Below are 143,835 nucleotides of genomic sequence, written 5' to 3'. Positions count from 1 at the left end.
CCATCCTAAGTGCAGGACCCTGCACTTATCCTTATTGAACCTCATCAGATTTCTTTTGGCCCAATCCTCCAATTTGTCTAGGTCCTTCTGTATCCTATCCCTCCCCTCCAGCGTATCTACCACTCCTCCCAGTTTAGTATCATCCGCAAATTTGCTGAGAGTGCAATCCACACCATCCTCCAGATCATTTAAGAAGATATTGAACAAAACCGGCCCCAGGACCGACCCCTGGGGCACTCCACTTGACACCGGCTGCCAACTAGACATGGAGCCATTGATCACTACCCGTTGAGCCCGACAATCTAGCCAGCTTTCTACCCACCTTATAGTGCATTCATCCAGCCCATACTTCCTTAACTTGCTGACAAGAATACTGTGGGAGACCGTGTCAAAAGCTTTGCTAAAGTCAAGAAACAATACATCCACTGCTTTCCCTTCATCCACAGAACCAGTAATCTCATCATAAAAGGCGATTAGATTAGTCAGGCATGACCTTCCCTTGGTGAATCCATGCTGACTGTTCCTGATCACTTTCCTCTCATGTAAGTGCTTCAGGATTGATTCTTTGAGGACCTGCTCCATGATTTTTCCAGGGACTGAGGTGAGGCTGACTGGCCTGTAGTTCCCAGGATCCTCCTCCTTCCCTTTTTTAAAGATTGGCACTACATTAGCCTTTTTCCAGTCATCCGGGACTTCCCCCGTTCGCCACGAGTTTTCAAAGATAATGGCCAAGAGCTCTGCAATCACAGCCGCCAATTCCTTCAGCACTCTCGGATGCAACTCGTCCGGCCCCATGGACTTGTGCACGTCCAGCTTTTCTAAATAGTCCCTAATCACCTCTATCTCCACAGAGGGCTGGCCATCTGTTCCCCATTTTGTGATGCCCAGTGCAGCAGTCTGGGAGCTGACCTTGTTAGTGAAAACAGAGGCAAAAAAAGCATTGAGTACATTAGCTTTTTCCACATCCTCTGTCACTAGGTTGCCTCCCTCATTCAGTAAGGGGCCCACACTTTCCTTGGCTTTCTTCTTGTTGCCAACATACCTGAAGAAACCCTTCTTGTTACTCTTGACATCTTTTGCTAGCTGCAGCTCCAGGTGCGATTTGGCCCTCCTGATATCTTTCCTACATGCCCGAGCAATATTTTTATACTCTTCCCTGGTCATATGTCCAACCTTCCACTTCTTGTAAGCTTCTTTTTTATGTTTAAGATCCGCTAGGATTTCACCATTAAGCCAAGCTGGTCGCCTGCCATATTTACTATTCTTTCGACTCATCGGGATGGTTTGTCCCTGTAACCTCAACAGGGATTCCTTGAAATACAGCCAGCTCTCCTGGACTCCCTTCCCCTTCATGTTAGTCCCCCAGGGGATCCTGGCCATCTGTTCCCTGAGGGAGTCGAAGTCTGCTTTCCTGAAGTCCAGGGTCCGTATCCTGCTGCTTACCTTTCTTCCCTGCGTCAGGATCCTACAATGTACATTGGCCAAACTGGACAGTCTCTACATAAAAGAATAAATGGACACAAATCAGACGTCAAGAATTATAACATTCAAAAACCAGTTGGAGAACACTTCAATCTCTTTAGTCACTCAATTACAGACCTAAAAGTGGCAATTCTTCAACAAAAAACTTCAAAAACAGACTCCAACGAGAGACTGCTGAATTGGAATTAATTTGCAAACTGGATACAATTAACTTAGGCTTGAATAAAGACTGGGAGTGGATGGGTCATTACACAAAGTAAAACTATTTCCCCATGTTTACCCCCCCCCCCAATGTTCTTGTCAACTGTTGGAAATGGCCCACCTTGATTATCACTATAAAAGGTTTCTCCCCCTCCCCTGCTCTCCTGCTGGTAAGAGCACCTTACCTGATCACTCTGGTTACAGTGTGTATGATAACACCCATTGTTTCATGTTCTCTGTGTATATAAATCTCCCCACTGTATTTTCCACTGAATGCATCCGATGAAGTGAGCTGTAGCTCACGAAAGCTTATGCTCAAATAAATTGGTTAGTCTCTAAGGGGCCACAAGTCCTCCTTTTCTTTTTGCGGATACAGACTAACACGGCTGCTACTCTGAAACCTGAGTTTTAGTAAGGGGCCAACAGTCCCCTTACACAAAGTTCACACCGTATTTTGTGAAAATCAGGCAATTTTCCTAATAATTTTGCATAGAAGAAACACCCCACCACCAAACCCATATTTTGAGTTTTCTCCATCATGATGTGAATATTTCATATGCCGCCTCTGCTTTTAAATGATTTCAGGTGGGAAATTTATGTTGGGGGCTGGTGAACGCAATGTGCCACAATGCAAAGAAATCATGCCCCAGATTCCTAATGAAATGCTGGTGGAAGTTTCGATGGCCTGATGAGTGGAAAGACACTGCAATTCTGCTGGAGACCGGGTTCTCTTCCCTTCTATATGACTGTGCATCATTTGTGTCATAGCTCTGTGCCTCAGTTTCCCCAGCTGTGAAATTGGGATGATGCTCAGAGCTCTATGGATGGAAAGTGCTCTGGAAGAGCTAAGTCCTGTTATGTTACCTAAACATGAGCCAGAGTTGATATTCTCCATGGTTTCTCTGAAGATACCCCTCTCCATGTGGGCTATGCTGTATGCAGCTTTTGCTCCGGAAAGTGGCTTGTGTGCTGCATGCTCCAAAGCCACCTTGCTGATTCCACAGGGAAGCCTGGACACTGGAAACCTGGGCTGAGGAGCTGGATGCAGTCCCGGGTCCCCTGGGCTGGGAGGGCAGGTGTGAGTCCAGCAGGGGATGTGCACTGTTGTCCACATGGAGTCAGAGGGTTGCAAGAAGGCAATCGCCTTTCCCCAGATCCACTCTCTGCCCCTCGCTCTCCCCTGTCTCCTGCACAGACCAGCAGTTCGCAGATGCCCCAGCGGATGACAAATTGATGGATTAGCACCTCCACTCCAGCAGTCTGCTCTCATGGACCAGCCCCAGGTAGCACCAGATTTTATAATCAGCATTTTCTGGGGTTGCAGGAGCTCTTCCCCTTTCTGCCTTCCCAGCTCTTGGCTGCATCTCGCCTTTTTGCCTTGCCTGGCGTGGAGCTCAGCTGGCCAAGAACCAATGCCCTTCCTGTCCTTGCTGAGGGAAACAAAGGATGTATCCAGCACTCTGTCTGGGGAAAGCCTGTTAGGTTGGGGCACTGCTCACAACCTCAATCCCTTCCAAAACAACCCTGCCTTTCATGGGCCCCAGGGGGCATGGACAGGTTACCTGCTGCCCCTCAGCACACACAGATGGGATGTTAGTCATTGGCCTTTGGCTGCTGATCCTAAGAGCCTAGATCCCTTCAATCCTCCCTTCCCAGGAGCTGGTGGCATCATGGATCATGGAACTAGGGGTGCTGGGGGTGTGGCCGCACCCCCTGGCTTGAAATGGTTTCCATCATATACAGGGTTTAAGGTTTACATGGGGGGCTCTCAGCACCCCCACTATACACATTGCTCCAGCACCCTGGGGTGCACACACCCGCATCAGCAATGTCAGCAAAAAGAGCATGGGGGAAGGAGCAGGAGGAAGTGGCCACAGTCAGCAATGACAGGAGTCGGGCAGAGAGGCACAGACACTGATGAGCCACAGGGAGGGCTTAAGGGGAGGAGCTCCCAGTGAGGGAGGTGGTGCGCTGCAGGATCTATCCCTAGTGCAGAACGAATGGGGTGCACTGTGGGATCTGGCCCTAGAGTAGAGGGCAGGGGGTGTGGGCGGGATCTGGCCCTAGAGCAGAGGGCAGGGGGTGTGGGCGGGATCTGGCCCTAGAGCAGAGGGTGCGCTGTGGGATCTGGCCTAGTGCAGAAGGAATGCGGTGCTCTGCGGGATCTGGCCCTAGAGCAGAGGTCAGGGGATGCACTGGAGGATCTGGCCCCAGAGCAGAGGGCAGGGGATGCACTGGAGGATCTGGCCCTAGAGCAGAGGGCAGGGGGTGTGGGCGGGATCTGGCCCTAGAGCAGAGGGTGCACTGTGGGATCTGGCCCTAGAGCAGAGGGCAGGGAGTGCACTGCAGGATCCGGCCCTAGAGCAGAGGGCAGGGGGTGTGGGCGGGATCTGGCCCTAGAGCAGAGGGCAGGGGATGCACTGGAGGATGTGGCCCTAGAGTAGAGGGTACGGGGATGCACAGTGGGAACTGGCTGTTGGTTGCTGTCTCTGGCTTTGCAGGGATGTGTTTTACTGAATCATATTCTCCTGATCTACCTCCTCTCCCCCCCGCCCCCTCCCCCCCCCAAAAAAAGTGAACCGATGGGGTCAGGCCAGCTAATATGCCTAGACTGGGTTTCTCACCTTTTCTCTCCTCCAAGGCAGGTGCTCTAGGATGCTGCAAGCTTTGTGCACTGTTACTCCACCTCTTCCCAGTCCTGCACATTATGAGAGCAAATATGTCAATCATAACACAGAAACTCTGCCAACTAATTGTGCCCTGTGATTACTCCAAACAGGAGCTCAAGCCAAGCAGGCATACCCATGCTGACTGTGCCATGGGAATTCCCACTAATTACACCGCTGTGTACTGTAATACTTAGTACATAGGCACCATGTTACAAGTTATACGCCTTGCAGTATTGAGAAAAGGAGGGTGGGGTGGGAGAGACTGAGCCTGGGAGGTGGGTGGGGAGAGACTGGCACTGGCTGGGCAAAGAGCCTGGAACTTGGATGAGGAGCATGGGAGGATGAAGACTGGGACTAGCTGGGTAAAGAGTCTGGGACTGGGATGAGGAACCAGGAAGAGACAGGACAGGGACAGGGGCAGAAGAAAGTAAATCCTGGAGGAAGAGGGACAGAAGGGTCATTGCCCACTAGAGGACTCTCTCCTCCAGGACTGGGAATGTAATCCAAGGTTTCTTGGGCTCAGTATCCCTCTGCTTTCAGCAAATGTCTGTGAAGTCCATTGGCATAGTGTGTGTCTCACCCTCCTCTAGTGTAGGTTCATGTAGAAGATTACAGCCTACTACTGCTATCAGTTATTCTATCAGCTCCAGTGGTTGAGGTCTGTGTGGTGGATCTAAAAGTTCCAACCCTGCTGATAACTCATGTGGGCATCAATACGATGGCACATGGTGAAATTTCTGTTTTTCGAATCTGCTTCTTTAAAAAACCCAGGGAATTACACCAAAAAACTATGTGAAAAAGTAACTGAGGCTGCAAAATCAAGCACTCAATAGCTAGGAAATGCACAGAGCCTGTGCAACACACTAACTGTATTATGTGAACCCACGTCATGCCTAGATTCACGGACATGCCCATTATACTAGTACATGCCAGTAATACCATGTGAACACAAACAAATCATCCCACGTGAGAACATGCAGTCGTACCATATGAAAATATGCAATCCATCAAATGTGCACACAAGGGGATTTCCACTGGGTGCTTCCAGCACTGCCACCCAGCTCCCTCATGTCTTCAGATTTTCTGTAAGTGAGTTGAAAATCCGAGCTACCTCCAAGGAGAAATTGTTGGTGGCAGGTGGAAGTCTCCTCTCCTAATTCTGATCAACTAAATTAAAGGGGTGGAAAATTGGTATTTCATGCAAAACACTGGGAAGGTTAACCAATTCCAGATGCTGTTTCAGAAAGCCTCCCTCTGACATGATCTGCTGCAGATAAACGCATGGAAGCTGCCTCATGGTATTGTATTACAAGCCATTGGAGTTTCCAAACAATGCTGTGTGCCAGGCCCAGTCTCCTGCCTTATTGCTGTTCTATAAATGGAGCAGATGGGCTCCAAAAGACAGCAGGGCTGCAACTCTGTCCTGGCTCGAGCAGAGTGCCTACCTTTGCAGTTCTGGAGGCTGAAGCAGCCAGTGATACCATGGGGGTTGGGATGGCTACAAAGTTCCATCCCAAACATCAGGCAGAGCTATGCCAAGTCTCGCACAGGGAAGTTTGTTGCATTGAACAGATAGGGCCAGGAACTCTGTGCTTCAGGTCTCTAGCTGAGGAGGGTTAGAAATAGGTTATTCCATAATGCACCACTCTGGGGTTTCTTACATCTTCTCCTGCATCTTGTGCTGTCTGCTGTTGGAGAGAAGATCCCAGCCGGGATAATGGGCTGTTGTGATCAGTTTCGGCAATTCCTGCAGTGCTATAGCATAGGGCAGCATGTTGCGCAAAGCAGTGGGTTGCATTAATTGGCAGCATTAGGCAGTACGTTGTGTGGAGCAGTGCATTCCGTTAGGTAGTATGTTTAGGGCTTCATTTTTAGGATTTATTTTTAGCAGTTTTTGAGTTCTGTGTAGATGTCCAAGAACCAGGGTTATGGGGGGTTGGTTTTTCTCTTTGTGTGTACATGTAGTACTGTTTCAAATAGCACTATATTAAAGCATGCTAGGGAACCTTTAGTGCTCACCAGCAGGATCTACAGGAACTAATTAATGTACTGCACATTAGTGTGCTTTAGAAATCACACCACATAGTCCACATTACTTCTCCAAAGAAGTCACACAAATGAGGATCATTCTTGTCAGTTGCCAGCTTGTGCAGATCAAGGAGTGACTGGTTCACATTCTTTTCCAGGTGCAAGGCACACTCCATTGCTGTCAGCCCATTCTCCCAATCATCACGATCTGGTTTCTTGATGTCCTGCAAAAAGATAGCCAAGTAGCCCTTAGACCAGTGGTTCCCAAACTGGGGTTCGTGAAATGTTACAGGGGGTTTGCAGGAAAAAATTCCTGAATGGTGGACAGAGCTGTCCCTAGGGACTCCGGTCAGCATGGGACCAGCAGCCTGGAGCCCCTGGACTTCCAAGAGCTATGCAGATCAAAGCAAGCTTATCTATCTCACTGAGGAGATTTAAACTTCAAGACTCCTTATAAGAAATGCAAAGGGAAGTGGATATTTTTTGCTGTTTTTAAAATGAAACAGGCAGCGAGTATTGTTTTTAAAATTATGATGAAGAATAAGTTTAAGCTTTGTTGTAACGTGCGTGATTTGCCTGGACTGCTCAAGACCTGAACGCTTGTGTAGCAGGAATTCTTGATTTGAGTTGTCTTTTTAAATCCCTGCATGCTGTTTCACATCTGATACTCCTTGATGAAAGCTAGGAGCCTTGTCTTATAACAGGCTTATTCAAAGTGATATAAGTGACAGAAGTGAGATCTTGGAAGAGTGTTGCCGTTTTCATAAGGTAATAAAGATACTGTCATGATAAATAATAATTAATAATACATAGTGTGTAATAAGCATGTCATAAAAACCAATGTTATATTTCCAAGAGCACTGCTTTTCTAATTTATACTCAGGTAAAGGAGAAAAGCCCTGGAAATGTTCATTTTTAGGAGCGGGTTTGCGAGACTTGTTATTTTAGTGAAAGCGGTTTGCGGATTGGTAAAGTTTGGGAACCACTGCCTTAGACACATGCCAGGAGCAGTGACATTGCCTGTATAGATAAGCTGGACTGGGAAAGGGGTGAAGTCAGCACAAACTGGGCCACTATTTCTCGTGTTTTTCCAGTGTTTATTGGATAAACACCTATTGCATTTGTTTTGCACTGGTGTGTTTATCAGTTAAAACCTAAACTCAGACACCCTAAGTATGCTGCATTAGACAGCATGTCATATTAGCTAGTCCCAAACTTTGCTTCATATCAGGTGCCAACATAGTTAACAAGCTGTGCTCCCGCTTTGATTCAGTCCCTTTAATGAAAGCCATATATAACAACTATAGCCAAAATCCCTCTCCCAGCTGCTATCAAACTAGGTCCAATCTCATAACCCTGATGCCACAGAGAGCACTTCAGGATCTGTGCACATGTGATTTTTTCATATCTACTTAGAACGCATTTTAACCAATGGGAGTATAGTATGCAAATATACTACTGCCAGAGGTAAAATGATAGGCTGAGTTATTTCTGACTTCATACAGTCCCATATCCTTCCTAAGCATGAAATGTTCATAACTGTGGAAATTAATCTGTTAATTTAAACAAAAATCTTGACAGTTTTCCTGCTATTTTCCCTTTGTTTCTTTAACAGAATCTTACATCACAATTAAAATGCAGGAGGAAGGGAGTATTTTGAAGAGAACATTAATAAAACTAGGTTTATAAACCGACATCCTTCAAATACATGAAACATAATCCATGAAACCCCAATATGGCTCCACATGTCTCAGACCTCAGAAACCATTCTCTCCTGGGGATGTGATGAGACCCCTTTGTGCAGAGGTGTATTGGTCTTGTCCTGTAGCTCACGTAGGGCTTGTCTGGACAAACTCTTTGTTCTTGGCAAACTGAGGTGTAAATCAACCCTTCACAGCCTTCCGCGCACTAAGGCTACGTGTGCACTATGAGCTAGAGCCGTGACCCAGCTCCGGTAGACATACTCACGCTACCTAGATCGCACTGAGCTAGCATGCTATAAAAGTAGTGCAGCCATGGTAGCACGGGCTAACTCCTGAGTGTGCCCCCATGGGGTCAGGTGGGTTTGGACCAGGCACGGCTAGCCCATGCTGCTGCTTGCTGCTGCCAGTGCCACTGCGGCTACGCTGCTATTTTTAGCGCACTAGCTCAATTCAGCTAGCACAAGTGTGTCTACACGAGCGGGGAGTGACACCCCTAGCTCCAAGTGTAGATGTTGCCTGGGTAGCCCCTGCTGCTGCACGCTACCCTTCCCTAGTGCACTTAAATCTCCTCCCGTTTCAAAGTACACCAAGCACGACTGTGTGGTGTTCCCTGTCCAACATGGAGCAGAACGCTTTAAAAGGGTGCATAGTGTCACTGTCCCCATTTTAAAGATGGGGAAACTGAGGCACTGAGTGGCCAGGCCACATAACAAAGACAAGACTAGAACCCGGGTCTCTTGCCTTCCAAGCAAGGGGTGTGATGCTGTCTTAGGATCAGGCCCACACGCCATTCGAAGCTGGGTTTGGAGGTGTAGTTCACTGGCTCAACCTCTCTTTTGCGGCTGACCTGGGAAAGCTCAGCTTTGTCTCCCTGACTCCTGGCCCTGTGCAGTTTGCTGCCTTTGCCACGTGCTCCCCATCTGGCTGCCTGTTCGGTAAACCCAGCCTGTTGCTCTGCAGGCGGCAGCACACCTGCCCCGGAGCTGGGGACATTGCTGACATTCCTGACTGCCCGAGCCCACTTCCTGCTCCCCCTTCTTTCTTTCTGCTGGAAGCTGTTCTACCCCCACCTCCTCTCACCCTGAGTTTGTTTTCTTAGAAGGTGGGTCTGGCACTTGCAAAGCTGAACAATTTCCTGTCCCAGAGAACACAGTCCTTCCCCGTTTGGTCTCCTTGCCTTTCTCCACCCTGGCTTGGGATTTTCTGTCCTATATGCTGCAGACTCTCCCACCTGTGACCCCACCTGACCTCACTAGCAGCTCTGCTGGGGAGTGACGTTGGGAAGATCATGCCACCCCTCTGGACCTCATTTTCCCCAGGATAATGAAGCTTTGAAATCTCTGGATGGAAAAGGTTGAGGCTTGTGCAAAGCAGCAGTAATTTGAAGGGTCAGGCTCCGTCAGTACTTAGAGTAGTGGTTCTCAACCCGCAGCCTGTGGGCTGCTTGCGGCTCAATCAGCACACAGCTGTGGCCCATGTGACATCTTCAGGGCCATACAGGTAGTGTATATATTGTGTGGATGCAGCCCACACACAGAGAGCTGCATATGGGGACCCACAATGGCAAAGAGGTTGAGAACCACTGACTTAGAGGGAATCCTCTCAGGAGCATGTGACACTCTGTATCTCGGGGGAACACTCTGCATCCCCATGTTCATCACTATAATATGATTGTTTGGTATCCAATGCAAAGTTTGTCATGTCGGGTGTCTTCGGAACGCTCATGATGCACTGAGCCTTGTTGTTATAGTAATGTTACAGGTTGTAATTTCACGTGTATAGTTATGAGGCTGAAAATATGTCCTCTTGGCTTAAAACAAGCCCAGGAACAGAGGGGGAGTTCACACCTCAACAGGGCAGGTATGAGAAAACCCAGTCCAACCTCACAGGAACAAAGGACACTGGCCTAGACAGCAACAAAGAATCTGTTAGATTCCCGAGTCATCCCCTTCCCTTGGTCAGTTTGGGACTATGATGAGATAATGCTCACCTGACCCTGAAAGGGGGAGGGCAAAGCCAAGAGGGAAGAAAGAACATGATAAAATGGAGAGACATTTGCCATGCTCTGCCTCTCTCTGCCACCTCCATCTACAGACATCACCACCAAGCGACTGAAGCGCTGATCAAAGGGGAGAGCCTGACTGAAGGGCAACCAGCCAGCCTGTGGTGAGAAGCATCTAAGTTTGTAAGGGCACTGGAAGTGTTAAGATCAGCTTAGCTTTTTGCTTTTATTTATTTGACCAAATCTGACTTCTTGTGCTTTGACTTATAATCACCTAAAATCTATCTTTTGTAGTTAATAAATTTGTTTGTTTATTCTACCTGAAGCAGTGTGTTTGTTTTGATGCATGACAGAGACTCCCCTCGGGATAACAAGCCTGGTACCTATCAATTTTTTTGTTAAATTAACGAACTCATATAAGCTTGCAGCATCCAGCAGGCATAACTGGACCCTGCAAGATGGAGGTTACTAAGGTTGTGTCTGGGCCTGGACATACTGGCTAGTGTCATTCGGTTGTATAATCCAAGGAGCAGCTTACATGCTAGAGGCTGTGCGTGAACAGCCCAGGAGTGGGGGTTCTCACAGAAGAGCAGGGTAAGGCTGGCTCCCAGAGTCAGGGATCGGAGTGACCTAGCAGATCTCCGGTCCAGATGATACCAGGGGAATGTCACAGGCACCCAATGCTGCAGGAGAGTGCTTGTACAATCCAGTAGGTGGCATTCATCCCTCTGTGTCAATATTGACCCAGTGGCCTGGTGTAAGACTGGGCTTCATGCTGCTAGAGAGCATGCTTTTCAGAGGAAATGTAAAACCAAGCTCCTAGCTACTGGGATAACTAAAGATCCTGGCATTTTCCCCTGTGTGTGGGGGGGCTTAGCCCTGCTGTCCTGGCGACACTCCTGCTCAAGTCATTACATTCTGCCTAATTGCATTCCCTCTGCAGTTTCATTTCCCATCCTAAACAGCTGCCCCATTCCATCCCAGAAGTGGCTGCATTCTGCAGTGAGTGAGGGGGAAGAGCTTCTCCTGATACTGCATTCGTACATCAGCTGGAGTGTAAGATATTCTCCCTGTTCATCTCTAGCCTCTCTTGCCCGAGAGTTTGCCTGCCCCTCTGCCACCATGACCTCTCATGATAGTTACGTCCTGCCGGAACAATGATACTGTTGACCAAGAGGGGGAGAAGGAACCTGGACAGGAGATGGACCTAGCCTATGGTACTCACTGCCACAAGAGGTAAGAGACCACCAGATGGGAGATAGGTAAGAGGGGAGAGGGGCAGTCAGTCAGATGCAAGAGAGGAGCTGGAAGACAGTGAGCAGGATGGGTTCTGGGGCTGAGCAGTGATGAGAAGGAGCAGAATGGGCCAGGTGACGGTGGGCAGGAGTGGCAATAGGGCTGGCCAGTGGTGGATGAGGAGGAGTGATGGGATTGGGAAGTGGTGGATGGGGAGGGGTGATGGGGCTGGGCAGTGGTGGGGCTAGGAAGTGGTGGGTAGGGCTAGGGAGTGGGGTTGGGCAGTGGTGGATGGGGAGGAGAGATGGGGCTGGGCAATGGGGGTGGCCAGTGGCAGATGAGAGGGGGAGGGGTCTGGGCAATCGGGTTGCACAGTGGCAGATGGGAGGGGGCTGGGCAATGGGGATGGACTGTGGCAGTTGGGAGAGGAAGGGGGATGGGCAATGGGCGTGGACAGTGGGTGACCAGATGTCCCAATTTTACAGGGACAGACCTGATATTTTGGGCTTTGTCTTATATAGGCGCCTATTACTCCCCATCCCCTGTCCCAGTTTTTCATATTTGCTGTTTGGTCACCTGTAGCGGGGTAGTTACCCCCCTCTGGTGGAAAAAGTCTAGGTTGATTGGGGAAGCAGCCACAGATGGGACCACACCTGGCCCTGTTGTAAGGGCTCAGGGAGAAGCTGGGTCAGTCTCTCTCTAGCTGTGGAGAGAGAAGGACCTAGCTGCCTGGGAATAGGGTACCTGGATCAGACCCGTGCTGGGGAAGTGCAAGAGGAGCTGGGGAGCTCTAGCCTGGCAACTCCCCAGACTGAGGCCTTGATAAAGGCCTATGTGGGTTCTGGGCATGGAGCAGGTCCTCAAGGAATCAATTTTGAAGCACTTCGAAGAGAGGAAAGTGATCAGGAACAGTCAAGATGGATTCACCAAGGGCAAGTCATGCCTGACCAACCTGATTGCCTTCTATGATGAGATAACTGGCTCTGTGGATGAGGGGAAAGCAATGGACGTGTTATTCCTTGACTTTAGCAAAGCTTTTGATACTGGTCTCCCACAGTATTCTTGCCAGCAAGTGAAAGAAGTATGGGCTGGATGAACGGACTATAAGATGGATTGAAAGCTGGCTAGATCATCGGGCTCAACGGGTAGTGATCAATGGCTCCATGTCTAGTTGGCAGCCGGTATCAAGTGGAGTGCCCCAAGGGTCGGTCCTCGGGCTGGTTTTGTTCAATATCTTCATTAATGATCTGGAGGATGGCATGGATTGCACCCTCAGCAAGTTTGCAGATGACACTAAACTGGGAGGTAGATACGCTGGAGGGTAGGGATAGGATACAGAGGGACCTAGACAAATTAGAGGATTGAGCCAAAAGAAATCTGATGAGGTTCAACAAGGACAAGTGCAGAGTCCTGCACTTAGGACGGAAGAATCCCATGCACCACTACAGATTAGGGACTGAACAGCTAGGGAGCAGTTCTCCAGAAAAGGACCTAGGGGTTACAGTGGACGAGAAGCTGGATATGAGTCGACAGTGTGCCCTTGTTGCCAAGAAGGCTAATGGCATTTTGGGCTATATAAGTAGGGGCATTGCCAGCAGATCAAGGGATGTGATCGGTCCCCTCTATTTGACATTGGTGAGGCCTCATCTGGAGTACTGTGTCCAGTTTTGGGCCCCACACTACAAGAAGGATGTGGAAAAATTGGAAAGAGTCCAGCAGAGGGCAACAAAAATGATTAGGGGACTGGAACATATGACTTATGAGGGGACGCCGAGGGAACTGGGATTGTTTAGTCTGCGGAAGAGAAGAATGAGGGGGGATTTGATAGCTGCTTTCAACTACCTGAAAGGTGGTTCCAAAGAGGATGGATCTAGACTGTTCTTCGCGGTAGCATATGACAGAATAAGGAGTAATGGTCTCCAGTTGCAGTGGGGGAGGTTTAGGTTGGATATTAGGAAAAATGTTTTCACTAGGAGGGTGGTGAAGCACTGGAATGGGTAACCTAGGGAGGTTGTGGAATCTCCTTCCTTTGAGGTTTTTAAGGTCAGGCTTGACAAAGCCCTGGCTGGGATGATTTAATTGGTGTTGGTCCTACTTTGAGCAGGGGGTTGGACTAGATGACCTCCTGAGGTCCCTTCCAACCCTGATATTCTATGATTCTATGAGGCACCACACCAGTGAGTCAGCACTGTTACATCACCCTACCAGTGGCAGATGGGAGGGCTGGGAGGGGGACCGGGCAATGGGGTTGGGCACTCGCAGATGGGAGAGGGAGGGGGCCAGGCAATGGCGGTGGCCATTGGCCGATGGGTGGGTGAGGTGGCTGGGCAATGGTGTTGGACATTGGCAGATGGGAGGGGGAGGTGGCTGGGCAATGGGGTTGGACAGTGGCAGATGGGAGGGGGAGGGGACCGGGTAATGGAGTTGGGCAGTGGCAGATAGGTGGGGTGGGGTCCATGAGACAATCTCTCTGTTCAGATGTGACCCACACAGGAAAAGCTTTGAGCCCCCAGTGCTCTACAGCTCTCTGTCTGTCTATCTATCCCTCTCTCCCCTTCTCTCCACATTCCATCTGCCTGTCTCTCCCTTCTCCCTCTCTCCCGTTATCTGGCCCCTCTGCTGTTTGCAGAAGGCTTTGTTGGTTTAAGGGGCAGCTTCCCAGCCTGTGAGTGCCAGGGAGGTGTGGTGCTGCTCAACCATTTCCTCTCCTGACAGGGAATGGGACAGCCTGCCTGCTTCCCAGCTCACAGCCTGGCTTCTCTGGTGCTGGAATGCTGGGGCCGAAGTCGGGCCTTGGGGATTTTTCCTTTGCTTGTCAGCGTGATGGTAGCCACAGGTATTCAGAGGGGCCTTGATAGAAAGAAAACGCCCACGGGGCAGCAGATGGGGACGCCCGGCCCAAATCACTGCAGATTCCACCCCGCCGGCTGCTGTGGGAGGGGAGCGTGGAGCAGGCCAAGCGACACCCCTCCCTGACCTAGGCAGCACAGCTCCGTTTGGGGGTACGTGTGCAATGAGCCGGGGAGGGCTCAGACCCTGGTGGATGGATGGCACCATCACACACACGGTGCCAGAGCTTTGGCTTGGCCTTAGCTTCTGGCTGATAAATGCCTGGTGCGGAGCCTCACTGTCCTGAACCCCAGGCTGGGGCCTGGCTGGTTCTGAAATGAGCCAAGGCCATGAATGGTGTGTGCTTTGGGGGTCACTGTCAGTGCTGGGGGACCTGGCAAGGAGAGGGAGCACACTTCACATGGGTGCACAAAGGGCCTGCTTCGGTAGGCAGCAGAAAGGGGCTGCACAGAGGTCTTAGGGGGTGTCTGCGGCCTCAGTGTACAGGAGACTCATGTGCCCGTATGAAGCACGTTCCATCTCCCTCTCAGCCCTGCAGCTGGGAGTCACCCAGTTCCCATCCCCCATGCTGCCTCCCTGAGTCCCACACCTGTCCTCCTCCCGCTGCAGACTCCCGGACTCTAGTGCATGCCTGATCCACTGCCATGCTCACACCAAAGCATCCTGCTGTGGGCCCCAGTGCTGACTCAGCTAGCCTGGCACTAGCTGCTCCTGGCACCAGGCAGGGAATCTGGGTCCATCCCCCTGTGTCTCATGACTGACAAAGCTAGTGAAATAGCGCTGCTTTCCCGGGAGCCCTGTGCCTGCTTCCCTGGCCACTCCTCCCAATGGCAACGGGGCAACAAGGCTCCTGTCTCCCCCTGGGACTGGTAGATCCAGCAGTGTTTCACTGTGGTGGGGACATGTCCCACAGACAGTGATGACATGCCTGGGAAATGCCCTCCTCCCTGGCTCGGGCTGCTTACCCTCCTGAGCCAGATGGGGGAGGTGAGGCTGGGGCTGTAGAGACATCATGGCCAGCTCGCTCCTGGCACTTGAACCCACCAGCACACAGAAGAGGCAAGGGAACCTACTTATTCCTGGAGGGTGGCAGGCGCAGGAAGCCTCCAGGAGGGTGTGAATCACAACCTGAAGGCTGCTAGTGAGCAAAGACACGTGAGAGGGGGCAGCTGCTCTGCTGCCGTCAGTGCACAAAGCAGCATTCCTGCCACTCATGGCTGATCTGATGCACAGCCTGCTCTCTTTGGCATGACACCAGGTGCCGCTAGGCCCTGTGGCCAAGAGGCAAGAGGATCCCACCTCCCAGCACTGTGCCCTCTCCTACCCATGACTGGTATGTCCCAGTTGGCTGAGATCATGCAGACTGCAGCACCCTGATGGCAGGTGCTGGGCCAAGAGCTCTCCCCCAAACTTGGTCTGGTCGCCACTCCATCTGGACAAAGGGGTACCCGGGTCCCATGCGCCAGGTCACAGTGCCACTCACTGAAATGGCCTGGCCTCCCCCCTGTACAGAGGCGCGGCTTGGACAAATGTGAGTGGCACTGCGATCATGCAGCCCAAGCAACACTCTGGCTCACTCTGGCCACAGTCGTCCCGATTGAAAGCATTCGGGCCATGGCCCCCACCTGCAGCCTATGGAACTTTGAGCAAGTGCAAAACCTTAGGGGGGCATGCGCCACCCCAGTTAGCAGCATTGTGCACACTCCCAGGGCCCTACAGACCTGCCAACAAACTGGTATTGCCTGAACACAGGGACTGGTGCCAAGCTCCTGGCCACGCTGGACTTTGTCGACAAGTGGCTGTTCAGCTACTTCCCTCTTCTCCTCCTGGGCTGTGTTTAATTCACACTTCTCCTACCCTCCGATCCCATTCCCAGATCTGCTGCCCTTTGGGACTCCTGTCCCCATTCCCAGGCCCAGTTCCTGCCTGTCCGCCACTTCCTACACGCCAACCAGGGGATGCGTTTGGTTCAGGGCTTGCAAATCATCCCCAGAACATCTCCCCTTTGTAGCAGTTTAGGGTAGCTCCTTCCAGTGAAGTCTATGGACCTTAGAAACATGGAATTAGCAACTACTCAGATCAACTTGGGCCAGGGGCATGGGCCAGGGTTTTCCTATTTCGGTATTTATCCGGGACCCATCGCTGGAGTGTTTAGCTGCTTGGGGCTCGTGAATCCCATGGACACATTTTAATCCCTTGGGGCAGCATTTCTTATGGTGGCTGGCAAGGCACAGTGATTTTCAGGGGATCTTCCATTACCATGCTGTTCGGTATCTCTGTCTAGTGGCACCTGCCATGTCAGGGAGGATGTTGTGGGTGCTGGCAGGTTACCCTGGGGTTCATGGTGCCAGAAGGAGATGGTTTCTATAGGTTATTTGTGTGGGACTGTTCTTATAATACTACATTTTGAGTTGATGATGGGAGAGAAGCAATCACGGAAGGGCAGTCAACCAGTGCTGCTTCTGCTCCCCTTGGAAGCAGCGTCCCAGGGCGATCCACAAACTGTGACTAAAGGAGCCAATCCAGCTGCAATCCAATTTGGTGGACATGAGAGTGAAGGATGCTTGTGGAAAGGGACCAGGCAGCTTGTGGTGGAGCTCAGTCCTGTAGGAGGTTGCCTTGCTGCTGGGGTTGCTGACCTGAGTGCAATGGCTGCCATGGTCAGAGATGCCAGCTTCACCCATCATGTCTTACTTCCTAATGCACTTGGCCGTGTTTCACTGTGGGACCTTCCAGGTCAGTGCTGCAACAGAGAGCAGGACACAGCCTGCAGAGTCCCCCCGACCACTCCCTTTTTCCACGCCCATCCTTTGTTGCAATTCAGATCCAATCTTTCCAGTGGGGTCTGTAGCTCAGAACCAGCCCCTGGATCCACTAGTCAGTGGGTTCCCTACAGGTGTTACTAGATGAGATTCACTTGCCTGGATTATGCAGGGTAGATCAGATGCTCTAACGGTCCCTGCTGGTCTTACAAATGGACAAGTCCAGAATGGGCCTGGCCGTTGAGGGCAGGTTCTGAATCAGATCTGAACGAGGTGGCTCAGAAGATGGGGGTGGAGGGACCCAGAAAAGGTGAGAAATGGGCTGTGATCAGATGGTGAAATGCAGAGCGAACAGGAGCAGAGACTCTCTCCCACTGTGGCCTCACTCTTGGCCTCTGCTAATATTCTCTCCACCCCGCTGCCGACAGAAACCCTGAAAAACGACACGCCTGTCAGGAAACCTCCAACCTGGGCCAATGGGTTTTTACACATCTGCCAATATAATCCAACCTTATCCAAATAACTATAACCCGGGCTCTCCAGCTTTGATCCGGTGCTCCAGCTTTTCTATTTACTTAATTGTCCCGTCCCTGCTTTGAACGGGCTCTGTGCCCACAGCTGCTGCCTTTGCATTCTTCAGGGCTTATCACAGGCTGCTCACCTGTTTGCCATTACCCAGAGTGCCCCAGGAATACGGGGCTGTCTGAGCGCACCTACCCCCAGCTGAGCATTCGCTGCAGGGCGACCACCTGCTCAGGAGTTTAAACAATGGCCCTTATATGGTGCCTTGGCCTGTGTCGGATCGATGCTGTGATCCAGTCTGGACCAGTATTTCCTCACCAAGTGATGCAGAGGTATATGGCTTTCCTCTTAGTGGGAAATTGTGGGAGGTGACCCCGTATGTCTGGTATTTTCCACATACTCAACCTTCCTCACATCAGACAGTAGCTGCTGATTACTAGCTCAACCATGGGTTGGCTGGGGCCTATGGCCACCACTTGAATATTGTCCAGGTCCTTTTCATGCTCTTCCTTTTTTTCATCACTAGCCATCCCTTTCCCTCCACACCAAAGGTGGCTGTGGACTCCACTTGGTCTCATACAGCCATGTTACCTGTAGCTGGGAAGCAACTTTGGATACGTCTACACAGCAGTTGGGGGTTATGACTGCAGCATATATAGACTTACCCAACCTAGCTTTGATCAAGCTAGCTTGCTAAAACTAGCGTAGCCACGGTGGCAAAGGCTAGCCGGCAGAGTACAAGCCCTCCTGGGACCCTAGGTATGTACTTCAATGGCTAGCCCATGCCACCATCTGTGCCACTGAAGCTACACTGTTATTTTTCATAAGCTAGTTCGGGTATGCCTATGCATACTGCCCTGACTCTTTGGATCTGCCAATGACAGCATGGGTGGAGACGTGAACTGGGTGGGTGAAACTGATGCAAAACAACAAAGCTATGCATCCATTAGCAGCAGCCAGTAGAGACCATCATGGATCTGGTTCAATGCAGGGCAGGTCATGCCCATCCATCCTGGCCCTGCAGAGCCACCAGTGCTACTTTATGGCCTAGTGGGTGGGAATTTGCCATAGGATGCATCCCGTCCAGATTGGTGGTGGGAGTGAACTGAGATTTGATTTGCATGAGCACCCCATAACTAGAGTTTGTGAGTGGGAGTTCAGATTGCCACATCCTTGGCATCTTACAGTATGAATGTCCCTGCCTTCCTACGTACACATGGCGGCTTCATACAATGCTGGCCATTTGCTCCCACACCACATGTCCTTTGCGTTGGCCTGTGCCTGCCCCACTGCTCAGTGCAACTTGGCCTCTGCAGCTTGACTGCATCTTGGCAGCCTGTGTTCAAAGTCTCACTTCCTCACCCCCTCTGTCCACATCATCAAACAGCTTGGTACAAGTGGCTCAGGCTGGGAATGCCAAGGGATGCTGCTCAACAGCAGTGAGGTATGGAAGCAAGGTCTGCATGACCTCTCCCCTGACATCTAGCGATGAGCTGGGGAAGAAGACTTCATGAACTGACCTTGTTTGCATAGACATGCCCGCTCTGTCTAAGTGCATGGCATGATGGGTCTGCTTTACCCAAATGATCATGTGATGGGTTTGGTCACAGAGACCCCCTTGGGACTGTCACCTGATGTGCTGAAACTATCTCTGAGCCCATTTTCTCTGATGGCTAGGGACTCCAGAACCCTGCCTTGTTGTGCCAGACATGCTAGCCTGCTGCAACACAGACCCAGGGTCTGAACCACACCCCCAAAGCTGCAGACTTAACTGAAAACAGCTCAGCAAGTACTCCTGTTTCCAGCACCCAGACACCCAGCTCCCAGTGGGATCCAAACCCCAAATAAAATGGTTTTACGCTGTATAAAACTTATACAGGGTACACTCATAAATTGTCAGCCCTCTATAACACTGGTAGAGAGAGATGCACAGCTGTTTGCTCCCCCAGGTATTAATCACTTACTCTGGATTAATTAATAAACAAAAGTGATTAAGTATAAAAAGTAGGATTTAAGTGGTTCCAAGTAATAACAGACAGAACAGAGTAAGTTACCAAGCAAAATAAAACAAAACACGCAAGTCTAAGCCTAATACATTAAGAAACTGAATACAGGTAAATCTCATCCTCAGAGATATTTCAATAAGCTTCTTTCACAGACTAGACTCCTTCCTAGTCTGGGCCCAATCCTTTCCCCTGGTACAGACCTTGTTTGTTCCAGCTCAGGTGGTAACTAGGGGATTTCTCATGACTGGTAGCCCCCTTTGTTCTGTTCCACCCCCTTTTATAGCTTTGGTACAAGGCGGGGATCTTTTGTCTCTCTGGATTCCCATCCCTCCTTCTAAATGGAAAAGCACAAGGTTTAAGATGTATTCCAGTACCAGGTGACACGGTCACATTTCTTGTGAGACCCCAAGCCTCCATTCTTTCCGGCCTGACTCACAGGAACACAGGAAGGCTTACAAGTAAACAGAGCCATTTACAACCAATTGTTCTAATTAATGGATTCCAGTTCAGGTGACATGATCATATGTCACTGTAAGACTTCAGTACCCACTTGCTGGCACACATGAATGCAGGAAGGCTTACAAGTAAACAGCCATCTACAACCAATTGTCCTAGTTAATGGGAGCCATCAAGATTCCAAAGCACCATTAATGGCACACACTTTGCATAATTACAATAGGACCTCAGAGTAATACTTCATATTTCTAGTTTTAGATACAAGAATGCTACATTCATACAAATAGGATGAACACACTCAGTAGATTATAAGCTTTGGAATGATACCTTACAAGAGACCTTTTGCATGAAGCATATTCCAGTTACATCATATTCACACTTATAAACATATTTCCATGAATCATATGGAGTGCAACATCACAGATGACTTTTGGCTGGTGTTGGATCACAAGTAAATCTGTTATTGGGGCAGAGATAATAAAGCGTTGTTATCCTTGTTGTGTGAATCAAGGGCAGCAGAACTGTGTTTGGCATGCCCTGATTGAGGGACTCACCCTCAACTAAACTGCACTCACTAGCCAGGGGACAGGGGTGCCAAAGCCTAGCAGAGTTGAAAGAGGGGGTGTGGCTGCTTTAGATGACGTTTTACTCTTTTTCACTATGTAATAACATAGCTGTTTAAGACTCAACTGAGAGTCTTTTGTTGCTGGCTAATAAAGCAGAAATCACTGATAATCAGGTGTAAGTATTAGATCTGCTTTAGTACCCTGTCTCAGTCTCTACTAGCAGTGAAGCTCCCCCACTAACAACGAAAACCACTGAGAGCAGTGAGTGACATCCCTGAGGGTGCAAAGCAGCCTGTGGAGTGGCAAGTGCCTGGGCAGGGGAGTGAACAAGGTGCCTTTCTTTTCCCCCAACCCTGGGGTGGGAGGTGAACTTATGTGGATACACCTCTGAACTCTGGGTCTTCCCTGATCAAGCACAACAACTGTGAGTGGGATGCAATGGAGGGAAAAGGGAGGGGCACATTAGAGGAACCTTTGGTTGCTGGGTTTAAGAACCCAAGGCAAAAGGACATGGCCCAACATAATCTGGGGTGGGGGTTTGGCTCATGGTTTTATGCATATGAATCCTGCTTGTGGCATTTTCCCAACTTAATACCAAGTGACTTTCCTCCTTTTTATTAAAAGTTTGTTTTTGATACTCAATGCTTGTGACAGGGGAAGTATTGCCTCTCAGAGGTGCTCAAGGGTGGTATGTAATTTCCCCAGGTTACTGGGTGGGGGCTCTAGCTGGCTCTTTGTGGTATTGTGAAAAGGAACCTCTAGATATTGAACCTGGCCATTGTCACTGCAGACTCTACCTGGCAGAAGGATTACAGGTGCCTTGGCCGGGCTTGGGGAGGGAGTCTGTGGGGGAGAAACAGAATAAAATGGGGACTGTAATTCAGATGATAAATTCTCTGCAGCAGAGATTGTCTCTTGCTATGTGTCTGTACAATGGGGCCCCAACCTGTTTACCAAGAACCACTGATGCGTTTGCTCTTGCCTGAAGCTGTGACAGGCCTAAGCCCCACCCAGGATGGCTGAGAGAGTATGTGACAGTTTGATTCTGACACACCTAGAACTGAGCTCCCTGGACTGGTGGACACGGTAGCACTTTCCACAAGAGCAAGAGTGTTAGCTTAGGCATGCTGCCCAACTCCCAGGCTGCGTAACTATGTCCTGCTGGACTAGGTCTCTCTGCTCTGCTTTCAACCAGCAGCAGAATCATCAGCAGTCCTGTCTCAAACTGTCGGGTAGTGTTGCTGTGTTTCATTTCACCCCAGCGGAGGCTGCATTTCTGTAGTGGACACTAAAGCATTCTTGAAAACACTGGGCACCCATCTTGCTCTGTGGTGATGACAGTGTGAGATCATGAGTGTTTGAACTGGTGTTACCTGATTTAAATCAGGTGAAATTCCTGCTGATGAATGGTTCTAGGGGGACTTTGCTGTCACATGATGGGGGTGCCCTTTTGCTCACCTGGTAGAGAAAAAACGTTCTCAGAAGGTTGTAGTTGTAGTTCTATAGATACATGTAGCCTCTGTGGCCTGAAACCCTGAAAGTAGGGACCTCGCTGCTGGCATCTGTTGGTAAACAGACAGCAGAGCGGCCCAGAGCTGCTTGAGAACTCCGATGAACAGGGCTCCATTGGGAAGGGAGCTCTCTGCTGGCATGTGTTGGCAAGTAACTGGAAATGACTGCTTGGGATAGGCCTCATTTGCATGTCAGTGATAGGACAATTTGGGGCATTCTAGTTAAATACAGATAAGTTTTGAGTTTGGGGGCAAGAAAATGCTGTTGTCCCTGTTGGGATATGAAGGGACAGGAGAGCTACACCAAATGTACCTGTGGTGATGGGTCACTCTCACCAGAACCACAGTCAGCCATAGCTGGGTTTAGGAGCTTGGAGAGGCTTGAAAGGGGAAGAAGTAGTTAGAGAATTCTATGTTTGTGGGGAGTTCAAGAGTGTATTATATACCAGCTGAGCTGAGCTATAAAACAGCATATGATGCAGAACCCAGGTGATGTTGAAGCACTGGATAGTATAGAGCAGTGGTTCCCAAACATTAACAACCCGTGTACCCCTTCACAAAAATGTCAAGTCTTGTGAACCCCTCTCCTAAAAATGAATATTTCCAGGGATTTTCTCCCTGACCTCAGCATAAATTATAAAAGCAGTGATCTTGGAAATATAAAATTTGTTTTTATGACATGCTTATTACACACTATTTACTAATTATTATTTATCTTCGCAATATTTTTATTACATTATGAAAACGGCAACTCTCTTCCAAGATCTCACTTTTGTAGCTTGTATCACTTTTGATTAAGCCTGTTATAAGGCGAGGCTCTTATCAGAGGCGGCAGTAGAAAAAACGGGTGTGGGGGCAAAGCCCTCATGCACCCCAGAGCCTGTGGGGACACCACCTGAAAAGTGGGGGGACCCGCGGGGGCTGCCGGAAAAAAAGAGGAGGGACCTGCGGGGGGGGGGGGGGAGCTGATGCGGGGGCGTCATGTGATCCTTGTCACCCCCCCAGTACTGGCGCTTCTGGCTCTTACGTTTCATCAAGGAGTATCAGATATGAAACAGCATGAAGGTATTTAAGAAGCCAACTCAGAGTTCCTCCTACACAAGCATTCAGGTCTTGAGCAGTCCAGGCAAACAACACACATTACAACAGAGCTTAAACTTAGTGTTCATAATAATTTTAAAAACAACACTAGCTGTCTATTTAATTTTAAAAACAGCAAAAAATATCCACCTCCCTTTCCATTTCTTATAAGGAGTTTTGAAGTTTAAATGTCCTCAGTGTAATAGATATGCTTGCTTTGATCTGCTTAGCTCTTGGAAGTCCCCAAGGCTCTGGGCTGCTCACCCCATGCTGCCCACGGTCCCTATAGACAGCTCTGTCGGCCATTAGGGAATTTTTTCCTGAGAACCCCCTGTACCATTTCATGAACACCCAGGGGTACACGAACCCTAGTTTGGGAACCACTGGTATAGAGGCAGCAGGTGATCATTGTGAGGTAGTTCAGGCTGAAGTTGCAGAGAGCAGCAGCCTATTCAAGGATCTTTGATGCAGGCCTCCTTACCCAGCAATCAAAGCTGAAATCACCTCAGCTGGGGCAGGTGGCAGAGCCTCCAGAGTGGGGTAGGGCCAGAATTCTTGGACTCCACCAACCCAGGACAACGCACTGTGATTGGGGAAGCTGGGAAGGAAGGATGTGGCTAGAACACACCAGCCACTCCCAGCTGTAAGAGCGGGGCTGAGATGGGACAATTGTTAAGGCATGGGCACCATGGGCGTGGTGGTGGTGGTGGTGGGGGTCTTGCCTAATATTGTTAATAGATAATATTAATTGTTATTTGGTTAATATTATGGTTAATTAATTAATGGCTGGCTTTCCCAAGTTCATTTTGTTGTCTCTCTCCTCCCCTCTCCTTAAAGTTTTCTTTGTTTTAAATGCCTGGACTCAGCCTTGTGGGTGGGGAAGTACTGCCTATCAGCAGTGTCCAGCATGGTAGAGAGAGTTTCCAAGGTTTCTGGATGGAGGCTCAAGCCAGTGTTATCTACATTTTCAGAAAGAACCCCTAGAAACCTGAGCCTGGCCCGTTTGGCTGTCAGCAGCTGGCACAAGGATGTCACTCTCACTCCCTCACACACACACACATTTCCTCTCTCTCTCTCTCTCGCTCTCTCTCTCTCTAAATTCAGATTAAAGTTTGATTTTAAACCCCCCACCAACAGCCACCACATTTGAGCATCTTAAAGGGGATGATTTCCAAAAGCACCTAAGGGTTTTAGGAACATATGTTCCATTGGCTTTCAATGGGATTTATGCTCCTAAATCCATTAGGCACTAGACATTCTCCCCCGAATTAATTCTTAAAGTCCCATAATAATGAGGCCCAGAAGGGGTGCCCTTTGCTCATGCTGTATAGTACTGGTGCCACCCAGTCCCACTGCACATGTGGGGTACAGCACAACTCGGCATGACTAATGGTATCAGTCTGATGCATGAATTCTAAGGCCACAAAGGAACCCTCGGAGCATCTTGCCTGCCCTCTGTATGACACAGGCCATGGCATTTCACTGAATGCTTCCTGTAGCTAGCCCAGTAATGGCTTTGAACTAGGCAGATCTTCTTGAAAGACCTCCAAACTTGATTGAAAGACTTCCTCCTGCTTTTCATGCCAATGCCCATCCTTTCCTGACCCATTCAACCCCTTTACACCCACCCTTTCTACATTTCCAGCATGGAGTACAGACCTCACCTACCGGGGATGACTGGGGCACCAAGAGGATAGAGCCCAGGAGTTGCAATGTCACTCAGGTATGGCCCAGTGACCATACCTTAAGGTGGCTCTGGCTGCCCCTCAAACCTGAGTAGCGCTAATGACCCTGTGTGTCAGGTCACAATGCCCAGAGCAGGGAATTGGGCCCAGCACCATGGGACTGGAGACAAACTGCCACTGCTAGGGGAGTGCGGGTGTGCGTCAGATGCTAAATTTCTGCAGTTCTGGGGCTGTGGGGAATGACGAAGAAGTGGTTTAGATGCATCACACAAAGAGTTATCACCCACATCTCAAATCACTGCCTAATTTCACATGATGGACAGCTCAGCTCAGGAAGGCCTAGGACTGGAATAACAATGGTGGGAAAGTTTAGGATTGAGGTGTATTGGAGGGGGCCATGGTTAGGGTACCACGCCTGAAATTACAGTACGTTGGCAGAGATGTGACCATATGGCACAGGGAAGAAAGGTCCTGAACAGCAGGGAGAGTGATATCCCAGTATTCCCTTGGCCCACCCTGGGACGGTGCTATCCCAGAATTCCCTTTGTCTCACACTGGGAAGGTACTATCCCGAAATTCCCCTTGTCCCACACCAGGAGGGTAAGATCCCAGAATTCCCCTGGCCCATGCCAGGAGAGTGCTATCCCAGAATTCCCCTTGACCCATGCCAGGAGGGTGCTATCCCAGAATTCTCTTTGTCCAGGGAAGTCTTTTATTTATCCAGCCATCCCTGGCAGTTTATTGGAATAGTCATCTGATTAACTCCCGGGTTCTGGTTTTTGACATTGCGGCTCATAATTTATAAGCAGGAGCTGCTTGTGGAAAAAAGGAATATTTCACTCGCAGGCAGCCCTGGGTGACTCTCCTGGATGCCCCGGCTCAATGATTGATGGGCACCATGGTGTGGGCTAGATGGACTGTGTCCAGAGTTCTGCAGAACAGCCTATTCAAGAACACACAGCCCTCTGATACCACCCCAAGCTGCTGACAGATGGAGCATGTCCAGCATATGAAGGATGACCCCTCCAGCCGCTGCGCCTGCTCCTCTGCCTCTTGCTGTTACACTAGGGTGTTGTGGTAGACGGAGCGTGTCCAGTTTGTGAAGGACATCACCTCCTGTGCTATGCAGGGTTTTCACTGAAGGGCACTCCCTCTCTTGCTCTCTCCCTGCATCTGTTCCACTCACTCCTGGCCAGATCCTCAGTTGGTGTAAATTACTGTAGCCCCACTGACGTGGGGCTGTGCCTATTTACATCACCTTAGGATCCGACCCTTTTTTCTCTTTAATTCTATTAAAAAAAGATTAATCCAAGTTCCCTCTTTGTGGGAGCGGCTCAGAGTATACTGGCTGCCTCTGCCCAAATGCCCGGTCTGCGATTTCTCAGCGATGAATCACTGATCTGTATCGAGTCAGCAGAGTTCACCTGTGGAGCAATAAAGAGCTTCTCTCCTGGCTGTCTGGGACTCTTGAAAGGGCCAGGTGCCCAGGGGCAGAGGCTGGCATGGGGCAGACAAAACAGTAATAACACAGGACCTCAGACACTGCATGAATGCTTAACCCTTCTGCAGCATTTCAAAGCACTGTGGAAACATGAAGTAATTAAAGAATTACGCTTCCCCCCACAACCTAGCCCGCAGTCCTGACCCACAGCCCCCTGGCTATTCTAGTGCTGGGCCCCCACCCAGCTCTGACAACACATAAGTCCCAACCCCTCCTGTTAATCCTCAGGGAGTCCTGATGCAACACCTTGTTGTGCTCTCCAGAGCACAATCGCTCTTACACACCCTCCACAGCTGGGCAGATCTGATGTCTGGTGCAATGAGGGGGCTGGGCTATACTCCCATCCCCTTCTCCCTACCTCTCTTGAGGGGTGTATTGCACCATTGCAGGAAACCCTGGTATTTGCTTTAATACAAGGGCTGCAATTGTGCTGGGGCCCTACAGTTGTGCTGGGCCTTTGCAGTTGGGCTCAATCTCTATGCAGTCACTCTCTGCAACCAACCCTGCTTCCCCCAGGGCATCTCCACAGTCTGGCCTGTAGCCTGTGAGCTCCATGAAGCAGAGCCCATCCTTTGGCCTTCTACAGTGCTGAGCATACTGACTACATTCAGCGAATAGCTGGCAGGCCAGTGCTGTCTCCCCTATTCCCTTGCCGTTTGGTCACATGTTCCCAACAGAACCACACTCAAAATCAATGCCATGTGTCAGGAAATTATTTGCAGCCTAATAACAATGCACCAATGACAGCCTTATGCTGTTATAACTCAGCCAATGGGAATTTAGCCTGAGTAAAAATTGAGAAAGGATCCCAGGCTTTGGCCCAATAACAACATTTAACCCTGACATAATGTTTTTCATGTGCAATGCAGTCTACATACATTAACTGCTGAACCTCAGGGAAGAGGTAAGCTGATAGCCAGGCAAGTGTTTGGAGGTGGGGAACCTGTTGAGTTGTCTGGACGCCAACTCCTGGGGGCCACGAATGGCTTCTGCAGATGCAGTATGGATGGGATCAGATTGGGATCACGTTGTCCTTTAGATATGTGGCCATCACAACACCCTGACCCAAACACTTGGGTTGCAGTTAACAATAGGAGATGCAATGATTATTGTGAAAACCCTGGCACCCCCTTATTCACCACTGGCATATAATTAAGATATGTTTTGTACAAGGTATGCCTTGTGAGGTATCATTCTAATAGTCTTGATCTGCTAGACATTAATATCTCATTGGATTGCATGTGCTGTCATTGTATGTGAAGTTATTAAGTTTGGCTATGTATGTGTTACTAAACTGTGAGGTTGAAAACACCCACAAGCAGCCTTTCAGGTACAACAGTAAAAAGGCCAAACAGTGTTAATGGTTTATTGAGGAAATGCAAACAAGCACAAGAAGGAACTGTGTACAATAGCAACCTCTCAGAGATAGCACTACACAATGGAAACTGTTTGACTCAGGTCACAGCAAAAGAGCTTTCCAGTTCCAGCAAGTGGGAAGAAGATAGAAAAGGGGGAAATAACATCATGATAGTAACTCACTCTCCCTAGAGCAACACATCTGGAAACACCTGAGGAACAAAGACTGAACTGGGGGGAGTGATGGTCCCAGGCCAAAGGGATTTCTAGCCTGTGTATGAAAACCTGGGAAGCCCAAGCTGCAAAGCAAATGCAGCTTGGGCCTTAAGAATCTGCCAGTGTGTTTATCACCAGGGTCAGAATTTGCTAATTCATATCCTACCTATGTAGTATGTTAAGATCAGTTTGCGTTTTTGTTTATTTACTAGGTAATCTATTTGGACTGTTTGCTATCACTTGTAATCACTTAAAATCTATCCTTTTGTAGTTAATAAACTTATTTTATGTTTTACTCCAAACCAACGTGCATTTGACTAAGGTGTCTGGGGAAAATCTCATCTTGGTTACCACAACTGTGCATGGTCCTCTTCACATTGAGGGAGAGGCAGACCAGGTATTAAACCCATATACTGGCCAGATTTGATCAGGGCGGGATGTTACTGTTCTGGGGTCCTAGGCTGGGATGCTGGTGGTTAGAGAGCCTGCATGTAACTACAGCTAGGTGTGTCCCTAACTGTATGAATGCAGGCTGGAGGGCTTTGCAGCTTGTCACAGCAGCACAGTGCGAGAAGGAGCCAAGGCTGGTGGGTCAGAGGGCTCAGTGGTACCCCAGTTCCAGGTGGTACCCCGGGAGGAACCCGTCACAATTATAACTGGCGGGACTGCAGGATGGAAATGAATTGAAGAGGCGTGGCTGTGGAAAGAGTGGGATGAGTGCGGGGGGGAAGGTGATGATTGTCTGTCTTAGTCTGGATTGTCACAATCCCATCAACCACCATGAGCTTTTCAGAGGGCATCAGTGGAAGGGAAGAAGAGAAGTGGTGTGAATGAGGAAGTGAAGGAGAAGAGGTCAGAACAAGACCACTCCTGGGACAGGCTACCAACTAGTTCAGCTCCATGATCCAAACATTCTCACTGCAGCCTTACTCCCTGCCCTTCAAAACCACAGGAGAGCATCTGCTCGCAATGCCCCAAACTCACCTGTTCCTAACTGCAGCGGTATCAAGAGCTCCCAAGTTCTGCAACTCCCTCAAGTTGAATGAACTTGGGATTTCCAAGGATCAAAACTCCAAGCAAATTGTCCTTAGAAAAGCTCAGAGCACCAGGACTTTTCCAGAAAGCTCAGCAGGGTCCTATTCTGAACCAAGACTTGCCAAAATCTTAATCTGACCAGCAGGGGATGCCCCAGGCAGTATCTCTGAAGGGGAGCCAATCATGAGGCTGAGGAAGGAGAAGGACAGGGGAGGGGAGAGTGTGGTGGTGGATGGAATTTTGAAGTTTGACATGTTGACATTTCCCAAGTAGCAGCCAGTCTCCCAACATCTGGCTGGTTATATTGCGTCTTGCCTAAGAGCAACTCCAGATGTTCCAGAGACCTTTTTTCATTATTTTGTTTCTTTCTTTCATTCTTCCCCCCTCTCCCCCCGCCACTATTGACTCACTAAATCAAGGGAGACAGGCTTTTAACTTCCTCGAAAGAAATAAACAACTCAATGGCGAGATGAAACGAATTCTCTGGAACTGAATGAGCAGATGTGTGTTGTGGGAGAGGGGAGGGGGAATGAGGTGTGAGACACTCACCCACCCACCCACCGACACAGAAAGACACCTCTTAACTGTGTGAGCTGCCCAAGGTAAATCAGAAACATGGTACAAGGACTGAACCCTTGGCAAGCCTATATGACCAAGAGAAACAGTGAGGGCAAAGTTAGGAGAGTTTGGGATTTGGAGGAAGAGGGAAAGTGACCAATACATGTCTTCCTGGGTCCACTGGTAGTCCCCTCTCCAATGTAATTGTGTCCAGTTCTTATCTACTAGAGGTGGCTCAGAGCTGAGGTCAAAGGAAGGATGAGTTAGGTGTATGGAAAATGCTTATCTGAATAGATAATTTATCACTGATGGGGAGGGGGCGGTGATCAGCCAAACAGCAAGAGGCATGGAAAAAGTGAAAGGGGGTACAGGAAGTGGGGAGGCAGAGAAATGGACAGAAAGAGAGATGAGCGAGAGAAGGGGATAGTGAGGATGTGACAGAAAGATCCAGGGATACAGAGAATTTTAATACCAGAGGGATAGCCATGTTAGTCTGTATCCACAAAAACGAGGAGTCCCGTGGCACCTTAAGGACTAACAGATTTATTTGGGCATAAGCTTTCATGGGTAAAAAAACCCACTGAAGCATCTGAAGAAGTGGGGTTTTTTACCCACGAAAGCTTATGCCCAAATAAATCTGTTAGTCTTTAAGGTGCCACTGGACTCCTCATTGTTTATTAGAGAATTCTAGAAATGAGGCAATTTTGTGATGTTCCCTGACTCCTCCTGGCTTGCTGAAGATATCCTAAAATTCACTGTTTGGTGTCATCACAGAGGCACAAATTTCCATCATGCACAAAGTGGTATATGACATGACACAAAACTTCAGGTGTCTGCGATGTCCCAGAGTGGTGCATTCTGGCATATTTTCAGGAGAAGACCTGTTAACTCATCTAATCTTTCTCCATAGTCAATGCAGGATTGTTCCCTACTACATTCTTGAGTGCTTGATCTGGTCTAATTTTAAGTGTCCCAAGCAATGGAGCTCCCCATCATTTCCCCGTGTAGACTATTCCACAGTCTAACAGGTATAATCATTAGGAAAATACATCAGGCTTAAATTTCCTCTTCATTCAGTTTCATCCTAGTTACACCCTCTCCATGCTCAGTGTTTATACTCTGCATGTACAAGTAGATAGCTAGCATGTTCCCTTTCTTCATCATTTGGCCCAAGCACTATTGGAACATGGAGTTTACAGTAGCTCTGTACTTATTTTGTTAGCACTTGCAGAGCTCTTCTCAGCCCATTCCTGCTTTATTTAAAATCTGATGTGCCAGATGCATCCTGATGTGAAGGTCCCAATGTACTGGCATGTTGAATGAAGGCTCCTACACCTTGTGACGGATGCACAAAATGCTAAAAGGGGGCTTGAGTCTGTTGACATCCTACTAAACTGGATTAATTGTGAAGAACTAGATTCTGCCACCCTTACTTATTTTGTGCAGGACCTGTGTGAACCAATGGAACGACTCTCAGAGTAAGGAACTATTCAAAGTGTGTTAGGGTAGGAGAATCCAGCTCTAAGTTACTTGCCCTAAATCAGTGGCCTACCAGGCCTTCTGGAGCAATTCACCAAACAACTCCAGGAAGTGCTCAGAGAACTAGATAAATTCATTGAGTTTAAGTCCATTAATGGCTATTAGCCAGGATGGGTAAGGAATGGTGTCCCTAGCCTCTGTTTGTCAGAGGGTGGAAATGGATGGCAGGAGAGAGATCATTTGATCATTACCTGTTAGGTTCACTCCCTCTGGACCACCTGGTGTTGACCACTGTGGGTAGACAGGATACTGGGCTGGATGGACCTTTGGTCTGACCCAGTATGGCCATACTTATGTTCTTATGAATGCTGAGAACCTGGGCGAACTATCACCTGTGCAAGATGGCCTCCCAAGAGACTTACACCTACTAGAAACATGTTGCAATCCTTTAGCTGTACAGGCCAATCTGGAAAAGACCAGGGCCCACATTTTCAAGTGAAAAGAATGAGGAGTACTTGTGGTACTTTAGAGACTAACAAATTTATTTGGGCATAAGCTTTCATGGGCTAAAGTCCACTTCATCAGATGTACGCAATGGAAAATACAGTAGGAAGATACATATGTACAGAGAACATGAAAAAATGGGTGTTGCCATACAAACTCTAACAAGACTAATCAATTAAGGTGGGCTATTATCAGCAGGAGAAAAAAAACTTTTGTAGTGATAATCAGGAGGACCCATTTCAAACAGTTGACAAGAAGGTGTGAGTAACAGTAGGGGGAAAATTAGCATGGGGAAATAGTTTTTATTTTGTGTAATGACCCATTCACTCCCAGTCTTTATTCAAGCCTAATTTAATAAAGACTGGGACCTGAATCAGAGCTGTGCTGGGGAAGTGCAAGAGGAGTTGGGGAGCTCTAGCCTGGCAACTCCCCAGACTGAGGCCTTGATAAAGGCCTATGTGGGTACTAGGCATGGAGCAATCAAGGAATCAATTTTGAAGCACTTCAAGGAGAGGAAAGTGATCACGAACAGTCAGCATGGATTCACCAAGGGCAAGTCATGCCTGACCAACCTGATTGCCTTCTATGACGAGATAACAGGCTCTGTGGATGAGGGGAAAGCAGTGGACGTGTTATTCCTTGACTTTAGCAAAACTTTTGATACGGACTCCCACAGTATTCTTGCCAGCAAGTGAAAGAAGTATGGGCTGGATGAATGGACTGTAAGGTGGTTAGAAAGCTGGCTAGATCATCGGGCTTAACGGGTAGTGCTCAATGGCTCCATGTCTAGTTGGCAGCCGGTATCAAGTGGAGTGCCCCAAGGGTCGGTCCTGGGGCCGGTTTTGTTCAATATCTTCATTAATGATCTGGAGGATGGTGTGGATTGCACCCTCAGCAAGTTTGCAGATGACACTAAACTGAGAGAAGTGGTAGATATGCAGGAGGCTAGGGATAGGATACAGAAGGACCTAGACAAATTAGAGGATTGGGCCAAAAAAAATCTGATGAGGTTAAACAAGGACAAGTGCAGAGTCCTGCACTTAGGACGGAAGAATCCCATGCCCTGCTACAGACTAGGGACCAAGTGGCTAGGCAGCAGTTCTGCAGAAAAGCACCTAGGGGTTACAGTGGATGAGAAGCTGGATATGAGTCGACAGTGTGCCCTTGTTGCCAAAAAGGCTAACGGCATTTTGGGCTGTATAAGTAGGAGCACTACCAGCAGATCGAGGGACATGATCATTCCCCTCTATTCGGCATTGATGAGGCCTCATCTGGAGTACTGTGTCCAGTTTTGGGCCCCACACTAAAAGAAGGATGTGAAAAAATTGGAAAGAGTCCAGCAGAGGGCAACAAAAATGATTAGGGGGCTGGAGCACATGACTTATGAGGAGAGGCTGAGGGAACTGGGATTATTTAGTCTGCGGAAGAGAAGAATGAGGGAGGATTTGATAGCTGCTTTCAACTACCTGAAAGGGGGTTCCAAAGAGGATGGATCTAGACTGTTCTCAGTGGTAGCAGATGACAGAATGAGGAGTAATGGTCTCAAGTTGCAGTGGGGGAGGTTGGATATTAGGAAAAACTTTTTCACTAGGCGGGTGGTGAAGCACTGGAATGGGTAACCTAGGGAGGTTGTGGAATCTCCTTCCTTTGAGGTTTTTAAGGTCGGGCTTGACAAAGCCCTGGCTGAGATGGTTTAGTTGGTCCTACTTTGAGCAGGGGATTGGACTAGATGACCTCCTGAGCTCCCTTCTAACCCTGATATCCTATGATGCTATGATTCAGAGAGCTTCAGACTGGTTATAAAAGCATCCTGGGAGAAAGATGTGAGGGCCTTCTGTGCTATAACAAAACCACAAATACAGTTCACCAATAAAATACTGCTAAAATAATTCAGCAGAATAATTTAACCCCTTCCATTTATGGGAGCGAAGTCTGGGGTACTACTGTAACAGCCCACTCTGCCAAATCGGGCCAAACCCAACAGAAGCCCAGCTCGTACCATTCTGTAAGAAATACTTCATGCAACTGGAACCCCAGCAACAACAGTTCCTCTTCCAAATCAACATAGATTGAAGAGCTTCTGGTGCCAGCTCCACCAAGTCAGGGGACCAGAGAGAGCCAGAACTTGAGATGGTTGGAACGGTCTTCCATTGGAAAATGCTGATTTGTCTATATGGAACCAGCTTGCCCATTCAGATCCAGCTCACTGCCTGGCGCCTCAGCAGTCCACCTACTGGATTGCCTTCGCAGTGGTGAATAATGACAAGAATGGGTCACTGACTGAGAGCAATCTGGATCACTTGGTAAGCTGGGCACAAGCAAACAAGATATGTTTTAATATGGCTCAATGTGAATGTGTTCATCTAGGAGCAAAGAATGTAGGCCATGCTTACAGGATAGGGGTCTCTATTCTGGGAAACAGTGACTATGAAAAAAGATTTGGGGCTTGGGGTGGACAATCAGCTGAACATGAACTCCCACTGCGACACTGTGGCCAAAAGAGCTAATGTGGTCCTGGGATGCATAAACGCAAGAATCTTGAGTAGGAGCAGAGAGGTTATTTTACCTCTGTATTTGGCGCTGTTGCAATCACTGCTGGAATCCTGGGTTCATTTCTGGGATCCACAATTAAAGAAATAAATTGGAGAGGGTTCAGCGAAGTACCATGAGAATGAGTCAAGGATTAGAAAACCTGCCTTCTAGTGAGAGACTCAAGGAGCTCAGTCTATTTAGCATAACAAAGAGAAGGTGAAGGGGTGACTGGATCACAGTTTATAGGTACCTACGTGGGGAACAAACATTTGCTAATGTGCTAGTCAATCCAGTGGACAAAGGTGTAACAAGATCCAGCTGGAAGCTGAAGCTTGACAAATTCAGCCTGGAAATAAGGCGTACATTTTTAATGATGAGGATAACTAGCCTTTGGGGCAACTGACCAAGGTTGATGGTGCAATCTCCATCACTGGCAATTTTAAATCAAGATGGATGTTTTGCTAAAAGCTCTGCTCTAGGACTTGTTTTGGGGAAGTCCGGTGGTCTCTGTTATACAGGCGGTCAGACTGGATGATCACAGTAGCCACTTCTGGCCTTGGAATCGATGCATGCAGCTCCAGACACAGGAGGGTTTAAGAAAGAAGATAGAGAAGAGGGCATGGGAGAAGGGCAATCAGAGAGCAAACAGACGAGTGTTACTGTGACCTTGCACTCCAAATGTTTATGGAAATATGTTTATAAGCGTAAATATTATGTAACTGGAATATATTTTATGAAAAAGTTCTCTTGTAAGGTATCATTACAAAGTGTATAATCTACTGAGTGTGTTCATCCTATTTGTATGAATGTAGCATTCTTGTATCTGAAATTAGGAATATGAAATATAATTCTGAGGTCCTGTTGTAGTTATTCAAAGTGTGGGCCATTAATGGTGGTTTGGAATCTTGATGGCTCCCATTAACTAGGACAATTGGTTGTAGATGGCTGTTTGCTTGTAAGCCTTCCTGCGTTCATGTGTGCCAGCGAGTGGGTACTGAAGTCTTACAGTGACATATGATCATGTCACCTGAACTGGAATCCATCTTAAACCTGGTACTTTTCCATTTAGAAGGAGGGGTAGGGATTCCTGCCTTGTGCCAAAGCTATAAAATGGGGTGGAACAGAACAAAGGGGGCTGCAGTCATGAATCATAGAATCATAGAATATCAGGGTTGGAAGGGACCTCAGGAGGTCATCTAGTGCAACCCCCTGCTCAAAGCAGGACCAATCCCCAACTAAATCATCCCAGCCAGGACTTTGTCAAGCCTGACCTTAAAAACTTCTAAGGAAGGAGATTCCACCACCTCCCTAGGTAACACATTCCAGTGTTTCACCACCCTCCTAGTGAAAAAGTTTTTCCTAATATCCAACCTAAACCTCCCCCACTGCAACTGGAGACCATTTCTCCTTGTTCTGTCATCAGCTACCACTGAGAACAGTCTAGATCCATCCTCTTTGGAACCCCCTTTCAGGTAGTTGAAAGCAGCTATCAAATCCCCCCTCATTCTTCTCTTCTGCAGACTAAACAATCCCAGTTCCCTCAGCCTCTCCTCATAAGTCATGTGCTCCAATCCCCTAATCATTTTTGTTGCCCTCCGCTGGACTCTTTCCAATTTTTCCACATCCTTCTTGTAGTGTGGGGCCCAAAACTGGACACAGTACTCCAGATGAGGCCTCACCAATGTCGAATAGAGGGGAACAATCACGTCCCTCAATCTGCTGGCAATGCCCCTACTTATACAGCCCAAAATGCCATTGGCCTTCTTGGCAACAAGGGCACACTGTTGACTCATATCCAGCTTCTCGTCCACTGTAACCCCTAGGTCCTTTTCTGCAGAACTGCTGCCTAGCCACTTGGTCCCTAGTCTGTAGCAGGGCATGGGATTCTTCCCTCCTAAGTGCAGGACTCTGCACTTGTCCTTGTTTAACCTCATCAGATTTCTTTTGGCCCAATCCTCTGATTTGTCTAGGGCCCTCTGTCCTATCCTTACCCTCCAGTGTATCTACCTAGTTACCACCTGAGCTGGAACAAGGTCTGTACCAGGGAAAAGGTTTGGGCCCAAACTAGGAAGGAGTTTAGTCTGTTAAAGAAGCTTATTGGAATGTCTCTGAGGGTGAGATTTACCTGTATTCAGTTTCTTAAATGTATTAGGCTTAGACTTGCGTGTTTTGTTTTATTTTGCTTGGTAACTTACTTTATTACTTGAAACCACTTAAATCCTACTTTTTATATGGATTTATTTGGGGTTTGGATCCCACTAGGAGCTAGGTGTCTGAGTGCTGGAGACAGAAATACCCGCTGAGTGGTTTTCAGTTAAAGCCTGCAGCTTTGGGGGCGTGGACCAGACCCTGGGTCCGTGTTTGTAGTAGACTAGTGTGTCTGGCTCAACAAGGCAGGGTTCTGGAGGCCCAAGCTGGCAGAGAAAACGGGCTCAGAGGTAGTTTCAGCACCTCAGGTGACAGTCCCAAGGGGGTCTCTGTGACTGAACCCGTCACAGGTACAAAGGAGATGGCTCTCTCTGGGAAGGGAGTGGATCAGGGTGGTGGGGCTAGTGTCAGCAAAACAACTGACATGAATGTAAATGAAAGCCGCACGTTGCTACATCGCAACATGAGCGATTTCTTCTGACACTCGTGGTTGTTACAGTGTCACTGATAATGTTGATGCAAATCCACCATATTAACCATGATACACAGCACACATTGTCCTAAAGAAGAGTAACCAGGCCAGGTCTTTACAGTGAAGCAGTACAAACATATAGAGCCTGATTCTACCCCCATTCCCGTTGATTTTACTTTAGTCAGATGGACCACAATGAAGATACTCCTGATTTACTCTGGTTTAACAGAGCAGAATTCTGTTCTTACCCTGTATACTTTTGATGACTTGAGTGTGGGGCTAGCCATCCACCAATATGCCCTCATCAACCGGTAGCTCATGAATGCCCAGTTCCCTACATCTCATGGTCTGGCCCAACTCAGTTGTGTTGCATTTCACTGGGCTAGGTGCCTGCGAATCCAGGGACAGACACTGGAGTTGCTGGTACCTGTTGCTCCAGCCACCTAACACATCTGCAAAATATGTGTGGCAAGCTAGTGGCCAGTCTGCTGCAGCATAACAGCCTTTTGGCCCAGTGCCCCCGATGTCCGCTGAGGATAGGACAAGAAGCAATGGGCTTAAATTGCAGCAAGGGTTGTTTAGGTTGGACATTGGGAAAAACATCCTAACTGTCAGGGTAGTTAAGCACTGGAACAAATTACCCAGGGAGGTTGTGGAATCTCCTTTATTGGCGGTTTTTAAGAACAGGTTAGGCAAACACCTGTCAGGGATGGTCTAGGTAATACTTAGTCCTGCCTCAGTGCAGGGCACTGGATTAGATGACCTCCCCAGGTCACTTCCAGCCCAGCATTTCTATGATTCTATGAGTGCAAAGGGCAGCAGGGAGTTATCCAGCAGAGGCACACACCATGCTGATGACACAATAACAGAGTTCCCAGTGAGCATTTGCTCACTGAGCCAGGAGGAGTTTTGCTTTAGCATGCAACCATTGCAAACTCTTTCCAGCCGGCAGAACTTCCCTTCCTTTCCCTGATCTGACACTCCCACTGCTGCCCCGGTGGTGCTCGCTGTGTGTCGTGCCACTGGGACACGATCAGGCTCCTGTTACCTTCCTTCCTGGCAGCGGGCTCTGGGTGGAAAGATTTTCTTTCCTCCCTCTTGTTTGCTTGTGGTAGGTAGCAAGAGGGACAGGAAACACAGAAAGCATTATTCACAGCCCAGGGACAGCTGAGGAACCCAGGGCATGTTTCTGGAAGAGGCTTAGAAATTCCCCCGTCCCTGGCTAAGGCCTGTATTTCTAAAAGCCCCATCAGCTATGCTGGTGCAAGAAATAGCACAGGCTCAGCCTGTGGACATTTCTCCTCTCTATTCAGGGTGACCTGCGCTGGCTGTGGGAAGTGCACAGCTTCGGTCCTGGCCTGTCCCAGCAAGAGGGGCTGGCTGATGGGGGGAAAAGCTCACAGATACGCTTGTTTTACACTCTGCCAGTAGGAGGCACTCTAGAGGATCTCAATAGAAGCTGGGTTCCAGCTAGAGCAGGGTGGGCAAACTTTTTGGGCCACATCGGGGTTCCGAAACTGTATGGAGGGCGGGGTAGGGAAGGCTGTGCCTCCCCAAGCAGCCTGCCCCCCCCATCCGCCCCCTCCCACTTCCTGCCCCCGACTGCCCCTGAATTCCCGACCCATCCAACCCCCCTGCTCCTTGTCCCCGACCGTCCCCTCCTGGGACCCCCTGCCCCAACCACCCCCCCGGGATCCCACCCCCTATCCAACCTCCCCTGCTTCCTGTCCCCTGACCCCTATCCACACCCCCACCCCCTGACAGGCCCCCCAGGATTCCCACGCCTATCCAACCACCCCCTGCTCCCTGTCCCCTGACTGCCCCCTGGAACCTCCTGCCCCTTATCCAACCCCCCTGCTCCTCACCCCTTTACCATGCCACTCAGAGCCCCAGGACTGGCAGCCATAGGTAGTACACCATAAGTAGCACATTCCTACGGGGAGTAATTTAGTACACTAAACCTGCGGCTCTTGCAGCCACGCAGCCCAGCAGGCACTCACAGCCCTGCCGCCCAGAGTGCTGGTGGCACGGCAAGCTGAGCCTGCACGGGAGGGGCCGGGAGCTCAAGGACCGGGCAGGATGGTCCCGCAGGCTGGATGTGGCCCGTGGGCTGCAGTTTGCCCACCTCTGAGCTAGAGTACAGGAACTCCTCAGTTAAAGTTGTCCCGGTTAATGTTGTTACGTTGCTGATCAATTAGGGGACATGCTAGTTTAAAGTTGTGCAATGCTCCCTTCTAACGTCGTTTGGCAGCTGCCAGCTTTGTCCACTGCTTGCAGGAAGAGCAGCCCGTTGCAGCGAGCTGGTGGGTGGTTGGAACCAGGGTGGACCGGCAGCCCCACTGTCTGCTCCCCGCTCCCCTACGTTCCCTGTGCAGCAGCTGCTCAGCAGGCTGCAGTTCAGCTGTCTCTCCCGCCACGGCCATGTGCTGCTCCTGCCCTCTGCCTTGGAGCTGCCCCCAGAGACTCCTGCTTTCTTTGTGGGGGGGAGAGGAAGAAGAGGGGGGCTAATGTCAGGGTGACCTCCCCCCCTGCTCCTGCACCCCACTTACCCCATCTTCCATAGAGCAGGGGGACACATGGAGGGACGGAGCTGCTGCCTTAGGCAGCAGCTGCAGCTTTGGTCAGGTCTCAGCTTGCTGATCTAATTAACAAGGCAGTGTACTTCTGACCCCACTCTTCATACTTAAAGGGGAAATGCGAATCTCTATCTCTCAGACACACACAGGGTGTGTGTCTCTGTCTCTGTCTGCCCTCCCTCCTTTCCTGCTGCCTTGTAGAGTGTGAGAGTTAACCTTTGAGGGCTCAGCCAAGTGCTAGTTCATCATTTAGCAGTAAGGCATTCCCTGGGAAATATCCCACCCTCTGACTCCACCACCTTAACCAAGCTTCACAATCATCATCACAGTGTACCAGTATTAAATTGTTTTTTTAAAATTTATACTGTGTGTGTGTGTGTATATATATATATATATATATATATATAATCTTTTGTCTGGTGAAAAGAATTTCCTTGGAACCTAACCCCTTCATTTACATTAAGTCTTATGGGGAAATTGGATTCGCTTAACATCGTTTCACTTAAAGTTGCATTTTTCAGGAACATAACTACAACATTAAGTGAGGAGTTCCTGTATAGTGATTTAGTGCTGGAAGTTGGAATAGATACCAGCAAGCCTGGCTCCTAGATTGTCTCTATCCACTGGACCATACCAGGAAGCCTGACTCCCTCCCTCTGAGCACCAGACCAGACTGTCTCTGTTAACATCCGCCATCCTCCTCCATCAGCCGATAGGAGCTTCGGTGTCTGAGGCTGGATAGCTCTTTTGCAGAAAGACTTCCCCATGGGACCCCTACTGCAGAAAGCATCATCCCCAGCCCTGGAGCGAGGCAGCAGATGCAGAGTGGCTCTAACCAGCCCCTATTTGTGTTGGGGATTTAATCCTTGCTGAAATTATTGCACTGTAGACAATATGAAGTGATGCAGCTTTGGGGTCAGCTATTTAACGCTTAGCTGACATAGCAGGAAGGCTTGTGGATAAGGCAATGGCCTGTGAATCAAGAGCCGTGCATTCATGTCTCCCACAGCCTCCCTGTATGACCTTGAGCAAGTCATGTAGGCCCAGATCTTCAAAGGTGTTTAGGCTCATATTCTCCATTGAAATCATTGCCCTGGAGGGGCTGGGCTCTAGACCAGGATTTTCAAAAGTGACTAGTAATTTTGAGTGGCTCCATTTTCTGGTGTTCATCTTCAGGCACAGTGCAGTGCTCAGCATCCAGGTCTGCAGCTGGGCCCCCAGAATCACTAGTCCCTCAGAACATTGCGGCCTCCCTCTGTGCTGGAGGAGATTCGAATGCTTGTGCCCCAGATAGCAGCTATTTCCTGTCTGCCTTCAGCAGCAGAACACAGTGAGCTGGGCCAGAACAAACCTGCACCAGGGCTAGAACTGCTGGCTTTGCAAGGAATGTCCCTAATAATGGGGCAGGGCCCTGGATTTCTGCTTCTGTCTTCTCCTGGACCCATTAACCAATGCCACAGGCTGGGGAGAGGACTGCGGAGGGGAGGGGGGAGGGTGGTTTCCGAAGTGGTTAATTGTACATGCCCTTGTAACTGAGCTGGGTGCTGGGCCAGCAGAGAAATAGAGCTTGGGCCTGTAAGGCGCATAACCTGGGTGGGTGGAGCTCGGCTCTTTGTCTCCCTCTAATGGCTGGACCACATCCAGCAGTCGATGCCTCCACTGCTGCTAAGAGCAGTGGGACTTGCTTCTTTAGCTCATGGATTGAGAGTATGAGGCTCCAGGTTCAGCGCCCACAGGTGATCTGTCCACAGACATCATAACACCGGTCCGTGTGAGCTGGGTGCATTAGGAGCAGCGAGGAAAGTTCGGCATCCTTCAAGGAGCTACCTGGGAAGTACATTTGCAATAGGGACCAGAATGAATAAAGGGAGCCATTCACTTTTCTCTCCCCTCCTACGGTGTTCTGCCCCTCCTGGGTAACCTGTGGGGGTGGGGGCTGGGAGCAGCTGCCGCCACCCACACTGATGAGCAGGTGCAGATGAGATCCGACTTGCCTGGCTGCCCCCAACTCCTTGCTGTGCTGTGTAACATGCCAGTCAGTCCTTACAGCGTCACTCTCCTCTCCTTGCAGGGAATGAGTGAGAGATGTCGTTTGCGTTACTGCTGGGCAAGAGCTGGGGCTTTGCTCCTGATGGGGTGGACGGTGCCAGAGCTGGCCACCTTTGAGCGTTGCTCACTTGGGCTGTCAGCGGGCGGGGTGGGGGGTGGAGAGGCAGGAGGATGGGGGTGGCTGCAGCTGGCCCTTTTCTGCCTTGAAGTGCCCCTCATCTGAGCTTGTGAGGCACCATTAGTAATGCAAACACTAAGCACCATGGGGCTGCTGTGGCCTAGTGGGAAGAACACAGAACTGGGAGGGGCTGGTCTCTGCTCCTTACTCTGCCACTGATCTGTGGGCATGTCTCTTAGGCCTAGCCTGTGCTGTGTCAGCCAAGTGGGGGTTTGCTTGGCTCTGAGTCTGTTGTGATTTCTCCCCTCCCCTCTGCAAGAAAATGGCCAGGGATGGGTGGTGAGAGAGTGGAGCCTTCCTCTTCCTGCCAGCTGGAGGTGCTGGCCTGGCACCGGAGGGAGGGGAGTGGCACCGCTCCAAGCGCTGCAAACCCTCCGAGGCATTGTGGCAGTCCAGGAAAGGAGCAGTGAAGGATGGGGGAGGAAGCCCAGAACTGCTGGGTGGAGGATTCTGGGACTGGACCCAGAGTATAGGGTGGGCCGGTGCAAGGATATTATGCGCCCTAGGCGAAACTTCCACCTTGCGACCCCCGTCCTCCGCCCCTCCCCCTGGAACATCGCTTATTATAAACTTTCAAAAATGAATACTGCATAATGTGGCATTGTTCATTAGAATTAATACATGTTCGGCTTGAAAATTTATTAATTTAATTATTTAGTCTACATATTTAATGAAAATAAATGGCCTTGGGTCTCCTGCACGTGGCTAGAGTCCCTCCTGCAACCCCCCCACCCCCATGGATGTGGAAAGGGCTGTTTTGGGGATCAGAGCATAGAGCTGGGAGTCGGGATCTGGCTTCTATTCTCCACCCTGGCACCAACTCACTGGATGACTTCAGGCAAGTTACTTCCCCATTCTGGGCTTCAGCTCCCCCCAGCACTAAGCTGTGAAATGGTTCCTTGCTCCTGGGCTGGAAAGTGCGATGCAGGCAGGAGGGGTATCTGAAGGCCTGTCTTCCCCACAGGTGTGAGGCAAGGACACAGTTCCAGCCTCCGTCATGGCCGTCCTGGTTGCTTTACTCTGCCCCCCGCCAATCGCTGCTGAAGCCCCTTACTCAGAGCGTCTGGCCCAGGGCAGAGGTGTCAGTGTCATTCTGGGCCTGATTTTCAGAGATGCTGAGCACTTCAGGTCTTACTCAGGCAAAACTCCCGCAGATTGCAAGGAACCCAGCGAGCTAATCTCCAGTCCCATCACAGCAAACGCTGCTTGCCTTTGGGCTATCGCGAGGCTGCCGTGCAATCCTATTCGCTCCTCCAGCCCCTTTGGGGGGGGTGGGGGGTGAGGGCAGGAAGAGATGGTGGCAGGGGTTTAATGGACAAATGTAAGCAACTGGTGATGATGCATCGTGCCCTGGTCTGGTTGCCTTCTCTAAGGGAAGTAAGAGCCTAAAGGACTTCACTGGGAAACTGTTGCAAGAAGTTGGCACCCAGCTCCCCAAGCCTGGCGTACAGCATGAGCACAGGGGGAGGGAGGGCACCGAACCAAGCGGTTCTCCCACATGTGACTGTTCTCAAAGCTGCATGTGTGCTCGGGGCATTTCCCCATGACCACTTGCAGGGGCTCTAGCCTGTGGGACAGCTGAGCACACCACACTGCTCCTGCAAAGCCCCCTCGCGCCGATCCAGGCTGCACCCCAGCCACCAGTCCCTGAAGAGAAGCGGGTGCTCGTTACCTTTGGCATCTGCCCTTCAGGTCCTGCCACCTCCAGTCTCCTCCTCACCCCCAAGAAGACGAGGAGAGCAGTGATCCACAGGATACCCAAGAGAGACAAAGCCAGCCGGCGACTCGGCCATCTCATCGCTCAAAAGTCCCCCCTGACGGCAAGGCGCGGGGCAGAGGGGCTGGCACCCCCATGGCAGGGGGAGCACTACCAGCAGGCTGCTTCCCCTGCACAGGGCATGGCTGGAGCGGGGGCTACTCCGAGCCTGGGTGGAGACAGAGAGCGGTGAGTCCTGGGCTGGGCGCTGTGCGGGGCGAGAGAGCAGGAACCACCGGGGGTGGAGAGGGCTGGAAAGCAGGGAGGGAGAGGCTGGCTCAAAGCAGGAGCTGCAGCGCCAGATGGTGTCAGGCTCTCCGGGAGGCAGGAAGGTGTCGTTGTGTGTCTGGCTGTGTCACCTTGGCTGGCAGCCCCCAGGGAGCAGGGGGAGGCACTGTCGGCTGCACTGTTTCCCCTGCCACTGCCAGCCAAGGCATCCCCCCACCGGGAGCAATAGTGTAAAAAAAAAATTGGGGGGCACTGCTTTTTGGCGCCCCCAAATCTTGGCGCCCTAGGCAGCCGCCTAGTTCGCCTAGTGGTTCCACCAGCCCTGCGGGCCTGGTTCTCCTACCAGCCACTGAAGGAAGGGCACCTGGGGCAGTGAATGGGAAGACTGCCTAGGGCTCTTGGAGGAAAGACTTTGATATACCCCAGAAGGGGGAAAACTGAGTGACTGTTGGAGGACTGAGACGTGAAGAGGACGCTGCGTTTCCTGGGACAAGAGAGGAGCTGCAGACCTGAGACAGATGGTGTGCGACTGCAGGAAGGGGAGTTGAGCTCGAGAGCTAATCCCCAGAGTGACCAGGATGAGGTGCCAGACAAGCGGTTAGTGGTGTGCCCTGTCCCAGCTTCCCACAATGGTGTAGGCCTTGGTGCGACTGCACCACCTGCACATGGTAGCTGCATCACTGCACCATTAAACTGGGGGTAACCAGGCAGCTCTGAGATCTGGCAGTGAAAGTGTGTGCACTGAATTATTTAGTTGCCTGTTGGTTCTATGCTCTGTCTATACAGCTGAAGTGGAGGCAATGTAAATTTCATCTCTCCTGAGAGGCCCTTTAATACTTGGACGGAAAATACGCATTTTCATATGGTTATATTTCACAGAAGCCATTCATCTATTTAAAATGTAGGAGACAAGGTACAAAAGACATTTAGAATTGTAGAACCAGCCAAATCTTCATGAGATTTGAGATATATGGTATGTGATCCAGCCCCAGTTTAAATCTGCTCCACTATTGTAAATTCCAATTACATCATGCCACCTATTTTAAATACCATGAAAACTGGCTCATTCCTCAAGTATGTTTTATATATTGCCACATTCATTTGAAATAGATGGGCAGTGCATTTTATGGCACATGTGAAAATCTCTCTCTATTTTTTTCCATCTGGGGTGTTATAGGATCTTTCAGAATATTCATAATGGGGCTCAGAGGACATGTTCGACTTGAAGGCAATAGCAGAGATTTATGGCTGGTGCAGAGGATGCCAGTGAAAAGTCTGAAAGAACCCTCAGAAGACAAAGACCTGTGATTTCATCTCACACTCCCTGCAAGTTAATTTTGTGAAACAGAGAAGACTGGAAGTTTCCTAGTGTAAGCTGGGTAGGCTATTGGAAAGAGCTTTCTCTTAAAGGCGGTGGACTTTTCCACCGGAACAAAGGAAAGATTGCTATACAAAGCAGCAAACCAGCCAGCGTCTGCATTCCCTTTGCCATCATTTCAGATGTTTTGGTGTCTGAACTGCACCAACATCCACCAGGGATTGGTGGAACTGAACCCTAGATGTTCATCACCAAGAGCCCAGAGCCTTACTGTGGGAGCTAATGGGACCACTCTGCTGATGGCTTACTTAGCCCCAGTGTGCATGATGCAGCAGCATGGGCTGTTGGTTAGAAAAGTTGTGCTCTTACACGTTCAGCATTTTCACATCCATGTAGGATGTAAGGAGAGAAGGAGGCTGTGACAGAGTGGACTTTGGGTCCTGTTGTGTGTGCTAAAAATCCCATTAAAGTCAGCAGCAGTTTTGGTGAGACGTGACACCTGAGTCGAGGCACTGGTCCCCATACCACCGGTACCGGTGAGCTTCCCGCCAAAGATCACCCCGGGGCAGGTCACCCTCGCCTAGACGGTCTCCCAGACGTCCATTCCCACCAGGGTGGGATCACTCCCTGTCGTGCCCCCAGTTGCCATCCCCACGGTACCACTTGTACAGCAGGCACTGATCCTCGCCCTCGCCTCACCAGTCACCGACCAGGGTCAGTCAACAGACTCAGACCTCAACTGCTGCACCCTGGTTGCTGGAAGGACAATGGTCCAAGTTGGACCGGGAGTTCAGCCCTTACCAAGGAGGGGTGATTTGCAGCCGACCCATGGAACTGGCACGGCGCCTGCAGCAATGGCATGGCCACAGGGACAGTGGCACGCTCAATGGCTGTACTGGAACCCGTAGGGAGTGCCTGTTATGCCAATCCCATATTCCCGCCAGTCCTCCCTGGCCACCTTGGACAAACCGCCCCCAGCATTGCTGGCACTGGAGTCAGAACACGGTACCGAATCCTATGTGGGAGCAGCACATTTGACTCTAGCACCTAGGGAGCCATCCCCGGAGATGGAAGGGGAACCCACCACTCCCCAGGTGGTGCATTTGTCATTGTTGTCTCTGGACAAAATGGTGGCAGGTCCCTCCCAAAAGGTCAGTCCCCCTGACCACTTCAAGGAACACCAGGCCCTCCATAAAAGGGTGGCTACCAAATCGACTTTAAAAATTGAGGAGGTCGCGGAGGAGTGTAATGACCCCTTTAATGTTATATCCTTCTCCACCCCGGCCCAGGTGGCACTGCCCATCCATCCAGGGGTCCTTAAGATTGCCAAAGGTTCTACTCTCACTACTTCCTAATCCCAAAAGCAAAACGGGGCCTCAGACCCATTTTGGACCTGTGTTGCCTCAACAAGTCTCTCAAGAAGTTGGTCTCCCTGGCCTCTATCATCTCCTCCCTGGATTCAGGAGACTAGTACGCCGCCCTCAACTTGAAGAATGCGTAGTTCCATGTTTCCATTTTCCCAGGGCACAGGCGCTTCCTTCGTTTTACATTGCCATTTCCAATTCACGGCGATGCCATTTGGTCTCTCATCAGCCCCACAAGTGTTCACACAGTGCATAGTGCTAGTGGCCACTTACCTGAGGCACTGGGGTGTTCAAACGTACCTGAACCTTGACAACTGGCTAATACAAGGTTGGTCCTGGGATCAGGTGCGGCAGCTGCAGTGGCTCAGGAGCCAGCAAACAGAGCTGTAAACAGGGGAGTTTCAGTGGGAGTTTGTATTGCGGTGCTTGTTTGGGGTTTGTTTTTGCTGTGGGTGGTGGTGGTTTGGTGTGGTTTGTGTTTCCCAGATTAACAGGATTTAGGTGAGAAGGTTATGACAGATATAGAGGCAGCAGTGGGAGTGACCCATGTAGTGGAAGACACAATGAAGATGACTGGATGTGGAAGCTGCGGTATGTATATGATCCTGGAGGGGCCACCTGGTAAGAGTTTTGTCTGTATGAAATGCAATCTAATAGATCTGATGGAGGAAAAGATCCGAGGATTGGAGATGCAGGTGGAAAGTCTGGTTGAGTTTAGAAAGGGGTTCGAGCGGATTATAGAGCAAAGACATGAGGCAGCTGAAGGGAAAAGCTCAGACTTGCAGATAGAAGCAGGACTGAAGAATTCTGAGGGGAGACAGCTGGGTGAGGAAAGTGGACAGTGGAAGCATGTGACTAAGAGAACCAGGCAGAGGAAAAGACTGGCTAGTGAAGGGGAAATAGAGCTCAAGAATAGGTTTGCAGAGTTGGAAAACGAAGAAGGGGCTCAGCAGGTGGTCACTGACGGTGGAAGGGCAAGGAAGAAGAGAAGAGAAGCTAGTCCTATAGGAAAAGGGGAAGAGTCAATGGAGACAACACCAAATATGAGTCCCAGGAGGATACAGGATGGGTTGAAGAGGATTACAAGGAAGAATAGGAATAGAAAGAACTTGCAGCCAGAGGGAACAGGGGATAGGCTGGAGAATAGCACAGTCACCAGGAAAAGGCAGGTCTACGTGATCGGGGACTCTTTACTGGGAAGAATAGACAGGTCTGTAACCAGAGCTGATCTAGAGAATAGAAAGGTGTGCTGTCTTCCAGGTGCTAAGATACGGGATGTAGACCTGAGGTTGAAAAGGATCCTAAAGGGAGCGGGAAAGAATCCCCTAATTATCCTTCGTGTGGGAACAAATGATACTGGTAGATTCTCGCTGGAACGTATCAAGGGAGACTATGCTAGGCTGTGGAAGACGCTTAAGGAAATCGAGGCTCAGGTGATCTTTAGTGGGATTCTGCCTGTTCCTAGAGAAGGGCAACAAAGGTGTGACAAGATTATCACTATCAACAGATGGCTTAGGCAGCGGTGCTATAAGGAGGGCTTTGGGATGTATGGCCACTGGGAGGCGTTCATGGACAGAGAACAATTCTCTCGGGATGGACTTCATCTGAGTAGGGAAGGAAATAGACTTCTAGGATGGAGGCTGGCACAACTGATTAAGAGAGCTTTAAACTAGGAATTTGGGGGAGATGGTTGGGAGATGTCCAGGTAATCTCCACGCCGGATTTTAGCATTGAGAGGGAAGAAAACAAAGTAAGAAAGGATACAGCTGTGGGTAGGAGAATGGACATAAGGAGGAAGGGCAGTGTGGATACCAGTCTAATAGGTCATACTGGCTGTAGAATGACTGTGCCTAATCGGGTACACCAATGCGAGGAGCCTAGGTAACAAAATGGAGGAACTAGAGCTACAGGTGCAGGAAGTGAAACCAGATATTATAGGGGTAACAGAAACATGGTGGAATAGTAGTCATGACTGGACTACAGGTATTGAAGGATATGTGCTGTTTAGGAAAGACAGAAACAAAGGTAAAGGTGGTGGAGTAGCATTGTATATCAATGATGAGGTAGAATGTAAAGAAATAAGTGGTGGAATGGATAAGACAGAGTCCGTCTGGGCAAAAATCACATTGGGGAAGAAAACTACTAGAGCCTCCCCTGGGATAGTGATTGGGGTGTGCTATAGACCACCAGGATCTAAATTGGATATGGATAGAGCCCTCTTTAATGTTTTTAATGAAGTAAATTCTAATGGAAACTGCGTGATCATGGGAGACTTTAACTTCCCAGATATAGACTGGAGGACGAGTGCTAGTAATAATATTAGGGCTCAGATTTTCCTAGATGCGAGCTGATGGATTCCTTCATCAATTAGTTGCTGAACTGACTAAGGGGATGCCATTTTAGATTTGGTTTTGGTGAGTAGTGAGGACCTCATAGAAGAAATGGTTGTAGGGGACAATCTTGGTTCAAGTGATCATGAGCTAATTCAGTTCAAACTGAATGGAAGGATTAACAAAAATAAATCTGCAACAAGGGTTTTTGATTTCAAAAGGGCTGACTTTCAAAAATTAAGGAGATTAGTTAGGGAAGTGGATTGGGCTGAAGAACTTAGGGATCTAAAGGCAGAGGAGGTCTGGGATTACTTTAAATCAAAGCTGCAGAAGCTATCGGAAGCCTGCATCCCAAGAAAGGGGAAAAAATTCATAGGCAGGAGTTGTAGACCAAGTTGGATGAGCAAGCATCTCAGAGGTGATTAAGAACAAGCAGAAAGCCTACAAGGAGTGGAAGATGGGAGGGATCAGCAAGGAAAACTACCTTATTGAGGTCAGAATATGTAGGGATAAAGTGAGAAAAGCCAAAAGCCATGTAGAGTTGGACCTTGCATAGGGTATTAAAACCAATAGTAAAAGGTTCTATAGACATATAAATAAGAAGAAAACAAAGAAGAAGTGGGACCGCTGAACACTGAGGATGGAGTGGAGGTTAAGGATAATCTAGGCATGGCCCAATATCTAAACAAATACTTTGCCTTAGTCTTTAATAGGGCTAATGAGGATCTTAGGGATAATGGTAGCATGACAAATGGGAATGAGGATATGGAGGTATATATTACCATATCTGAGGTAGAAGCAAAACTCAAACAGCTTAATGGGACTAAATCGGGGGGCCCAGATAATCTTCATCCAAGAATATTAAAGGAACTGGCACATGAAATTGCAAGCCCATTAACAAGAATTTTTAATCACTCTGTAAACTCAGGGGTTGTACCGTATGATTGGAGAATTGCTAACATAGTTCCTATTTTTAAGAAAGGGAAAAAAGTGATCTGGGTAACTACAGGCCTGTTAGTTTGACATCTGTAGTATGTAAGGTCTTGGAAAAAATGTTGAGGGAGAAAGTAGTTAACGACATTGAGGTCAATGGTAAATGGGACAAAATACAGCATGGTTTTACAAAAGGTAGATTGTGCCAACCAACCTGATCTCCTTCTTTGAGAAAGTAACAGATTTTTTAGACAAAGGAAACGCAGTGGATCTAATTTACCTAGATTTCAGTAAGGCGTTTGATACTGTGCCACATGGGGAATTATTAGTTAAATTGGAAAAGATGGGGATCAATAGGAAAATTGAAAGGTGGATTAGGAATTGGTTAACAGGGAGACTACAGCGGATCCTACTGAAAGGTGAACTGTCAGGCTGGAAGGAGGTTACCAGTGGAGTTCCTCAGGGATCGGTTTTGGGACCAATCTTATTTAATCTTTTTATTACTGACCTCAGCACAAAAAGTAGGAGTGTGCTAATAAAGTTTGCGGATGATACAAAGCTGGGAGGTATTGCCAATTTAGAGAGAGACCGGGATATCATACAGGAAGATCCGGATGACCTTGTAAACTGGAGTAATAGTAATAGGATGAAATTTAATAGTGAGAAGTGTAAGGTCATGCATTTAGGGATTAATAACAAGAATTTTAATTATAAGCTGGGGATGCATCAATTAGAAGTAATGGAGGAGGAGAAGGACCTTGGAGTATTGGTTGATCATAGGATGACTATGAGTCGCCAATGTGATATGGCCGTGAAAAAAGCTAATGCAGTCTTGGGATGCATCAGGCGAGGTATTTCCAGTAGAGATAAGGAGGTTTTAGTACCGTTACACAAGGCACTGGTGAGACCTCATCTGGAATACTGTGTGCAGTTCTGGTCTCCCATGTTTAAGAAGGATGATTCAAACTGGAACAGGTACAGAGGAGGGCTACAAGGATGATCCGAGGAATGGAAAACCTGTCTTATGAAAGGAGACTCAAGGAGCTTGGCTTGTTTAGCCTAACCAAAAGAAGGTTGAGGGGAGATATGATTGCTCTCTATAAATATGTCAGAGGGATAAATACCGGAGCGGAAGAGGAATTATTTAAGCTCAGTACCAATGTTGACACAAGAACAAATGGATGTAAACTGGTCATCGGGAAGTTTGGACTTGAAATTAGACAAAGGTTTCTCACCATCAGAGGAGTGAAGTTCTGGAACAGCCTTCCAAGGGAAGCAGCGGGAGCAAAAGACCTATCTGGCTTTAAGATTAAACTTGATAAATTTATGGAGGAGATGGTATGATGGGATAACATGATTTTGGCAATTAATTGATCTTTAACTATTCATGGTAAATAGGCCCAATGGCCTGTGATGGGATGTTAGATGGGGTTTGGGATCTGAGTAACTACAGAGAATTCTTTCCTGGGTATCTGGCTGGTGAATCTTGCCCATATGCTCAGGGTTTAGCTGATCGCCATATTTGGGGTCGGGAAGGAATTTTCCTCCAGGGCAGATTGGAAGAGGCCCTGGAGGTTTTTTGCCTTCCTCTGTAGCATGGGGTACAGGTCACTTGCTGGAGGATTCTCTGCTCCTTGAAGTCCTCAAATTATGGTTTAAAGACTTCAATAGCTCAGACATAGGTGAGAGGTTTATTGCAGCAGTGGGTGGGTGAGATTCTATGGCCTGCATTGTGCAGGAGGTCAGACTAGATGATCATAATGGTCCCTTCTGACCTTAATATCTATGAATCTATTAATCTTGATCTGGTTTGTTCCACCTGTTGCGACCTGGGGCTGTTAATAAATGAGCAAAAGTCTACCTTAATCCTGGTACAATGCATAGAGTTCATTGGAGCGGTCCTCGACTCTATTCGGGCCAAAGCCTTCCTCCCTGATGCTCAGTTCCAAGCCATGGCAGACCTCATCTCATGCATGCAAACCCGCCCTCTTACCACTGCTCCCACTTGCCTTCAATTGTTGGGCCACATGGCGGCCTGCACTTATGTGGTCCGTCATTCATGGCTCCACCTCAGGCCCCTGCATGTGTGGCTGGTGTCGGTCTGCATCCCCAACAGACACAGCATGGATGGTGTGGTCAGGGTCCTGGATCATGTACTATCGTCACTCACCTGGTGGCAGAATCCTGCATTGGTGTTGGAGGGAGTCCCCTTCACGGCTCTGTTCAGGTCCTGATGGACAATACAGCAGCTATGTTCTCTCCCAACAAGCTGGGCCAGATCCTCTGCCCTTTGCCAGGAAGCCCTCAGGCTCTGGACCTACTACATACAACACAGCATCCATCTCATAGCCACTCACCTCCCCGGGGCAAGGAACACTTTGGCAGATCACCTCAGCAGGACCTTCTCATCTCGCTATGAGTGGTCCCTGCATCTGGAAGTAGTCAGCTTCATCTTCCAGAGGTGGAGAACTACCCAGGTGGACCTGTTCGTGTCCAGGCAGAACTGGAAATGCCACGTTTTCTGCTCAGTTCGGGGATCGACAGAGGCTCCCTGTCAGACACTTTTCAGCTCCCGTGGTCAGGGGCTCTGTTGTACTCCTTCCCTCCAGTGCTGCTAATTCACAGAGTCCTCATGAAAATCAAGCAGGACAGGGTGAAGGTGATCATAGCGCTGGGGTGGCCGCACCATCACTGGTTCAGAATGCTGCTGGACCTCTTGTTGGCTGCTCTGTTACAGCTGCTGCTCAGGCTGGACTTGCTGTCCCCAAACCATGGCAGTCTTTTGCATCCAAGCCTGGCAGCACTGCACCTGACGGCTTGGCTGCTGCTTGGTTAAATGTGGAGGAGCAGGAGTGCTGAGTTGTGGCCCAGCAGGTCCTGTTGGGCAGCAGAAAGCCCTCCACCAGAGCAACCTACCCGGCCAAATGGAAGTGCTTGTTGGACCTTGGATAAAGGTATTTGGCCTGAGTGGGCCTCAGTGAAGTTGATCCTGGACTACCTTCTGCATCTCAAGCTCCAAAGCCTGTCCCTTTCATCTATCAAGGTCCACTTGGCCGCTATTTCAGCCTTCCAACTGCCACTCTAGAGCAGGTCGTTTTTTGCCCAGGATATGACTGCCAGGTTCCTCAAGGGCCTCAAGCCCCTCTACCTGCACGTCAGGGACCCTGTTCCACCCTGTTCTGCCATGACCCACCCTCCTAGAAGGAATTGAGATGGTGTAGGGTCGGCAGTGCCTAACGTACCAATGCATGAGTGTGGCCCTCAAGGGGGCACCACAGCTGACCCAACAGATACCGCTAAGGCAAAAATCTCCAATAACTGTGCATGTGGGGGCAAACATGCCTAGCATGGAATGGACATGAGCAACACATCTCAAAGAACAACAGTTACGAAAAGATAGGTAACCATTTTTTATGATCAACTCTGTCTTCGTCTCTTGTTTTTCATAGATGACGACGTGTCTTTGTCCAAGTGCTGGGTCTATGAACCTTCTGTCCAATGTGCTGTACTCCTAATAAACCCCAGCCATCTCATTTCACATTGCGTGGGCTCCTGAGACAGGGGAATGGAGTGGGCAGTGTTTATTATGACAACAGAAAGTTCTGCTCTTTGGCATTTCTGGGAAATGGGATTTGTCTGAGATGGAAGCAAAAGCATTTATTTTAACGTCGTGTATGGACCGTTTGTTGTATAAACAGAGGGCTTACTTTTACAAATGCTTTGTGATTTGTTACGCCATTAGGGCCTGATCCTGCATAATGCTGAGGGCTTCAGAGAGAGATGCTAAGTGACTTTGCAGCTCCCCAAAGTGCTCGATAGCTTTCAGAATCAGACTCTTAAAAATCAGTCCCAGGGGAGAAAATGAACATAAGGACTTGATTTCCCCTCTTACTCCAGTCAGGAATGGGCCTTTGGTAGGGAAATTCAGGATGGAATAAACAGGGAGATCACATCCTCTCCACCCTCCAGCGGTCCGCTTCCATCTAAAACAACCCAGTAACATCTCAATGTGTCTAACCTGGGTGAATGTCCTAGCACTCTCCCAGTGCTAGCCAGTTCAGGCAGCTGGTGGGTCCTGGTGATTAGACATTTTCTTGGGTTCTATTGCCAGCTTCTTTTATAATGTTAGGAACCTCAGTTTCCCAAATTGATGCCCATCTCTCCACTTTAAGCTAGCAGTAATAACATAAGTGCTGTAAGGCTTAATGAATTAACACTTGTAAAGCACTTTGAGGTTCCTGGATCAAATGTTATCTGCAGTTTGGATGTCAGCTTATTCCACCAGATTTTCTATTTGAACTACTGTGGCACCTTGCTTGAGGTCAGGGCCTCATGGTGCTGGCTGTACATAGGCAGAGGAGGAGACAGTGTCTGTCCCAAAGAGTTTACAGTCTAACTGACAAGACAGAATTATTGACACCATTGTACAAATGGGAACTGAAGTAGAGAGACACGAAGTGAATTTGCCCACAGTCACAGAAGGAATCTTTGGCAGATTCAGTAACTGAACCCAGTTCACAGTCTCAACGCCAGCTAGGGGTTGGATCTACAGCAGGTTGGGATGAAAAGGAAACATTTTGATTCCCTGAAACAAAAGAAATAAATCAGTGTTTCAGCTCCTGGATATTTTCAAGATTTGGACTTTTCGTTCTGATTTGAGAAGGAGAAAGAGGTTGAATTCTCAAAAATATTTGCAGGATTCGAAAACCCGCTTCCCAGCAAGCTTCTGGAGGATCCCAGCACCTACCACAATGGGGCCTGTCCATGACTGGGGCTCCTAGCAATACAGTAATACAAATAATAAACAACAACACATGGGGGGTGGAGGGGGAGGAGAGTTCTAGCGTTACTGAATCTATCCAGGTGAACTCCAAGAGCACGGTGCCCAACCTAATACTGGCCACAGCCAACACCTCCTTTCCTGTAGCCATCACAGGAAATTCCTGGCTATGTCTACACCCCTCTGTGATCTCATCCCTGTCTCCCAGAGCAGAGCATCCCTGCACTGCCCCGCTCGGAAAGTCAGCAGTGATATTTACAGACAGATGCTCTCCCCAGATCCTAGCCAAGAGCAGGAAGTAGCAGCTAGCCTGGGAGTGGCCAGGGTCAGAGCTGGGCCATGAGGTAGAGTCCCAGCTTGGGATGGTGGATATTCTGACATTTCAGTTTCTTTCTTTCTTTTAACTCTTTCTTTTAACTCAGCAGTGGGAAAACCTGCACCGAAGGAAGCCAATGGGTTTCACCAGATGGCCACCCCTCTGACCCCAACCGTTCCCTGTCTTTAACTGTTCCTTACAAAAACACAGGGCAGGCCAGCCAATCAATTAATGGTTTCCTCATGTTTCCTGTACACTTGGCCTGATGCAGGAAACCTCCCTCCTTTTGCCACCTGGCCTTCCCTTGCTGTGTGTGACTTGACCAAGCCAAAGGGATCTGGGGCAGGAGGAGAGGTCAGGTGGCCATAGAACTGCCTGAAGAGAGTTACACCTTCATTGGGAAGATGCAACATTAATTGAAAAACCTGACAAAACACCCCCCCCCCCAGCAACGCTGCAAGCAAAGCAATTACATTGTCTCCAGCACACTTTATACAACGATGTGCACGTATAACACACTTGCATTGTGCCTGTTGCATCACCCTCTAGTGGCTACTCCACAATTAGGATAACAGTCTTTTGTTGCTGCCAATGCTTGGAGGGCTAGAGGGTGCCATGGTATACGGTAAGTGTTATGAGCACAGACTGGGATTTCAAAGGAGTTAAGCACCCAGATCTTACTGAATTCCAATGGGAATTGGGTGCCTAACTCCCTTAGTCTCTTTTGGAAATCCTAGCCTTAGTTAACTAACTTCCTTCAAGATGTCAGGGAGGGTCAGGCTGGCTCACTCTCCATCAGCGTCTCTGGCTTTCCTGTGCCTGGAGCTGTGGGGCACAGTGATCAGTGGGCAGCTAAGTAAGCAATGGGTGTGGTGACAGTGGCACACCCGGCAATACTATCTCATCCTGTCCGCAGCCAGAACAAGGCTTCTCTGGGAACAGGGCACAGTGTTCTTGGTCAGATGGCTCCAGATGTGGAACAAAGGCCCAGAGGGAATCAGAATAAGCCCTATGCCTGGTTATGGAGCAAAATGCAAGAGCTGCTTTCCCCCAGAAGGAACCATCGGTTTCACTTCCGGTGGGCAGGAGACAGCGAGGGTCAGGGCAAAGCAGAAGGAAGACCACATCTCAGTTCTAACAGTGACTGAAGTTAAAGACCGAAAGAGCACAGAGCCATTTATGCAGGTCACTTGCTGGGATTATCTGGGTATATCTGCCCTGCTGGGCCTCAGGCACTGGCGCACCTCAGTCCCTTTTGTTCTCTGCCTGTGGCACAGAACAGCCTCGTCTCCTGAGGGCTGTAATGCTTTGGTCTTATTTTGATTGTTGGCTTTAGTGGGCAGGTGACTGGGTTGTGTTGGTGGCCTGTGACAAACAGGAGGTCAGACTGAATGAGCTGGTGGGCCCTTCGGCCTTAAACTCTATGAATTTATGGGAAATCCTTAACTGTAGCTCTGGTGCCAAGACATTATGAGAGGCGCGTTAAAAATGCTGGTGAGGATAGACAGACAGACAGATTAGACTAAAAGTATGTTTGCAGTGTTGTTGTAGCTGTGTTTGCCCTGGCTATTAGAGCAGCCAGGTGGGAGAGGTGATATTTTTCATTGGACCAACTTCTGTTGGCGAGAGAGACAAGCTTTCCAGCTCCACAGAGCTCTGCTTCAGGGCTTAAAAGCAAGACACATATCGATGTGATTAGGTTTAGATTAACCAAAGAATACTCAATCATCGGGCTGCATGTAACAAACCACGCCTGACTCCTCCCCAGCCTGCTAGGCCCTTTAGAACCAGGAGAAGAGTGGATGTGATGCACTTAGAATTTCAGGGTTGAATGTTTGATTAAATCCTCACGAGGCTATTAAGGAAACCTGGTAACTCCAGAGTTAGAGGCAAAGTCTGTCATGGATTAAAACCATCTTCAGAGCTAGCAGTAAATGGCAGTTCTCAGCAGCCAGAGGCGAGGTGTGCCAGGGCTTAGTATGGAAGAAATAGCATTTAATATGGACTGGAAGAAGGGTCAAGAAGTGACAAAAGTGAGAAAATTTGCTCAGGGAAGCTAAATTATTGAGGTTAACATGCCTGCTAGTCAGTGGCACCCTCTATTTTCAGAGTCCGTTTCTAAATAGCTTATAAAGGGTTAATAAAATGTTAATAGATGGTTTAATAAATAGTCCATCATTTATTACAGATTGTTATACAATCCAACAGATCAATAGATTACATATAATCATCTGTAACACTGCCTCCTGATTTGTTCATAACCTGCTGTCACACAGACCACTCATAGCTGTCACATGCTTATAGCATCTGTTAATTATTTATCCACCTTATAGAAACTATTTGTAAGTGGACCCTTAACATAAGCGTGACCAGTAAGCGTGTGCATGCGCCATCCCCTACTCGTATCATCGGCTCGCCTCGATGGCCGTTTTCTGTGTGGTTACTGGCCAGCCTTTCTTTACGCTCCACCAAGTGAAGAGAAATGGGCTTTTTGCTCTACCCCTTTCAGAGGGCCGAGCCAGCGCCTCCGCTGTGGCGCGCTGCTGTAACCCCTGCAGCCGTGCTGATCTACACCAGCTGAGGAGCCATATTTCATCAGCAAAGGTGGCGCTAGTAACAAAGCTACAAGCAATTTTAAAACCATGGAGGCACATTTTCTACTGGTGCAAACTGCCCCAAGTCCAGTGATTGCCGTGGAGCTGCACCAATCGTTGCCAGCAGAGTTGGCCCCAGTGCCTGATTTTGGTTTCACTCATACCCCCATGTCCAGTTACTGAAGCAAATGGGGTTGCACCAGAGTAAAATGGGGGTAAGAGTGACCTTCACCCCTGTGCAAAACACCAGCCCGAAGTCGAGGCACCACTCACAGCAAGTGGAATGTAATCAGCGTGCACAGGCCCAGGGCTGCATGCACAGGGCTGAATTTCATTCTAAGTGAGCTCAGAATCAGGGCCCTTGGTTTTGATCTTGATGGGATCCCTTGAACCTCCTCCTTTGGAATCCAGTCTGGGTCTCAGTCCCACCCCCACCCCCCAAACTCACAGATCTTCAGCTGGTGTAAATAAGCACATTTACCCCCGCTATGCTGAGCACCTGCCTTGTGCTCTGCGCGAGGCATGCTTCCAAGTGGGCCTTACTGGTGCAATTAAGAAGCAGCTGAACCCATGTCCGGGGTGGGGGATGAGGTGTCATCAGCAGTTTAGCATCAAAAGCCAAATGCAAACTGCAGTCTCAGGGGAAGAAAACACCGATTTAGGCAGGCAATACACATTAGACTCGTGTTATTAAAAACAATAATAATAAAGAAGAAAAAGTACATATCTTATATATGTTACACTATGTTCCATAACATTGGTTGTTATTTTTTTTTACATATTCAACATTATTTCATGGAGATGGCCTGGTCCACAGCCTCCCTCCAATTCTTTTGCTCTGTTGCATATTGAAAACTATTGACAAGACATACATGTTATAACCTAGAGGTCCAAAGCTGGCCTGAGAAGAGGGTCAGGGAGATGGTGTTTCCTGCAGTGGGCTTGGCCCATGTCATACCTACCATTCTGGGTGCCCAAACGTTGCAACGTTCAAGGGCAACTTGCCAAAACACCAAAAACTGTCCTGAATCTGCCCTTATATGGTTGTATGTTTAAATACAAAGTAAAGGCACACAGGCATAGGCTGAGAGTCTCCAAGCAGCCTAGGGGCTGTAGATGTGCCTCTTTAATTAGAGCAGCGTCTAACTCCCCTAGCCAGCTTGGCAAATGTCAACCATAGCATTTACCTGCTCAGTAAAGGAATATGACGTGAAATGCCTTGTGGTCTGAGTTCACCAGCTGTCAAACCCGACAGTTTTGTCCTCACCTGACACAGAGAGAGCAGCAGTGAGCTTTGTTTTAGACTGGGCTGGGTTGGATTTGACCCTCAGGCTGCAGTCTGGGCACCCAAGGTTCATAAGCTACAGCAGTGAAATCTACCCCTTGTGCAGATGGTCAGCAGGCAGCTTCAGCGCCCCTGCAGCCCCACTCAGGGTGTAGGTGTGATTTAAGATGCACTTGTGCCGCAACTCTATGTGGGGTGAGTTTCCTCCCCCAAAAGGTGCAGCCCAAGTGGCATTTAGTGCATGAGAAAGTGAGAAATTCTCCACAGCATGTTCACCCAGGAGCAGCCGTTCTCAGTGACCATGCAAAACCCCTCCACAAAAAAACCACCCTTCTCTTGGTTTGTTCCTAGCAGCTTGGGAGTTAAGCAGTTACTGTGACGGTTGCACACTTTCCTGTTTGCTTTGAGGGGGTCTTTGTTGCAGATGAGGAACAGCAGCACACATGCGCGCACACACGGACACACACACACACACACCCCATCTCCCCTACCCCCAAGAAACTAGGGACAGCGAAAGTGATGGCGATTGTGCCCATAGAAGCCAACAGAACAAGCCTCTTTAGGCTTCAGTGGGAGTTGACCAGGGCCCATCACACCGCTGCAGAGACCTGTGGGCCTGATTCTCCCCTACCCTGCACCCTGTGTGCTGCAAGGGGATGTCAAGCACTCCCACTCCTGGGCCAGCTCCTCAGCTGGTGTAAAGTAGAAGTGCTTCTATTGCCCTCCGTGGAGTTATGACAGGCTGCAGCAGCTGAGGGTCTGGCCCACTACTTGGTAACAGGTTGCATGACCACGTTGCACTAGTGTAACGGACTGCACACAGGGTAAGGCGGGGGTGGACCAAGTCCTGTGGCTCACAGACACCGGAGGGACGGGAAGGTAGAGTCACATTAGGCTAAAGCAGGGAATGGGTGCTCTGTGCATTTTCCCCATCAGCTGGCACCTGAACAGACTGTGCACCACCCTTGTGCTAGCTGGGCCCCTTCCCCCACACCTGAGAGCACAGGGGCTGCATGTGGAGCGGGAGGGGACATGACGTTTGTTCTCACTGTGTGGCTGTAATTCACAGGAACATTTTAAACAGAAAGTACCTGTAACATTTAACGCCAGGAGCGAGCAAGTTCGCTCAAAGCCCTGCCAAGCAACTACATCAACGCAGGTGACCTGAGGGACGAGCAGTTACTATGCTACAAATGGGCCAGTGTCACAACCGTGTTAGTGACACATGAGTCTGTTACTTGTCAAGGCGCCTGTGGCCATTATGTCAATTACTATATTCAGCGCAACTCTGGGAGCCCTGCCCCCCCATCTCATTGCCAGCCCACAGGTTAGTAACCGGGCGTTGGGCATTCGCACCGCTCCACCACGCCCTAGCCAGTATTCCCGTGTCCCATGAGCCACACTCTGGGAGACAGGTCTCAGCCTCCCACCCCTCATTGGAGTAGGCTAGGCAGCTGCCACGCTAGCTTATGCTGCAGTCAGGCTCTAGGTGCCCCTTTGCATGTGTCAGCAGTAGGTAAGGGGATTGACACGGGATGGAGGGGGCATTGGTATGGCTCAGAGGCCAAAAATGAGCCCTGAAGGTTGCTAGAGTGTTGTTCTGCTAGAATACATTAGTTGGGCCATAAACAAAATGGGCTTTATTTGTAACCCTACAATAATAAACCACTGTACAGCTTCTTCCCTAAGCATAGTCAAAAATGGCATTGCAGCTTCTTACACCAGGCCTCAGTTTGTCCCAGGGTGTAAATTGGTTAGGAAATGACAATTCCTAGCACAGCAATGGCTTGTGGGTTTTTTTTGGGAGGGGGGGGGTGTCAACTCCAGAGGTCAGTTACATCAGTGTAAATCCAGGGTAGCTCAGGTGCCTTTAATGGTGTTGCTCTGGAATTACATGGGTGTAAATGAGATCAGCGTCAGGGCTTTGGTGTTCAGTGGGTGTGCAAAATATGTGTGACACAGCACACTGTGGGTCTGGTCCTGATCACACTTACACCAGGGTAAATGAGGAGTAACTGCACTCAAAACAAGCAAGTTGCACTGGTGTAAAATTGGTATGAGAGGAGAATCAGGCTGCAGTATGAACTCACAGGCCCCCTGGAGAAAAGGGTGGGTTTTTTTGCAATTGATTTCAATAATTAGCCAGGTATTGGCATTGTAAGAAAACATGGCCTCACATGTGTGGTCCCAGGTGACATTACCTGCTGGGGCCTGGCCGGAGGGGGGACTGGATTGTGTTCAAAGACCATCCCATGATGGAGGCTGAATGTAAATAACATGAGTAGTGACTAGGTGTCAGGAATGTGCATTTCCACTCTGCTCCATGTACTAATGCAAACACAAGGGTGCACCTGCTAGTGCTGTCTGCTGTGAGAACAGCAAAGGCAGCCGCTGGGCAAACTAGTCCAGCTAGCACACCTCATGTGACCATTTGCTAGTCTGTCTCTGGTCCTCCCACAGCTATGAAACTTTGATTTTCAGCAACCCCTTGTTCTGCCAGTATTCATGGGCCTTCAGTGCATGACAGTCCTGACCACAAAGAGCTTTGCTAAGCCAATTCTGGGCCTTCAGCCAGCTCTGCTAATGTACCTTAACCATGCCCCAAAGCATCTCCTGGTGTTCAGTCCTGCGTCACTATGCAGATCACCTCAGTCTGGCCTCACAACACACTCTTCCATTCCTGAGCTACTACACAATTCTGCCAGTATCTTAACCTGCAATGGTCCCTGTGCCAGGCCTGGGCCCTCACACAGCTCTGCCAATGAGCCTCAGTCTTAAACTGCTCTGCAGCATAATGCCTCCCTGAGCCACAGGTGCCCACAACAATTGGTTTACAAGGATTATCCCGCCACACTCTGTTTCCAGGCTGCTCCGTTATCTTGCTGCACCATTTCCTGCCCTCTGAGTAGATCCAATCCAACAGCCACCCAGGCCCACTCTGTGCCCATTTGGAATGTGCCTGTGTCAAGGGACTACAATTCCCTTGCCCTGGTGAACTAGAGCTTCTCACCATAACCACCAGTGCATTAGCTTTGCTTTATCAATCCTACCCCTTGAGACTCAGAGGGCAGGGGAAGCACAAAAACACCCCGAGGACTCAGTCTTCCTGGGATTTCACCTTCTGCCCCCATTTACACCTCTGCAAAACACTGTCCAAGTCCAAATGGCAGCATTTCACATTCCTTTGGCCCAGATGAAAATAACTACACCAGGTGAAAAGCAGGGCAAAATCAGGCCCACAGCTGACTTATGCATGTTGAGCCAGATCCTCAGCTGATACAAATTGGCTGATTTTCACCCAGCTGAGGATCTTCCCCCACAAACATACACATTTTCTGAGAGGATATAAGAGGGCCTTTGGCAGTGACCTTGGCTAAGACCAGTCTGTAGGTGGGGGCTGGTCCATGGCAGTAGTCGCTGAATAAACCCAAAAGGCCTGATTCTCACTGTGTCACGCCAGTGAAATCAGTGGTGCTATATCAGCATAAACATGGTGTAACTGGCAAATCAGACCCTTTGGTTTTTCATGGAACTCCAGGGCTGGAATCTCCTCTCATACTGGATGCATATGGAAATCCATTAACAAGCCATACACATATTCCTTATCTATACCAGTACATATGACAGAAGAATCTGACCCTCTATGTCCAATGCTTTTGCTTTCCCTTCAGGAGACCTGAAATAGGGTAGAAGATGGGAATGGGGGAAGGTACGTCAAGGAAATTCTCTGGCCTGTGCTATTCAGGAGGGCAAACGAGATGATCACAGTGGTCTCTTCTTGCCTCATAATCCATGAACTGACACCAGGTCAGTCTCAGTTGCTACGGATGGGAAGGGGACTGAAGAGCTTAGACTTCTCCACACCCAGGTGTACTGTGGCCAAGCGAAGAGTTGAGGACTTGTGCTTGGACACTGGGATCAAGCAGGGCATGGAGCTCATCACCAAAAGGGAAGAGAGATCAGAAACATTGAGAGACACCCACAGGAGAGGGGCCCAGACAGAGAGGTCTTTTGCTTATATCTTCTGAGCAACTTCAGACCTAGTAACACTGGGCTCATCCTGCACTTCACTCCTCTTTAAAGGCTTGTCCTTACTGTGTTACTTTTAATTAACATTAAGGACACACACACCCCCAGGCACACCCGGGCCTTCACGCACACAAAGGAACCCATCACAAATATACACTATAGACAGGAGAGTCTGTTCTCGCTATATATATATACAGAGTCTCTGGGGAACAGTCTGAAGAGTGCGCATAGGGCGGGGACTTTAGTAAGGGACAGACACAAAACCCATCATGGTTTCAAACACTTCCCCTTCTTCTCCCGCCGCTGCAGTTTCCGCAGGCGCCGGGTCCAGGCATCCCGCCACTGGATAACCAGGCTGTTCTTGTCTGCCATTAGTCCTGGACGGTCAGTGGGGTTTTCGCTGATCCCCATGACAAGGTATTTTCTGCTGATTTGGATCTTGGGGCACTTGCAGGCCAGGTCTTTCATGTGGATCCACAGGAAGTTATCACCACGCTTCACGCGCTCGTCGCGGCACTTGTAGACCGAGAGGACGTTGACGGTGAACTTAGCCCAGTTGGCCACTGTCTCCATGTCTAAGACATTCACTTGGACAACTGGGGGAGAGACAAAGAGAGATGTTCAGAGTGGAGCAAGAGTCAGTGATGATACTCTTTTAGGGTGACCAGATGTCCCAATTTTATAGGGACAGTCCTGATATTTGTTTTTTTTTTTTTCTTATATAGGCTCCTATTACCCCCCACCCCCGTCCCGATTTTTCACACTTGCTATTTGGTCAGCCTATACTCTTCTTCCACCCCACCCCGCACCCCCTTGTTCTGGCAACAGGCACATTTGCATGGCTCAATCTTTGTGGGATTGTTTCTGCTCTGACAGGGGAACCACCCACCCTTTAAGAAAACACTCTGTCCTGTTTCACTGCAGCTTCTCGACGGACCAATTCCACAAGATCTAGTTACATCTTCTTGCCACAACACTTAGTTCCTCGGCATTAGAGATGCTTGGAATTTTTCCTTCAAAACAGTTTTTGGGGATGAGAAATGGCTTTGTGATGAAAACAAAAATGCTCACAATAAATTTTTCAATAAAAAATTTCTGGTTTTGGTAAAATTTCCCACAAAAAATGAAAAAAAAATCAACTTTTTTTGTTTTTGTTTTTTTATGAAAAACTGGAAAATTTAACTCCCCCCAACCTCATACCAATTTTCCAAAATTGCCAGTGAAAAGTAATTAGCATTTTTTGACCAGCCTTACTCAGCACAGCTGTCCCCATGCTTCTTAAAGCAACAGGCCCCCAGGGCACAGCTTCTGTGGTCCAGAGGATGACTGAGACTGCTGAGTGCTCAGAAAAGACAGCCTTCAGGAGCCTACGGAGCCTCCAAATTCTACCTGCACTGCTGGAGGACAAGATGTTGCTTAATTTTCCTTTTCAGACACACATTGCTAGTCAGTGACATTCACCCTGCTTTGGGACTGTTATATGGTTCTGAGTTTTGCTGGCCAAACATGATTTCATCTCAGGCCAGGTACATGAGGAAGGGTCAGGACGGTGGGGAAACCAAAGTGGAAAGGCAGTGATTTGGCCCTGGAAGACACAGGGAAGCAAAAAGAGTTGGAAGGCCTGATTCTCCCTTCACTGACACTGGTGTTAATTGGGGTTAATTTTATTGAGGTCAATAGAGTTATGCTGCGTTAAAACCTGTGTCAGGTTTCAGAACGAGGCCACATTAACTGGGAACGCCTCAGACCTCCCCAACCACGACCCAGTGACGGGACTCCTGACAAGCAGTTGTAGCAGCTGCCTGGCTGGCTGGGCTACGGGTGGTACTGGGTGTTTGTAGCCTGTCACTCAGGAGATATGCACTCAGTTTCTAGCTCTGTCCCTGAGTCCTTAGGTGACCTGGAGCCAGTCACTTACAATCTCTCTGTGCCTCAGTTCTCCATGGCGGGAATGATGTTTCCCTGCCTCTCAGGAGTGTTGTGAGGATAAAGTCATGCCTATCTGTGAGGTGCTCATATGGGGTCCATAGGTACAAAGAGCAGCTCAGGGATCATAGAATCATAGAATATCAGGTTTGGAAGGGACTTCAGGAGGTCATCTAGTCCAACCCCCTGCTCTAAGCAGGACCAATCCCCAACTAAATCAGGGGACTGAAGAGGAAAATCAAGGGTCACCCTAAAAGAAATAGCTGGAAAGTACCTGGAAATTAGAGTTTTGTGACTCAATAGATATTTGCCGGCAAACACAATTTTGAATATTTCGACACTGAAATGACCCACATTTAGAATTCCTTTTATGGGGGATCTACAAGCTCCCATGAGTCTATTACGGGCACATACGGCACAGGTGGCTACTTGGAACCCTTCCACTGAAAGTCCTGAGAAACATAAATGGGTTAAAGTTGCAAGAAAGTCTAGCTGAATGGAAGGACTAGTTCTGGTGAGCTCTTCTCTCTCCAAGCTCACATTCACTCCAGCCTCCTCCCCCACCCCCTGACTCAGAGCCATCTGACAGCCATTTCTATTGCTCTCCACCTTGCCAAAACCATCTTTTCGGCTGGAGCCAAGGGTTCCTGTGGAAGATCAATCAACCAGCTCTCTCCAGCGAACCTCCCTCCACGCCCGAGTGTGAATGGCCCTGTGTCACAGTGATTAACAACATGCAGTCAGCATCCGCCCAGCCTGGCCTCACAGTAGTGATTCACATCAGCTTTCTCCCAAGACCCCTCAGACAACAAGAGTATGGAGAAAATGTTCTTTGTAAGGTATCTGGCAGGCAGGGAGGGACGGAGGGGGAGAGGGCATGGAATGGTTTAACAGGTTTGCTTTAATGAATGTCATGCTGGTGGAAAGGGCCAGACTGACAGCACCAGAGACTGAAGGTCTCACTTTGCCTCCACGGCACGTACCAGGTGGGCAGTGGCAGCACTAGCTTCCAGCACCCCCTCATCGGTGCACTTCAGCAGTGTTCTAGACAGACGGCCTCAAGGAGTGAGAGGGTCACCTAGACTCCATGTATATTCGGGGTGAACTTGGGGAAGATGGCTTCCCTTGAAGTGTCTGGAAAATTGGCCCCCTCCATTAAATTAAATTAAATCTGAGTACCTGTAGCCCAGAATTCCTTACTGCAGGTGCAAATCAGATAATTAAAACACCAAATTCTCAGATTCCTGCCCGCAAATGCATATTCAAGCCATTGAACAAGATAGCCTTTAATTTTTAGCATCTCTATGAACTAGGGTACTGATTGCCATCTCTTACAGTGAGGGTGAGGGTCAGCTGAGGAAAGATAGGGGATGTGGACACCAGAGACCACCATGCGCCATCGAACTACCACCAGATGGCAATGACTTTTGGTCACCGCTGACCTTGGATGCCTCTCTGTGAGCAGCTGGATCTCTAGCTAGATTGAGGCCCAATAGGAGAGGAACAGAGGGTGGGGGAAGCTTGGATGGAGTGAACACAGACTGAATTCCCCTCTCAGTCCAGAAGAGCACGACCTGCCTAGGGCAGGGTGAGATGCTCCGACAGATCAGGGTGGGACAGAATTGTGTTCCCATCCCAGGACTGGGTTTGCCCATCCAAGGCGTGGCAGCAGGTGTCCGCTGGCCCATTTCCTCACTCTTCTTCCCTGCGAAGTTGACTTCAGGAAGGAAGAGCAGCTTACCATAATCCTTCTTGCAGTATTTTTTCATATTAATCTTGTAGTTGCCTTTGGCTGGCTTGCAGTACGAATCACAGTCTGCAGAGAAGGAACAGAGCAAACTAAGAGCTCAGTAGTTTCAAACAAACCCCGTACAAGCAAAACCATCACAACCGGGGGGAAGGAGAGGCTAGGGGAAGTTTGCATCTCTCACCTGCAGCACTGTACGCTGGTATTAACAGTGAATCACCCACTTGGGGCAAAGACCAATAAAAGGCAATATCATTTCATACAGCAGATTTCAGAGAGACTGAATCCTCAAACTCTCTAGAGCTTTTGAGCCAGATCCTCAGTTGATGGAGCTCCTCTGACTTCAGCTGAGCTCTGCTGATTTACAGCAGCTGTGGATAATAAAACTGTAGAGCTAATAATAAATAACAGCGGTGGCCGAGAGAAATTGAGAGGCACAGATTTTAAGCTCTTCAGACAGGGACTGTCTTTGTATGTGTTTGCACAGCTTCTAGCATAATGGATTCTGACTGGGTCTTTTGGGATAACATAATGAGAACATTAAATAATAATAACCATGGGCAAGGGAGAAAATATGTCCTCAGCTTAGATTTGAGATGGACAGTGGAGTATTAGAGGCAAGGTGTCCTGGGTGGTAGGAGCAGCAAAGGAGAAGGTTCTTGCACCACCAATAGCCAGATTGTGAGAATGAGGCTGATGCTAGCTAAATAAAGGAGCTGGGAGAGAGGCCCAGAGAGGCCAGATCTTCAGCTGATGTAAATCAGCATAGCTCCATCAAAGCCAACAAAACTACACTGATTTACACCAGCTGAGATTCTGGCCCCATGTCCCTTAGGATGGGCTGGAGAAAGTTCCAAAGAGGGAGTTAGAACACATTTTGCCAAACTCATGTAATTCCACTGAAGTTGAGGGTGTTACTCCAGGGATGAACTTGGACCATGTAGAATCCTTTTGACCTGTATTCTGATGCAGACAGGAAGTCAGGGGAACTGTCTGTGGCATGGGTTGGGCTCAAGCTTCCTCGTAGGTGTGAGGAGGCAGGAGCAATGCAGTTCTGCACATGCCAGGCCCTGGAGCTCTGGGAAACAGAGCTGCAGAGAAGGGAGTTGCAGGAGTCCAAGGGACAGGAGCTGCAAAGGGAAAGGTGGTGAAATAACGGCAGGATCACGCAGGAGGTGTGCTGCAGATCTGGGGGATGTAGGAGGAGAAGGAGATTGGAGTCCAGGGTAACACCAAGGCTACGGGTATGGAGACAACAGGAAACAACAGAGTCCAGCAACAGATAGGTACGTTTGAACACGTTCCATCTCCCCACCCCACAGCACACCAGCAGTGTAGAAGGCTGCTCTGCTGCAGGAGGTGTTTCCCTGAATAACCTGAACACACTCCACCTCCCACCCATGGGGGGCATTGTGCTGCTGGGACGTGGCCGGGGAGGTGTTCTTTGTGGACATGCAGCATCATTCCAGGTCTTTGGCACAGCACAGGGCGTTGCGCTCCCTGATCTGGCCGCGTTCCCTGGGGCTGGGCTCATGCCATAGGCCAGCCTTTTTATGCCTATTGCTGGAAGCCCCAGCTTTGCATGGAGAGCAGAGCAGTTCTGGAACCTTTCTCCCCAGTGTCTTTGATCCCAAGGGTTTCCCAAAGCAGCCCCCTCTTCATTCCTTTCTCCTGCCACCGTCCTTTGAACAGCTCAATTTGTCTCTCTCCGCACATTTTGCTTAGGTTGTGTTTTTCTGAGCCCATCTTTCTTCCTTTCTTCCCCTCTTGCAGATTCTCTGTCCAGCTTGGCTCTATTTCCCCTGGGACAGAGCAAGCAGTCAATGAAGCTCTCTTTGTCTGTTGGTTGCCAGAGGGATCGGAGAGAAAGAAACAAAACAAAACACCAACCTCCCCGTGCCAACTTCCACAAGAAAAAAGGAAGAAAACCAGAAACACAAACGGACCCTGGATTCTGCTGCTCTCTCCCTTTCCGCCCTGCTCCCTTTTATTCTGGCCTTTGTGCTGCCGGCTCCAAATTTGTCACTGATAAAAGCAGCTCAGCACGAAGCTAATTCCCCAGCAAAGGGGAGTGAGTGCTTTCCTCTACCCCAGCTTGCCCTGCCCACCTCAGCTGGGCTCACGGTGCCGAGGGGGCACCGGTCTTTTCCTGCTTCGCTTTGTTCTCCTCTCCCTTTTTATTTAGGGAAGCACAGAGCCACACTCTGGCAGCTTTTATGACAAAGACATTTATGCTAGGTTTTTCCATTTCTCTCCCTTCCCTTTTTGAATGAATCTAGCACTGACAGAGGATGCTCAACTGCCCGTCCTGGGACCTGAATCCCTTTCTTTGTTAACAGATCAAGTACAGTATGTGCAGCAGCAGTGCAAGCTTCCTGCACATCCACTGCCACCAATGGATCTGAACCATGACTCCAAGGCATGGCTCTAGGGAGAGAACACAGTTCGTTCTCCATGACCCATTCAGTCCTCAGCTTCTCTGCTGAGCAGGCAGCCTGAGTGACCTTGGCAATGGTAGTTTTTGGACATGGACCTTTCTCCCCTGGGAAATGGTCTGAGATGGCCAGCTCATTCCACACAGGCCATGGAGCTGCTGCCAGATGGGGCTGACTTTCTGACAAGGGTGACCTGGGTCAGAACTTTATTATGTTTACGCCTTATGGGGAAAATTCACCTCTGTGCAGAGCCTATTTTCAGGGCTTTAGTGGACTTTTGAGATCTTGTGCAAGGAGTGAACTTCACATTATTTTTAACTGTTTTTGGAGAACTGCTCAGTGCTGCTTCTGATCTCGCTGATACTGGCTTTACCTGCCCTGAATTATTCCAGTGGGCTCAAATCTGCTCTTGGCTAAACCACTACAAATCTAATCCAACTCAGCTGGTTTACACAGCCATTACTGTATATTTACATCAATGGAAATAGGCGAGAATTTGACTGGCTGATCTCACCTGAGTTGCTCCTGATTTACACCAGGGTTTGAAAAACCAGAAGGAAGCCCATAATGTCATTGTTATTTTTTTAAATAATGGTAGCAAAACTAAACAGAACAACATAACTTGAAGTAACAGGTCTACTTAAAAATCTGAAGACTAAATGGGAAAGGAACAATGGGCAGATTAAAAGTACAGGAACTTCTCCATAGTAGTTTAAGAAACTCTACGGGTCAGATCCTTAATTGGTGTAAATGGCTATATTTGGACTCTTTTGTGCGCTAGTTGTTCAAGCTAATCAGTTGGAAAGTCTTGGCTCCTATACAGGAGTTATTTCAGGCCCAAGTGCTCCAGCCATGACGAGCAGATTTCATCCCCTCAGTTTGGTTGTGTTTATGGTAGAGCCCCTCTCTCCCCCCCAAAAATGGATTTTCCATTCCACAGAATCTTTGGAGAACTTGAAATTTTTTTTCATCCCAAATGAAGAGGAAAAGCCAAAATTTCACAAATTTTCACAGAACAAAATTCGCATTCCCCCCCCCCAGGTCAACCAAAACGTTTTGTTTTAATTTTGACCACTTATTATTATTTTAAATGTTTTCATATAAAATAAAGTAAATTTCAAAACAAAACATCTGGAAGTTTTGACATTTTTGAAATGTTTTTCCCAAAATGAACTTTCATCAAAATCGATATGATTTTGCAAAAAAACTATTTTAATCATGATGGCATGTCTCAACGGCAAATTGTTTTGATGAAAAGTTTTCATCCAGCCCCAGTTTATAGGGCACATATGAAATGCCCCAATTTAAGATACTGTGATTTAGCAACTGCCACAGCTTCTCCGGTGTGTTAAGGCTGCTTTGTACCATTCTGCTTTAAAGTCTGTCTATTGAATCCTGGGAAACTCACCCAGCATAGGTATATAGCACCCCCTCTTCCCCCATCCCTCCTGTCATGGCGGGGAGCACGGCTGAGGCAACGAGGGCAGCTCGTAGATGTTGCTGTGGAGATGCTCACAAGTAGGCTAGGATAACCTGGGTGCTCAGACCCAGGTACTGATCACCCAGGTTAACTGGGCAGTGTAACCATAGCCTTGGTGTTCGACGTCTGTCTTTAGGCTTCAAATGCAGCATTCAAGGAACCCACGAAGTGCAGGTTTATCCAGAAGAGGATTCAGGGTGAGTCAAGAATCCCACTGCAAGATCTCGTGCCAGTCTCTGCTCTCATGCCTTCATGAGACCTGTATCACTAATGCTGTATCACTAATGCAGTGGGGCACTAAGGGCCCTGTCAGAACCAGCGCCTCACTGGGCCAAGCACTGGCTGTATCTGCATGCAGACTAACTCTCTGTGCAAGAGAATTCACAGCAGTAAGTATCAGAGAGCAGCACCAGACTGGGGCAGATGGCACTGGGGCCGGTGGCAATAGCATAGCACCGAACCACATCCAGCCACGGGATGGGAAGTTGTTCAGAAAGCTGAAAGGAGAGGGGATGCAAAAGAAGGAGGAGTGCTAGATGGCCATACATGGCCTAGTGTTAGTCTGATTACAGGGACCTGGCTAGGTTCCATCTACACTTTATCGATGTTGGAACGGGGTCAAGTGACAACTGTGTTATAACCAATCCTCTAACTGGGTTGTAATTGTGGCACACACGGGGTATACGAGAGACTGTGATGAGTGACAGTTTGCTAACACCTCTCCCTGCAATAAGCCAGTAGATTATAGTCCTGGGGCAAAGCCCTGGGTTGTGGAGAAGAAGTTCATGAGATGTGCAGAGTGGATGGGAAGAGAAGGAGAGACAGAGCAAGCCTGGCAGCTGAAAAGCTTTGAAGAAACTGAAGTTTAAGCCAGCCAGGGAGATCTGGCCTGAGAAAGAGCCATAAATCTGAGCCTTTTTTTTTTTTTGGTATAATAATAATGTTTTTAAGTGCCACAAGATGTAAACTAATCTACTTAGTTAGAAAAACATGTTTCTAGGGAATTGAACGATTTCTCTTGAAGAAACCAGGAGGGTTTCAGAGGAAACAGCGAAGTTCTTTACAAAGACTAGAAATTATTATTAGCACCATTATTTGTAAAAGCTATAAAGATTTCCAAAAAATCATTCCCCCTTCACTGTGCCACCCCACCATTCTGTCCCAGTCCCCCCCACACAATGCTGCTAGAAGCTCATCAGCAGAAGATTAAGCAGGAACATAACACAGAGGGCTGAGGGCAGCATGAGATGCGGAGCCGGGGGAGAGAAGTTGGCAAGTGGGAGGAATGAAAAATGATGGGGGAAGTGGGTGCAGGAGACAGTGGATAAAGTTTTCAAAAGTGACAGATTTTTAAAGGTATTTCAGTACCTAAAGATGTATTTTCTAATTGTATTTTCAAAAGCACTGAGGTGCCAAACTCCCTTGCAATCCCATTTGACTCCCAGCTGCATCTTTAGGCACCAAAATACCTTTAAGAATCTGCCTCCAAGTGATTTAGGATCCCATCTCCCATTATCAGAAGGGACTCAGGCACTTGGAAGCCCAAGTCTATGGGCATTTTTGAAAATGGGACTTGGGCTGTTGAAGATTTTCCCCAGTGTCCCAAGATAGAAGGAGGAGGAGTAAGGGAACAGGAGGCTGGAGAGATGAGAGCCTGTCTGCTCTGGTGAAAACCCTGATTCAGTCACAGGCAGCCAGCATTTAGCCCTCCTGCGCTGCAGTTGTCAGTGCCCCTGAAGTGTAAGCAAGGGTGAGCTGCACTTGAAACAGGGATGGAACCTGGTTAGCTTCTCCTTGCCTACAGGTAGGAGGCAGCACTGGTGCATACACACGGACTGCTGATCTCCAAGAGTTGCCTTGGTCCTATTCCCAAGTGTAACAAGGCAGGAAAAATTGGCGATGAAATGCAGACAGAGGAATTGAAAGATGGAACAGAGTGGGAAGGATGACTGAGGAGAGGGAGGCATGAAGCTGAGTTTGGGGGGCAGCCAGAGACCTGGTGTGAAGGGTGGGAGATAAAAACAAGAAAATACACCAGACACGAAGCACACAGGTGACATCTTCACTCTCCCTGCAGCCTCCCCACTCAGTCCTGGGTTTTGAAGAAAAAAAAAACAACTGCTCTGGATTTATAGTCATGATTAATATAATACAAATGTGATTATGAAAGAACGGAAATAGTGTTTGGAATTAATAATTTCGGCTTTTTTTAACCTCTGTTTTGTGCCGAGGAACATTCCTGGAATATAAAATTAATTTCTACTTCAATTTATGTAAGAAACTTAAAAAAAAACAAGAAACCCTCATTATTTATCTCCCCTTCTCTCCTCCCCCGTTCTACCACATGGCCCTGAGTCTCAGCTGCATTCAAACCATTTGATACTGTTCTGGTCATGGAACGTGGCCTTAAAGTGGGGGTACATATACTTTGCACTACCAGAGCAGTGTAACAGAGCCACAGTGGAAGTAAGACTCATGCCCCACGTGGGAAGGTATGGCTGGGTGTGACTGCAGTCCAAGCTGACATACTGGAGCTAGCTTTTACCAGTGTCACTTATTTTGCTCGAGTGGAGCTGGAATAAGCGCTGTTGGCAAAGGGGTAATTTTGCTAGAGCTTGTGTTGTGGCAGCTTCACTGTTCCAGGCCCCAGGATTTTGCCAGTACAGCTATGTCAGGCACAAATCCCACCCCGACTGACACAACTACGTCGGCAAAAGGTTGTAGCATAAGACCTGACCAGCAACGTGGGCTCATAGTTCAGACAAGACAAGGAAGTAATTTTCCTCTCCCGGGCATTGCTGTAAATCAGGAGTGACTCCACTGTGTTAACTGGAGTTATACAGACAGGAGAGTCAGGCCTGGGCTTGTCTCTTTCTGGGGTTACTCATTGTGCTGGGCATGGTGGAGACACCGCTCCGGGATGCTGTGATGCTGACCTGTGAGCGGAGCAAGAGAAACAAAAGACACAGAAGGGAAGGGACAGAAGAGTTGAGAAAAGAGTGCAGGGTGCAGCAAATCTGTTCCAAAGGCAAAGCAAAGAAAAGCCTCAAATCAAGTGGATTTCTGGCCCCGTGAGCCAGGGCTGTGCTACACCCTTTATATCAATCCTGAAGGGTAACCCTATAAAAGTGTCAAGAGAAGTTGGACAGCCATCAGAGGAAATGTTTCACAAGCACCTCTCTCACTTGCCAGCTGCCAGAGCATTTTTTCCTCTTCCCAGCTCCCTTGAAACTTCCCGGACATGGTGTTATACACGCTAAGGGGATTTAGAAAGAAGATCAGTTTAAGTCTGACTGGCTCCCCAGATATCATCCAGGTGGAACAGACACCCACCCATCTGCCTCCCCCTGTAATAACCACCCTCCCCACCAGAAAAAGTACATGTAGCTATGAGCTCGGGGTTCCCTCCAGGATCAAGAGGACATCTGGGAGCTGGGGGACCATCCACAGAGTCAGCTGTTGCCAGAGCTGAAGAACAGGTGTACACAAGTGTGTGCTGGGGGGAGAGTTGACGTTTGGGGAGGGGATGGTATGAGGGAGTCCTGGGGGGCACAATCCCATTGCCTACTGTGTTGGCACCACTCAGAACGAAACATTCCATGTGGAAAGGGAAATCAAAGCAAAGGGACAGCAGCCAAAGCCAATCCACAGCTGACGTTTCCTCCTTCTCCACTGGGTGAGGTATAAATGGGCCCAGTGCAGATCCATCTGTGTTCCCAGGGTACAGCACGCAGCCCTGCTCCAGCGTAGCTAAGCCACCAGCACTGGCTGGGACAGAACTGCCAGGGGAGCTCTGGTGGAGGTGAGGGTGAATGGAGGGGATCCCGGCTGTGGCTGTGGGTGAAGGTGAATGGAGGGAATCCTGGCTATGGCTGTGGGTGAGGGTGAATGGAGGGGATCCTGTCTGTGGGTGAGGCTGAATGGAGGGGATCCTGACTGTGGCTGTGGATGAGGGTGAATGGAGGGGATCCCAGCTGTGGCTGTAGCTGTGGGTGAATGGAGGGGATCCTGGCTGTGGCTGTGGGTGAGGGTGAATGGAGGGGATCCCGGCTGTGGCTGTAGCTGTGGGTGAATGGAGGGGATCCTGGCTGTGGCTGTGGGTGAGGGTGAATGGAAGGGATCCCGGCTGTGGCTGTAGCTATGGGTGAATGGAGGGGATCCTGGCTGTGGCTGTGGGTGAGGGTGAATGGAGGGGATCCCGGCTGTGGGTGAGGGTGTGTCTTTGCATGCAGAAGAGGGAATGCTGTTTCCATGGCATTGCTCCCTGCTAGATCCCAACCCCTCATGGACCGAGGTCTGGAGGCTGGTAGGGGGCATGGGGCCAGCTGGTCTCTAGTGGATACTTCCCCCTATTGCATGGGGCACTGCAGTGTAAGTCGCTGCAGACAGCCTACAAGGTGTAAGCAGCCCCGGCCCCAGTCATGAGGGATGCTTTTGGTAGCAAAGTTACTGCAGGACCCATGTTGACCAGCAGAGGAAGGCAGCCAGGCTGCAGGGCAGAGACAAGAGGTCCTCACAAGGCTGTCCAATGGATTCCCTGAACCTCCGATCTCATCCATGGGAGCAAACCCCTTCACACGCAAGGAAACTCCAAGACACGCTACTCTGCATGGGAAGCAGCAGCATAGGGCAGAAATTGCCTGACTGTTAATAATAAATAACATATGATATTCACAAAGAACCATCCATCTCTGAGAATTTCAACGCACAAACTGCAAACACAACAGGAATGACGTCACCCACCCATGACATGCAGCCACCTCTGGGGTGACTCACAGCAGCTATTTTATAGCACTCAACTATTTGTAGACTGTTGGGCCAAGTCATCCACTGGTACATCAGTGTAATTCCTTTGACATCTGGCCCTTAAATTGCAGGTCTCAGGACAACCTTTGAGTAGCAGCCTCAGCCATATGTAAAGCTGTCCTTAGGAAACAGGCCCATTGAAGGTACAGGGGAGTTGGGCACCTAACTCACCGAGGCACTTCTGTAATTTCCCCTAGGCCCTATCAACATTTTAGGCTCCAAATACCATTGTAAATCTGGCCTTAAGACATGGCTGCATCATTTCTGCTGTGTCATAGCACCTGGGAATCCCAGCACTGAGACACAATGTCATCACTTGGACTACAAAAAAACGAGAAGTCCAGTGGCACCTTAAAGATTAACAGATTTATTTGGGCATAAGCTTTCGTGGGTAAAAAACCCACTTCTTGAGATGCATAGAGTGAAAATTACAGATCATAGGCATAAACATACTGGCACTTGAAGAGAAGGGAGTTACCTTACAAATGAAGAACCAGTGTTGACAAGGCCAATTCAGTCAGGGTGGATGTGGTCCACTCCCAATAATTGATGAGGAGGTGTCAATACCAAGAAAGGGAAAATTGCTTTGTAGTGAGCCAGCCAGCAATTTTCCCTCTGTTATGGCATAGCACCTGGGGACTTTCCACACTAACACACTACTGGATCCACTCCCCGACAGGACAGCACCCAGCTGCCGCTGGCAGTTAGCCATGACATGCACTGAACTATAGCATGGCCCATAGGAAACCTCCAGCACTGAGACCTAACCACACTACAGCACTCCAGAAGCTCTAGCACTGAGACACTTAGATCACTTCTGTTATATATCAGGCCCTGGAATCCTCACCACTGAGATACAACCGCAGCCCCCCGAGCCCAAGCCCCAGGACACAGTTGGATAGCTGCCACTATCTTACAAGTACCACAGCTGGACACATCTCTCACCACTACAAATCTCTAGAATCCTGTGCCAAAGTCCTTTGAAATGGGGATAAGCTCTCATTGGGTTCTGCTTAAAGCTTCTGCATGGTCTGTTTGCACAAGAGCGAGCTTTTTCTTTACAGGTCCCTGCAAATGAGAGACTCCCAGTGCTGGGGAGAACCAGGCACAGGGCGGGCAGATCACGTGCCATTGCTGGGGCTGGCAAAAGCTGGGCAGTGGTACCACAAGTGCATTGGCAGGGATGGGGATGTCCCAAGCAGCTGTGGAGTAAGAGGTGATGCCAGTGGAGTTTGCACCCACTCACCCACCCATCAGTGTGGAGTTTTCTTACATGTCCTAGAATTTAAGGCCAGAAGGGGCTCATGGAGTCTGACCTCCCACACAGCCCAGGGCACTAAACCAAATCACCCTTTTAGTACATCCAATAACCTAGCTTAGACTAAAGTATTCCAGCTCTGGAAACTAAACCATCTTGTGCCACAGCCAGAGATCAGGAGGGACTGAGGTGCTACCAGTGTCCAAGGCCCCTGCATGGCAGGAAATACATTTTGTGAGATAGCCCCAAATGATCATACCACTAGACAACTAACACTCGCTATGACGCTCTCTACCTCGGGGGAAAACCCTATACCCCCATGTTCATCTTTATAAAATGATTGTGTGGTATCCAATGCGAAGTTTGTCATGTCGGGTGTCTTCGGAAGGCTCATGATGCCCTGAGCATTGTTGTTAGTGTAATGTTATAGTAATTGTTACAGTAATGTTATAGTAAGATTATAGGTTATAATTTCATGTATGTAGTTATGAGGCTGAAAATCCTCATGGCTTAAAATAAGCCCAGGCAAAAACTCCCCAAGAGCAGAAAGGCTGTTCACACCTCATCAGGAAAGCTATGGGACAAACCCAGCCCAGCTTCACAGTCACAAAGGATGTTGGCCTAGGCAGCAACAAAAGAATCTGTTGGACTCTTGAGGGAATCACCCCCCTTCCTTTGGTCAGTTTGGGACTACAATGAGGTAATGCTCACCTGACTCTAAGGGGGAAGGGGTGGGCAAAGCCAAGAGTGAAGAAAGAACATGATAAAAGGGAGAGACATTTGCCATGCTCTCTCTCTCTCTTTCACCTACATCTATCAACACCACACCAAGTGACTGAAGCGCTGATCAAAGCAGAGAGCTTGGCTGAAGCACAACCAGCTAGCCTGTGGTGAGAAGCATCTAAGTTTGTAAGGGCACTGAAAGAGTTAAGATCAGCTTAGAATGCGTTTTGCTTTTATTTCATTTGACCAAATCTGACTTGTTATGCTTTGACTTATAATCACTTAAAATCTATCTTTCATAGTTAAAAATGTGTTTATTCTACCTGAAGCAGTGTGTTTGGTTTGAAGCATGTCAGAGACTTCCCTTGGGATAACAAGCCTGGTACTTATCAATTTTTTTGTTAAATTGACAAACTCATATAAGTTTGCAGCGTCCAGCAGGCATAACTGGCCACTGAAAGATGGAGGTTCCTAGGGTTGTGTCTGGGACTGGAGATATTGGCTAGTGTCATTCGGTTGCACAATCCAAAGAGCAGCTTACATGGCAGAGGCTGTGCGTGAACAGCCCAGGAGTGGGGGTTCTCACAGCAGAGCAGGGTAAGGCTGGCTCCCAGAGTCAAGGATTGGAGTGACCTAGCAGATCACCCATCCAGACAACACCAGAGGGGAAAGTCACATTCGCCCACCCCCAAATCCTGCCACCACTTCCTCTGGGACCTGGCCATAGCGCTTGGTAAAGGAGGCTGTGTGTGGTGAAGGCATGAGAACGGGGTGAGAGCTGGAAAGTCCCAAATTCTAATTCTGGCCATGCCACTCACTTGATGTGAGATCCTGGGCCACCTGACTTCACTTTCTGTGCCTCAGTTTCCTTCTCTGTACAGCAGGGATAACAACAGCAGCCTACCTCGCAGTGTTTTGAGGCCCCTGAGCCAGACTCTTCTTTCACTGCACTCATGTACACTGAAGTGACTGCAGATGGAGGCTGGAGTGGCTGAGCAGAATCTGGCCCGCACAGAGCTATGTAAGTGCTAAGTGGTATTGTGAAGGAGTCCCTGCATTGGCAGTGAGGTACTCGACTCCGCTTAGGTTTCTCTAACACTTAGCTAACACCACCACCGAACAGTTAATTTCTCCCCTACAGGAAGAATGAGTCGGGCGGAGCTCTTTAACTTTCAGTTGGGCTGTTAGTCTGGGGCACTCACCTGTATCACAACGAAAAGCTTTACTGAAACACAAGGGGAAAATCAGATTAAAAACAGACGTCAATAAACTGCCTTTCCTCCTCCTGCCTCTCCTCTCCTCCATAGACACATTCCCCAGGTCAGCCTCTCTAATCCAAAGCACATACCCTCCATCCCCTCCCTCCTTCCCATCCCTCCTCCATTGCCCCGAAACTTCTTTTTCCACTTAACCAAGTCTCCGTAGCTCAGCTTGGAACTTTCAACACCACCAGGAATGATCTGAATGCATCATGCTCAGCAGGGGGACCCGGTACTGTGGCACGAATCCAGGTGGGCACAGAAAGGAAATAGCTGCCATTTGTGTGAGCGTGGACAGGAGAGAGAGAGAGTGCATGGGTGTGTGCATGATAGAGATTATAGATGAGTGTGTGTGTGTGTGAGACAGAGACAGAGTGAATGTATGTGAGTGTGTATTGGGTGTGTCTGTGTACATACTGTGTATATGAGACTGTATGGCTACATTGTGTGTGTGTGTGTGTGTGTGTGTGCGCATGCGCATGCATTGTGGGCCTTAGACTAAAGTAATTCCACTCATGTCAGTGTATTGACCCTGGATATACACCGGGGTAAATGAGAGAAGAAACAGGCTCTGTGTATGGGAAAATATATGGGTGTGTATGAGGGTAAAGCATACATGTACTCTGTGTGTGAGTGACAGAGAAAGAGAGGCCATTAGCCAGCCAGCCAGAATCTGTGTCTGTGTATTGTATGTATTTCTGTGAGTGACAGTAGTATGGGAATACGAAGGAGTGCATGAGACAATGAGTGAGTATACGGGAAACAGATGGAGAGTGAGAGAGATAGTGTGTGCGTGTGTGAAAGAGAGAGAGAAAGGGGACTAAACCCAGCCCTGGCACAACGGGGTGTTATTCCCATTGACTTGGAGGGCAGTTGCACAAACTGCATTTGGCTGTATGCGTGTGTGAGTGTGCGAGTGAGTTTGCACATCTGGTTTACTTCTCCCTGCTTTAAAAAAAGACGGCATATTTTGTTTTAAGAGAGATGTAACTTAATTAGGTGTTACGGCTGCAAATCTTTTACTGCTGACTTTGAATTCCTTTAAAGCCCTAAGACGCACTCCACCAGTTTTTGCTAATTCTAATGGGGAACAAGCACTGAGCAGAAATTTTTTAAAAATAATAATAATAAAAAGAGGGCCCAGAACACTTTGTTCCAAAGCTAGCCTGACACTTAGATGGAATCGGGGCTCAGGAGCAGAAGCCTGGGTTGCTGGAGACATTTGGGGACTAGGAGATGCCAGCTGGGCAAATGGAGATCTTAGAGAAAAGCCAGGGCTCAGCCAGGGACCTGAGTGGGGGAGGAAAGGGGAGGGGAGCCAAACACCTGAAAAGCAGGAGGCTTGAAACAATGAAACACTGTTAGCAGACGCCTCAAAGAATGTGACACACCTGCTGTGAACTCTGCAAGCCTTTGGAGATGAAATGAATGGGGGAGGGAGGGTGCATGTGGGGTATTTGGGGACTCACCAATGTTGTGTGTAAGTCATCACTGCTCTGAGGTGGTTGTGGGGTCCCTGCACACGCCTGCACTGGGTTTTATTGTAGCGGGATGCTGGCCCCAAGCAGTGGAGCTTCAGTTTGAAAGTAAATGAATGGGGGGCCTTGGGTGAATGGCTGCACGGGGGAAACCCGGTAGGTTTGCTGGCACTGGCTCAGGGAGAGAGCAAAGGGGCATTTGCAGGGGATCAGACAGAAGAACTGACAGAAGAACCAGTGGAAAAGTGGTAAAAATTAGTGGTAAATCAGGCCACCAAGGGCTTGCCAAAGTGCTCAGCTACATGAGTGTTTGCGAGGTGAACCCGTACAGCGGGGACAGAGTTGGGCCTGCGGGGCATGGAAGGTGGGAGGCGTGGCAAAGAGGTAACAGGAAAAGTAACAGGAAGGTGTAAGATAAAGGAGGGGGTACGTTGCCCACCCATTGAATGCACATGGGTGTCAGATCGCCTGCTCTACCACTTCCAGTCACTGACTCCTGCTGTCTGACTGACTTCAACCTTATTCTCCTCCCACGGAGACAGGCTCTGGACCTGTCCCTCCTCTCACCTACACCCTGTCACACCAGGGAACCTCCACTGACTTCAGTGATACTACAGCTTATTTACATCAGTGTACCTTAGGGAAGAATTACCCTCCCCCCCACATCACCTGTATACCTCATATCATTGCGCCTGCGACGTCATGGCAGCTGCTCCCACAGACGGCAGGGCTTTACAGAGTCCAAGGCCAGATGGGACCATTGTGATCAGCTAGGCTGACCTCCTGTATCATGCAGGCCAGAGACCTGCCCCAAACAATTCCTGGAGCAGAGCTTTTAGCAAAACAGCCAGTCTCAATTTACAAATTGCCACTGACGGAGACTCCTCCATGATCCTCAGTAAGTCATTCCCACGGTCAATTACTCTCACCATTAAAAATTTTCACCTTATTCTCAGTCTGAATTTGTCTAGTTTCAAATTCCACCCATTGGATCTTGTTAGACCTTTGTCTGCTAGACTGATTAGCAGATGTTTGATCCTCACATAGGCACTTCTAGCCTGGAATCTCATGCCCCTTCACTTTGTTAGGCTAAATCGATCAAGCTCCTTAAGAGACCGGGATGAATATGGCCCAATGAGTGTTGTGATTTCAGTCCTGGTAGAGATCATAAAATCACTGCTGTGTTCAGCATTAATGTCAGCCCCCACTTGAGCTCGGGGGTTGGGCATGGACCGTGAGGGCCAAGTCTGCCCAGCACCTGCCCAGCTCTCAGCCGTGGCACTATCCCTCCCTTTTCATCAGGGCAAAATTCTCCAATAACAACAGCAATAAAAATCAGAGACAGGCTTTGATTCAAGTCTGCTTTCCCACCACCAGGAAGGGATGAAGCAGGTAAGCATGCCCCAGCAGGTGAGCAAGACCTAGTGATGGAAGGCAACAGGAAGCAGCTTTGCTAAATTGCCATAGGAACAGGACCAGCTGGTACGTTGCCAGGTATCTGGTTTTCGACCCGAACGCTTGGTTGAAAAGGGACCCTAGCGACTGTGGTCAGCGCCACCAACCAAGCCGTTAAAAGTCCGGTTGGCGGTGCTGCAGGACTAAGGCCTGTCCTGACATTGCGCTGTGCCCCGGAAGCGGACAGCAGGTCCGGCTCCTAGGTGGGGGGGCCATGGGGCTCCATGTGCTGCCCCCGCTCGGAGCACCGGCTCTGCATGCCCATTGGCCAAGAACCACAGCCAATGGGAGCTGGGAGCACAGCACGTTGAGCCTCCTGGGGCCCCCCACCTAGGACCCGGACCTGCTGGCCACTTCTGGGGCACAGCATGGAGCCGGGACAGACAGGGAGCCTGCCTTAGCCCTGCTGTGCCGCTGACTGGGAGCCGCCAAAGGTAAGCCCACACTCCAACCCCGAGCCCCAACTCCGTGCCCCAGCGTTGAGCCCACCCAAACCCGAAGCCCCCTCCTGCACCCCAAACCCCTCATCCCTGGCCCCACACCAGACCCTGCACCCCCAGTCGAGAGACCATACCCCCTCCTGCACCCCAATCTTTGACACCTCTCACGAACAAAGGCAGCCAGCATTGCCCAGCAGTCGCCATCCATTCCCCAAAAAGCCACTCACCTTCTCCCCCAGGCGCAGACTGGGAGCATGGAGGGAAGGGAATGGGCACAAGGGAACCAGGCTCCCTAGTGACCAGGTCTGCCAGTCTGGTCCTCTAGCTTCTGTACCTGCTTTCCCCTCCCCCTCCTTTCCCTTTCAGCAGCTGTTGGGGGGGATCCAGGATTGATAACCTACACAAGAGCATGTTTCCCTTTGAGACCCAACCTCGGAAAGAGAAGTCTGAGGTGGGCATAGCATGCCAGCCTGGAGGGGTTGCAGAGAGGAGGACAACCCCAAGGGGATGGATGCATACAGATTGAGAGACACTGACACTAGGGGAAGAGGAACCTGAGCAGAGCAGGGCATAACAAGAATAGTACTGGATTTTTACTTATTTCATCAAAACTGCATTGCAGTGAAAATTTTATGACCAGCTATGAACCTGAACTGGATTCCCGTGCCCTCCTGGAATGGCCCATGGGTACAGCTCCAGGGAGAAGCAGACCCCAAACCCGATTCATGGGCTGTCCTGTACCCTCGCTCCACCAGTAGTTATGAGCTTGATGTAGCTGGGTTCTCTGGTCTGTTACGTAGGAGGTCAGACAACATGATCATAATGGTCCCTTCTTCTGGTTTTAAAAATCTGTGTATCTAAGAGAAAGAGGGACCTGAACTGGATTTCTGTGCCCTCCTGGAATGGATTCTGCACTGAAGATACTTGAGTTAGAAGCCGAAAATCTTAAAAAAACAACCCCTCGGATAAAACTACAAGCAGCTTAACACGGGCCCACTCCACTAAAGCAAAATAAACACTAAGGTCTCCATCAAGTGTCATTTATTTTTATTCGGCTGAAAATATTAGGATCTGTTTCTAAGACCATCCTATTTGTAAAGCACTGTGGGTGGGTGGGGTACATCGATTAACTCCTCTCAAAGAGTAACTCAAGTCTTGGGATCAACACTTATGGAAAAAAACATTTGTTTCCTTTCCAAAGTGTCCATTCTTTGATGTTCCTGATAGGACTTTTAAGGTCCAAAAGCAAAAAGCTTCTATTTCCAAGTGACCTGAGAAGTTGTCTTGAATTTATTCCCTGCAATCTTTCCTGCCCAACAACGAAGACCAAAGAAATTATTTCAGGTTCCTCACCTTCTTCTCACCAGAGGTAGGGATGAAAAATGGAGCCCCTGAATGGCAGAGTGGACTGCATCGGGGCGCATCTTGTGGTACCAAGCTCAGCCTCTCAAGCAGGAGTTGCTAGGTAACAGTGGATATGTTGGTCACAGTTCTACCAATTCTCACTATCCCAGCAAGAGGGATTGGACAAAGGACTCCTGCTGGGGGATCTCACAGCTCCTTATCCCATTTCAGACTGGAGGGAATGGGGCAGGAGTGATGCTTTGTGGAACTCCAATCCTAGCTGCCCCCACTTGAAGGTACTGTCAGGAATGATGTGTAGAAGAGGTGGGGGTAGGTGGCTGTCAGAGTCCCAGTCTCCTCCAGCAGGAGGTGCTTTAGGGAACAATGTAGGAGCACAGGGCATGTTGGTCTATTGTCAGTCTCCCCAGCCAGGAAACACTGTCGAGAATGCATCACAGCCCCTATTATTTGTCCAATTATACTGCACGAGTCACTTGACTTGCAGAGAACTGTCCCTATGCCATGCTTGTCGCATGAAATGAAGCATAGTTTATAGACACTATAGACTAGGCTACAAAAATATAAATGTCACTCCAGTTTGACATTATGTTGATATACTCTGAGCCAGCTCTTCATCTGGGGTAAATCACTGCAGCTCCATTGGAGACAGTGGGTCAAAGCCCCAGCTATCGGCATAGCTCCATTACTGTCAATGGAGCCAGGCCAGTTCACACCAGCCGGGAGTCTGGCCCAGGAAGGTATCTTCACTAGTCTATAAAACATGCAGCCAACTCCAGCTCACACTGAAGTGACTTTCCTTGGAAAAATAAAGCAACCAACATAGTCAATATCTGAATATTTAAAAAAAAAGTGGGCCAGGTGGGGGCCCCACAGATTCATGGGACTCAGAAAATGCCCCAAAGCACTGACATACTGTTGTTGAAGGGTCCACCCTTGAGCCAGGCTGGGAGAAGGGCTTGCAAGAACTCCAACAGCCACGAGCCCAAGTCAGAGGGAGACGTGCAACAACATTCCCACAGAACTCCTAGCACTAAAGAGCAACTGTACAGATGTGCCGGGGGGTGGGGGGACAGAGATTACTAACTCCACAAATGGCTGGGGGGATATGCTGTGGGGGGTCACTGTATGCCCAGTTTGGGTAAGGCAGGAGGGGTTGAGGAGGCTGGGAGAGGTCACTAAGGATCCCCTTTGTTCTACACCTCTAGACTTCATGTTGTTGCAGCTACATCCTCCATATGTACCTGGGGGCAATGACCTGTCCATAGGAGCCCATTCACACTAGGAAAGCAGAAGTGGCATGAGACAACCTGGCATCTTGATAACATGGAGGCATTATGATACAGAAAGCCCTGCTACTCCACCCTGTCAGGGACTTGTCCAAACACATGATCATTACAAGGAGTCTCCTGATCTCAGGCAGCTATTGGGGAAGCTCTCGAGAAGGTGGCTCGTTGACCCTGAGGAGGTGCTCAGCAGCAAGAACATGCATTTGTTGTCCTCTTAGCACCATAATCCCCGTGTGTGCTATCGACCAGGAGCGGAAACTGGGTAGGGTGTCTGCTATTTTCATGCTGAGGTGTATGAGAAGACCAAGGCCTTGACGGGAGTAGTATGATGGGCGGAAGAAAAAAGTGTCAGAGACCCTTACACTCCCTTCCTCCCCTGCTCTTTGACTAGCTAATAAGGAACACTACAGATGGATACAGAGTGAGTTGGAGGTTGCTTGTGAGACTATTACTATGGCAATAAACACCTCAGAAATACAGGCGACAGACAGATTAGATGGAAGGATTACATGGGGATCGGAAGGAAAATGTGACCTAAAAAACAGTGGCTCCTCTACCCCAGTGATGAGGGAAGGAAAGAGATTGCTTTACTTTTCCACCACTGCATGTGGCAGGTCACAGCCAGCAGTAGAGCTAGTCAGAAGACTGTCGGCTGGCTGCTATATCAGTCCGGACTCTTTATCCGGACTCAGGCACAAACATAGTAGTACTGAAAGTCGATAGCAGCATGCTTTATGTAAAAGATTCACCACCTCTATCTATTAATCCCTCCATCCCACAATCATTACTAAGGTATCTGGGAGCCTGGCCCGACTGAGTACTGGCACATCTCAGAGGCACAATTTCTGAAAGAGTTTGATGAAGTCCAAGCCACCACCTGGAAATCAGACCTGTGCCTCTCTGGGGTAGTGCAAAGCAGTGGAAGTGTCTGGATGTCTAATGAGAAAGACTGTCGATACTTCCCCTTTGAGAGACAATTTACCAGGTCAGGTCTTTGCTCAGGTCACCATCCCTCCATGCTAGCAATGTTGTCAATGCCATTCTATCTTTAATCCCTCTACTTCAGTGCGGATGCGTCCCCTCCAGCAGCATCTCCTCTGCTGCAATATCTGAGACCCTTTCCAGGCCTAGATTTAAGATCTGGGCCTTTGATGGAGATAGGGTCCATCATATTGATGGATGATGTCATGAGGCCTGAGGACAGAAGGCCTTGCTCTTGCTATCATCAGTCTTTGGCTTATGGACCATGAGGTGCCACTAACCTGCCCGCAGGATCTAGCAGGGGTGGGTGGATTTCCATTAAAACAGTCCTGCTCCTTCCTCTTAGGTAGCTCCTGGGACTATGATGGACAGCTGTTTCTCCTTGTCAAAGCATGCTCCTAGGTTTCCCATAGTTATCAATCCTGTTGCCTCTGAGATCCGCTTAACTCAGATCTGCGCCTCCTGTGGAAGCTGGGAGACATTATGGGCTTACCATGCCATTGCTATGCAGCTGACACTTGGCTTTTCTCTCCCCTTCCCATCAAGTGTGCACCATCATCCTGCTGTCCTAGCCTCTCAGAAAACAGCTGGCTCAAGCCCAGTCTGGGAGGAAGGAGGCGATGCAGATAGGTGGAGGGAAGCCGTCGGAGGAGCTAGCAACAGGAGGCCAGTCTTCCATTTGGAACCATGGCTGTTCATCTAATCTCAGAAATCAGCTGTAGCCAGCAATGGTTTCAGTCTGCTTAGGCAGGCCAGGAGCTCCCCGCTCTCAGGAGAATGCCAGGACAGCAACTATGCCAGGCCCTTGTGTGGGAGTGCAGGGATGGGGGGATGCACCCACCCGAGGACCAGGCCCCATCTGGCTCTGAAAAGAGAACTCAACATGTGTCCCAGTGGTGCGAGCTGATCCATTTCTCAACCTGCCACTGGATGGCACAGCTGTGGGACAGATGCCATGGCCTGAGAGCCTTGCAACAAGAACAGCAGATTTGGAAACCACACGTTCCCCAGAGGGAGCTGATGCTGCAGCAAAGAGCACTCAGGGGAAATCTCTTGTGTTTGGAGGAGATTAAAGAAACAAACTCCCCTTGAATCCCAGTGTGAGAAAGAACTAGGTCCCCTCCGCCAAAGGGGTGGGCTGCTCCTGGCCAGAGTGCATGCAGGCTGCTAGGACTCCTGTCAAGTTTCTTTGGTTGGTTTCCAAAAATAAATAGGATTTAAAACCTCATTTGCACATTTTATTTTTCGTTGGAGGAGACCTACCTGCTTGCTCTCTGCAACCAAGCTGGGCATGAGGAGACTATTCAGTGTTCAATGCCAGCACATGCTTAAATAAGGGGAGAGTGGGGAGTCCTCCAGGAATGGCAAGGGGAAAATACAATTAGACAGGGATAGCTGCAAGGTGCCCAGATAGTGTTCCTCTTATGTCTTTTGTAAACCGGGATTTAGAGCACTCACCTGCCGGCTCTTCTGTGCTGGTGACCACAGAGGTTGGGTTGATGGCAGGAATCTCTGGAAAAGAAAGGGTGAGATTCTTAAGGAAGTGTGCTTGCTTTCCAACTGCTGGGTTTGTCCAAACCTATACCTTCTCCCCGGTTTCTGCTGGTGAAGAGAGAGTCCATTGTTAGCAGCAAGAAAGGACAAAGCAGCTCCTCCTGCTGGTTTCCTTTGCTGCTGCCATGGGGACATGCCGGGTACTAAGAGGGGGTGCATCACAACACATCCCCCTTGTTGACTCTGCCAGTCAGGCTAGAGGGAGCCCTGGGAGTCGTAGGGTTCCCCTAGGGATAAGCCCAGGAAAAACACACCCCAAAGGAGTCATATAGAGGATTAACAAGCTTCATTCATGGTGGCCGCTGGTTCTGTTTTCAGGGTGAATCTAGAATAACTCCATTGAAGTCAATGGGCCAAGACCGGCATAACTCTGATGATTTCAATGTAGTTAACACCAGGAGGGAATCTGGCCCACTATATACAGTCCAGGCAGAGCGGTGACTGCTGGGAGCCATGGCAGATAAGTGGCAGTGAGGGACAAGGCCAGTGTGTGCTGTGTCATGTTCTCTATTGGCCTGTGCAGCAGCACTGTCTCCCTGCCTCCGCCCTGGCACAAGCCAATCTCTGGAAGAGATGTTCTCTGCTCAGATATCTCCTCCTCTTCCCAGCCAGTGCTGCTCTCTGGACAAGAGAGCCAGGCCAGGCATCCGCTGACCCTGCTGGGACAGCTCTGCTGTTGCTGATGCAGAGATAAAGAGGAACTGGAGGCTTCCAGGAGACCTTTAGAGAAACCACCAGAGCTGCCCATCTTGGCCCCGAGAGCCATTGCTGTGCTCCCTGCAGCACTGCGATCAGTGGGTGGAGAGAGATGCCAGTTAGCTGACTCTGTGCACTATGGGGCCCCCACTCTGCTCCCTTGTGCTCCTGCAAGGGAGTCGAACTAGAAGCATCCTATTCCCATTGGCACAACGCAGCTGCCACCTTTAATCTCTTCCCACTGCTGGCCTCCCTGGGGCAAGGAGCATGGAAAGACTCTTACAACCTCCCCAAGGCTTCCAGTTCAGCTTCAACCCAGCACCACTGTGGGAGCTGGGACACTGGCCGGGCTGCCAGTGCAGAAAGCGAGATGGAAGAGAAGGAAGTGAGTAGAGAAAACCTCTTGTGCAGAGTTCCCACATGGCTGCAGGGTCATTCAAAAGATGTTCTCCAGCAGCACAGAGCCCCTGAGGGTATGGATCCACTAGCATGTGGTGCTCCCTGAAGGGCTCCTACCCAACTGCTGCCCCATGCCAGCCCTGCTTAGCTTCTAACAGCCAATGACCTCACAGTCCCTGGCGGTAGGACAGCACTTCACAGCCCCAGGTAACAAAACGGCTATAAGATCTTGCACTTGTAAAGATGGCGAAGGAGGAACTGGGGCTCTAGAACACAGGAATGCTGGAACTAGGCATTGCTGACAGCGTTACTCACTGATGCATGGAGCCACAGGTGACCGGCTCTGCTGGTAGCCCTTGGCACAGCGATTGCAGGTGAGCCCTGTCACACCATCTTTGCATGGGCACTGCCCGGTGGTCTGGTTGCAGGTTTTACCAGCTGCACCAACAGGGTGGCAGTCACAAGCTGAGAAAACAAGAGAAAAAGAGAAATGCTGCAAAAAGAAAGTCAATAGATGTATTTCACACACAGTCCTCTGTGCTGAACAGGACATGTCTCTGATAACAGCCATTGCACACAGACTGAAAATGAACAAATTATTGTTAAAACACCATAAATCCGGCTGGGGGTATTACTTAGCTCATTTAGACCCTTCTTTTCTGTTCATTAACCAAGCCTGATTTTCTGTGTATGGGTTTGATGAATTCACTGAACCTTTCAGATAAACAATTTTAAACCGAAGGGCTGCTCACAACTGGCTATTCATGATCTGGTATTCGTGGCATGTGACTGGTCACCTGAATCACATGATGAAGTGAGCTATAGCTCATGAAAGCTTATGCTCAAATAAATTTGCTAGTCTCTAAGGTGCCACAAGTCCTCCTGTTCTTTTCGCAGATACAGACTAACACGGCTGCTACTCTGAAACATGGTATTGTTGCTAATCCCTGATTGGATGACTGAAGTTTTTAGGCAGAAAAATAAAGAATGGTGACCAGTGACTAATGAAAAATGGCAGTGATTGTCTCTAAAGGTATTTGTACGAAGAACAACCCCCCTCCAAACACTTTGGCATCAGGAGCCCATTTGTGTAGGTGAGGGCATGTGTGTGATGTAAGTGCTGCACAGGCTGTTTGCACACATACTAATTGACTGCATAATGAATATAAAGGTAGGACGACAGGGCATTGGCAAAGCTGGGTGGGGCGCAGAACTGAAATAGCAGGGGCTGCTGCCAGTCAAGACTGAAGTGCCTTGACAAAACTAGGTAGGGACAGTTTGCAGAACACCCACCTGCACTACATCTAGCACCAACTACAACTAACAGCCTATTGCTTGGATAAACACATTAGCTTCGGTGACAACATATAAAGGAGACTGAGTTTCGAAACTCCCCAGAGGATTCTCCTGAGAGGAAAGAGCCTTGAGCAATGCAAGTGACATCATGGGAATCTCAAGGCAGGGTGAAACAGACAAGAGTGGGATGGTCCAGGACTGGAATGTGGAGAATTAATTCTCTTCTCACCCATGGGAGAAGGTAGTCCCCCCTCAGTCAGGGACGGGGGTCCACTGGAGAAGCAGCCTCCAGGATCAGAGAAGCATAGAGCTGGAATTCCCATCTCATTCCAAGCGCAGGGATCTGGCCAGAGGATGCTCCTACTGTGTGTTTCTTTTCATAAAGGGCTTGGAGCAGGGCATGACCTCTTCTCAGTTAGGTCTCCTCAGGTTCAGTCCCTAGAGCTCAGAGTGTTTGAATTGGCACTTACAGCTGTCTGCCATCCTTCGAGCTTTGGACATCAGAACAGTGAATTTCTCCCACCCCCTTCCCTACCTTAGGGCGAATACAGCTGCAGCTGCTTCAGAGGACCTTGTGGAACCTGGGAGGAATTTCCAGGGGCTCTCCTGCCAGCTGGCCCCATCAATTAGCCAATCGTGAGCAAGCTGGGGGGGCCCAAGGGTGAAAGAGAGAGTGTTAAGGCTCATTAAAGGTAACTAATTGCAGCCTTGTGAAAAATGGGAGGGAGTGAAAAAGGAGGAGAGAGAGAGAAAAATAAAAAAGTTGGGTTCCAGCAGGGGATTTTTAACTTTGGAAAAAATGTGTAAAAACCGACCCTGGTTTGTGTCAGAAAAAGGGAGAACCATTTACGATGCTCTGCTCGTTTTTATTGTTGGCAAGGTGAGGAGTGTGCGTGCCATGGCTGGCGAGCCCAGCATACTGGCAAAGGGGGCAGTGAGCTGGGATCTGCCGGGTGCAGTGCCATGGCCAGGGCAGAGCGGGGGAGAGGAGAGGCAACACCTGTGTCATCGCTGGTGATCCAGCCATACCAGTCGCTCAGTGTCTTGTAAGCAACCACAGCTGTGCTGCTCCTAGGCTCAATGGTCTGGACTCCTCCCTCCTGCCTTCCAGCTACTCCTGGCCTCTATGCTATCTCCCTCTCTCTGTCTACAGAGGCAAGAGAGGAGGTCTTGGAGCCTGGAGCAGTGCGTCAATCTCACGGGATGAAAGGTACTGCAATGAATGGAAAACCCGTGAGGTTGCAACACTTTTGCTGATGCAGCAGGAATTTGCTGAACCAAACCACTGACACCCTCAAGGAGGAAGCTGAGGGACTGGGATGAAAGCTTCAGTCCAGTAACACTGCTTGTATCACAGCCATGCTTAGCAACGAGACCCATCTTCTCATTCTTCCATAGCGATGGGGTGATTCTCTCTCAGATGGGATGAGTGCTAGAACTGGGACTGGAATACAGTTTCCTCCTTACAGGCACGCACATGCACACACACACACTTCCATAGTCCAATCTCCCCTCATCAGAGGACACAGCTAAGTTAGAGTCAATCTGAGTCTCCTGTCTTCATTGGAAAGACTCACAGTGGGTCTTTCCCTTTCACTCCCTCATCGCAGGAGCTATACGCAGGGGATGGAAGTGAAGTTATTCCTTCATGGTTCTTGCTTTCACATCTTCCTCTCTGGCTCTAGAGCCGTGGGATGAATCTGAAGTGAGTCTTCTTGGTGATTCCCAGCACATCTGATCTCCAGCTCCATGGGGAGGACCCAATCTGGCTCATTCCCGTGCCCCAGCCCTACAGCCACACGGTTTACTCATTCTGTAGTGAGTGCTTGATGGGAGAGTCACAGGAGGGAGAAAAGCTGCTAAACCAGGAGATGACTGTTTCATCAGCCAGCTTAGGACTGGGGCTGTTTAAGAACTGGGAAAGGTATCTTGGTTTCCATCAGTGTAATAGTCAAACGTGACTCCGAAGCCAAACAAAAACAACTCCCCTTGTGCTCCCCCCCCCAAAGATGTTATCATTTCCCTAATTTTCACCAGATGGGATCTCATTGGAGCACAGCATCCCTGCTCACCAGGCCTTCTCATGCTCAGCAAGAAATGAGAGCATGCAGTGTCTAATGTGGAACAGATGCCTTGGTCCTTATCAGATCTTGGCTGGGATTGGAAACGGACGTGTTTCTGGCAAGGGTATTTGGGGGCTCAGCTGTGATAACAAATGGCAGCAGATGAGGGAGTCCTGGCATGGCATGGGACCTTCAGAAACATGGGACCTTTCTTCAGCCCCAGCATGCTTTGGTGCCAGGACAGTGAGGGCCTGTAACACCTCACTTAGCAATCCACGGCTTCACTAGCTCTCCTGGAAACACGAAGTAGTCAGCAGAAACCCTGAGAAGACCCCTGGGGCCATGTCCTAGGGGGATCCTGTGTGGGCCCCTGGAGCTGATCTGCAGCATGACACTGCCCAGGTCCCTGGGCTGGACTGTGGGGTAACCCAGAGCCAGTTGCTCCCTGGAACCAGTCACACTAGCTCTCACCCAGCTCTATGGCTCTGGCTAGCCCCTGTCCACACAGCTTCTTTAACATGAGACTTCAATTTGCAGTGAACCCAACCCAGCACCTTCCCCTGAACCTCACTGGACTGAGTCCATCCCTCTCACTGCTTCATCCCGTCCCCCTTTCCAAGGCCTCGGCTCTGCTCCAGACTTCTCACGGGGTAGCCACAGCAGTGACATGCTCGCTCTCGAGGGCCGAACTACAGAAACTCCCACCAAGACTCAGCCACCCTCCACGCCAACAGAGTGCTGGGAAATGCCCCTCCAGATGGGCAGAGGGGTCTCATGCAGCAAGACTGAGATGCAGGGATGTTAACATCTCATTGACGTGATGCAGGTGGTTATTTATCAGCCATCTCTCAATCTAGGGGCTTGAGTGATGTCAACAACTACAGAAGTGATGCCAGAGAGCAACAAACTGTATAACTCATCATGCCAACCCCACTGCTATTGACTCTTAATAGCAATACTACTTTGCCTTCCTCTGGACTAGAGCAATGGGCACTTTCATCTCCTCTCTCGACAGATGCCTGGGATGGCTCAGGCATTTTAAACAACTTTGATGATTCCTCTAGCGTCTCTGCCTGTTGGTACAATACATGACTGTGACTGCGCTGCAGGGGTATCATAGGGTTGGGAGAGACCTCAGGAGGTCATCTAGTCCCACCTCCTGCTCAAAGCAGGACCAACCCCAACTAAATCATCCCAGCCAGGGCTTTGTCAAGCCTGACCTTAAAAACCTCTAAGGATGGAGATTCCACCACCTCCCTAGGTAACCCATTCCAGTGCTTCACCAACCTCCTACTGAAATAGTTTTTCCTAATATCCAACCTAAACCTCCCCCACTGCAACTTCAGACCATTGCTCCTTGTTCTGTCATCTGTCACCACTGAGAACAGCCTAGCTCCATCCTCTTTGGAACCCCCCTTCAGGTAGTTGAAGGCTGCTAACAAATCCCCCCTCATTCTTCTCTTCTGCCCAGTTCTCTCATCGTCTCCTCATAAATTATGTGCCCCAGCCTCCTGATCATTTTCATTGACCTCTGCTGGACTCTCTCCAATTTGTCCACATCCTTTCTGTAGTGGGCGGACCAAAACTGGACACGATACTCCAGATGTGGCCTCACCAGTGCCAAATAGAGGGGAATAATCACTTCCCTCGATATGCTGGCAATGCTCCTAATAATGCAGCCCAATATGCTGTTAGCCTTCTTGGCAACAAATGCACACTGTTGACTCATATCCAGCTTCTCATCCACTGTAATCCCCAGATCCTTTTCTGAAGAACTGCCGCTTAGCCAGTAAGCCCTCAGACTGTAGCAGCACATGGGATTCTTCCGTCCTAAGTGCAGGACTCTGCACTTGTCCTTGTTGAACCTCATCAGATTTCTTTTGGCCCAATCCTCCAATTTGTCTACGTCACTCTGGACCCTGTCCCTACCCTCCAGCGTATCTACCTCTCTCCCCAGCTTAGTGTCATCCGCAAACTTGCTGAGGGTGCAATCCACCCAATCATCCAGATCATTAATGAAGATGTTGAACAAAACCGGCCCCAGGACCGACCCCTGGGGCTCCGCTTGATACCAGCTACCAACTAGACATTGAGTCATTGATCACTACCCGTTGAGCCCGACGATCTAGCCAGCTTTCTATCCACCTTATTCAATCCATAGTTCTTTAACTTGCGGCACGTATCGAGTGTTGCTGGGGCACTGGCTGCTCAGCCGTCGGTCTAGAAAGCAGTTCTCCATGTCTTTGCTTCAGACACCTGTACAGTTTCCTTAGTGAGCTTGTTCTATATTTTCCCTGGAATAACTCTAGTTGTGCTCCAGTATCTCACCTGAAAGCTACAGTTCTGCCATTGCCATTTGACTGCATTTGCCAGTCTGAAGCAGTTTGCTCTGCTGCAGATGTTGTACCTACAAGGAGATTGCCTTGCTTTTCTGCAAGTATTTGAGCACTCTGGGCTTTAGCTATTTGACAAGCCTTTGAAAAATCATCTTTCCTGTTGCTTTTATGGGCAATTTCTTGGATCATAGAATCATAGAATATCAGGGTTGGAAGGGACCTCAGGAGGTCATCGTGTTCTCATCCACATCTAGTACAGAGTTAGTTTTGCCTGCTAGAATAGCTCGTAGTCCTATTCTGATGAATATTTTGGGCTTTCTTAACTGCTAGTTGTTGAAATGCTGCCATATAGACGCCTCTTGCAGTGCATCAAGTTGACTCATTTCACTCATACCTAAAGCTTGGCTTGCAATTGGAAATGGCAGCGAATCAGGAATTCTAGCCCAGTGGTCACTCCTGCCTCCTGACACTTGGAAACCTTCCCCTAGCCACGCACAGGGTGTGATTTATAAACAGCCTTGCTAGTGCACTAAGCAAAATGGACCCTGGTAGGATCCCAGGTACTCCTGCTCTCGTGTCCATTTCAGTGCAAGGCTGAGCTGGAGCGGCTCATTAACTGTGCTGCTCTGCATGAGAATTAGTAGGCAGCTGGTGTGGCAGAGATGTTACAGTTCCCATATGGTGGAAATGTTGCTCCGTATTATATGTATTATGATCACATCTCGAGGGCCCTTCCATTGTGCTGAGCACCATATCACCACATAGATCATCCTGATTACAAAGAGCTTACCATTCAAATTAACAAGATAGAGCACCATGGGAGAAAGACAATAGGATGATCCCTATTTTATAGATGCCGAATGATGAAGTGACTTGCCCATGGTGTCTGTGGTAGAGCCAGGAACGGGACCAGGCTCACCTGGGTCACAGCAGAGTGCCTTTACCACAAGACTAGCCTCCCGCTCAACACAGACAATGCAGCAGGGGATGACCCAGTGCAAGCGTTCCCCTGGTTTTGTCGAACTTTGTGACATTCTGGGGGTGTTTGCAAATTCTGCCGGCTCTCCAGGAAAACGCACCCAAAAATGTAGCTGGCAAAACACCTGCCTTTTGCTTGCAGTGCATACCGGGGGTGCTTGCCTCCCAGGAGAGAGCTGCTAAAGATTCAGCTGAGTGTGCAGAGTCATTGTGCAGAGCTCTCCTGGTGAACTGCATGCTGGAGCTCTTCCCTCTCAGTCCCCTCCCTCTTCCTAGAACTATGTAGCCTTCCTTGCCAGCAGGCAAGCTGTGTGTAGAGATTCCTATCCCTTCCTCACCTAGCCGGGACTCCTGGTGTTCCCGGTACGTCTGAATTAGCGAGTGGAATCCCTGTCTAGGATCTAGGAACATGGGAATGTCAAAAGCCACTGGGAAGAAGGCCATCTCTGCCCCTCTTCTGCCTGGTTTGTAGGCCTCAGCAGCAGCACAACCAGCCCTGCAGGATCTGTCCCAAGGAGCAACAGGGTAAGCAAGCAGGCTTCCTTTGTGCATCACAGGCTGCAGCTTGGCTATAAAATCACAGCAGAATTGCCTCTGAATGGATACTTTCCATCAGCCTAATACTCTGCAATTACGTTCTGCGAGGATATCAGAGTGGGACTGTCCCGACAGACTTCAAGCTGCTGCTTTTGCCATGTGGATTAGACAGTCAGAACTGTGGCACACTTCATTGGAGGGGACCAGGGCCTCTTATGCTACCCTGCCCTCATCTCCAAAAATAAAGATGCCTGAAAGACAGCCAGGGGAGGAAATGCTCAGAGTTCCTCCCACGACTCAGCGTGTGGAAATAAATCTGCCTGGTCCTTTGAATACTCATACTCACTCATACACACACTGTCTAGTGTCTTCCTGTCTGTCTGACGGGCTTCCACAGCAACTTGTCTGTGTGCGCACACGGGTGGTGCATAGGGTAAATAGGACATCTGCAAGGAAGGCACCTAAAAATCCCCAGCAAAGAACACAGGCAGGGTAACAACAGTTTCTGCTTTCACAGTGCCAGGTTATGACGATGCCCAGCCATCTCCAGCCGGGCTGGACAAACAGGTTCAGAGAAGATCAGAGCTCACACAAATCTCTGTGCAAGACTCAGACTGAACTGCGGAGATTGGAAATAGTTGGCTAACTCGCTTCCACCTTTTCCAATGTAGTGTTCCCTCTGCTCTTGCTGGTTTGGGCTGGGACCAGCTGCAGAAGTGACAGAGGTCTTTCGGAGGGCCTCAGTGGCTCAGATGGAGCTGGAACTAAACTCAGAAGACTTCCAGCCTAGCTTGTAGCAAAGAAGTTGGGACAAGCCTCTGACCCATAAGAAAGGAAGAGTTATTTATAAAAGACGTCCTGTAATTAAGGCAAGAGAAGGCCTGATTCTCCTCCTAGTGGATTCACAACAGTGCAAATCTGGAGTAAGAGAGATCAGAATCTGGCCCAGTATCTGCGGTGCTGAGCTAACATTGCCCAAGTCTGCAGTGTCAGCAGTGGACAGCATCCAGGACAGCACTGGGCAAGGAGTTCTATAGAGGGAGCACCACGTGGCTGATACAACGGCTCCTCCATGCATGGGGAGCTGCTGTACTGGCAAGAGAAGCCTGAAGAAGCCAGGCAGAGAGAGAGAGAGAGAGCTTGAAGCCACATTCTGGAGGGCTTGGCAGGCTGAGGGCATCGCTTTCTAGCCTCTGCAGAACTGAACAGCCAACCAGCAAAACGTGGGCCACCGTGGGAGTCACACACAGCATTGGCTGGAGCTGGTCAGAAGCATAGCAGCAGTGGCATGGGTACTGACTGAGCAGATCAAGGGCAGGTGTGTAAAGAGATAAAACAAAGGCAGGAATAAAGCACTGCCTCAGCAAACTGCCACCACCAAAACTTTCACAGGGCGGGTGTGTGAGAGAGAGGAGGGGGAGAAAATAGTGGCAGAGGGAGCCGGGGAGATTGCGTTGCAGCAACAGTTCCTGCAGATCCCCTCCCTACCCCCCAGAGGAAATGACTCAGGGCTTTTTGGAGAAACCACAGGCTGACAAGTCTGCTGCCTGCCCTTCTGCATTTGTGCTGGGTTGCAATATTTTAGGGAATACTTTGCACTCAGAGCTGTTTCCTGGGAAACCATATGGCCTGACCAACAGGGCAGCAAGCCCAGAGGCAGGATGAGCAGTGTCTGGAGATGGCAAGAATGCTCCCACAGTGACAATGCAACCTGGGTATAGATCCCGAAACTGGAGACACTGGAATGAAAATCTGTGAGGAAGAGACACTGGCTCCCTTTCATTCCAGCTCTCATGCAGCAAGATCCAGACGCGGGCATTACCACTCACAGTACCAGCCTTTGAATCCTGCACCAGTGCCCTGGCATGTATATCCTATGCACACACCCATCACAGGGGGTGACCTCTGGCAGCAGGGCCCTGGCATGTGACACTGGCTGTATGTATAGAGGTTGGAAATGTGCAGCTTCCAGATAGTCCACGTTGCCCTCCTCCCTTATTCCTCCTCTTTCTTTTCTGCCGATAACATTTTCCTCCTTTGCATCCCTCACTGCTCCATCCCAAGTCTCTCCATCAGATGCAACTGCTGTTAGCATGTGCCAAGCCAAGACTGACCCTTGCCCCACCCATATAAAGAGGGGTTGGCAGAAGGGGAGCAGCACGGAGCCAAGGCCCATAAAGCAGAGATCTAACCATCCCCTCTTCCCTAAGGCCCTCAGATGGAGGAGGGAAATGGAGAATGGCACAATAGAAGGGGATATATCCCATCCCCCCCAAAGCCGACATAGGGGTTCCCATTTTACAAAAGGTGTCATCCCAAGTGGGTACTGAGACCCATCCCCAAAGAAAGAAAAGGAGGACTTGTGGCACCTTAGAGACTAACAAATTTATTAGAGCATAAGCTTTCGTGAGCTACAGCTCACTTTATCGGATGCAAAGAGTGACAAGTCTCCTGCACCTTCAGCCCCATGCTTGGATTCAGAGCTACAGCCTGATTCTGCAGCCGGCTTGGGCAACACCACATCTCTTGGGATAGCAGGGCATTGATGGCCTGGGAGCATCAGACCAGGGTTAGCCACCCAGCTGTTCTGCAGAGCTCTCTGTCCCTTGCAGTACTCCCAGAGGAAGAAAATTTCCCCTTGGCAGCATCACAGGGTGGGGGTGCACCACAAGCCACTGGAGCACTGCTCCTGCTCCAACGAGCCACGTTCCCTCCCATTGCCACAGTAGGACACTCAGCTCCCTTCTGGCACAAGGTGCTCGACATAAACCACACCCCACTTGGCTCCCACATAGAGCTGGGGGGGGTGGGGGGGGGAGGAGCATTTCCAAGCCGAGTCACCGAAAGGCCAATGGTATCTGAAGCAAATGTAAAATCCCCCAGCCACGGGAGGGCTGGTTGCCGAGGTGAGGCACACATGCACGGGGGGCCTGCCAACTCAGAGGCTCCACTTATTAAAAACGATTTGTTCTCAGTTCCTAATGCCCTGGCTGCAAGGCAGGTCTCAGCTGTCTGTGCCAGCGCCAGACTCAATTGCGCTTTCTGCCACTGCTGCTTTTCACTTTATGAGACGCTTGTTAAAACGGGGACTTTTCTCTCCTCTTCGCATCCGCATTCGCGCCACTCCCCGAAGGCGGGGTGGGATTTGTGTACGTCACACTCTAGGGCTGATGAAGAGGCTACCAATTTGCCCAGCACAAAGCAACATGCTTAGCTCCCTACCTTCAAATTGTTCTAATCTGCCAAAGAACAGGGGCCAAATGTCAACGTTCTAAACCTATTCTACTGCTGCAAAACTGCCCCCTCCTCCCCAAAATCTTTAGCAGTCACTGTTTATATGTAAGGCCTACATAAAAGCAACATTTTGTGGTCTGGCACTCCTTCGACTCTGCAACACCCACAAGAAAAACGATCCACTGTATTCCCTCTCTAAGGCTGCCTGGCCCATCAGCATGCTCCCACCATGTGACTGGGTCAGGACTGAAGTCCCTCCCAGTATGGATGGTCACCCACCACAGTCTGACACAGGCATCAAGGTTGGAGAAGAAGAGAAGCTCCCAACCTCCCAGACTAGAGTCCTTTGAGGTGGTGAACTGGCTTCTCTCAGCTCCCTCTCTCCAGCCTGGGAACTACTAGTTTGTGTAGGGTGAACCTCAGATCGCTGGAGCTGTGCTGGCTTCGATGCCTATCCAAAGCTTTTCTAAATATGCTGCACCTCTTGCATATGGGAAACCAGGCTTGAGATCCTGAGCGACCAGCCTGGTTTGTGGCTCTGTATCTGGGCATGTCTGCTTCCAGAACCCGTAAGGAGGGTGGCAGAGGACCAATATGAACCATAATGAGCGGCCTGTTTTCTCAGACCTCAAAAAGGCTCCGTTCTTGTCAGGGGGAAGGAGAGGTTGGTTCTAGATTGGTGCACAAACTTGTTGAGGTAAAGAGAGACTTATTTTACCCACCCGTTCCCTGGGCCCAACCCAGCCCCAAACAAGCCAATGGAAAGGCTCCCACCAGCATGACAGGAAGCTGAGAGATCCCTAAAGCCAGCTGCCAAGTGCATACTGGCCACTGTCTCACACTGTGGTGGGTGGAAGAGTGTTCCAGAGTAGAAAAGAAAGACAAGACAAGGCCTGTGTGTTCCCAGCAGCCTCTCCGGCTTGTGCAGATAAGATGTCTTCTTGATGCCAGCAAGGCAGCCCCACTCCCTTCTTGAAGAAACTGACAGTCTCCATTAGACACAGTCCAGGGGAGAAATCCTGGCTCCATTGAAGTCAATGGCCAAACTTGTGTTGACATCAGAGGGGGCAGTATTTCATCCCAGGTAAATAGCTTTCCCAGCGATGGCCTAGGTGATGCCAACTGTCACTCGCTCTGTTATCTGAAGCGCTCCTTTCCTTGGGGAGACTGTGGTCATGCTGCATCACAGAGGACATGTGCTGTGAGGGGGGGTTGAATGAGAACAGCTGGCTGTTGGGCTCTGCCTAAGGCAGAGCAAAAACCAGGGGGAGGATAGGTCCAACAGTGGGCAGAATCCAGTGCAGATCTGATCCAATTTTCAGTGGTGCTGAGCACTCCAATGGCAGTTAACAGGAGCTGTGGGGCACAGCCCCCCTCAAGCACCAGGTCCTAGAAGTCAATCTACATTAGAAAACTTGCACCAGGGGAACTAAAGTGGATCTAGTTACACCAGTGCAACCCCCTACAATAGACACACCCAAATCAGTTCCAGTTGTATTCAAACCAATGTAATAATTGACCGCATTAATCTAAATCAGGTTGAAAGTAATTTCCATCCTTTTAAGTGCGTCTACATTAGCGGTTTGCCCTGGTGTAACTAGATCAATATTAAATGAATTTAGTTACCTTGGTGCATGTTTTCTAATATAGACAAGGCTTTAGATATCTATGTCTGTCTATGCATCGCCTCTTCGAGATGAAGGATGGGTGCATTAGACATCAGAAAGACAGACTAAGCTGATGGACAGATGGATTCCATCCTTATTGCCTGGGCAGCTGAAACTCACACACTCCCATCAGTGAAATGCTGGGATTCTCTGTGGGAGGAAGACAAGCCCAACCTGTTATTTGTCTCCCTTCTGCTCTCCCTCATGCTCCATCAGCTCACTGGGAAAGCAGCAGGGGCCTCAGCCTGCAGCCAGAGGGAGATGACTGCCCTGGTGAGTGGAGTTTAGAACCTGGCAGGGGCAGCAGGACTTACGGGGCTATATAGGACAAACAGCTGCATTCAGAAGGAATTAAGTAGAGAAAAGTAGGTGTGCCCCCTTAGAGAGGGCAATGGTGCAGCCAACAGAGGAGGAAAGGGCTGGGAGATGGGGTCTAGGGGGAGAGGAAGGCCGAAGGGGGCGGATCCCCCTTGCTGACAGCTCCCCTTACCTTTGCAGGCCTTGCGGTCGGTGATGGATTTGCTCATGTCCCGGTAGAACCCCTCTTTGCAGTAATGGCAGTGCCGGCCGGCTGTGTTGTGGCGACAGTTGAGGCAGACACCTCCGCTCTTCCTGCCTGAGAGTTTGTACAGCTCCATATTGAAGCGGCAGCGCCGGGCATGCAGGTTACAGTTGCAGGCTGCAGGAGGAGGGGGGAGAAGAGGATGAGCAGGTGAAAAAAGGGCTCAGGGACCAGAGAAGAGTCCCCTCACGGAGCCTCCAACCCCAGGGCCACACCCACTCAGAGGATTGTCCTGGCCAGGATGCAGACTCAGAGCCACTAGCAAAATTTCAACTCAAGGCACTAAGCCAGAGGAGGTCAGAGTGAGCCACCCAACACACAACGTCCATAGACGCCTCGAAAGGGAGGCCCAATTCAAGCTCTTGTACTCAGATGGTGCAATCCCCCAGCGAGGTAAGTGGGGTCAATGTTAGCTGAGAGGTCAAGGACTGAATGGGCCAAAGATCCCAAAGCACGGCTACTGCACCTCCTAGGCATTCTGCGTGTGCAGTGCAGGCAGGAGCAGAATGGTAGGAGGTTGATTGGCTACAGATCAGTGAGTAAGGTTGGGACAACTAGTTCAGATCAAATCAACCTGAGCCTTCACCCCTAACTTGGAAAGAAAACATTCGGAAACTTCTGCTAGTTCACTCGCACTCGCATGCTATTTTTCCTTTTGCTCTTGTCTGTGCCTTTGCAGGCCACAGCTGTGAACAGAAGCTGGAGAAGCCAGAAATCCCATGAAAAAGCCTGTTCTCATGAGACCTCCCTCCCATTTTGTAAACCTGAGAGAGGTGCTGAACCTTTGGCTTTGGCCCATCGCTGCAGAGAACAGACCCACACTCAGAGGGGATTGCAGGTAAGGTGTTGTAAGTCACGTGCAGACTCCCTGTACACCCACTCACCACAGTGTCAGGGAGTCTAAATCAATGTAATTTACACACCTAGAAATCAGGAGGTGTAATTTACAGCCGGGAGTATCCAGATATTCATCTACCCTCCCCTTAGTTGTTTTTGTTGCTCCAGGTCTTCCATCCAGCGTATCTGAGCTCCATCGGCTGAGACTTGCTTAGGCACAGTGGGCCAAGCGCAGAAGTGAGGGGAAAAGAGAAGGGAAGCGGCACACTGGGTGGTATGGGGTGAGGGAGCGACTCTGTGTGCACCACAAATGTCATTGGGAGCTTTGCCATGAACTTCAGCCGGAGCAGGATCAAGATCTGAGGCTAAGGACAGAGGAGGTCTCAGGGAGCCAGGAGGGCATCTAGGTTGGTGCAACACTCATGCTGAGCGGCAGGAGGCACTGCAGGCTACACCAGTCTAGACTGCCTTAGACTTTCCTCTGAGAGTTTGGTGTATTCTTATACAAGGCAGGGACTGTCTTTGTGTCCTGTGTTCGTTCAGTGCCTAGTACAAGGGAGGCTGGTCCAAACTAGGGCTCCAGGGTGTTACCACAATTCAAATAACAACCACCACCATGGAGATCCAGCCAAAATCTCAAAACCTCCAGTGCCCCATACCAGGCTAACTCTTCCCAGCCTCCCCTCACCCTTCACACCCCCCCACACGCCTTTCTCCAATGAGGCGCAGAACCTGGGCTAATGGAGTTTGAAGCCAGAGAGAAGAGAGAGGGAGGAACCCCTCCCCGGCGGCTGCCAGATCTCGCCCAGGTCCCCTCCATGGGGTGGAAGGAGCAGGTGCCGACCTTTATCGCACCCAATAAACAGGCTCCCCACAGGAACTTGTCTCCACTGCGGGGGGAGGGGGGAAGGAGAGAGGGGAGAGGGGAGGAGTAAACAATCAACCCAGAGGGCCTCTGAGGAGCTAGGGGAGGGCAGGGTGGTGCTGGCAGACAAAGGACCATGCAGCAGGCAGAGGGGAGGAGGGTTCAGAAGAAGACAGCTGCCCAGCGCCTGTTGTCTAGTGTAGTTCCCTCCGAGGAGCCGTGATTGTCTCATTGCCCATCGACTGGCTCATGGCTTCGCTGCTGGCAGGATGGCTGAGGAGACGGGGAAGGGGAACGAGCAGCTTGCCTCCATGTGTTCTCCAGATGTGTAATATCCTCTGTGCCCCGTTGAGCTGGGTGCTGGGGAGGTCGCTGCTGAGGACGTGGGGCATGTGGAAGAGGAAAGTGGGAGGCCAGTTCTGCCATAAATCATAGACAAGTGCAAAGTGGATGGTTAGAATGAGACACCCAGCGGAAAGGCCAGCTGGGAACCTGCCATCCTGCTGCCATGGCATCTCCCCCCTTGCTGCCAACAGATGGCAGCTGCCCCTGGCACAGAGCTACCCCGGAACATAAGGTTGAATCTGCTTCGCACCCAGCCCCCCAGTGGCAGCACACAGTATGCTTCTGGGACAGATTGGGAGAACCGGGCCCTGGCACTGAGCCACTTGCCATGCCACCTGTGCGCCCCCTGCTCACATGGCTCGTGGCTCCAACCTGCCTGTTACAGAGGGCTACACACAGGCCTGTATTGCTAGGTACTCCTTGCTGATTACTTGAGACTCATAACTCCCCAGGAGGTCATTATTATTATCCCCATTTTAGAGATGAGGAAACTGTGGCACGGAGAGGCTAAAGCCCAGAGCGTCAAAGGTATTTAGGCTCCTAACTCCCAAGTGACTTACCCAAGGCCATGTCAGTGTCAGAGAATGGAGACCAGGTTTTACTGCCTAACCGCAGCCTTGCCTGGTAGCTTTCACTTTGGGAGGCATGCCCCACCTTTCTGACCAGCCTATCTGCCCCGTGGCCATGAGCTGTAAGCCTTCCCCCCTGCCTCTCCCGGGGGTACAGGCAGGGTGGGATTCATTCTGGGCTGCACACACCATCCTCGCCAGGCTACCAGATCTGTGTCACCGCAAGTCCAGAAGATCCTTTTATGTGAAAAAAAGCCACGGAAGCACCCCACTCTCTTAGGCTCTGCCCTATTAAAGGCAATAGAGGTTGTGCTATTACTGTCATGGGGGCAGGATTGGGCCCCTGAGGTGCAAGGAGAGTTATGTTTGTTGCTTCCTGGCCTGTCCCCACAGCCCTCTTCCCCAACAGCCCCCACTCTGGCCCTTTAAAAGGACCACCCGCTTTGCACTGGGTTGTGGGGTGGAACGGCAAAGCTCCTTCTGTTGTTGTGCAGTGCCAGGCCCATTAGGGAGCATGAACAGTGCCAGCTGTGGCCAGGGTGCTGTGGTGGAGAGGAAGGGCCTGGTCTCCAATCTGCTAGCCAGAAGCAGCAGAGGAGAGAGCTGCTAAACTCGTTTTATTTCAGATCTCCCCCCCACACCACACACATACCCTTTATTTTTTATTAGCCGCAGGAACCCAAAGGGGAGGGGGGGGGGAATTCCAAATCCACGTGTGTGAGATAAAAAGGAAAAAGCGCTGCCAGTTCCTGTTTAACACTCTCGCAAAAAGATAATGGGAACAAGATTTCCTTCGGCGAAGCCCAGCGCCCTCTCCCTCCCCCGCTTCTCTGGGAACTTGAGGCTGGGTGAGAGTTTTTCCAGGCATACTGTGAAATTCATTAACATGTCAGCCCAAGATTTAACTGCTGGGCCTGCTTGTCATTGTGTGAAATTTCCTCTCCCAGCCCCCTCCCCATCAGCTCCCAGCTTCAACCCTTTGCAGAAGCCGACAGAAGAAAGCTGGGGAGGGTTAACTCCTCAAGGTCAAACAGCTGCCTGCTGCCTGCTGCCTATTGTCAAGGCCCCTCTCCCCTGTCTGCTGCTTTCAGGCCCAGCCTCAGAGGTGGGGAGACACTGTTGAATGGTAGGGGTGGGAAATGGGGTTCCGAACCACCCTGTGCCTTCTCCCCAAACCAGACCTCTGTACACCAAGAGCCTTTCTGGAGGTGGGAAAAAGCTCAGCGACATTTTTCTGCCCCCGGTTGCAGTATTTGCCAATCCCAAATGTTAAAAAATCACAAGTCAGCACCCCCAAAAATCATGAGATTGGTTTAAAAATCCTACCTTTTGGGTTCCTTTTAGTTGCCTCTTTGGTTTTGAGCCATGAGAGCTCATATTTGCTCCACAACCATGAGGGACAGAAACTTACTTTTGTTTTAAACCAAAACTGAGATTCTCACATAAGCACATGACGTCAGGAGCTGCAGCTTTAAGAAAAGCATCAAAAATGGTGAGCTTTGTGATGACACCACGCGAGTGGGGGATACTGCTGTGATTTTTCCTTTGTGCATCTGCTGGGCTTTTGCATTTCCACCTTCCGGCCGGGACCAGGAGAGAAGTGGCAGAAGAGGGAACAAAGCTGTTCTTATAGCATTCCAACCTAATGGGACTCTCAAGAGAAAGAGGCTCTCAGGGGCTTAGTCCCACGTGAGGGCTCCTTCCTCCAGCACTTCCACACCGGTCTTGATTCTGCGGGGCACTGAGTGCTCCCAACTCACTTGGAGGCAAGGGTGACTAGGGTTAGGCCTGTGGCCTAGCAGACAGGGCACTGCACTGGGGCTCAGCAAACCTTGCTTCTTTTCTGGCTCAGCTGCTCAGTGAGTCCCAGCATCTTGTCTGAGAAATAGGGACATTGATCCTTGCCTCCTTTGCCAAGTGCTCTGAGCTCTGTGGCTGGACAGAGCTAGTTAAGCAATAGGTGTTAGGAGGGTGCACAGCACCTCCCAGTTTCTGGCAAGCGGGGAGGAAATCCATTAACATTAATGAGACTGCACCCAGGGGCTACAGGTGCAGGTCCTGATTCTTCAGCCTCAGAAGGGCCTGATTCTTCTCTTCCTCCCGCCCACCGTTGTCCAGGCCTGATCCAAAGCCCGTTGCAGTCAGCAGGAGGCCTCTCATTGACTGCAAGGAGTTTTGGGTCAAGCCAGTAAATGGGAGGGAAGCTGTGGAAGTCAGCAAGTTGCAGCGGTGGCAAATCAGTATGAAAGGAGAACTGGGCTTTGAAGGCTCTGGAGGCTTCTCTGAACTGAACATCTGACTCAGGCTGAGGTCCAGCACTGCTGTTGAACAAGCAACCCATCCCCTCGTGCCATCCACATGTCCTCACAACAGGGTTTGTGAACATAACAAACCAGCCAGGAACGCTCTGGGAGGAGGCTCCCATCACATGCGATGACCAGCCGAAATCAGGGAGCAGCTGCAATGCTGCCCCCCATCTTCAGCTTAACTGGGAGACCGCATAGCCCACCATTGCTTCCTGATGCGGCATCGTCTGCACTGACGCTCTGCCACCGCTGGCCGAGCAGGGTTTCAGGCCTTGTATGACCTTGCAGGGACAGGACATCACAACCACCCAACCCAGGCGGTGATGGAGGGCTAGAGACGCTGCTCACCATTACAGCTACGAACCAAGGGCAGCTCCCACCACGCTGCCGGTTGCTCACCCTATAAATCTGAGCTGTGGTGGGGCTACAGCTGGTTCAGCAATGCCAAGTGCAAGTGCCCCACTTCCACCTTGCTCCTCGCAAAAGGAAGCCCCATTGCTGTATTCCCCTGGAGGCGGATGGGGGCTGGGCTGGGGTGGAAGTGTGGCACAGACGAGGGGAAAGGTCAAGTAAATAATTGGCCAGTCTTGTCCCATTTCGCTCTCTGCCTCCAGTTTAATAAGTGAGAGAGTAACTGGCGAGGGGCCTGTTGCAAAGGAGGGAGAAAAAAGTACCGGGGAGCAGCCCAGGTAGCCCAGCAAGTGATCGGATTGTCACCCCAACTGCATCCCACTGGCCAAGTCCTAGCCCTGCACGAGCTCCTGAGCCCATTTCTGACACGGCCTCAATCCCGAGAGGTCCCATGCAGAGTGCTGGGAACCAGGGGTGTCAATAGCAATGGAAAGAACCATTGACTTTACTGAACCCAACTACCAGTGCTCAGGACCAACAGACTCCCACAGGCCTGTCCTGCTGGCTTGCGCTGGATCTCCTGTGGCACCTGGGAGGGGTTCTTTGGGGAGAGCTGCTCCCTGGGCTGTGCCATAGGCCTGGAATCTGTCCAGGGTACTCCTCCCCCAGGAAATGACTGGCTTGTACTCTTAGAACAAAGAGACGGTAACGTTCTACTTCCATCCCTTCGTCCCCCACCACTTCGCCACTGGTGCAGCTTCGATGGTAGCAATCCTGGGAGAGCGAGTGAAGTCAGGGCAAGAGTATTTGAACCACGCAGGATTAGGTGACACGAAGTGGGGTTACAGTGCTGGCCTGGAGCTCTTCCCACAGCATCACTGGGAAAACGCCCTGTAGCATCAGTGGGAGCTGAGATAGACCAATGAGGAGCACCTGATAATCTCACCCATGGGGAGCAGCTGCCAGCCCAGCACCTTGGCTACTCTATTCCCTCAACCTCTGATGCTGCTGGTGGAGTTGCACAGCTGCTAGCCACAGTGCGAAATTCTAGGGAAGAGTGTCTGGCGAGGACAAGGCGCAGAGGGCCACATTCATAAAGGTATTTAGGTGCCTAAAGATACAGATAGGCGCCTAAACAGCGTTATAAATCTGGCCCCTAGAGACCAGTGGAAATCCAGCTTGGGAGGCCAGGTTTGAAGGTGGCATGCGGTTCATCTGGAGAACCCAAGTTCCACAGGACGGTGGTTGTGCTAAGAGACAGGAATGCCTCATTAGCCAGGGGTGCACGGATCCAACTGGGGAAGAGAGGAGTGGGCAAAGCTTGCAAAGCGCGCTCCTCCCGTTCTCAGGCCCAGCCATCCACATCTTCTAGTGCTAAGCAAACAAGCTTCCCTGGGACGTGTGCTGTGACTGAGAGCTGGGCTGGTGCAGCTCGCTGTCTGTCTCACATTAATCACTAATTAAAGGCTTGAACCTTCCCTGCTGTTTGGGTATTAATAAGAATTTAATTGCACAGTTTGGAGCTAATTACATGGTGCCTTGCTTCCTTCCTTAGACAGTACGCCCCATTAAACAATCACAGGATAAAATAAACAATCCCATGATCAACTCATTTGCAATAATAGCCTAATTCAACTTAAACCCTCTGCAATGGGGCAACCTTCTGTCCCCCTTTCAAGTGTCTTGGGGACACTTTAGCCTGCCCTGATCTAGCTGGAAGCTCCTTTGCACCAACACTCTGCTGCTCCCTGTGCCATGGCAGGGAATGTAGCCCGGGCAGTCCCAGGGAGACAATCACTAACAGCAGCCACCTCCTGCTCTCCCCGAGGAGATGCCTTCTCCTTCCAGTACAGACTGACAACAAGTGAGCACAAACAACAAGGGTGGGAGGTGAAGTGTTTCTGGTTGTGCAGCCGACACTGGGGACAACTGGGCAAGAAGAGAGGATGTTGGAGCCCAGGCTGGCGAGGGATGGGTAGAGGGCTCCCTCGCTCAGGGGATGATGGAGCCCAGGCTGGCGAGGGATGGGTAGAGGGCTCCCTCGCTCAGGGGATGATGGAGCCCAGGCTGGCGAGGGATGGGTAGAGGGATCCCTCACTCAGGGGATGATGGAACCCAGGCTGGCGAGGAATGGGTAGAGGGATCCCTCGCTCAGGGGATGATGGAGCCCAGGCTGGCGAGGGATGAGTAGAGGGATCCCTCACTCAGGGGATGATGGAACCCGGGCTGGTGATGGATGGGTAGAGAGATCCCTGACTCACGGGATGATGGAGTCCAGGCTGGTGAGGGATGGGTAGAGGAATCCCTCGCTCAGGGGATGTGGGACCCAGGCTGGTGAGGGATGGGTAGAGGGATCCCTCGTTCAGGGGATGATGAAACCTAGGCTGGCGAGGGATGGGTAGAGGGATCCCTCGCTCAGGGGATGATGGAGCCCAGGCTGGCGAGGGATGGGTACAGGGATCCCTCACTCAGGGGATGATGGAGTCCAGGCTGGTGAGGGATGGGTAGAGGGATCCCTCGCTCAGGGGATGATGGAGCCTAGGCTGGTGAGGGATGGGTAGAGGGATCCTTCGCTCAGGGGATGATGGAACCGAGGCTGGCGAGAGATGGGTAGAGGGATCCCTCACTCAGGGGATGATGGAGCCCTGGCTGGTGAGGGATGGGTAGAGGGATCCCTGATTCATGCGATGATGGAGTCCAGGCTGGCAAGAGATGGGTAGAGGGATCCCTCGCTCAGGGGATGTGGAAACCAGGCTGGTGAGGGATGGGTAGAGGGATCCCTCGCTCAGGGGTTGTGGAACCCAGGCTGGTGAGGGATGTGTAGAGGGATCCCTCGCTCAGGGGATGATGGCGCCCACGCTGATGAGGGATTCGTAGAGGGATCCCTCACCCAGAGGATGATGGAGCCCAGGCTGGCGAGGGATGGGTAGAGGGCTCCCTCGCTCGGGGATGATGGAGCCCAGGCTGGTGAGGGATGAGTAGAGGGATCCCTCACTCAGGGGATGATGGAACCCGGGCTGGTGACGGATGGGTAGAGAGATCCCTGACTCACGGGATGATGGAGTCCAGGCTGGTGAGGGATGGGTAGAGGGATCCCTCGCTCAGGGGATGTGGGACCCAGGCTGGTGAGGGATGGGTAGAGGGATCCCTCGTTCAGGGGATGATGAAACCTAGGCTGGCGAGGGATGGGTAGAGGGATCCCTCGCTCAGGGGATGATGGAGCCCAGGCTGGCGAGGGATGGGTAGAGGGATCCCTCGCTCAGGGGATGATGGAGCCTAGGCTGGTGAGGGATGGGTAGAGGGATCCTTCGCTCAGGGGATGATGGAACCGAGGCTGGCGAGAGATGGGTAGAGGGATCCCTCACTCAGGGGATGATGGAGCCCTGGCTGGTGAGGGATGGGTAGAGGGATCCCTGATTCATGGGATGATGGAGTCCAGGCTGGCGAGAGATGGGTAGAGGGATCCCTCGCTCAGGGGTTGTGGAACGCAGGCTGGTGAGGGACGTGTAGAGGGATCCCTCGCTCAGGGGATGATGGCGCCCACGCTGATGAGGGATTCGTAGAGGGATCCCTCACCCAGAGGATGATGGAGCCCAGGCTGGCGAGGGATGGGTTGAGGGATCCTTCACTCAGGGGATGATGGAGCCCTGGCTGGCGAGGGATGGGTAGAGGGATCCCTGATTCATGGGATGATGGAGTCCAGGCTGGCGAGAGATGGGTAGAGAGATCCCTCGCTCAGGGGATGATGGAGCCTAGGATGGCGAGGGATGGGTAGAGGGATTTAATGTCAGTACTGGGCAAATTAGTTGAAACAATAGTAAAGAATAAAATTGTCAGACACATAGAAGAACATAAATTGTTGTGCAAAAGTCAACATGGTTTCTATAAAGGGAGATCATGTCTTACTAATCTATTAGAGTTCTTTGAAGGGGTCAACAAACGTGGACAAGGGGGATCCAGTGCACATAGTATACTTAGATTTCCAGAAAGCCTTTGACAAGGTCCCTCACCAAAGGCTCTTACATAAATTAAGTTGTCATGGGATAAGAGGGAAGATCCTTTCACGGACTGAGAACTGGTTAAAAGACAGGGAACAATGGGTAGGAATAAATGGTAAATGTTCAGAATGGAGAGGGGTAACTAGTGGTGTTCCCCAAGGGTCAGTCCTAGGACCAATCCTATTCAACCTATTCATAAATGATCTGGAGAAAGGGGTAAACAGTAAGGTGGCAAAGTTTGCAGATGATACTAAACTGCTCAAGATAGTTAAGACCAAAGCAGACTGTGAACAACTTCAAAAAGATCTCACAAAACTAAGTGGTTGGGCAACAAAATGGCAAATGAAATTTAATGTGGATAAATCTAAAGTAATGCACATTGGAATAAATAACCCCAACTATACATACAATATGATGGGGGCTAATTTGGCTACAATTAATCATGAAAGAGATCTTAGAGTCATTGTGGATAGTTCTCTGAAGACATCCACGCAGTGTGCAGCACCCGTCAAAAAAGCAAACAGGATGTTAGGAATCATTAAGAAAGGGACAGAGAATAAGACAGAGAATATCTTATTGCCCTTATATAAATCCATGGTACGCCCACAGCTTGAAGACTGCATACAGATGTAGTCTCCTTATCTCAAAAAAGATATACTGACACTAGAAAAGGTTCAGAGAAGGGCAACTAAAATGATTAGGGGTTTGGAACGGGTCCCATATGAGGAGAGATTAAAGAGACTAGGACTTTTCGGCTTGGAAAAGAGGAGACTAAGGGGGGATATGATAGAGGTATATAAAATCATGAGTGGTGCGGAGAAAGTGAATAAGAAAAAGTTATTTACTTGTTCCCATAATATAAGAACTGGGGGCCACCAAATGAAATTAATGGGCAGTAGGTTTAAAACAAATAAAAGGAAGTTCTTCTTCACACAGCGCACAGTCAACCTGTGGAACTCCTTGCCTGAGGAGGTTGTGAAGGCTAGGACTATAACAGGGTTTAAAAGAGAACTAGATAAATTCATGGAGGTTAAGTCCATTAATGGCTATTAGCCAGGATGGGTAAGGAATGGTGTCCCTAGCCTCTGTTTGTCAGAGGGTGGAGATGGATGGCAGGAGAGAGATCACTAGATCACTACCTGTTAGGTTCACTCCCTCTGGGGCACCTGGTATTGGCCACTGTCGGTAGACAGGATACTGGGCTGGATGAACCTTTGGTCTGACCCAATATGGCCATTCTTATGTTCTTATGATCCCTCGTTCAGGGGATGATGGAGCCCAGGCTGGCGAGGAATGGGTAGAGGGATCCCTCACTCAGAGGACAATGCAGCCCAGGCTTGTGTGAGATGGGTAGAGGGATACCTCATTCAGGGGAGGATGGAGCCTAGGCTGGCGAGGGATGGGTAAAATGATCCCTCGCACAGGGGATGACAGAGCCCAGGCTGACGGGGAATGGGTAGAGGGATCCCTCACTCGGGGAATGATGGAGCTCACGCTGGCGAGGGATGGGTAGAGGGATCCCTCGCTCAGGTGATGATGGAGTCCAGGCTGGCGAGCAGAGGAGAGAGAGCTCCCTGAGTCTGGGAATTCACTGGGAATAATTATTTAACGGAACAGTCTCAGCGAAACCCTAGAATGGCCAGTCCTGCCAAACCCACAATGGATTCGAACTACGCCCCTGCTTTTGCTGGAGGATTGCCCAGCCGGGATGCTTGCAAGGCACGGTTGCTACTGCTAGCCTGTGGGAGGGGGAATCTAGACCCAAACACCCCCTTCACCTCCCACCGTAAAGAAATACATTGTGCCTTATGAAGAAAAGTCTACCGCCATGGCTGAGAGCACTATGCCGCTTACATTGGTCTCATGCGAGCACTCCAGCTATTCTTGCAGTCCCCTGCAGGTTTGTATACAAGCACGCCAGAAGAACTGACACAAACCTCTCTAAATTCACACAGAATCCCTGAGGTTCGGCAAAGCCCGGCTCATTTTTCCCTGCTCTTCCAATTTTGTGTGACTTTGGGAACAACGGGGACCAAACCCGCTGTCAGAATCCCCCAAGGAAAGCTGCTTCTCGGAGATTTTTCAACCCTGTTTGGCAGGAGCAAGAGGTTGGAAAAGCAGCTGAGCTTGTGGAGGCTCAGTGCCAACAGTCTGAGGTTCAGCCATCGTTAGCCAGTGCCCCGCTGGCTGGTAACCAGCTCCCTCTGCTGAGCTCCACCTGAGCAGCTCTTGGTGGTGCTACATGCTGCACCACAGTCATTTGCATTTGGCCTATGCCGGTGGCTACTGTCCTTTCCAAAACAGCATGGCTCCTCCTTCCTGTCAGAAGGGGTGGGGCCGCCCCTGCTCCACAGGTAAACTCAGCCTCCCCTTGCATTCAGTCCTGCTTCCTTGCCACCACCTGGATCCCAGTCATCTCCAGTCACATGGACAGGCCCAGCACAGACCTCAAAGGGGGCTCTTTTAACTGACCTGAGCCTTTCCCAGAGCATCCCCTCGCAGCCGTCAGCAGCAGTCACGACCCAGGCCAGAGAGCAGAGAGAGACATGGCGACTAACATATAAGGCCGAACATTAGAGCTAGACGCTCTTGGCATTTCTCCCTCATCCCACTCTCCATCCCAGCCTCCAGGGAGCTTGTTCTCTGTGCTACAGCAGCTCTGGAGATGGAGTGGGCAGCAGCCGCCTCTGCCTTCTCCCAGATTTTCTGAGACCTCTTGCTACTACTAATCCTCCGGGATGGGTAGAGGGATCACTCGCTCAGGTGATGATGGAGTCCAGCCTGGCTGGAGAGCTGCATACAATACAGGCGGCCCCCCGACTTGGGTCCCCTGTCATTGTCTGGCTGTGCTCCCTCCTCTGGCCAGGTAGGATTTATCTTCCAGGGCAGAGGAGAGGAGGCAGGGGCTTCAGGCTATGAGCCAGGCCTTGTTGTGCTACCTCCCAGACATGGCCAGCAACATTCAGCACGGCCTGGGGCTGGAGCCACGACCTCAGGCCGTCTAGCAATTGCAACAAGCGCAGGCCTGTGAAATAAAACCCCCATAATACTTTTCTAGGGAATTTATGCCACAGAGCTCCAAGCACTTTACAAAGGAGGGCAGTGTCACGATCCCCACTGTAGAGATAAGTAAACTGAAGCACAGAGAGAGGTACTGTGACTTTGCCCAAAGTCAGTAGCAGAGGTTGGAAGGGAAGCCAGGTCCACTGTGCAGCATCCTAACTGGACCTGAGGAAGGGTGCACAGACAGGGATCCATCAAGAATTTGGGGGGAGGGCAGTTCTCATGCTCTCAGTCCTGCAATAACTTATTCTGTGAAGATGTGGAGGAACCAGAGAATGAGACTGAGGGTTTTCCCCAGCTCCGGGGAAGTCTGACCCAACTGAAGGAGCCCCAGACACAAAGCTTCTTTTGGCGCACCAGACTAGAGGCAAATCCTCACTATGCTGATTGTGTTTCCTTGCCCCACCCGGGGCAACCATCTTGCATCCTCTGAAACGAGGCTTGCAAAGGGGCCGAAGGAGTGACTGAGAGGCTCATTAACCTTCTGAGGCTGTAAGGATGTTTTGGGCCAGCCCCAGTCACAGGCCGGAGCCCCTCATGCCTCCAGCACGCTCAGTACCTAATCCTGCTAGGGAAGAGAGAGACGCTCCCCGTCAGAGAGGAACTGACCCGAGCCCTTGCTCACCAGTGTCGTTCCATTGCCCTGCATTCCTGGAGTCCAGGTGAGCATCTCTCTGATCCCTAGCAGGATTAGGTACTGAGCATGCTGGAGGCATGTGACTGGGGCTGGCCCAAAACATCGTTACAGCCCTGCAGGAAAGAACGCTGCAGGAAAGGCAGTTCCTCGGCTGGCTCAGCCAGAGCTAGGGAAGAAAGCCTGCTCACACCAGGCTTGCCTGCTATTTGGATAAGCTGCCGACCCAGCTCTCATAATGCCTGTCTGCTGATGTGCCTGGCTTAATGCTGCTCTCTCGTGGAGGGTCTCCAACAGCTTCGCTGCTGCGGTGATGGAGGCAGCTGTGAGCCTCCACATTGGGAAAATTGCTTCAAAAATTCTAACCGGCTTTAAACCCAGTTCTTCTGTTCCAAGTTGTTGCAGACAACATAGAGCAGGCTCCAGGCAGCTTGGCCTGTTTTTTCTGAAGGGGGACAAAGCCACTGTAAAGGCTCGAGGCCACCTGGAACCAGGTTTACTTTATGACTCCAACCAGTTTTAAAACCAGTTTGAATTTCTGAGATAGTTTCCCACCTATAGACAGGTGCCCTGAGAGGACAGAGAGAGAAATGGGCACAGGATGGAGCTGAGAGAGGAGATGGCTAAGGCAAAGGTTTGTGACGCCAGGAGTTGTTCACAGACACTGATGTTACAAATTCATTAGGCCTTCGGCTTCCCAGCTCAGCCCAGCCAGCTTGGCTCTTCCAGGAGAATTTACCATTTCCCTGGCGAGTGCTGGGATCAAAGCTCCCCTCAGCTATTATTTCCCTCTTGCTCCTCTACAAACGGAACGGATTCCAATCACCGGAGCAAGGTTTCCCTTCTGTACTCCATTCAGAAAAGTGCTCCAGCCGTGGTGGCGACAATGGGAACAAGAGCTCAAGAATTACCAGAGAGTGGATCAATTACTTCCAGTGGCTGCGTCCTGCTAATCCCCCCCACGCAGCCCTTGGTGTCTGCAGAAGCCCTAATGACAGGTCTAATTCCAAGAGCAGGAGCCTGAGGAATGCTGCATCTCTTACGCACGCTAACAATTAAATGTGGGGTGGGCAGGGAAAGCCCAGCAAGAATAATTCGCACTTATTATAACACAATCACTAGGAGGAGCCTGTGCACACATTCACACCGCTTTGACTCCCCCCCTTGTGGGCTGTTAAAAAGAAAAGCCCCAAGCCTATGAAAATGAAGCCAACGGATCACCACGGGAGTCTCTTGAGCCTAGAGACCTGACTGCAATCTTTCAGCCTCCAGAGTTATCAGAGGGGCTTCCTTCTCTCTTGGCAATTCTCCCCCATCTGGGATCCACCCAGGTGGGTGGCTGGCAGGCGATGCCCATCAGGAAGTGGGAGGGAGGGAGGGAAGGAGGGATCTCTCCCCCCCCCCCCGCAGCAGACAGTTTTAATCTGCAAGAGATCTCTTTGAATCATGCCAAAGCAGAGTCTTGGGCCCAGCCCCCATCTCACAGCTTCTCTTCCCAACTCTCACAAGAAATTAACAAACCTTACTGCTGAGCAAGGTCCACACTTGCGGGAAAGAGGGACAGTGTCTGTGTAACGCTGACAGATGCCTGTCGTAAGGGGGCAGGATCAAACCTGGGGTCTCTGGAGCTTAGTATATGAGCCGCTACTGCATGAGCTAAAAGCCATATGGCTGTTAGCTAAGGCTATAGAGCAGACTCAATCTCCCTCTAAGTGGTCCGTCTCGGGGCAGAGCACGGCACCCAGGAAGTGTGTGGGTTACATCTGCACAAAGGCTGGGCTGGGCTGCATGTGCTGGAAAGATGGCAGGGTGTTGGATGGCAGGGGATGGATTGAGCTGGCATGCAGGAGTGGCAGAGATGAACAGAGTGGCTCGGGTCGGAGTAGACTGACCTGCTGCCCGGTGGGAGTGGTTCTCTGCAGTTTCCTTAGGCTTTGGCAGAATTTAAGCTTTTGCTTTTATATTTTCAAAATCAATTATCTAGCCCATATCACTGCAAATTAAGAAAACCCTCTGAATGTGACCTGCCTGCCAGAGTCTGCAGACAGCGTGAAACAGCAGTGCTGAAAGGGGGTGTGATCTGCCCCCATTCATCTCAAGTGGGGCTTGATTCTGAAGCCTAATGAAGGCAAGCTAAATATCAATATTGTTCATTATTTTCCTGTTGATCATTTTGACATAAGCATCCCCTCTTTGGGAGCAGGAGGTGATGATTGGGCAAGGTACCACCATGAATGTTTGTCCCGCAAGGGACCCGCTGCTCAGGACATTGGCAATCAGATATGGAGCCTTCCCATCTGACTCAGACCAATATGGGCAAAACTTGTTACCAGCAAATGGCTGTTTAGTGGCATGAAATAAGCTGGTGGCTTCCATTTCAATATCCTCAGCTCAAAAGCAGGCACTACCGCACCACGGCCCGTCCCCCTCTGGCTCCTCCCAACAGAAGTCAAGGAGCCTTGGAGAGTGAAATACCCTCTCAACTTCCTTCCAGTTAGGAGAGAGGCAAAATGGTGAGTGCCAAGGGAAGGCCTGAATGTGACCACGTGCTCTCCTTCCTGCCAGCCAGGCCTTGCAGCACATCAAAACCATCTGGAGCTATCCCTGGGGCTAATGCTGCAGCATCCCATGACCTTTCATGTCCCGCCAGGGGGCTGTGTTGTATACTGGGGCCATTTGTGCCCCAGTGGCATGACGTGACACCACGAGTACCCCACCTTTATGCCATGGTTTACATTACCTGTGCTGGGCCACTCTCCCTTCCCGGCACCCCAGCGGCAGCGCCAGCACTGCAGACTCTGAGGGGCAATGTGAAACCCCCTGTCCAACAACGGGCAGCCCAGCTCGCGGTGCTATCGACCCGGGAGGCCTACACAGCTGCAAAGGACTTAATGACTCTGCCGGTACGTGCCTTGTCACCATATTGCACTGGCTAGGCAGCAGTTCTGCAGAAAAGGACCTGGAGATTACAGTGGATGAGAAGCTGGATATGAGTGAGCAGCGTGCCCTAGATGCCAAGAAGGCTAACGGTACATTGGGCTGTATTACTAGGAGCAGTGTCAGCAGATCGAGGGAAGTGATTATTCCCCTCTATTCGTCATTGGTGAGGCCACACCTGGAGTATTGCATCCAGTTTTGGTCCCCACACTACAGAAGGGATGTCGACAAATTGGAGAGAGTCCAGCACAGGGCAACAAAAATGATCAGGGGCTGGGGCACATGACTTACAAGGAGAGGCTGAGGGAACTTGGCTTGTTTAGTCTGCAGAAGAGAAGAGTGAGACGGGATTTGATAGCAGCCTTCAATTACCTGAAGGGGGGAGTCCAAAGAGGATGGAGCTTGGCTGTTCTCAGTGGTGGGAGATGACAGAACAAGGAGCAATGGTCTCAAGTTGCAGTGGGGGAGGTCTCGGTTGGATATTGGGAAACACTATTTCACTAGGAGGGTGGTGAGGCACTGGAATGGGTTACTTAGGGAGATGGTGAAATCTCCATCCTTAGAGGTTTCTAAGGCCCAGCTTGACAAAGCCCTGGCTGGGATGATTTAGTTGGTGTTTGTCCTGCTTTGAGCAGAGGGTTGGACTAGATGACCTCCTGAGGTCTCTTCCAATCCTAATCTTCTGTGATTCTATGAAACTGCATTTGCCCTGCAGCATTGCACTGGTACCTTGCCATGATACAACCCAGCAACACACGGCATCAGGTGACTCTTTGGTTCCAGGAGCTAACATTGCTAAGTGGGCACCTTACACCAGCGCTTTGAAACAGACAGCAGCAGGCAGTTCCAAAAGAAGAACCGACCCAGGCTTCCTCCTGAAACTCAAACCCATGTCTTTTTTGAGGTCCGCAAAAACAACATTCAATTCACGTTTCTTTGTGGGTTTGTTTCCACCGCTGCATTCCTATGATTCAGCTGCGACTGGAAACACGCAAATCATCATAACAAATATCTGGCTGTGAGCTGAGACCAGATTGTTCTGTGAATCTAATGGGAGCTTCTCTTTGCCAGGACTCAACTCACAGAACTTCAGCAAAGTCAGCGGAGCCCAAAGAATCCCTCAGTGCTTTCCCCATTTTCTGCTTCTTCACTGTGGGCCAAATGAACTCTTAGTCTCACTCTGGCACCTCCCATGAAATCACAGCCCGAAATGCATGCCTGAGGGGGGGTAGGGGGTGTCCAGCTCTCAGGATTGCCTCCAGAATCTCAGGACTTGAGTGTGGAGGCCACAGGAGACACGGCTACAGTATTGCTGCCATGCAAGTGACGCTACAGAAGGAGGAAAGAACCTATCCAGGCAGCCACAAAGACAGTTTCTGAGCCCCACTTGTGCCTGCCTTCACCTAGTCAGAAATGTGTAATTGTCCCCATTACAAATCATTTCATGTCATCTTTCTCCCACGTGGTGTCAGCCAAGGAGAACATCATGGGCATTCCAGTCTCCCACCAGGGGCAGATTCTGAGCTACCTCAGGGCTGGATCTGGCCCTTTGGCAATGACAGCAAGCTGAGACAAGCGGTGACAGCCCCAATGGGAACATTAAGAAAAATGTATTTGTAAACTCCACTGGTTTGTCGTCCAGAACAGGTCCTGGAATAAGGCATTCTGCAGATCGCCCCTGGTCCTGCCTGCCTGGATCAGGGCTGGAGTCCAGCTACCAAGACTCACGCCCTCCACGTTGGCTTCATCCATCATGACAGCACCTTCTGTTTAGGCTGCCTTTGACCAGCTACCGAGGCTCAGGCCCAGCCTAGCCCCACGCCAAGGTGGAGCCAGCTCCAGAGGTGCAGGGCCCCTAGAACGGGGGCTGCAGGGGGATTCGCAGGGGTGGCAGTGAGGAAATGCCAAGGCTGTGTGAAGCGAATGGCCAGGCAGGCCCTCTCCCTTTAATTGGTGCTAATTGCTGCATCTGTTCGGGCTGGCTAGCAAGATGTCATTGTTGAAAGGCACAGAGGGGAAGGCTTGAGGAGCTAATCCGGCTTTCAGCCGCTAAACCCTTCGGAGGCGTGTGATGGAGGAGTTCTTTCAGGGCCCTTCACAGAGGGCACAAAGCCTGAGAGGGGAAAGGGATGCAGAGGGGATGGAGTCCACAGGAAAAACTTTCACACGGCAGCTCTGCTAAGCCGCCTTTGTGTGTGTGGTGGGCTTGTCAGGGACATCTTAAAGGGCCAGCGCTTCTCTCCCTCCTCCTCCCAGCTTTTCTTTTCTCTATCTTTTCAGTTCCATCTGCCAAAGGACTGACCCCAATGGTGGTGGGGGTGGGAAAGAAGGAGCAATCTCCTTGTATATTTCTGGAAGGGATGGCGAACATTACCTGCCTTTTTCAGCCTCCTCTCTCCTGGGGAGGTCAGAGGATACTCTGCTGTCTCAAGCATGGACATGGATGGTCAAGGACCAGCCACGCAGTTCAGTGATGCAATCAGAACCCAGAGGTGGGGGTGGGGGGTGGGGTGAGGTGGGGTGGGGTGGGAGGTGAACCTCATGAGGTTCAGAGGTTGGGTTTGGAAAACATCCTCAAAACCCAAGCCCTGATCTGAATCCCTCAGCCCCCGAGTCTCCTCTAGCTTATCAATCCACTTTACACTGACTCTGGTGGAGTTACTCTGGACATATACTAGATAGAATGGATTGCTACAGCCAGGGCGACTAGCAGAAGCTATTCTTAAGCTTGCCCAGTTATTCCCATTTTAGTATTCTCTTTTCAGTTCATGATTTTCCTAAAGTTTCACTGTTCGGTCCAGAATTTACCAGATTTGGCTTCTTTTGGGGTCTGCTTGCTTGTTTGAGCAAAACTGATTCAACCAGTTTTGAGACTGCGGGGTTGGGGGGAACACACTAGCCTATACATTTTCAAAACAGCAACTAACTCTGTTCTTCGGAGCCGAGCTTTAGATACTGACCCACAAGCCATTATAAAAGTACTCTTGCAATATTGTTTTGAACAGGAAGTTGGGTTCTACCACATATAAACAATACATTAAATATAAAAGAACCTAACAAGCTTCTCCAGTGTCCTCTAGACACATTCATTAGCCTCTCAAGTGGCTGCATAATCATATGGTTTTCTCCTTCCTCCTTTCCCTCTGGTTCCCCCATGAGACTCAGGTTTCAATTCTGATTTCACTTACACCAGAGTTACACTGAAGTAATCCAATTTGTTACACTGAGTAACTCGTCATTTACACCCAGTGTAAGCGAGAGCAGCATCAGGCCCTGATCAATTTTTAATTGTGTTGTAAAGTGCTGTGCTTGACATTTATGGCATCATTCAAGTAATAAATCGTAACAATAACTTCCCAGGGTACTTTGGTGCTTTTGCATCTGGCTGATTCATGGAAGATGCAAAGACACCTATGAGAATGAAGCATAATACAGGAGGGGGGAATGAGTTACTTGAGCTTTTCCAAACCTCTAAAAAGGTTGAGGTTTGTGATGAATTTTAGGTGCGGCTCTAATAGATGTGATGGCAGAGGGAATTTTTAATCTATCCAGCCCAAAGCAGCTGCTCTTTAGGAGAACCCAAGTGCTGTGCTCAGTGAGGGAGTAATTGCTCTGAGAAGCAGAACACTGGGCCAAAGTTGTTCCTGGTGTAACTCCATTGACCACTCTGAAGAGGCACTGTTACTGAATGTGAGACAGGGGATGGCTACACTGCAATCAGATGTGTGACTGCAGCACATGCAAACATACCTGAGCTGGCTTTGATCTAGCTGGCTCGAATAACAATAGCAGTGAAGCCCTGGGCAATAAAGCGGCAGCTTGAGTACATACCCAAGGTCCCAGCTGGCCTTGTGCAGCCCTCGCTGCCTCAGCTTCCCTACTATTAGTACCCACTATTAGTAGATCAATGCTAGCTCAGGTCTGTCTGTATGTGCTACAGTGTAGACATACCCATAGACAGATAGAAAATACTGAGCACTCATCCCTGGCATTGCTCCATTGATCACTCTGGAGATACCATGTCGATGAGTGCGATATAAACAGAATGCTGTCTGAGTGAATCTGCCCCTGCTTCTCTGCACATGCTCCCAGATCTGATTGCGGTGGGCGAGGAAGAGGATCAATCTCTTACCTAGACACTCGTTGGCCTCCCTGGCGTTGGCCCTCTGCCACGGGCGGTCATAGTGGAAGGGTTTGCAGCGGTCACACTCGGGGCCCTCAGTGTTGTGCTTGCAGTCGCACACCAGCTTGCCCTCCTTGTCCTTCACGCAGCGGGAGGCGTGCCCATTGCACTTGCACCGCCCCCCGACCTGGAACTCACCCACGGCATAGTAGTATGAAGACGAGCCGGTCCCGCCATCATCCTCCTCATTGTCCCGGCCCCCCAGCTCTCGGAACAAATGGGGGCGGCTGAAAATTACCCGGATGTCCGTAGCTGTCACCCAGTCCTGGAGCACTGGGCTGTTATCAAAATCTTGGGCGGAGGGCCGTCCGTCCAGCGTGCTGAAGGCAATGAGGCCCCCAGTGAGTGGGTACAGATCTGTGTGGCCATCAGTGCACAGCGCCTCCTGCTCATTTTGCTTGGTGACGGTGGCTTTGTTGGGCTTGCCGTAGATCTTCCGGCACTGGGAGGAGTAGTACTGGTAAGGCACCCAGGTCTTACCATAATCCATAGATTTTAAAATGGCCGCTGACTCAGGCCGGGGCGAGCAGAACTGCAGGCTGACGTAAATCACCTCAAACTTCTTGGCCAGGGAGAGGGTCAGCGTGACGTTTTGAGGGGAAAGGTGCAGGCTCTCGGAGCGCCAGCACGTCATGTTGGAGGCAGTGTTGAGGTCGGTGAGGTAAGATGCCGGGTGGGCTTTGCGGGGGTCTGAGGCATCGCAGTGGCGAGTGGGAGGCTTCCCACACGTGCTGGAGGCCTGCACTTCCTTCCCAAAGGCGGCATTGACAAACTCGGGGATGCAGCGCCGGGGGGCGCTGTTCTCATCGTAGCAAGGGTCAGATGCAGTTTGCTGCACCACAAAGGGGTTGATTGTCTGGGACAGGCCGAACACACAGGCAGTAAGCAGCAGCCGTAAGAGGTGCAAGAGATCCATCCTCGCTGGATAAGCTCTCTCCAAGACACACAAGCCAAATCCTCCCTAAACATAAAGCAAAGGAGCAGTGAATCACACATTCCAACCCCCAAGGTCTGAGCTCCCTTTCGGCAGGTAGAAACGCAGAGGCCAAACCAGTGTTTGGAGGCTGGCTGGGGGTTATGCTGGTGTCAGATGGCAGAGAATAGCCAGAGCTGATTGATTGGCTATTGTCAGTGCTGGCGAGCATGCAGAGGTCTGAGTCTGATGACATCTCTCCTTTGGGTGCCTTTCACCCAGATTGTAACCACGGAAAGCAGCCAGATCTCATTTAGATTGGGGGGTGGGGTGGGGGGGTTCTCAGTAACACGTCATTTATGATTATCTCCCTGCTCCATAAAATAGCTTCACAGACAGCTGGATAGATAGCATACGGGTCTGTGGGTTAAGGGAGGAAGGGTGGCCTTATGGTGTAGACAATGGGCTGGGACTCAGACAGCTCTGGTTCTTTTCCTGGCTCTGTTAGAAACTAGCTCTGTCTCCTCGGCCAAGTCACATAACCTCTCCGTGCCTAGGCTCCCACTGGTAAAATGGAAGTCAGAATATTCCCCTCCTTCCTGGTGGCACAGGGAGACTGGTGTTTCTAAGGCACTTTGATAGCCTCCTCTAGAAGGTGCAAAAAAATTGCAAAGTATCATTAAGAGAAGAAGACAGTGAGTAACTGCCAGCGCTACTCGATATGTTAACTTTGGCAACACATGTACACTGCGTCATACCGGTAAAGTCATTAACACTGAAGATAATCACACATTCAGAGCTGCTAAAGGTAGGAGCACAGGTCCAGGTCCTCAAAGGGATTTGGTGCCTAGCTCAATGGGAGTTAGGTGCTTAAACACTTTTGAGACGCTTGGCCATAGTGCTGTAGGAAGGGGCTCTCACTAACTGGGGACTGGGCACCTGGCAACCTGGATTCTATTCCCAATTCTGCCACTGACCTGCTGTCAGACCTTGGCCAATCATTTACCCCGCTCCTGGCCTCAGCTTCTCCATCTGTAAAATTGGGGTAAGGATACTGCCTTCCTTTAAGGCACTTTGAGAGCTATGTGTGAAAAGCAGTTCATAAGAGCTAAGCCTGATTATTATTAATCACTCTGTTTTTACCTTCACCACTGTCGTGTCTGAGCACCTGCAACGTACACTAAGCGCCTCTGACAATACAGAGAGACTCTGTCATTCTGTGTTTTGGCCACACTTGTTCAGCCAGCCAACAAAACCAGTTTGAATTGCACTAAGAATTCCCAGTGAGGAAGCAGCTGATGCTACACTGCAGTGTCTAGATTCCGGTGGGCTGCAATAGCCCAGGTTGCTTTCCTGACCCCAATTCAATGCTTCCCTAGCATTTCCTCACTGTCCATTCACACTGCTCTGCTCCCTTTCCCTCCGGCACCAGTGTCAATCTTTCAGTTACTCCAGAACTTCTGATGTCCTTCTCTCCCCCTGGCCCCGGACAATGTGCTCCTGCCTCAGGCAGGGTGAGAATGCAGGGATTTAATTAGCTCCTAATGCCCCCAGGAGGGGAGCCAGCCAGCTTCCAAACTCTGTGTCCCACATCAAAGTCAGAGGGGGAGGTGTGAACACACCAGAACTGAGCAGAGCCTGCTGGGCAGCCATTCTCTGAGAGAACAGGGCATGTCCCACCCACTGCAAAGCCAGGGCTAGAGTTTATTCTCTGAGTGGGAAGTTAATCAAGCCATTTCCTTCCCTCTTCCCTCACCCTGCCTTTAGCTCTCCTGATAGTCACTCATCCTCAGGCTGGATCTCCAGGAGAACCCTGTGTGAATATAATGGAACGTCGATTAGGGGGTGACAGGGTGGGGCATTTTTATATTAGTAAAAGCCTTTTCTACAAGACTTCCATGCAGTTAGTCCAGAAGAGAGTGTGTTTGCTGGGCTAGCTTATCTCACTGGGGACCTAGTAGAAGCTGTGCTGGCAAAAGCTCAGTTGTGCCCGTAGAAGCTACACCTCCATTAGGAGGGTTTGCTGGTATAGCTACCCTGGCAAACCTTTTCTATTTGGCTTTGGCTCTTCGGTGCCCTCCATATCTATCTACCGGTACTTATCTGGCCCCATCACTGCAGTGAGCTGAGTGCCTCAGCATCATACTGTATTTCTCCTCAACAGCCACCCGGTGAGGTAGGGACTATAGACGAGGCCTTAGTGAAGCAGTGACTGTGGGGAGCACAGAGTGGGGAGAACCCACTACAGCAGGGGCAGCCCAGCTTCTGATGCACTGACCCCTCACACCATGTGACACTAATGCCAGGGTGCCTTTCTCTGTCACAGTCAAGCTGTGTTCAGCCACGCGCTGGGCTTGTTTTTAGTGTGGCGGGTTGACTCTAGGCTTGGAAACATTCTCCCACCGGTGCTAACCCTGGGGCAGTTCCATGTTAGCAATGGTGGGAGCCCTAGTGTAGACAGGGCTGCAAGCCTCTGTCTGTGTTTTAAGCCCTATGGATATACCTACACTGCAAAGAAAAACGCCCAGCACCGAGTCTCAGAGCCTGGATCAATTGACTTGGGCTTGCGGGCTCAGGCTGTGGGGTTAAAAATAGCTGTGCAGATATTCTGGCTTTGAGAAAGCATGAAGGGGAGGAAAATATCAGTGAACATGGCAGGGTGCGGGACAGAAGAGTCATGCAAATTGTGACATTCATGAACGTGCTAGACATGTAGCAACCGGCAACATCATTGTGTGTAAGTCTGCCCATGAGCATGTAGAAAATTAAATCCCATGCTTGGGTGAGCAGGATAGTGAAAATGTTTTATGTGATGTCACAGAAATGACACACATGCCCATCTAGCTCTCACCTTTGCCATCAGTGGGCAAGCTGAACCAGGGGAAGCAATGCTGAGAAATTTAAGCAGAAGTTTTCTATTGTACAAGAGGCCCATGAAAGAGAAACTTTCAATGCATCTAAAAGGTGAGCTTGCCCATTCTAAGATCTACTTCTACAGGAAACCATTGATGGCTAGATTGGCCAGCAGTTCAGGACAGGTGATTTGGTTTATTTTACATTTCAGATAAATTGGAATAACCAGGAACCGTGGAGTTGTGCATGTAGCTAATCTATGTAACCACTGGATCTTACCTTCTTCATCCTCAATCTCCCTCCCCACTTCCCATCTTTTGTTTAGCATGTTCATCTTGTTTCACTCTAGGTTTAATTTCTTCCATGCAAGAGCCACGTCTGTCTGTGTACAAACATGCAGCACCTAGCGCTATGGGACGCTGAGCCTGATGAAGGCTTTTGGGAGCTACCTCAATACAGGCAATATATAATAGTGCTAACAGTGACCTGACAAAACAGTGCAACAGGGCATGACAAACAGGGCTGTGGTGCAGTGATACTTCATAGACGTTATGCTCAGTGCATATTAACCAATGCCCTGCCATTCCTGCTGCTGCGTCTGCCTAGGGTCCCCGCTGCATTCCCTGTTACTTCAAAGTCCCTGTGGCTGCTGTCCAGAACCAACAGAACATTTTCTGTTACCCTGAGGTTCCTGGGCAGGGTCAGAGGTGGCAGATGAAGCTGGGAGGGGAGAGTGGATGAAAAAAAGCCAACAAAAGTGTTTGCCAAGTTGAAAAGGACAAAAAAATCAATTGGAATCAAATGTTCCTGCTTCTAAAAGAAGAGTATGAATAACAGGCCAAATTCTACTGTTGGTTATACCAGTGCAGATCTACAGTAACTCCACTAGCTTAATGGAATTATTCCGGATTTACATCCAGACAGCTGAGATCAGCATCTGGTCTAAGTAGAAATGAAATGAGAGAGAGAGAAATCTCAATCCTCGGAGATGGATTCTTCCACGCCACATCCTAGAATAACCATGTAACAAGACATCTTGACTTTGTATCACTCCACTATGACATTGCAACATCCCCCTGTTACGGCTTGAAGATGTGCTGATGTGCTATTGGCTTTGAAGATGCAGCAAGAGGCATTTAAACTCTCAATGGCCCTGCCAAAACTGGGACTGTCTTTTGAAATAGCAGGACAAGCAACCATGCCACATCCCCAGCTCTGGAAAGACAGTGCTGCCTCGGGGAGCTGATGTTTGCTTCTGCCAAACTTGGGAACTTTCCTCTTAAAAGGAGTTTTAGGAAAACAGAGATACTGGCTGTGATAAATGAGAGGGGGGATAGCTTCCTTTTGTGGACACCCAGCCAGCCAGTTGGCTATGGAATCCCTCTTGGTGGTTGTTCTCTGCTTGCTTTACCTGTAAAGGGTTAACAAAGTCCCCCAGGTAAAGGAAAGGGAGTGGGCACCTGACCAAAAGAGCCAACGGAAAGGCTAGAACTTTTTAAAATGGGAAAAAACTTCTCCTTTGTCTCTGTTGTGGTTCTCTGAGAAAGAGGGGAACAGGGAGCAGTTATGCTATGAGAAGCTTTAAGCCAGGTATGATGATAAATCATCAGATCATACCTAGAACTACTTATTTGGAAACCCCAAACGTGTAAGTAGATCAGGAATGTTTGGAAAGACGTGATTAGTTTATTTCTGTTTATTTCTTATGGCTAGTGGACTCCTCTGTGCTAACCCCAGATGCTTTTTGTTTTGCTTGTAACCTTTAAGCTGGACCTCGAGAAGGTTATTCTTGATGTTTAAATTTTGTAAGTCGGTTTTTTAAATCTAGCAAAAGCCTAAGTTCCAGATATATTTTCTTTCTTTTTGTTTTTAATACAATTTACCTTTTTTAACAGGATTGGGTGTTTTGATGTCCTAAGAGGTTTGTGCATATGTTGTTAAATTAGCTGGTGGCAACAGCTAATTTCCTTTGTTTTTCTTTCTCAGCTCTTCCCCTGGGGGGAGGGGCGGGTGAAATGGCTCGAGGGTACCCCACAGGAAGGAATTCCCAAGTGCGCCTTTCTGGTTTCAAAGGGGTATTTTGCATTTGGGTGGTGGCAGCATGTACCCATCCAAGGTCAGAGAGAAACTGTAACCTTGGGAGTTTAATACAAGCCTGGAGTGGCCAATGTTAATTTTTAAAATCCTTGCGGGCCCCCACCTTCTGCACTCAAAGTGCCAGAGTGGGCAATCAGCCTTGACACCAACAGCGTTCAGTGCTGCCCCCACCCCACAAGTCAGGTCAGAGTATTTATTCAGAACAGCAGAAACTGCCACTTTGCAGGATTTCTCTTTCTGCAGATACACCAAGCACAGGACAGGACAATCTTCCCAGCAGGCACTTACCACTCACCAGTCCTGGAGCAGGCATGTAGGGGAAGCTAAATCACTTTCTTCCCCATATTATGTGTTTTTTATAGTTTTTAAATATTCTCATTTTATTAGTGATGCAAAAGAAATTTCCTGATATCCTTCCCCCACCCCTGTGTAAACCACTGCACTACCTTCTGAAGAATCAAGTATTGGAGGCATCATACTGGATGCTCAAACTCTGATCCAATATGGCAAACCCTACACTGCTAAGGCTCAGACTTCGCTACCTTTCACCGTCTCCTGGACACCACTCCTGACTGTACAGCCACTCGCTCCCGCTGAGGAAGGGAGAGAGGCTGAGGACCAGGTTAACATGATCTGGGAGGTTTTCCTTTAAAGAACAGAGCCAGTCCTTTGGAAGGAAGCTCGCTCTTTTCCTAATGCCAAAACCACTAATGGGTTGGGAAGCTCCTCCTTTCCCGGCCAGGCACAGTCGTGCATCTGACTACTTTGGAACAGCAAAGCTGGCACCAGACTCCTCACAACTCCAGCCAACAGGAGGAGAGGTGGCAGGGAAAGGGGGTTCCAGCATGTCACTGGGGATCCACACAGACTGATCCCTGGACCTGCCCCTATTTGGTATCTATTTTCAGCAGCAATCCATGTCAGAAGAGAAGGGGCAATTTGCTGTGTGAACACTGGGGCCTTCCCATACAATAAGACTCGGCACTTCTATGGGACCATCCCTGTGAGGATATCAAAGCACTTAAAACATTACTGAATGCAGCTAAGTGTTGTTACCCCGATCTACAAGTGTGGAAACTGAGGCACTGAGAGATCAAGAATCTGATCAGCCTCCTCTTGGCATGCAACTCTGCACCCAAACTAACCGAGGGTACCAGTGCCAGTGTGCGGAGGACAGATGGATGCCTAACTGCTTGAATCTATGCGTTCAAAACTGGAGACTGTTTTAAAACAATGACCGACGTGCTATTACGCTATTATCGATGTGCCTGAGGTTACCCACAAAATCTGGAGCAGGGCCCGAGCTAAAGGCCAGATCTTCTGATTCCCAATCTGTTCCTTTACCACAACTGTCCTCCTTCAATAGCCCCCTGGCGGAATGACAGGGAATCTGTCTCCATAATATCCTGTCACAGAGGGACGGAGAGACCTGCCTCCATATCGCAGGCTTGGAGGGGAAAATTTCCTCTCCTCATATCCCATCATGGGAGAGAGAACAAGCTTCTGCTCTACCTAGCTAGAGCACTCAGATGCCCCCCTAGTATCAGAGCACCGCACAACCTGTAGCATATTTATCCTATGGCAGGTAGGACACAGCTATTATCCCCATTGGGAATGTGAGGCACAAAGCAGGTAAGGGACTTGCCCAGGGTCACACAGGCAGCCTGTAGCAGAGCAGGAAATTGAACCCAGGTCTCTTATGCCCGAGGCTAGTGCCCTAGCCACTGAACCATCTTTCTCAGCATAACCCATCTTGGGGAGGGCAGAGAGGGGCTCGTGGGTATGTGCCACAAATCCCATCCCCAATCTGATGGCAGAAAAGGCAGATGCCTCTTTTCATCATTGCTTTGATTTGGAGGCAGGGATGTGGGTGCAGGGAGGCTACAAACCAGGAAGTTTCTGTCTAGTGTCATTCCCCCTCCTCCAACTTCACACATCAGGGAGACTGCGATAGGCTTCTGCAGATGATATAACCAACCCATTTCACAACACAGAGCAGACCAGTCATTGCACCACTAGGCATGGAAAGGCCTGTGGATGTGAAGGCCAGAGTGACCATTTATGATCATCTAGTCTGACCTCCTGCAGAACAGAGATTTGTTGACTCCAGCTCGACATGGCATTGTGAGAAAACTGATCAAACTCTGACTATGCTAATGGGCCCTGAGACCAAATTCCTTTGGAAATCTTTCCTGCATCATTAACAAACAATCCATAACTCCACAGTGTCCATCCAATAGCACATCTCCATTACAGATCAAAAGAAGGCAAGGACACGACATTTGGGCGTAAGCCAAGCAGCAATGATGGATGGATAATGGGGGAGACAACCGGAGCCCTTGTCTATTTATTGCCAGATTTTTTAACGTTTGCTCTTTGGTTATTTTGTTTTTTTTATCTGTAACGTTTTTGTAGAGCAAGTGTCATTTTGGGGACAGTGACAGCTGGACTCCCCTGGAAAACACTTCCAACCTTAACTCTTTCTAAATTATGTTTTTGTTTGAATGTATGACATTCTTTCCTCTGCAAATGCATTGCTTTGTTACCACCCCAATGCAATGCTGGAGACCTTTAACATGGAGCAAAATGCTGTGGATAATTGGAGGCGGGGAGGGGTAACACCCCAAAACTCCCAAACATTACCAGCCTGCTAAATCTCCTAGTGTCAGGTACCATGAACCAAGATGCCTATCTCACTGTGTCCTGCCCGCACAATGCACTAGTATAACTACCCTGGTGCAAACCCCTAATGCAGACAACTGCTCCACCACTACAAAACAAGGTTTGCAGCAGTGAGATTTTCCCTGGTAAATTGCTTACTAGTGGTAGATTAGGTGGTTGTTTCAGTGTAATAAGGCTGATGTAGTTATAACACCATTGCAAATTTTCCTAATGCAGACAAGCCCCCACCCTCTCTAACTCCTCTCCTAATTCACTGGGCCCTTTGTCAGGTTCTCCCTGGTGCTGCTGCCCTAACTGAAATGTGCAGATGGTCACTGGTTTCTCTGTCAAGAGCATCAGTTTAGCCTGTCTGGTGGCTTCCTTCCCTTTACGGGCACAGTCCGGACTTGCAGCGCTGCTGGGATCAAACAGCAAAAACACACTGGAAGAGAAAGAACAGGATAATGCTGACTGTAGGAAATACTCCTGGCAGGGCCAGCAGACGCAGCAAAGCAGCTAGCTGTTCTGAGTAAAGCAGCTAGCTGATCTGTGACTGAACCCTTGATTTATAGCAGGGCGGCTGCTCCGTCCAAATGCCTCCCAAGGGGCAATGGCTGATCTGAGCAAGAGATGCATTATTGTGAGTGTGTGCAATCCACACCTGCTCAGCATCCCCCCTCCCAATACCTCTAGTCAATACAATCAGTCTCCCCCACCTGAAGCCAAGCACTCATTTCCCCAGCCTACAAACTCCCTTTAATCGCCCCCACTTAATAAGTCTTAAACACCCTGCTGAGTGTTGTGGCCAGCACACCCTGGATCGTCTGGCACCTTGGCCAGGGACTTCAATCCCCTTGGGGCTAATCCAGCAGCAGCCCAGACTGAGTACTCCCCAGTCCAATGCCAGCATCGGCTATTTCAGAGCTCAGCTCAGGCCCAGACAGAATGAGGAGAGGAAAGCTGCAGGGAGAGAGAGAGAGAGAAGCCCTGCTGATCTCCCATCCCAAGCTCTGCCAGGAGGGGCAGGATGCTGCAGCTGCTCCTCTTCTGTCCAGTGTGCACTGGGAACTGTCCAGCAAAAGAGCACATGAGATCAGTGCTGAATCCTGATCTGAGGACACTGGAAAGCACCACCACCTGCTCTTCCTCTCCCTCCAAGCTGCTCGGAGAGCTAGATCCTCTTGGCAGAGGACAATGCACGGAGGACAACCCAGCTCACTCCACCTCCTGCCCAGCAGCAGAGAACCCCAGTGGTAACTCAGTGCAAAGAGGGTGCTTGATGTTTACAGACTCCTTGCTCTCGGTGCAATGGGCTGTCATTCATTTCTTTCCTTCCTACAAACTAACAAGGCTGCTGCCATTGCACATGTTGCTCATCTGTGTGCGTATGCCATTGCATCTGGTCTGCCTGCAGGGTGAGTTACACCACACCAGCTGTTCTGGGGACAGGGCAGCATTATGGGGAGAGGAGCCACAGCACTGGAAGGAAGCTCCTGTTTCTTCTATACCTTTCATTGCCTCTGAGCTCTTATGCCCTGCCCTGCTGTGATTTTGGACATTCCCTGGCCCCGATTCCAGGTTCAGTTCAACCTATTCCCAGACTAAGGGGAACCTACTTAAAAAATAACAAAGCACCAAAGAAGCTGGAGCTTTCCAAATGTGCCTTGCCCTGTCTCATGGAGAGACTCCCTTTCCAGCACACCTAGTTATCCCAAAGATAGAGAGCCCACCCTGTTATACTATGGAGACCAATGTTCCCTCTAATTTTTAACAGGCCGTGTACACAAAAAATTTCTTCCGTGCTGCCGCCGAAGCAAAAAAATAAATAAATAAAAGCTGCCACCAAAGCCAGAGTGCGCACGGTGCTTCACCGTGTGCGCAGGGTTTAAGATCTGTGTGTGCACACACGCGCACAGCTTAGAGGGAACAGTGCTAGAGACTCCAGCATATATACATTTAGCCCATCCTGTTCTCCTGGGCAGAGAGACCTTAACACACACAGCTCCCCCATTATGCCATGGGGAGAGAGCCCAACCCAGAGACTTAGCACACTTAGCACTGTTATCCTATGTGCAGAGAGTCCAAACAACACACCCAGCTCCCCCGTTTTCTCAGTGGAGAGAGACTACCACACATGCCTTGTCTGTTTATGACACACCAGCATTCCACCACTACATCACCAAAAGACCCCAATGCAGAGAGGTCACCCTACAAGGCCCTGGAGAGCCCCCCTACATCTCACCCTATTATGCTTCAGTTATTTATTACATTCAGAATAGCTTCTAATAGCAAATTCCTGTGCAGAATTCATTTGTTCCCAGATGAGTTTATCAAAATTTAAATTTAACGCTCCTCAACGTATCTTGCATGAGCAAACGTGAACATGAGCAGCCAGGAGGAGACTGCTTTAAACCAGTGAGTGACCAGAGAGGTAGAACAGTCTTGTGCTTAAGGCACTGGCTAGCAACTCAAGAGCTGTGGGTTCAAATTCCTGAGTGACTTTGAGCAAGTTACTTAGCCTCTCAGTACTTCAGCTCCCCTTCTGTAAAATAGAGGTGAGAGTCATTCCTTTCTCCCAGCAGGAGCTGTCTCGTCTCTTTAGATTGTAAGCTTTTTGGGACAGGGCCATCTCTTGCTCTTTGTTTGCACAGTACCTAGCACAATGAGGCCCCAATCTCAGTGAGGAGCTACCATAATAATAATTTTAAAAAACCCAAACTTGCTAATATTTGCAAACCAGTACCCACCAGCAAATACATCAATGTGCATTCTACTGCAAAGACACCTTCATGATTCCACAACTGCATCACCTGCTGGCAGAGTGGATTGATTTAAAATCAAGGCAATTTAAGTCAGCCATTTAAATCACCAAGTGGAAAGCCTCCATTTAAGTCATTAATCAACTTTTCCATTTGTGTTTCAGATAATTTTCTAAAGAAAGGTACTTTCTCATTGGTTGATATAACCATTAAACTATGTTGATTTACAGCTAAATAGAGCCTTTACATGAGATTTTGTACATCTTGTGGCAACCTATGAGGGTACACGATAACTATATGCATTTATTTAAGCAATTATATAGCGTAATATTTTCAGATTCTTATTAATTGTATCTTGTTAGTGTGTTAGAAAATGGTAAATGATATATTGCTTGTTTACCAGCCAGTTAATTTTTTGCTCATGATTAGTATCAGGCTGCATTAGGATAGTAATTTAAACAGCATATCAAATGTAGTTGTGTTAAACAAAACAAGCCCTTAATTGATCTATTGTGCTGTTTATAAAGCTTGACCTCAAAAGTTAGAATCAGGAGGGAAAATCTCTCTTTATAATGAAAAGCAGCCTTTAACGCAAAGTTTTTGATAGCAGTTCATGTATTCAGCATATTTATTTTAATGTTTTAAGGGATTTTAAAAAGTTTAGGCCTTAACATATTTTGTATTAAATTCAGATTTAATTTTAATCAGGTTTATTTTTGAAAGGAAAAATATTATAATACTAGTGCAAAACCAGACCTCTGCTCTCCAGCCCATAGGTGCAAACAGCATAATCCCTGAGCCACATATCTATGGCTCTGCATCGCAACGAAGATGGGGTCCACATGTTCACGAAGCAGCCTAACGTGGTGATATAATCCAGGGGTGTGACCCATTTGGAAAAATCTCTGCCAAGGAGAAAGAGAGTCAAGAAGGAGGAATCCATAGTGAACAGTCAAAACCTTGATCTGCTGCTGAGATGATGCTGCATCTGGGAAGAGCTGAGCACCCTCATCTCCCATTGACTCTGATGGGAACTGACCCCACTTATACCAGGCTAACCTCAGCCTATGGAGAGTAAAATCAGAAGCCTGTTAAACGCCGTGTCAATGATAAAACATACCCTCTAGTTCTGCTCACAGTCACACCAGCGTAAATCAACCTCTGCTCTACTGAAGTCACCCTGCTGTCAGACAGGAGTGAGACCAGGATCAGGTCCCTGGCTTGTAATGGGTTTTGGCAGCCTTTGGGATGGAATTAGCTCCCACCAATGTTTCTCCATCTGAAGCACACCATCCTGGAGCGTCTGGGCCATTTTCAGTCATTCCCGGAGCAATAGGCAGACACGCCACTCGTATTATGACAAACCCTTTTGGCAGTAACTCTGGGAGATTCCATTCCCAAGGCTCAGTTTCCACAGCACTCCAAACTAAAGAGGCACGTCAAAGAGCCCAACTTAAAAAAACGGATCCGCTAGTGAGAGCTGAAAGAATAAACATAAGCACTAGGAACCAACAACGATTAATAATGGGCCCCAGCGGGTGCGACACAGCCCCACTGATTTCAATGGAGCTGTGCCCATCTACCCCAGCTGAGGATCTGGCCTGAGCTCTCACTATTAGTGACAGAAACATAAAAGCCCAGACTGTGGCTGATCCTTACGCTGGCATGTAAGGGGGGTCACAACGAGCCACCCCCCCATTCTGTCCTCAGCCCAGCAGCCAGCTACAAGCGCACTGTGCCAGGGCTCCCGTTAGCAGCAGGGAGCTGTGGCCAGGGCCTGACCTTGGACCTTGGGCAGCAGAATGGCTCTCCAGGAGATAAACGTTTCTTGCCCGACTCTCTCATTTTATTGGCTTTCTGAGTCATGCTGAGTAAATATTTTCTCTCCCCTACAGAGGATCAGATACATCTGAGACTCACCCAGTGGAAGGGCTGGGGGGAGAGAGGCAGGACTGGGGCTGGAAGGCTTGGTGCCAAAACATTTGCTTCAGTTTTGGTTGCTGCTTCTGCCTCTCACTTGTGTCAAGCAATGAGCCAACACTTGCAGACTAATGTATCAATGTTGCAGAGGCCCCACATGAATGGAAATCATTATCACCATCCCATAGACAGAGACCACACACACACCACCCAGAACTCACCCCAGGACACCACTGAAAGAGATCTGGGGACTGTGGTATCTGCGGGCCTCACCTGCCTATTGCAGATCACGGCAGCTGCAATCTGCTCCATTTGATGCCTATTCAGCGTGACCCACAGACTACTGGCAAGTTACCAGGGAGGCCCTTGGTGGGGAGAAAGTTTAGGGCAGCCCCTCCCCCAGTTAACATGTCCAATGGAGACTCTGGAGGTTACGCACAGTAGAAAGGACCTGAATGTGATCTCACTTATACCAATATACACTGTGAGTAACACCACCAGCTCCAGCAAGCACTTTTACTCCGCTAGCAGACAGGCTCCGCAGCCGTCCTGAGTGAGACCTGAGTCAGAGCCTCTGAGGGCTGTGAGAGCACATCATTAACCCTTTACCAGGAACAAGCCACCAGTGGATGTCTCGAAAGTGCCTTTTGGAGGCCTGAATTCCCACTACAGGTCCAGCTGGATATTTTCCTTGACTTGCTATCCTAAACTGCTGTTTAGTGTTGCTGCACACTGTTAAACAGCTGCCACGATCCACCCTTGAGGTGGCTGCATTTTAGTGATAAGTGAAGTGATTTCCCCTGCTAATTTATTTTTAGGAGCCTTGATAGGATTTAAGGTTTAAAAGGAGGTATTACATTTTTACATTAGAAATCAGTGTGATTTTAATAATCAAGTAACTGTTCCATTAACACCTAAACACGTTGCCTCTTAAAACATTTTATAAACACTAACTGTGGATATCCTTACCCTGCATGTCTTAAGGGAGAGAATTTATGGGGCCAGATTTTCAGCCTGGCCTTAAATGGAATTTCTGTTTTACAACCACAGTTATGGGGGTATAAATAACTGCAAGATCAATGTGTGTCATTTAGATGTCTAACCATATGTCCACACTAGAGCTGGCAGGTGCAAAATTCCCACTTAAGGAGACATCTCTGCGCTAGCTCAGTCCAAGCTAGCATGCTAAAAATAAAAGTGTAGCTGTAGAGGTGTGAGTGGCCCAAGTGGCTAGCTGCCCTGAGTACCTCTGATCTCGGATAGGACTGTGCTCGGGGCAGCTAGCCCCATCCTGCTGCTCGTGGTGCCGTAGCTATGCTCTATGGGTTTGTCTACACTGCAGCTGGAAGCCAGTGTGCTAAAAATATCAGAGTAGCCGAGGGGAACCCAGGTGGCAGCTCAGGCTAGCCAACTGAGTATGTACCCAGGGGGTCCAAGCAAGCTGATACTCAGGCAGCTAGCCCGAGCCACTGCCCATGCTACCCCAGCTACACTGCTATTTTTAGCACACTAGCTCAATCAACTGGGATGCAACATGGTGCTTAATTGTCTGACCGGACAGCACGGTGCCCACAGACTGCAGGCGCAGACAAGCAACTTGTTTTTAAAGCTCTTTCCCTGTGGGTCAGATTTTCAAAGACAGGTGCAATGGATGAGCCAGCAAAAAAACAAAAGAAGCCAAGCCACATTGGTACCTACAAAGGACCTTATGAGGGCACCCAACAGGTTAGTGCAAAAGAGATCCTTTGTACATAACCCCTATTGTGGGTCAGCAGAAGAATTTGAGCCCAGGACCTACAGCACCATCCTAGTTAAGCAAAAAGTGCAACTAAATTAGCAGACAGCAGTACTAGATGGTTATCTTCTAGGTGGGCCCACCACTAGAGCGGGGCATGACATACAACAGGCCAGTCTGTTACATGGCAGGATTGGGGCCATCCTTGGAAAATGTGGCCATATCAGATTTACTTTATAGGTAATGGGCAATTGTTAATCAAGACTAATTAAATTAGTGAAATCAGCCCAGAGTCTCAGAAGTGCGAGATGGAAAAGAACTGTCAGATCACCAGCCATTCTACGCACCAGGATTGTTCCCCAAAGGGCAGTTTCTACCGTTTTTATATAGTGACAAGAATGAGAGTACAGTGCAGATAAAATGGATCTTTTTTCTCTTGGGGAAATGGGAAAATAAAGCTTCATTCCAGGGGATTTTCACAGGCCCCTCTTTTCCAGCAGCTCTCCGGGGAAACACTTTTCCTTATTTGGAATTAGTTTGGAAATGGAAACTCTGGTCTCCCCTCCTGTAGTACTCCTTTGCTTGCCTGGCACACCCCCGGGGATTAGTTCCAAGGATCAGTGAGGGATGAGCTCGTTTGCAAGCTGCCCTTCGCTCCAGCGGAGAGCTACGATTGTCTGGGTAGGAAGGAGCACGTACATGCTCTGTTACAGTGGAGCCAGGCCCAATGCCCTCCAACATGGAGATGCTCAATGACAATCAGCAAGAACACGTCCAGTGGCATTGGTGAGGAGCAGGGGACCCTTTCTAGAAACCTCAGTCACAAGGATGTCGGAATCAGAGCGGGGTGGGGGGGGGGGTTCAGATTAAACAAGAAATTGCAGATTAACAAATAGATTCAGAAAGAGCCCATCTCCCAAAGTCCAACTGTACTGGACAGGTGTGGGCACCATCCTGTCACCAGCAAACCCTAGTGCCAGGCATCCCCCTTCCCTGGCACCCAGTCACAGGCCTCTGTGCCTCTCACCCCAGCACCCAGTCATGGACCACGCGGCACCTGACCCCAGCAACCAATTAGAAAAAGCAGCTCTCTATAGACACCACTAGATCTGGTTAAACTATTCATTTAAAATAATATTGATTATTATTTCAACTCCGATTGCAGTTACAGAGCCCTTCCAAAGGGATCCCAACTCTAGGGGCTGTCTATATTATTCACAAGCATTTTCAACAACTGACTTTCAACCTCTGTGTTGTTTGCCAGCTTGTTCACTTTGACCATTCAGGATTAATTATCCACTATTTAGAAGAGATGATTGGTCACCTAGGCCTCATGGTATTGATTCTGCACATTGATTGGATGACTGAAGGTTTTTAAAAAGAAGAAGATAACAGGTGAAGCAGGTGGGAAGTTGGTTCTGATGTTGAAGGGACAGGGAAGGGGTACCCTGGGGAGCAGGCTAGCAGCAGGTGAGGGGTGGAGGAGGGAGATTGGGGTCTGTAATGCGAGGGATAGGAGGTGTCCTTGTGTGGAAATGATTTAGATGTGAGAGCCTGGATGGAGGGGCAGCAGCATCAGAAAGATAATTAAAAAATAAGGGACGACATACAAACCATCCAAGCCTTCATATGAAAACTGCTGAACTTATGCTCCTTCTGGTTGGTTTAGATTGGAGACCATAGATGGGTGTCAGCTACTGGAGTGTGCCCCATTAATAGGGTATCTCTGATACCAGAACATGCAGGAACTAGTCCATATAATGAGGGAGTCCTTTCTCTCTTGCTCCCACCTTGCTCCACTGAAACCCATGGTGAGAAATCTGCAGATTCTGAACTCTTTGTTGTATCTGGGCTCCCCTTAAGTGGTGATCCCTCTAATACGGGGGTCCAGCCTATTTAACCCATGAGTGCACTTCAGTGCAGAACCGGCCCCTCTGCCCTCCCAACCCCTTTTTGGTGCTGCTTCCCGTGCATGTTTAGCCCAGCGTCAGCTGTGGAATGTTTCTGTCCCCAATCTACGAGCGGAATGTGCCAAGACCAAACTCAGCTCCGGCCACGGATAAATCATTCCATGTGTCGCCGGGATAAAAACACAACTGAGAAAAATGTAAAATGAAAGGAAAAACTCCACACAGCCAGTGGTGGGACCAACGTCTGGTTTGACATAAGGTGGCAACGCATATAACAGTTAAACCAAACGAGCGGGCGCTGGCCAAGGAGCTGTATGCCTGGGACTCCACCGACAGCGTGGCTAGAAGAAAAGCTGGTGCGGTGCTCCAACAGTACGCTGAGGAGGACCAGAAAGAGACAGAGCGAATGGCATTTCCAGCACACCCATGGGAGAGGGTTAATGGAATGATCTGTGTACACAGGGGAGGCTGCTAATGGCACATGCATAGCATGATGTGCTGTATGTCAATGGTGCTAATGAGGCTACTGATGTTTCCTTATGTGCTCTGTCCCTCTGGCCCATTTTAAATTTAAATATCAGAAATCAATACAAAATATTTATATATAGACACACCAATTTTTTTGCTCTTGGATTTGGTCTGCTGATCGTTCTGCTGATTCTCAGAGTAGAGTGGGTCTGGAGGCATCTGCTGTTCACTCCACAAAGCATACATGTATGGACGCACACACTATAATACAGGGAGAACATCCAAGAGAGCCTTCCCTGGAACAGGCATTCACAGCACTGGACACTACAGTGCATTGTTGCAGACTAACGAGATAGTATTACGCAAGCTGTGTGAAACCACAGTGGCACTACTAAGATATAAGTACAGGTAACACCAAACAGAACTTTATGGTTTAAACTACATAGGCCAGATCCTGATTTCAGTTACACCAGAATAAGACATAATCAACTGCATGCAAATGAGTAGAATTATTCCCAATTTACACTTGTGTCCTTCAGAATCTGGCCTAATTTCTCAGAACTTGGCTTACATAAATTTCAGTCTTGACATGGGGGTGGGAGGAGGGGAGAAAGTCTTCCCTAAAGAGACCAGATTTCCTATGTTATCAAAAACAATGGAGAGAAATCCATAGAGGCCCAAACCTGAACAAAGACTGTCAAATATGCAGGGAGAGCTGCCAATGAATGGTTGCTTAAAAGCATTCCCATTATCATTAGGAAGCTCTTTTGCAGAGTTTTTAGTACCACAGGGAGAGAAAAGAACTGAAACTAGCGAGATGACAATGGCCATCTTGCTTTTAACCCTGAGATTCTGCCAACTCGAGCTTTGCTCACTGGACCCCCAGGGTAAAAACCACACAGAAGGGCAGCTTGGGATGATTTAGATGCGCACACTGAAAAACTGATTCTATTTCAGGGAGTGACCTAGCCTGCTGCATTCACCGACTAGCTCATCACTCCAATGCTTACTTATGTGATTTCTCCCACTAACGACACTCAAGACCAACAGTAGCTCAAGAAGACACCTGGAGCCACTGTTCTTCCAGGAACAGAAAGCCGGGATAGTGCGGCTGTCCCGACACTAAACCATTTAGTAACGTCTAATGGTGCCCAACTTGTTGCTTTACATGACCTTAATCCTGGCCCAGCCATCCTAAACCCCTTCACACATTCCTGCCGCATTGTTCCACTCTGTCACGTGCTCTCAGGACTATCACTTGGTATGCAAAGGGCTTTATTACTGCTGATCCAATCCCGACTGCTGGGGCTGTGGGATTCTCACAGTTCTGCTGCAGAACTCCTATTGTTTTTGCCCCCATCCGGGAACAAAGTGATCTGGTTTCCATAACGTTCCTTGTTGCCTTTTCATAACATGCCGGGCACAGATGTTTAAAATAGACTGGATGAATATTTAATATGTTATTAATAGACGACAGCTCTTGGCTGGCTTTGAAAGATAGCTCACGTATGGTATGGGGCGGCATATGACAACGGGTCCAGAAATCTATTTCACTCTGACATGGGGTTGATCTAATGTTTCTCCTTGGTTACTGGTAAGACATTTAACTCTCCTTGTGTCACATGGCTATATATTGTGCTTGAGTGCAGGCCAAGTCTGTGAGACTTGGAATAGATTTAATAGATGGACTCACATTTTTACCATTGTGGGCAAGGCGGAATATGGAAAATGCTCTAGCGCCCTGTGCAGAACTTGGGGAGAGGTGAGAGGAGAATGAGGTGCTGAATGAACCCTGAGTACTACCAGCTGCTTGCTAATGTAGTAATACTAAGCTCTCCTAGGATGCAGAACACAGGCCCTGCTCCAAAAGCTGTACTGCTCTCAGGCCCTGGCACCAATGCTCCAAGAGCCGTACTCACCCAAAGACTGGACCCTCTGATGACTGTGAACCCCTGCCCTGACCCCTGTCCCAGAACCTGAGCCCCCTACTCTGAGACCTGTGTCCCCTCAGGTCCCAGAATCCCTGCCTAGAAGCCTGTATCGCCATAAGCTGTGAAACCTGCATCCCCCTGAGACCTCAGTATTCCCTGCACCAAGGCCTGTGTCATCTCAAGCCTGGCTCTGGGACTCACACATCTCTTAGGCCCTGGATCTACTTCATGCCTTGTAAAACCCAGCCCTGTGCCCAGCACTAGACCTGGACTCCTCTCAGTATGTGGGGCTCACATTCCGGACCCCACCCTCCCTTGGGCCCATGCTCAGAAACCTCCCCCTCACCCCTTAAGTTGTGCTTGGGGATCTGTATTCCTCTCAGACCATAGTACCCTGCTCCAACCCCCACCCAGACCTTGGTCTCTGGGACCTCCACACAGAGCTGGGCTGTTCAACATAAGCATAAAAGCACGTCAGCTCCCTCTGTTTTATAAAGGGAATATTGCAGAAAAAAGGCAGTCCCTAAAGTTACCTTTGCGCTTGCATTCAACACTTATGTGGAGCCCCTGTCCCTGCGTCCCAGGCCCCTCTTGCCTATCCCTCACAGAATGCAAACAGACATGCAGGTTGTGTGTGAGAGAGTGGAGCTAAAGCAACAACCCCGAGTCGGCCTCCAGCCATCGCAGGTACACAGGCCTGGTCCCCCCAAAGTCGGACAAACTAAAGGTTGTGATTTTGGAATGATGTCGTTGGACTGGTACAGCTTTGTGCGTGGACACTCTTAGGCCAGTTTAAACCTGGCTTAAAGCAGTTTAGTTTGCACTGCTAAATTCAGGCCTTGGCCACGGATGCTGGCATAGCTACTGATCACTTAGAGGTGTGAAAACACCCACCCCCCGGAGCGACACAGCTACCCCAAAAAGCGTAGTTGCAGCTGTGCCAGCAGAAGAGTGCGTCTGTTGGCAGAGCTGATGTCCTTCAGGGAGGTGGTGTTCCTTCCCTCGCGGAAGAACTTCTTCCGTCGGTGTAGGCGGCACCTACACGAGGGGGCTATGCGGCCACAGGCTCTGGAAGAGAGACAGAGCCCTTGTCCACACTAGAAAAGTATTGCTGTCATAGCTGTATCCGCACAGGTAGATCACAACAAACGCTTCAAGCAGTTCAGACTGGCATACAAGCACTTCTACCGGGCCAGCGTAGAGGAGTGCCCCAACAGACAGTGACTCCTGCCAAAGCACTTCCTGCGCTGTTAGAAGTGCGTCCACACTAGAGTTGATACCAGCACAGCTATGTTGGTAAAATAAAAGTGACACCCCCCCCCACCCCAAACAACATAGTGATGCTGGTACAAGCTTAAGCCAGGCCTTGAAGGCACAAGATAACCTGAGGCCACGTCTACACTACAATAGCACGGCTGGGGCACCACAGAAGGAGCTTTTCTGTCACTTGTGGGAACTCTGCCTTCCTGAGTGACGGCAGCTGCGTTGGCAATACCATTCTTCCGCTGAGTGAGCTGCGTCTCCACCCGGATCATGTCGGCCGAGCTACAACGCTGTGGATTTTCTCACCCCTGAGTGAGCTATGTCTACCTAACTTTTAAGTGTAGCCCAGGCCTGGTATAATGAGTTTTAAATGGCTATAAAAGCATCTGCACATGGAAGTTGCACTAGCTTAACTACTCTGATTTAACTTAGCAGTGCAAGTTCTGGGGCTAGACAAAATCTGCCCTGGGAGGAGAGGGCTTCCTTTGCATGTAACTTTACTTGGCATACTTCATTGGTTAGCAGCCACCCTGTGTCTCGCACTGGGTCTTCCTCCCTCAACCCATTCCACCTGCCACTGCCACAGGGCCAGATGGGCCACGAGCTGCAAGCTGCACTGGAACTGGCTCTGGCCACCCCACTCTGCAAGCTATTGCCCAAGAAGAAAGATGCTTCTGTCCCATCTCCCCTGGGTGCCAGCCATGGGGACTTGGGGGAGGGAGCAGATATGGGATCAGGCAAACATATAAAGAAACCAAGCGCTTCAGTGGCCCCCCACCAAACGTTTCCTCCCAATTTACATCCCATCCCCTGTTCAGCTGACTTTTAGTCGCTCTCTCACGTACACCTTCCTTCTTTACTCTGACAACTGAAATGCCCAGATCTCTGCCTTGCCCGGCCCCACGGCCCAGCTGCAGCGGGCTCCATCGGAGACGCCACCTGTCCCGAAGGCCTTTCCCTCGCCTACCCGTGGCGGAGGGGGAAGGCGCAGAGAGCAGCAGCAGGATGGGAGGGGAAGAGCCCTCAGGTCAGAGGCCCAGGGGCCTCTCCCAGCACCTGCCTCCCGCCGCTAGGACCCCGCCGCCGGGCCCTGCACTTGCAAAGGAAGCGAAAAGAGAACAAGCGGCCGAGCGCTGGGGAGGCTGCGGCTCGCCACGGAGCGGGCCCGGCTCAAGGCGAAGCTGGGGCCGGGGGAGAGGCAGCGGGGCCAGCGCCCCGGGCCCTTCCCCATCCCGGCTTAGAGCCAGCTCGAATACCGCAGCCCGGGAGCTGCCAGGGGCTCCTGGAGCCGGTGCTCCCCGCCCTCACCCCCGGGGCAGCGGGCCGCTGGAAGTCCCAGCACGGCGCGGCTGCTGCTCGCACGGAGCAGGGGGCAGGACCGGCCAGCCAGGAGCTGTGTAGGAGGACGGGGCCGGTCCCTCGCCAGGCAGGCTCTGCTCGGGGTCCCGCATCCCCCCCCCCCGCCCCATCCCGGAATGCGGGGCTCTAGACCAGCCCAGCTGGCAGGGGCCAGCCCGTGTCCTCCCGCGCACAGCCCGGGGTGCCCCGTGTCCAGCCCCTGGCGGCTCTCCAGCGGGTCTGCATCCGGCAGAACCGGGCACCGCCTCCGGCTGCGGCCCAGTTCTCCGGACCGAGTCCCGGAGCTCGCTGCCCCCCGCCCCCCGACTCTCTCTTTCACAAACTGGGCGGAAAGCGGAGCCTGTCACACGATCCCCAGCTCCGGGGAAGCAGCGCCTGGGAGACCGCCGGCTGCTAGAGCCCCGGCGCGTTAGCAAAGGAGCGGGGCGGGGGGAGACTGGTGAAAAGTTCCGTCTCTGCTGCGCTTGCGGGACGGGGCCGCGAACAGATCCCACAGGAAACCCGGGGGGAGCCCAGGAGAACAAGGGAGCAGAAAAAGCATCTAGGGCGAAGGAAAAGCGCATTGAGCGGGGTTTAACTTGGAAAGGGCGGAATTAGCAGGGGGTGCGCGCCCCAGATCGCTAGTAAGCGAAAGAAAAGGGCCCCCTCCCCCAAACAAGCGTCGAGGCATTGGGAAAGGACGGGAGACAGGACACAGTCTCCCCCCAGCCCCAGGGACAAGATCTCTCCCCTCTCCTTAGAATGAGGAACACTGTCATAGACTCGTAGGGCTGGAAGCAACTTACTGGGAGCCCGGCAGGTAGACGGTTCCTGGTAACGCGCGGTTCCCAGCAGTGATGCAGCCGAAGGGGTGTAATTCCAGACGCCAAAGCCCTTTTACACAGACGCGAGTGTAAGATTTGTGCTTATTTATCTCGTGGGGAGGGGGGAGTAAAGCAAAGCCCAGCCCCCGCACGGTGTGGTCTGCAGCAGCCCCTCGCTTGGTCCTCGAGTCCCTTGGCCGCTTCTCGGGGTTCTCCCAGCTCGCTGCACTCCTCCTCTCTCCTGGATCTCACTGAACTGCTGCTGGGAGGGACGAGAGCAAAAGGGAAGAGAGGGGAAAACATAGGCAAGAGGGAAAAAACTGAGCCCCAGCTGCTGCCTTGAAGCAGAGTAAAAAGGTTTCAATAAATCCAGGGGTTGAAAAGAAGGGAAAAGTCAACTCCCCGAGGAAATCAGAAGCAGATTTCAAGACATTTAATCACATGCAGGGAGGTGTGTGTGTGTGATGTGGCTTGCCTCCTCCCTCCTTCTCCAGCCCTCCCTCTGCTCTCCCTCTTCTGCTCTATTGAGAGCAGGGGCTGCCTAAGCCATCCCCATTGCAAGAAAAGACAGAGGGGAAGAGGGGAAATGCAAAGGAAATACAGGAGGAAAACAATGTCAAATGTATTTGGAGAGGAAGGGAACCAAGCCAGGCCAGAGAGCTGAAAGGGGAGGAGGATGGCAGAGGGGGAGCAGAGGAGAGTGGGCCAGAATGCTCTAGGAGAGGGGGGATGCTAGCAGGAAAGCTCAGCTGAGAAAAGGGAGGGTATAGCAAACAGAGCAGGGGCTAGGAGGGTGTATGGGGGTGGGAGAGTGTCTC

The 143,835-nt window shown here is 49.9% G+C and overlaps 1 protein-coding gene and 1 long non-coding RNA gene across 2 annotated transcripts; one reads left to right on the top strand and one right to left on the bottom strand.

Annotated features, from left to right (window-relative positions):
• Positions 1 to 56,558: 56,558 nt before the first annotated feature.
• On the bottom strand, positions 56,559 to 143,527 carry NTN3 (netrin 3). The gene is made up of 7 exons (XM_037911356.2): positions 143,000 to 143,527; positions 120,295 to 121,306; positions 100,186 to 100,374; positions 87,900 to 88,049; positions 86,394 to 86,447; positions 65,964 to 66,038; positions 56,559 to 62,892 (listed from the first exon to the last, which is right to left on the bottom strand). Exons 2-7 carry the CDS (start codon positions 121,259 to 121,261, stop codon positions 62,564 to 62,566), a joined length of 1,764 nt encoding a protein of 587 aa, XP_037767284.1. The 5' UTR covers positions 121,262 to 121,306; positions 143,000 to 143,527; the 3' UTR covers positions 56,559 to 62,563.
• LOC122462064 lies at positions 71,249 to 80,275 on the top strand. Its single transcript, XR_006284404.1, has 3 exons — positions 71,249 to 71,260; positions 75,901 to 75,906; positions 80,147 to 80,275. It is a non-coding gene; the product is annotated as an uncharacterized LOC122462064 (long non-coding RNA).
• Positions 143,528 to 143,835: the final 308 nt, after the last annotated feature.

This window comes from Chelonia mydas, chromosome 10, assembly GCF_015237465.2.
Source record: "Chelonia mydas isolate rCheMyd1 chromosome 10, rCheMyd1.pri.v2, whole genome shotgun sequence".
Lineage (NCBI taxonomy): Eukaryota > Metazoa > Chordata > Testudines > Cheloniidae > Chelonia > Chelonia mydas.
This window is presented reverse-complemented; position numbering and strand designations above follow the sequence as displayed.

What these genes read in the sequence shown, in the direction of transcription:
- NTN3 (XM_037911356.2), bottom strand. Translation starts at nt 121,261, where the DNA reads ATGGATCTCTTGCACCTCTTACGGCTGCTGCTTACTGCCTGTGTGTTC. An exon ending in CGACCGCAAGGCCTGCAAAG is followed by an intron (nt 88,050 to 100,185) that starts GTAAGGGGAGCT and finishes TTGTTTTCTCAG; the next exon opens with CTTGTGACTGCCACCCTGTT. An exon ending in CAGCACAGAAGAGCCGGCAG is followed by an intron (nt 66,039 to 86,393) that starts GTGAGTGCTCTA and finishes CCTTCTCTGCAG; the next exon opens with ACTGTGATTCGTACTGCAAG.